We start from the raw sequence: 143,048 nt of genomic DNA on the forward strand, positions 1-143,048 counted from the left end.
GAGCAGTTCCATCAGGCCAGCATGGGCTCCAGCAAGTCTCCGGAGGGCCAGAGGCTTATTGGAGACTGGGGGCTCCCTGCGGGCCGGATTGGGAGCCCCCAAGGGCCACAAGTGGCCCCCAGGCTGGAGAGAATGGAGAGCAACCAAAATTGTGCACTTAAAAGGTGCATGTGAATTCATGGACCAAATGGATTGAAGCACATTTTAACTATAAAGTTGCATACAAGGCTAGAGTAGATGACCTTAGTAGATGACCAATTGAGCATCCCTTAAGCGTGGGGCTCAATTGACTCAAAGCTGGCCCTGGCTCGGAAACTACCCCCCCCCCCACCTGAAACCCTCCAAAGCTATGCCAGTCTGTGTAGAAACAGTGGATGGGATGATCTGACTCTGAAAAAGTCTCTGGAGTGTTTGAAACTTTCCCAATGCTGCCCCCCCCATCTCACTGATGAAAAGAGGACATGTTTGTGTCTCTCCAATTGTCTTTCCAGGCATCACTGCCTAGGCTTCCCCCCCCTCCGCCCTTTCTCTGTAGGCTGGATCTGTTTACTCTGTAATCCCCAGCCTTAAACCAGTTCAAAAACCAGGGAGGTTTCTGTTCTGTTGTCTAAAGAAAGGCTTCTCTGCATTCCACCAACTGCTGAGTTGTGCTTGGTTAGGAGTCAGGAGAGGGAGAGAGACTTTTCCAGGACCACACCCAGAGTGTGGAATGCCCAGCAAGGCTCTCATCATGCTCCATCTCTGCCCACTTTTCTATGCATCACTTAAAATCTTCCTTTCTGGGCAAGTATTTGATCTAGAGCAGTGGCGTAGCTAGAGGGGGGGCAAAGCACTACGTTTTGCAGGGAGCCTGACAGCAGCATGCAAGCGGTCCCTCCCCCTCGAAGCCATTCTGGGGAGGGGGGATGTTTTGCTCCCCCCTCCCTGGAATGGGTCCAAAAGGAAGGGGACACTTGCACGCTTCGTAAGGCTCCCTGCAAAACCTAGTGCTTTGTCCTCCCAGTTATGCCCCTGATCCAGAGATGTCATACTTTTCTATTTTCTTTTCAGTGGGGTGTTGCTATGCATTGGCTGTGGTCAATCAATGTTTGGGTTTGCTTCTATGGTATGTTGGCGTGCATTTTAAAATCACGTTTTCAATCTATTTGGCCAGCTGCAATGGGCTTTTTTTTTTTTTTTTAAAAAAGATAAAGATAAAAGGAAAGATAAGGTAAAGATATCTTTTAAAGAAAAGATAAGGTAAAATTTAATAAAGACAAATGGATGAATGATGGCCCTACAGGATGTGATCAGATTAAACCAGATCTCAGAAACTGCAGTGTGAGAAACAGTGAGACCATGTTCTGGAGTGCAGCATGCACATGCAGTCAAGACATATGGTTCCCACTCTTTCATTCTGCAATTTAATATCTGGCATCCCTGAGGAAGAAGTTGCATCCCCAAGAACAGGTCACCAAATTGTCTGCCCTGTTGAGGCAGAGAAACATTTATGTATTCTGTGGTTCTCAAACCTTTTAGCACTGGGACCCACTTTTTAGAATGAAAATCTGTTGGGACCCACCAGAAGTGATAAACATTTATGTATTCTGTGGTTCTCAAACCTTTTAGCACCGGGACCCACTTTTTAGAATGACAATCTGTTGGGACCCACCAGAAGTGATGCCATTAATCTAGAAGTGATTGGCCAGAAGTCATGGCCAGAAGTGACATCATAAGCAGGAAAATTTTTGACAATCCAAGGCTGCAATCCTATCCAGGCTTACCCATGAGTAAGCCCCGTTGACTATCATTGTTAAGAGCATATACACAGTAGTCTATTAAAAGTACAGATCTGTAATATTTCCCCCAATGCAGTCACATGCCATGGGAGCATCAAGTCTAATATATAAAAAATAAAATATTGAAACAAATGGGGACCCACCTAAAATGGCTCATGACCCACCTAGTGGGTCCTGACCCACAGTTTGAGAAATACTGATATAACTGTTTTCATGTAGAATCTACTTTGGGAACTGTTTTCTTTAGCTGGAAATATTTTTCTGTTCATAACAACTAAGGAAATGGCAACCAGGAATCCCCCAAAAGACAACCACAGGGGCAGTGGTTGGACTAGGACAGGGACCAGGAAATAGGGCCTGGCAATTAGGGACGGTTGGGGAAGCTCTGCTTATGTGTAGGTCATGCTGACTGCAGTGGTATGTCTGACTATACAGGCAAGTGGTGAAATTGCAGCAAAGCCAGGGGGGCTGTTGCTCAATAGGGGGTGGGGCTGTGTCCTGCAGAGCGCCTTGCCTTGCCTTGTCCTGTGACCAACTGAATCAGATGGTGCAAAACAGTTCACCTTTCAGAGCACATGATTTTGAGAGAGAGAGAGAGAGAGAGAGAGAGAGAGATCAGGCCCAATCCTTTGCAGAAGTGGACTCCCCTTGGCACTCTACTGGGGCATAGAAATCCACCCTTTGAGGGTGCAGAGCGCATGCACAGCTCAGACTGTGTGGGAAGAGAGTGTCTGGCAACAGTCCTTTCTCCTACAGTATGTTGTTTGGAAACAACAACAAATCCCCAAACTTTTTTTTCCCTCTCCAGCCATTTCACATCTTTATATGGGACAACTGTCACGTGCATGGAAGTGTGGAGGACTCGCATAGCATCAAAGCCGTTCCTGGTTTGGGTGGGACGGGGCTTGAAGACAGGAAATATTCACACAACATCTGAGGAATGACCTTTTTTCCTGGAAACTTAACTAGCTTTGGAATTTTTAATTAACACCCACACTTATGCTGGCTGCTGACATCAGTGGCATCAGAGGGTTCAGGGGTAGCAATTGCACTGGGCTGCAGGCTGCTTGGGGGGTAAAAGTCTGGCCACTTGCCCGTGCAGTTGAGCCTCTTACAAAAAGCGCAGGAAAAAAGGCACTCTTTGCAAGAGGGGCAGTGGGGATTATAGTCTCTGGCCACTTGCTCCCCTTACTCCAGGGGCTTGGGGGGCAATCAGGGGGCTTGGGGGGCAAGCAGGAGGGGGCTGGGGGGAGGTGGCAGAGCAAGGGGAGTGAGTGGCCAGAGACTCCAACTGCGGCTCGAGCCACTTGGGGGGCAAGCAAGAGTGGGCTGGAGGGGGGAAGAGGCAGTTTTTTTATTTTTCACCCAAGTGACGTCACTTCCAGGTGTAACATGGGGAGCATCCAGGGTGGTCAGCTGTGCCACTGGTCGGCGCCATGGTACAGTGGCGCCAAAGTGGTCGCTACTGTATCCTGTGGGCCAACAAACCAGCTGGGATAAGGGAACGTCAGTTCCCTTAGCCAGTGACGGGACCAGGCAGCCTCTATGGGGCTACTCAGATCTGCACCAGCTCACTCACCCATGAGTAGCCCATGTAGGGCTTTCAGGCTTGGGAGAGGGGATCAGATTTGGTGGCAGCTTCTTCTGCCGTACCTGCCCCCACCTGGACCTGAACCGCTCCTGGGCCACTCTCTCTTGGCCAGCTTCTCCAGCTGGCCTCTCTGCTGATGCTGTCCTTCTCTTGGCTGCCGCAATGTGCCTTATGGCACGCTTGTGATGGTCATTGCCAGGGCAGCGTGCAGGCCTCTAGCGCTGCCCTGGCATAGGATTGGGCCCTCAGCAGAACATATTAGGCAGAACACCAAACAGGTGGCAGAGACAGCTCTACCTGGTGGGTGGGTGAAGCTGCCACCTGCCATTACACACTGGCCCAGCTCTATCCCACTCTCACCCTCCCAACACAACCCCACTAGATTCGCTGCCCTATAAAATCTAGACTCTGTTTATGCCACCCATCCTCCTCCTCCCAGTATCAGAGAGAAGTTGCCAGTGGCAAGTATTTAAAACCTTGGACCCCAATGAGCAAGGAACCCAGAGGCCAAGGGGTGAGTGTGGCACAAGAGGCCAACCATGGCACTTTTAGAAAAATTCTTAGTGGGAGTCAGAAATTCTCGGCTGATGGGTTTCATAAGACCTTGAGATGAAGTTAGGGAGATTCCAATCAGAGCCCTACTTCCATTTGTGGAGGGCCCCCTCACCCCAAAGCAAGACTTTTCTATGGGGCCTGCAAGACTCTGGCTGAGGAACAGGTGAACACTACTTGTGTCCTTAAATGGGAAGCAGTCTTCTGTGGAGTCAGACCATTGGACCACCCAGCTCAACATTGCCTGTGCTGGCTATCTGGGTTTTCACGCTGTCCCAGCCTCTCTGTGGATGGCAGTGATTTGAACCTACTAAGAACGCACAGTACCCCAGCCCCTTCCCCCTTACCTTTTCAATAGATCCTGGAAGAAGCCGGAGAAGAAGCTTACATAGCACAACCCCATCTTTCAGGGATGTTTTGAGGAACTGCACAGGGTCGCCAATCATCATTTTGGGGGAGTTTAAGGCCCCCAGTGAAATGAGCCAGGTAACAATCTGCTCTTCAGGGTTCATGGCTGCAGATCTTCCTCCTTCGTTTAGATCTTATGTGCAACAGTTAAGCTGAACCCACATCCGTGACTGCATCTCTTCCGGGTTGGGGAGAGTAAGCAGAGCTAGAGGTTCCTTATGACCAGCACTCAAAAGCCACAAACTGGTTGAATTCTTTAAAAAACAACAAAAAAAACAAAACACACACACCAGAAACTAACTTTCCTCTGACTGGAGGAACGGGTTTGAGTGCATTTGCATGCAGGGTTTCTGGCCCTCTGCAGAATCAAAAAAGGGAAGGAAGGGCTTTTGGGACTGGTTGTTTTGCAGTCAAGAAAAGGAGATATCCTGTCTCTCTAGTTTTTGACACCACTACCCCCACAGTATAGCACAGAAGTCTGGCTTACATCTACAGCCGTCACCAGAACAAGGTGGTAGACACTTGAGCTGACCACAAGTAGGCTCTGACCAATTACATTTTTCTTCATATGCCCCCCCACAAAAACCACCCTACAAACACACCTCCCAATCTCTTAACAAATGAGGAAGACAAGGTTGTAGCCCAGCACATTCCTTCCGTGCTAGATTTCTGCATGCAGGGATGCATATTTTTAAAACCAAAGAAAGCATTTAAAGCTGTGATCCCTTGCCTGCCATTGACAGTAGTATACTGTCCTCAAGGGAGGACACCAGGATGCAGGTCTCTTATTATCTGGTGTGCTCCCTGGGGCATTTGGCGGGCCGCTGTGAGATACAGGAAGCTGGACTAGATGGGCCAATGGCCTGATCCACTGAGGCTGTTCTTATGCTAGTCTATGTGAGGACTCTATCACATCTTTCCTACTGACTATGTAGATCAGTCCCAAGCATTTAATGATGTGTTGAAATAAACTACCCTTTCTAAGACTTCAGCCATGACAGGCAAGAATGTGTAAACTATCTACTCACAAAGTAGCAGGTAAGTTGGATTAATCCATTTTTGCTCAGCCCACAGGCATACATATTTGGTCCCTGTTGCTGTATGCAGTGTTGGGCAGAAATGGCTTAAGGCAGTGGTTCTCACTCCTTTAGCATCAGGACCCACTTTATAGGATGAGAATCTGTCAGGACCCCCTGGAAGTGATGTCATGACCAGAAGTGACATCATCAGGCAGGAAACTTAATCCTAGGCTGCAATCCTTCAGGCACCCCTTTTTACAAGTACTGTATAAGCTTAGATGTCTTTAGTATGCACCTAACTACTGAAGGTGTGATTGCAGCTATTCTACTTGTCGGGGAGCCCTGATTGGTGTAAGCCCCTCTTGAGTGTTCACTCAGTGACAGAACCAGGCATGCCTCTGTGTTTAAAAAAATTGCCTCTTTTGTTGAGACAAAAGCAAGTCCTCCCATGGAGATGCCACCAATTCAGATGGGGATGCCACCAATTCAGATATTCCCTTTAAAAGGGGGTGAAGGGAATATGAGACTATTAACAGTCACAATGGATATAACATACAACTTGTCCAGCCTCCATGCCAGAGGACTAGAAGGTAGCCTGCTTAACACCATTGTTTAAAATGTGATCCAGAAACAAGAAAGATTTCCTGGTATTCTTTCAATCTTTCTGGGAAGAAAGACTGGAAGAATACCAGGAGTGGGTATTTGTGTGTGTGGCCCAAGATCACTATTCTGGGACTGATAATTCCTGGGAAAATAGGTGCTCCTTGATTGAGAGCATGTCCACTCCTTCTTTGCCCTAGTTGGCAGACTAGTAAAACGCAAAAGACATGTAGCTCAAGGATGGGCAGACTTCAACAAGCTTCTTCACCACTCAACCCTACAAAGTTACCATAGAAACCCACAAATTAGGTTCCACTCATGCTTTTAAAATATGGCCAATGTCTCCCCCTGCTGGTAGCAGCTACTGAATCTTACTATTGTTAATCCATAACAGTTTTTTAAAAAAATGGAAAATAGTTTTGAGCTTCTACTTGGATTAGTGTATCTGCTCTTGGGACATTCCCCCCCTAAGGCACTAGAGCCCTACTCTGTGGCAAAGCGATCGCAGGTTCCATGCAGTAAGTTTGCCAATTGTCTATAAGGGAACTGTGGGGGTGTCAGTTTCTAAGAGATTACAAATCTCATGTTGGAGTAAGGATTTCTATTTTACTCACCTTGGAATTCCTGGTTGAGCCAGACAATTCCAGAATGCACATAAAAAGCCTTCCTAGTTTTGGAAAACTCTTCCACCTGTTGACTCTGCTGGATCTTTCAGTGGCACTCAGTATCACAGACCACTGTGGCATCCTTTGGTGCTACCTGTCTGGGTCAGGGCTGAAGGGCCCTGTGTCATGGTCAATACCAGGTGGGGGTCCTAGTAGGGATTCAGACCTTTGACTTACTGTCCAGCAGCACATTATTTTGTCTCCTATGCTTTTCAACCATGAAACCACTGGGAGAAGCTATGCAGTGGTTTAATGTTGAGTTTCACCAATATATGGCTGATATCCAACTAAGTGTACATTTTCCTGCTGTCCCCAGTTAAGGATGGTCTAAGGGCAAACAACTGACATGAATCCAAGTGGTTCAGAGGTATTGTGAATTGTTGGACTGCCCTATTTTCTTTGAGGCTGCACATCCCTTGAAGGATCAGGTCTGCAACTGGGGAGTGATGCTGAAACCAGCTTTGTCTCTGGGTGACCAGGTGACTGCTGTGGCCTGCAGCATGAGTTACATATGACCTTGAGATGAAAGTCAGGGAGATTCATCCCAGCTTTGGAGCACCAGCTATGCCCAATTCTGTCTCAGACAGACCTAGATATGGTTACCCATGGTCGTTTTCTCTGGATAAGATCATCATGCCTTAGGAGGGACTGACTGTGAAGACTGAGTTTCAGCTGATACAGAACAGACAAGAGTTTCAACAGGGGCAAAGCTTTGTTTCTGCCATCCCTAGACTGCTGGATTGTTTCTGGACACAATTAGAAGTGGTGGATGGTTGCTGCCGTGCAAGCCCTAAATGACTTAGTGCCACAGCTTTGGGCCATCTTCTCCATACATCTACCAATTCAACAAGACCACTTAGGGATGCTCTCTTGTGGATTCTACCACCACCATGGGAGATTCACTGAGTGTCAAATAGCAGGATGGCTGGTCTTGCATTAGTTGAACACATAAGCAATGGTCCCAAGTAAGAGCAAATGTTTTAACCGTTCAAGATGTTGAGAGGGATCAAGATGTAGTAAGCCCAATTTTAGTAATATATGCCTTTTACTAAACATTTTCATTAACCCAAGTCCCAACTTGCGCCACACGGAGGGTCCCAGTTTCAGAACAAAGCAAAGTGACAGATGTACCATTCTGAAAGGAGGAAATGAGTTCAAGAAGAAATAAGATGGTATCTTTATTTGAACAGTTAATTGTATACAAAGAATGCTTCTCGGAAATTTAGTTACAAGCATCTGCAGCCAGTTTGGGGTTGGAAGATTTTCTGTTTTGAGACTCCTATTTCTGCTTAAGTCTACCATTTAGGATTGTTGTGGCCAATCACCTCTATTTACCAAAGACTTGATCTGGATCAAAGAGGCAGAGCGCTGGAGGTCAGGGCACATGACTGTGCTGATGTCAGTTTAAAGATCCAGCTTAAAATCTATTTTTAAAACAGCATTTTAGGACTAATTTCCATACGCAGCTGATTTTGTCCACTCTGAAGACAGATCCTGGCAGCTCAGTCATGGCACATTTTATTCAATCCAGTCTCAAGACGCTTCTCCAGATCATACAACTTGTTACCTTTTGCTCTATTTGTAAAGTGTTAGGAAGCACTTTGGAATACCCTCCACCCGTACTTGCACTTAATCCAAATGGGGTGCACTCCAAACATAAAGACTGGCTCATTTCTAAGGGGAGTGCCAGGAGAGCTCGGAGGGGAGGCTCATTTGTCCATCTTGGAAACCTTGATTTGAACTGCAACCAACTGTTTAAAATTTTCCCTCAGCTCTATGCTTTACAGCCTGGCTGTCATCTTTATGAAGGGCCCCACAGTTAAAGGGGGGGGGAGAACTGTATGGACTGCCCTGAGAGGGACTCCACACAAGTTTTTTTACTGCCCTATTGTTCATTCATTTAACACCATTAAGGTACATGGTGCTTCACAGAGTTGAAAAAGAGCATAACCTATAGCTTGTGCTACACAAATAATTTGCTCCCAACTATTCTGACATTCAGGGTCTCTTCCTCCGTTTCTTCATCCACAAACATCCAATGCTCATAAACAAGAACTGACTTTGCTTAATGCCTTCATTTGCATTGTGACCATACTTCAAACTCGCTCAGCAGCTGCATTCTCTAGAGGTGTCCAATCTTCAAACGACAACCACAGCTAACCCTGCGCCTAAATAAAGAGTAATTATTAGTACAGCATCTCAAATGGAGGCAAGCAGAAAGTTGCAACCTGCTTAAAGACATTAAATCAAAGTGGACTTGCTTTGGCATGACTACAGACTAAAAGATGCAAGGGAGTGACAACAGGCTATAGGTATCTTCTTGTTTTGTGTGCTCCTGGAGGCATCTCGTGGGCCAATGGGATACAAGAAGCTGGACTAGATGGGCCTGTGAAGTTCTTCCTATGGTAGGAGGCAAACACTTATGTACTAGAGCAGTGTTTATCAGCCTGTGGGTCATGACCGCAATGGGGTTTGAAGCCTCATTTGGAGTGTCGCAGCAGCCTTTCAAAGCTTGTGCAAGAGCAGAGTTGGATCTAATTCAAAAATGGTCCTGCCTTATAAAAACTGAATTCTTCGTGTAATCCTGCACTGCCTCTTCTTGCTGGCCTGCACCACAGCTCCTAAGGCTAGTTGTGCTCAAGCTGTTACCTCATAGGGTAGTTGTGAAGACATAAGAGAAGGGGGAAATGGGATAGTGGTGGTTGGATCTGGTCCCGGGGGGAGCAGGATCAGTGGTGGGTCCCAGTCTTTATGTTTATTAGGGTTGTGGCATGAGAAAGGTTGAAAACCAGTTCTAGAGCTCCTGTCCTGGAAAGGTTTTGGGAAAAGTGTGATTTTATTATCTAAAGTGGTCACATCATCCTTAGGATAAGAGGGACGTTACAATGCTACACCTGAAACACAGCGCTTCCTAGCACAGAGAGACCCTCATATAGGATCTGTACTTAGGCACTCCTTAGTTGCTTACAATCTTTTAACTACTGTTGCCAGAGCTCCCCATAGTGCTAAACACCATTTCTGCCACTTTGGACTTAAATGCACTGAAGCAGAGCTTCAAGTTAACAACTTCTGCTTGTCACTTTTAAAGGTATTTTAAAAAAACAAGTATCGGTACTACAAAACACACATACCCATTAGCTTATCTACGTTCATAAGCAAGATGAACCCTGAGGAATCTTGAGAACAAGTTTAACTTGAGTTCTCTATCCTTCATAGCCACAGAAATTTCAAAATCCAAGTTAATAATGTAACCTGACAGAACCAATTCAGAAACACTTAAAAGCAGCTATTTGGGAAGAGACACCCAATTTCCAAAGTGTTACATGAGCTATTAAAAAGAATTGCAATAAGTAGTTATTTCTGGTCTGCAATGCACACAGAAATTGAACTCTTACTAGTGGCTTCTGCATGCAAAAGTTCCAGTTTAGTGGAATACGTTTTACTCTTGTCTGACAAAGGCAGCACTTTTGTACCTCACCACATGCTGGCTGATAGGAGAATGCCATTTACACCCCGCGACTTATAAAAAGCCCAGTTTCTTTTCTATTTACTGTGCACACAAAAGGATGCACACTGTACAAGCTGTCAAAATGTACTATCAACTTAGCCACAATTTGCCCAACAGAATGTCAATAAGGTGTTTCACATCCAAGAGCTTGGAAGAAGCCTCAGAGAAGACACCATGCTCTGCCCTGACAACGCCTGGGTTCTTGCAGTCTCACTTCCAAGTTAAGAGACTACCACATAAACAGTGTAAGCCAAAGAATCTGTGGGGTTCTTAGTTATTTAAGCAGCAACCATTTAGCGTTACCTTTGCAATGCTATGATCAATGTTCATACTGTCCGCTAAAGTTGGATGCACGGTCTCTCAGATCACATCATTTTAAAGGCAGTGGAGTCAGCCTGCAACAATTAAAAATAAACATGAAAAAACAGAGCTAGCACATAATGCCCAAGCCCATTACCACCACCCCCCAGAGAGACACATGAATATGCCTGGGTTTGCAGATTAATTGGTTTCAAGCTCTAATGCTTTAGTTTGAGAGGTGGAAGGTTCACTGGCTTGGAATGAACTGGAATGACTTAGTGACGGGCTGCATGGCTCATGGATTCTTATTTCCTTTCCAATGGTGCTTTTCATGGTAAATCCATAACTTGACTGGCAAATATATTCTGAGGATTAGAGCAGAACTTTAGTTGGAGATCTTCAAGTCTTATTACATTTCAAGAGCATCTTTTCAACTTCCCAGCTGCACCTGGGTCATGACAACTTGCCACAGGCTCTGCCTTTGTATCAAGACTCCCCACACAAGACTACAGTACAAAGAAAAAGTAGTCAGGCGTCCAATTAAACACCAGATTTTGTAATAACGGCTTGCTTGAAATCCCCCAAGCCGATACAGATTTGGCAATTTAAGCCAGTTTCTGGTTGTGTTAGGGCATTAATCTCTTAAAATATGGTACAGGCAGTCTGGTTTTTAAAGTATCTTCATTGGAACAATGGGCAAAAAAAACCCCTCCCAACCCTTTACAAAAATGTTTTGGCTACAATGAGCTGCTTTCTTAGTCATTTTCAAAAGCTTTGTGTCATGCACACTTTCATCCAAGATAAGGTTATGTTGAATTTGGAAGGCTTCGCTTAAGGCTATCCAGCACAGTGTTTTTTTCCATTGGGTGCTGTTTTCTTTAAAATCTAGAAAGAACTTCCATTGCCATGATGTACAGCATGTCCTACTGTACTAAGAGGACGACAGTTTTGGTTTCATGTTTGACTTAGACTGAAAAACTAGTTTGCTTTGCTTACCATCTTTGCTGTTTCACAGGCATTTGATGCTTTAAATCTGTAGTGGAATGTTGAAAGTTTCACTGTTTATGTGAAGCCATAAGCCTTTCAGAGAAGTTGGAGAGAAAGACTTCTTTGCTTATCTTATTTTCTCCATTTTGCCTTTGGAGTCAAAGATGTTCCTTAAAAATGAGACACTACAGGGTTGCAAAAATTTGAAACAGTAAAATCAAGTACCGTTTTTGCAGCTTCTTTGATGGAACTGGTCAAACCTGTATTTACAGAACTCTGCAGCTTGCTTGCTACAGGCTAATATTTTATTTGGGGGGTGAGGTTCTTGCAAATGAAATACGTAGGGAGGCACAATGTACATTCACCATTATCCACTTGTTGTTTTGATTTAATGACTGAACGGTATCCTGAATTTTTTTTTTAAAATACAAGACTGAAGACATTTCTTAATTTGGAGTGTTGTGTGCATTAAGGGAAAACATTTAACATTTTTAGTTTTGCACACATTCCCACCACCCTCCAACAGTTAAATAGTTTGCCTAGAAAGAAGGCAGGCTTGCAAGTGTGGAGCGATCCAGGGCCATTTTAGATGGCTGCAGGTTGCCTGGGAAGCCTCAGGTTTGTTGGTCTCATTGATGAGGTGAGAAGGGTGGCATTTTATGGTTAATGTTTACTTCAAAAATCACAACACTAGTACACAGGCTCAAAATGTCATACATTTAACATCGGCTTTCTGAGAGAAATTAACAATTTTGAAATGAAAGTTAAACACGTTTACTTTTCCTCACAAAAAACATTTAAGTCATGGAGGGGAACTTTAACAGGCAACAATAAAAAAAGGTAAAAACAACTTTTCAGTAGTCCTCAGGGAGTGAAGGCAAAACTTCCACGTTTCGTTTGTTGGGAGGAAAAAACTGATTTGGTCCAATAGTTTAAAAGATTTTAGTATCTGCTTCGGCCTCCACCTCTATCAGAGCGGCTCCCTCCACGGCCGCCACCTCTGGGTGCTCCGCGGCTTGAACTGCTGTATGAATCACGTGGAGGAGGATAGCCCCTTTCCATGGAAGGGGGAAGACCTCTGTCTTGTCTTCCAACGCGATCACGGCCACTTGAGTAGACGTCGCTTCTGCTGCTTGAGTAACTGTCTCTGCTTCCGTACCCATCTCGAGTGCTCCCGTAATCGTCATAGCGACTGCTTCCACCATAAGATGGAGGGGGCCCTCGTGCAGGTGGAGCACTACGTGAGTTACCTGCAGGTTCAATGGTCAGGTAATAGGGCAACACTATAAATCATATCACCACAATTTTACATCTGAGTTTAAAAGAACTGAATCAAGGCTTCTGTTACTCTTTTCAGTATTAACCGAGAGGTTTTAATATAATCTCACAGGTTGGGACATTTGGCAGGGGAGTATCGGGCAGTGAACGAAACAAAAGGCTGTTTGAAGACGCTGGTTTTTTTCAAGGCAGCTCTTTTTGGGGTTATTCCAGAACTTGTTATTTTACAGAAGAAACTCAGCCATTTTTTTCCAGTGATAGACGCAATTCAGAACTGTTGAACTTTTGCTTCGTTAGGTTATGGGAACTGTAATTCAATCATTTTGTTAAATAAAATAACTGTATTTATTTTCACTGCGGTGGGCAAGCCCAGCATGCAAATTCCCCCATAAGCAGAAGCAATCTAGCCAGTCATGAATGAGGCCTCTTAAATTCCTTAAAATCCTCAAAGCAGGCACTTACCATAACTCTCATAAGAATCTCTGTAAGAGCCCCCGCTTGGGTGATCCGAGTAGTCCCGGTCGCGCCCTCCGTAGCCATCACGATCGCTATAAGAGGAATAACTGCTAAGATTTAGTACAGGCCCATCATAACGAGGGAAACATTACTATGTGTAAAAAAGAGAAGACTGAAGTTTATTATGGAGTCTGGAGTCCATTTCTAAATTTCAAAGAGACTCACTTCTTCCATAATCTGTTTGCTTAAAACTGTGTGAATATGTGTGCTAATGCTGTAAGACAATTTGTGTTTTGCTTTTTCAAGTTTTCACAGTATGGATATTTTTTAAAAATACATTTGCAATTAACAAACCTGCACTTGCATATAACTGATTTTAGAATCTACCATATAGGATTTAGGGCTGGGGTGGACGGGAAGAGATTTATGAAAGGAGTCTTTCTACATGTGAACACTGTTTTGAAGAAACGCAAAGTGAACAATCTGAATTTCAAATGTTCCTTAAGATTTATTAGGTTTTTGTTTAAACAAATTAACAAAAGTACTTGGCATCACTAGGATAAGGGGTTGCTTGAACACATGTTGTTCATACCTTGTTTCTCCTCAAATAACTTTTTATGCAATCCTCTGGTAGTTTCCCATCAAACAGGGTTTAATTCAGCCATTTGTACTATCGATTACAGTGATCGGCCTACTTAGCTTTAGCAGAATTATACCATATGCCCTGCTAACTGGGCAAGAGGCATTTTTTCAAATAGTGCTCCTTTTATACTTAGTAGGGAGAGTGTAACTATCCCTTTTCACCCAGCAGAGTGTTTTTTCTAGTAGGTGTTTGCTTGTGTTCTTCTGCATTTTTTAAAACTGTGAGCCCTTCTGGGACAGGGAGCCATTCATTTGATTTGTAAACTGCTTTGAGAACTTTTTTGGTGAAAAGCAGGATACAGATATTGTTAATAATGTGCCCCTAAAACTATTATCTGGTTGGCTTGGTGGCTAGCATGAGAACTACTTCATAAAAACTTAACCTTTTCTCATGATGGAGCACCAACAGCAATTACTCTAAATTTAGTTTCTTATAGTTGTGCTTTTATTATTTGATTGCAATTGTAATGTAACAGATGTAGAATTCTAATTCAATATTCTTAGCTAGATTTTAGAAAAGACCCATGTTAAGGTACAAAACGGAACACAAGATACCTGTAACCTCTTGACGGATACTCATCACGAGAACTGGAATGACCATAATCACGGTAGGCATAATCCCTTGGAGGTGGTGCATAATCCCTTGTGTCTCTGGAGCTTGGATAGTCTCGACTTGAGTAACTATGAGAATGAAAAAATTACTTTTGTTACCTAGAAGCAACATGGTATAAAGTTCAAAGGAGACTGACCCGCAACTGAAACTAAACAGGGTTTGGATATACCTGTCTTTAGTACTGTAGCCATCATCTCTTGGAGACAAGTAGACATCTCTTCGCGATGGCAATGGTTCTCTGCGTGGAGGTCCTCCATAACTATCTCTGCCACGTGACAGGGGTGCTTAAAAAACAAAATACAATAAGCTAAGTCAGATATTGGTAAACACATCGGGCTGCTGTCATGTTGAACCAAGAGAACACAATACAAGAGGCACTAAACCAACTCTGCCATGGTAAGAGATTACTGCAACCACTCTGACCAGATGGAGAAAGGCTATACAGTGGGCCAAGTTGGCTTCATTCCCTCAATTAGGGGCTTAAAAGTTCCCACTGCCCTGCCAAGAGGATTACAGCTAAAATGGTGCCACCAAAGAAGAAAATAGTTTTCTGGGTCTCAGACTTCAGAAGTTTAAAATGTTCAAAAAGAACCCAAGCAGAGAATATCCCAAGTATGCTTACTCCGAAGTTAAGTCCCACCAAGTCCAGTAGGCCTTATTCCAAGCAAGATGTGCTAATAGCTTGTTGTGGGACCCCTCCTGTTAGACTAATTAGCACCATATTCAAAAAGCATGATGCAGGATAATTTTCTGGGGGCAACAGGAGTGGAATGGTCTCTTAGGAGACTTTTGCTCAGAAGTATTAAGACCAGTCAAACAGTATATAAGGTTCTCAGTTATTTATCCCATGAAGGGAATGCAAGTAATTCAGTAGTGCTATGGGTTCTGGATCCAGAAATCTTTTATTCCAGCAAACACATTTTTCATGCCTGCCCTACTCCAAAGTGAGGCATTGGCAAGGACTTGTTTATGACTTCACAAGACAATTCAGAGACTCTTGTCCCCACAGCCGTGATGAGCATCAGAGACACAAGCACTGGCCCCTCTTCCAAATTAGGAGACCAATTCTGTCTAATTCGTGTCAACCAATATTTTAGCATGCTGCAGTCACCCAAAAACTAGTGAATTCTCACTATGAACAACCCTCACTGAGGGAGCTTCGTAGTTTTACTAATTAATCCAGGAATTGAAGAGGTTTTACAGCCTGTCACATTTGAACAGTTTTGCAATTGTGTTTCATAATACACCCTAGCACACTTACCTCTCCCTCCCATTCCACTGCTGCTACGAACAGGTCCTGAAGGTGCAGGTCTTTTAGGTGGTGGACCTCCACTTCGTGGAGGGGGACCTCTCTTCATTGGCAGAGGACCTCTAGAAGAACCTACCACAATGGCAACAAGCCCATCAGCTTGATGACAACCTTAAAGTTAACAGATACCTGCTCTGCTTCTATGATCCTACTGTTTAAGTTTTATATTGTTATCACCTTGGATACATCCCAAGTGGGAGGAGAAAGCATGGTGCATATATGTACAAGAGACAGATAAAACAGATTTACTGGTTCACACCATGAACTATAACACGAAGGTATAATCACAGAAATAAGTGATACTTTTCTGTTTTTAACTGTCTACAACCATAGCTAGTTAAAAACTTACAATGTCACCTACTGTTTTAAAGGAGGCAATGTTTCAGTGTGTGTGCTAACAAATATTTTTGTTGGATCAATAATCTTTCCCACATCATAGGTGGTCTACTAATACAGCAAACTTGGAAACGCAATTGAATTACACATCTTGCTCCAAAACCCAGATTTCTGCCAAGCAAAACCATAATCTACAACCTGCTCAGCAGTGGCCTTATTAACTGATCACAAGCAAAGTGCTGTTTATTAATTAAATTCAAAGTATCAAATGAACAGCAGACAATAGAGAACAGCTGAAAAGCATCTGATTGCATATGATCAGCCCTCTAATTTAGTTTGTGCGGCTTGTTTATACTTTGTAATTTTATTATTCTTTATAGTGTTATTGTATTTATCGTCATTTGTGGTTTTACATTTGTTAAGTTGCCTTAGGCGCCACACTGCGAGGGGAAAGGCAGGATAAAAGGGACGTAAAAAGCCACTACCCAGAAGCAGCCAGTGTACAGCTTCAACTTATTCCCACTTATAAGAGATCAAATAATGGATTAAATTCTGGTTAGTGATCAAGAGCTAATTGTTGATATGGATACAGCAGCTGTTTTGCTCTAAGCTCATGCCTTATAGTAAATTTTATGAACACTAAACCATTTCACAACTAGTCTATAAACACGGACTGATGAACAACATCTGTCCACAAACTTGCAGGCATTGAATAAGCCAAATCCCCAGCCTGCTTGATCAGAGAAGCCTGGCCTTACTTCCTGGGTTTATTGCCACTATGTAGTGCTTCTTTTTAAAGCAAGCCTGCAAGACTACCAACTGCATGATCTGTTACAAGGTGACAAATGAGCTCCAGAACGTCTTAAAGATTGAACAAGAACAATCTTCACTCAATAGTTCTTTTCTCTCAATCCTAAATTCACTAATTGTATCTTACTATATTTTTACTATGATTGCCTTTGTTTATAGAACAAGGCAGTTGTCTTAGGCTGCATATGCTTTTGAGCTACCATAGTGGTTCTCAAACTTTTTCAGAGACCCTAGAGGCTGCAGCCTGATTTATAAATGCCAAGGGGTGTGGCTATAATGGTGATTAGGCAGCAGGAGCAACTTGTTTAACCCTTGATGCACATAGCCTGCAGTCTCTGCACCGCCCTGTCACTGCACTGCCCTGTCAGTCTCACAAACCACCAAAATTTGGGTCATGACCCACTGATGGGTCCTGGACCCACAGTTCAAGAATCACAGAACTACCAGGTAGGTAGAAGTGAAGTCACTAGGATGCTTCTAGATGAATTCATTAACAAACTACAACAAGCACAGAATATGGTGTCTTGTTCTATCCCAGAATTAGGAGAAAGGAGCAAGACATGCAGCATGGCCATCTTGGAAGAGGGCAAATGGGCTTCAATGTGTGTACTTTAGTCAATAGTCAAATACCAAAAAAACTTGAGTAAAATTTTTCCATAAATTTAATAGATAACTGTACATATTTTACCTGCATATATTCGTCCATAACCTTCTTCGTCGCTTGTTATTTCTACTTTTCTTCCATCTGGGAGGCAAATGATCACGTTATGCACGGAGACCACCATGTTTAATAATGAGCTTGAAGGAAAGTTGCAAGCGTAGCGAGAGTGCTAGAAGCTCAGAAACACGCGCCTGTGGCATGCTGGGAGGTGATTTACATACACCTCTCTTGCACTACTGGCGCTACTAGCTGGAAAACATATGCAGCCCTAGTATGCTAGGAAATCTCTAAATGCGGGTCATGTACACAAGGGAATACCAACACATACCTAAATGACTCCCTCTTGAAGGGGGCCCCCGTGTTCCACTTCCGCCTCTTCCACCTCTAAGACCTCTTGGAGGACCTCTGCTCCTTGGAGGGGGGGGCCCACGCCTACCACCGCTTTCAAAGGATGGCTTGGTGGCTTGTTCAACTTTAATAGCTTTTCCATCTAAAGACTAAACAGATCAATCTAACTCAGTGTTCATGGCAACGGTTTGCTTTCCTAACAGATTTCCCTCAATTCCTATACTGTGATACAAGAGTGCTTCAGAGTATTCAATTATACGCTGCCAACAGCAGTTATGCCTAATACTGGGCAGGACTAAAACCTGAATGGCTTTTCTAGTACAAGTTGAAATGCCTGGGGTCTGAAATATTTTCAGAATACCAGCAGCAGCTAAACTACACAGGGAACTTCACACCTCCAAGTTATTGCTTCAGACTGGCTTGATGTGTACCACATCACCGAGTTCTACAAAATCCATGATTTTCAAAGTTCCTTTGCTAGAAACTTGGTTTTTGCCTATGTTGATACGTTTCAATGTTTTACTATCATCTTAGGGATGAAGCTTTGGAGTGACTTAATCTAGGCCAATGGGCAATCTGAGGATTGCATTTCAGATGTCCAGTCTGTGTTTTCCACAGATGTCCGATCTGTGTGGAGTTACCCTTAACTCAAAGGGTACAGAGATTTTGCATGATACTTGCCTGTAACTTATTTAAGGTTATACCATGTATTATTTATATACTGCTTTTCAACAAGTAGTAATTCACAAAGCAGTTTACACAGCAAAACAAATGAATTGTGAGCCATATGGGGATAGGGAACCAATCTAAAAAATGCTGAAAAGATACCAGGACAGCGACTGGAAAAGACACCATGCTGGGGTGAAAAGGGACAGTTGCTCTCTCTCTCTCTGCTAAATACAAGAGGAGACTACTTCAAACCACATATGTGCCAAAATGCATGCTTATTTCATTTGTCTCACTCTTTATACAGAGACTGAGTCCTAATACTAACAGACAACTGAATGTCCTAGTTTTGACTTATGAATCAATTTTACAGCAAGCAAGACTTTAATAATAATACTTAGTATTTTAAATAGTGCTTTAAAGTTAGGAAGGTTACCAATTAGCAAGTCTTATCTCTATATTGCAGATAAGGAAGACAGAAAGGCTTTCTTAAGGCTACCTATTGAGTTCCTGGCAGGGGTGAGATTCAAACTGGAGAAATCCTAATTCACAGCTTCAGTCTTTTGGCCATGGCAACACTACTGCATTTCCTAGTGAGGTCAAGAATCTTGAGAAGCACAAGCTGTGTCATATGGCATTAAATGGGACGACTCACTAGAGATATTTTCTGGGAATAACAGACCAAGCTATCTCATCAGGCACTAACCCATAAGGTCCATGCAATGCCAGCAGTTCTGGAGATATTCAGTTTTACTTCCAATTGAAGGGAATTGTTGAAGGAAAGATAGCACCAAACAAAGATGGGTGTAGTAAGTTAAGGCTGACTTCTTTCCTTCAGGTAACCCCTGGAATCTCTCATCTATCTTTCTAAGCATCCACTGCATTAATAGAATATCATCTAACTTTCCTTATTAACTTCACAGATACAGTGATGGGTTAGACACCTCACTAGTCATTCCCAGTTTGGGAGGCTGCAATAGCTGCAAGCAAATATCTTAGTTCCTACCTTGCCATTCATATCTCTGGCAGCATCTTTGGCATCTGCTGGGCTCTCAAATGTGACAAAAGCAAATCCTCTTGACTTGTTGGTCTCACGATCTTTCATGAGGAGAACTGAAGAGAGAAGAAAGTGTCATTCAAGTTGCCCATCACAGTGGACCTTCTGGCTTTTACACAAGCCTGCTCAGAACTTCTTAGAGGATATGTAAGTTTTATCACTTCGGCTGATCAAAACTGCTGCATTCATCACAGTAGGCCTTTGAGTTCAGTGTCCCTGCTTAAGATATTCAGTGCTTACCTTCCACGATGCGGCCATATTTCCCAAAGACGGATTCAAGAGCCTTTTCATTGGTCTCTGTGTTCAGTCCTCCAATGAACAGTTTCCCAGGACGATCTGCTTCAACCATTTTGACGCTGTCTGGGATCTGAAACACAACACATTCAATGTGAACTGCTGGAGAAAGCTGAAATGTTTCCCTACAATCAATATCTAACTTGGTTTTTCCTTCTGGGCTATTCTATTCAAGAGTCCCCTGCCCCATACAATGCAGAGATCTTATCTAAAATCCTGAGGTGTCAACAGCTCACCCTGTCCAAAAATTCAGAGGAAAACAAAAGTCCCTGTCAAATATTTTGTACAGGCTACAGTTCCAGAAACTTCACAACTAATGTGAACTGCTCTTTGTACAAAAAGAAAAGTCAGGCATATCCCTGAGATCTTGCTTTCCTACATTAAGGACCAAGAACTGAGTGGTCCTTGACCTTGCATTTTCATTACTATGGGCATAGGAAAGAAGAACATAAGAACATAAGAACAGCCCCACTGGATCAGGCCATAGGCCCATCTAGTCCAGCTTCCTGTATCTCACAGCGGCCCACCAAATGCCCCAGGGTAACCTCACACTGATCCTCTTTCCCAAAGTCGCATTAATTCCATCGTGGAGAAAAAAAGTATAATCTTGGAATAGGAAATACACTGAACTAGAGCTTACAGGCACATGAACAATCTTTTTATCCACAGTTCCTCAAGAACAGCAGTTGACAGAGATCAACAGTGTTGGCTAGGGACTCTTAGGATTTCCAAGTTGAACACTACTCAGTTAAGACTGTAGCATACAGAAGTGAGAAAGCAAAGCCTGCAGCCAACCAAAAGCTTAAGCACATCTTTCCCAAAACTGCTGGCAGGAGAGGGAGGAGATCGGATACTAAGATATCCTTGTGGATTCAACCTAAGGGTCTGTTCAGTCCAGCATCATGCAATCTAGTAGGCAACCAATGGAGGACAATTCCAAGAAGCTAAATCAGTGGTTCTCAACCTTTTTAGCAGTGGGACCCACTTTTTAGAATGATAATCTGTCAGGACCACCAGAAATAATGCCATTAACCTAGAAGTGATGTCACTGTTAGAAGTGACGTCATCAAGCAGCAACATTTTTAAAAACCCCAATATGACAAAATCAAATATAACCAAGTTAATCAAAATTTTACAATTATAAGTTTAAAAAAATTTATTTAAGATAAAAATAAAGGAGACCGCTCCTAACCCTCTCAAGTAGTTGCTGATCTGTTTAAAAAAAATTCCTCAAACATCTCAAAGGCTGCAAGTGTAGTTAAGACAAACAAACAAGATGAGTTGAAGGTTCTCCCAAATAAACTTTTTAGTTCAAAATGGGGACTGGCGGACAGGATGACTTGTCCTCTGAAACAGTGGTTCTCACACATTTAGCACCAGGACCCACTTTTTAGAATGAGAATCTGTCAGGATCCACTGGAAATGAAGTCATGACTAGAAATGACATCACCAACCAAGAAAAATTTTAACAATCCCTAGGCTGTAATCTTACCCTCGCTTACCCAGGATAAAGCCCCATTGATTATCATTGTTAAAAGCATATACATAGTAGCCTGTTAAAAGTACAGGTCTGTAATATTTCCCCAAATGCAGTCACTTACCATGGCAGCGTTAAGACGCATATGTTAAAAATAAAATGCAAATGGAAATGAATGGGGAACCACCTGAAATTGGCTTGTGACTTCTGCAGTTTGCAAGAATGTGTAAATATAGAAAGATAAATGTTTGAGAGTCTTTTTCTGGTTATTACAGTATAAATAAATAAATATTTCTTCCTAGATCTCCTTTTTTAAAGGCTGGTAAACCTGGGTGGGTTCTGGCAGAGTGTCATTTTAAAAAGTGGGTCCTGGTGCTTAAAAGTTTGGGAACCACTGCTCTAGGTTAGGACCCACTTTTTAAAATGACACTTCCAGAACCAACCCAGGTTTACTAGCCTTTAAAAAAGATCTAGAAAGAAATATTTATTTATTTGTACTATAAAAACCAGGAAGAGACCCTCAAACATTTATCTCCCTATGCTTACACATTCTTGCAAACTCCAGGAGCCGAGCCCTCTGCAGGGCAGCTCGCAACTAGTGGCTGATTTTTGAACAGCCTATGGCTTGAGGCAACTAGTTACCTGAATTTCCCATCACCCATTGGCGACCCACCAAAAAAACAGCTCATGACCCACCAGTGGGTCCCGATCCACAGCTTGAGAACCACCAGTCCTAGACCATTTAAAAACGTTTAATCAATGTCCATAACTACATCTTGTAACAATGAAAACCAGGAAGTTTAAATGATACGTACTCTGGTCTTTCCTGGATCTATGTTAGTCTATAAGTAACGCGGGGAGAAAGGAGGAAGGAAAGAAAAGATGAATGGCAGCATCAACCCTGCACTCAGAAGTGCTGGAAAACGTGATCAAGGAGTGCGCGTGCGCAAGTTGAAAATGAGGGGGAAGCGGGAAGCAAACGCATGCGCAAAGGGATTCGAAAGCGAGGGAGTGGCGCATGCGCAGAAGCGGCAACGGCTCGAGACGAGCGGGACGGCACCGGAGCGCGCGCGCCTTGAAGCAGTCACAAAATGGCGGTCCGAGTGACCCTCCTCCCCCCCCCGCCACTCGCTCTCTCTCTCGCTCCCCTCTCCGGCCTCCTCAAGAAGGCGGCGTCCACTGAGGAAAGGCCGCAGAGGAGCCGATCCGGCCCACCCCACAGCAGCCCTGAGGGAGGCGTGCGGGGAGGGAGGCCAAGGGGGGAAGGGACCAGGCGGGCGCTCCGGGGCTAGCAGCCCCCAGTCTCGAGGAGCGGAACGGACCGCACGCCACCGGCCCCTCGCCTGGCCCCTCACGCGGCTTACCTCAGCAGCCGCCGGCAGGACAGTAACGACGCACTGAGGGAGAACAAAGGCGCTGAGGGCCTTTATATAGCTGACGTCACCACGTCTAGACGAGGCGCGAGTGCCCGGATGGAAGGTTTGAAAAGGAGGGAGGGGCGGGAGAGGGAGCGCGCATGCGCAGGAGGAAGAGGCGCTGAATGGGTGTGGGTTTGGCCAGGAGCGGCTGGGGCTCTGAATGCATCAATGGAACGCATGTCAATGCAGTGATTGCGCATGCCCAGAATGACAATGCTAAGTCTGGACTTCAGGAGCAGCTGCCTTCTGCTTGAGGGGGGACATGATGAGACATACAAAATTATGGATAGAGAGATGCTCTTTACACTCTCACATAACATCAGAACCAAGGGACATCCACTAAAATTGAGTGTTGGGAGAGTTAGGACAGACAAAAGAAAATATTTCTTTACTCAGCATATGGTTGCTCTGTGGAACTCCTTGCCGCAGGATGTGGTGATGGCATCTGGCCTGGATGCCTTTAAAAGGGGATTGGACAAGTTTCTGGAGGAAAAATCCATTATGGGTTACAAGCCATGATGTGTATGTGCAACCTCCTGATTTTAGAAATGGGCTATGTCAGAATGTCAGATGCAAGGGAGGGCATCAGGATGCAGGTCTCTTGTTGTCTGGTGTGCTCCCTGGGGTATTTGGTGGGCCGCTGTGAGATACAGGATGCAGCACATGCCCCATTGGCACAGCAGCACTGGCACTGGAAAATTGGATAGGATTTGGCCCTTAATAAGTTAATCTTATATGTAAATTGCCCAAGTTTAAGTCCCATTGAATGCAATAGGAGTTGAGCTGCAATCCTATGTACACTTACCTGGGTGTAGGCTTCATAGAACATAGCTGCACTTCTAAGTAAATGTGCATAGCATTGTGCTGTTACTTGTGAAAGACAGGAACAGGTTTGTGCTGCAAAGGTTCCATCCTATGCATCCTCGTTGTTGGCAACTTTCAGTCTCGAAAGACTATGGTATCGTGCTCTGAAAGGTGGTTCTGGAACAGCGTCTAGTGTGGCTGAAAAGGCCAGTTCGGGAGTGACAATCCCTTCCACACTGGGAGCAAGTCCAGTCTGTCCCTGGTCTGTCTCCCTGGCTATGGGCCTTCCTTCTTTGCCTCTTTGCCTCAGACTGTTGGCCAAGTGTCTCTTCAAACTGGGAAAGGCCATGCTGCACAGCCTGCCTCCAAGCGGGCCGCTCAGAGGCCAGGGTTTCCCACTTGTTGAGGTCCACTCCTAAGGCCTTCAGATCCGTCTTGCAGATGTCCTTGTAGCGCAGCTGTGGTCTACCTGTAGGGCACTTTCCTTGCACGAGTTCTCCATAGAGGAGATCCTTTGGGATCCGGCCATCATCCATTCTCACGACATGACCGAGCCAACGCAGGCATCTCTGTTTCAGCAGTGCATACATGCTAGGGATTCCAGCACGTTCCAGGACTGTGTTGTTAGGAACTTTGTCCTGCCAGGTGATGCCGAAAATGCGTCGGAGGCAGCGCATGTGGAAAGCGTTCAGTTTCCTCTCCTGTTGTGAGCGAAGAGTCCATGTCTCGCTGCAGTACAGAAGTGTACTCAGGACGCAAGCTCTGTAGACCTGGATCTTGGTATGTTCCGTCAGCTTCTTGTTGGACCAGACTCTCTTTGTGAGTCTGGAAAACGTGGTAGCTGCTTTACCGATGCGTTTGTTTAGCTCTGTATCGAGAGAAAGAGTGTCGGAGATCGTTGAGCCAAGATACACAAAGTCATGGGCAACCTCCAGTTCATGTGCAGAGATTGTAATGCAGGGAGGTGAGTCCACATCCTGAACCATGACCTGTGTTTTCTTCAGGCTGATTGTCAGTCCAAAATCTTGGCAGGCTTTGCTAAAACAATCCATGAGCTGCTGGAGATCTTTGGCAGAGTGGGCATGCATAATTAGGAGGAAGTTCAACTGAGCATAGTGCAACTGCAAGTATGTTGTACAGTATTTGCCTTATTTCAATCAGTGAGCAGCACTTTTGCTGTCTTTCAAAATACTCTCCCCTTGCCCTAGATACTTAACATTTCTTTTATTTATATTACATTTATTTTTAAAGAAGTATTTATAATTTCCAATAGTCTTTCTCTCTTTCTCTCTATTTAATCTAAAGAATTGTGAGCCCCTTTGGGAGGACAGGGATCCATATATTAATATCTTTGACTATGTAAAGTACCTTGAGAACTAGTTTTGTTGAAAAGCAATTTTTGGATAATAAAGCAAATTTTGAGAGCAGATGAGATTTAAGGACTCAATCCTATCCAGCTTTCCAGCGCTGGGCAGTCATGGAGACTTCCTCAAGGTAAAGGAGGAAGCCTTACCACAAGGCTTCATTATGGCTGCATCAGTGCTGGAAAATTGGGTAGGACTGGAACCTAACTCTCTACTGCCCAGCCCACAGATGTACACATTTGATCCCTGTTGCATATATGCAACTTTAGGCAAAAATGGCTTAAATGCATTCTTTCAGAGTGGCCAAGTAACTGAGCTGTGAATCTGGACTTCCCTGGTTTGAACCTCACTTGTGCCAGTAATTCTGAGTAGGGGGCCCAATTCTAACCAACTTTTGAGTGCTGATGCAGCTGCAGTGCAGCCTGAAGAAAAGGGAACAAACGTTTGCCTCCCACTGCACTAGCAGGTGACCACATACACACAGTAAGTCTACAGCAGGGGTGCCCAAACCCCGGCCCTGGGGCCACTTGCGGCCCTCTAGGCCTTTCAATGCGGCCCTCAGAGAGCCCCCAGTCTCCAATGAGCTTCTGACCCTCCGGAGATTTGTTGGAACCCACACTGGCCCGACGCAACTGCTCTCAGCATGAGGGCAACTGTTTGACCTCTCACGTGAGCTGTGGGATGAGGGCTCCCTCCACTGCTTGCTGTTTCATGTCTGTGATGCAGCAGCGGCAGCAAAGGAAAGGCCAACCTTGCTTTGTACAAGGCCTTTTATAGCTATCACAAGACCTTCATTCATTCATTCAAGTTCATCTTTAATATATCCATTTATGTAAACTTATGTAAATGTATTCAAATTTTACATGTAAATTAATTCTTTTTCCCCCTGGCCCCTGACACAGTGTCAAAGAGCTGATGTGGCCCTCCTGCCAAAAACTTTGGACACCCCTGGTCTACAGGATTGTTGGAACAGTGTCAAAAGGTGATACACATTTTACTACAATTACCAAGCGCTATACAAACGTTAAGGGCTATTAATTAATTAATTATTCAATTTTTAAATTTAATTAATTAATTTCATTCAATTAATATTTAATCATTTAATTTATAAAAGTAATTAATAAATTAAAATAAACCCACGCTTTGCAGGGGATAAACCCCACTGGAAGCTCAATAGAACGCTTAGGCGCTCGCACTGTGTACAACAGCGCGTTACAAAATTTTGCAAACTATCCCCAACTTTGCCAAGCCGCTTTTCGCACATGCACAGAAAGTGAAGGGCGCCTACGGCTGCCCTCACCCAAGATGGCTTCCAGTGCCTCACACTTGGGGCAGGTCACGTGGGCGGGCGCTCGCCTACGCCTCTGCCCGGCGATGAAGTTAAAGGGAAGTGTACGCATGCGCAGGGCAGGGCTTTCCTGGTTCTGCGGATGGATGTAGGACGACCAAGGCAGTTATGGCTGGGAAGTTGCTGGGGCTGTGCCTGCTGCTGGGTGGCTCGCAGCTGCTCGGAGGCTCCTTCCTACGGCGCCTCTTGGCTCCCAACGAAGCCCCTGTCAGCTTCTGCGAGGAGGAGAGACCAGGCTGCAAGGTGGGTGCTGGGGGGAGGGGACCCCCATCGCTTCCCTCCAGAGTGGGGGTCACCTTGTGTAAACTCGCCCCTCCAAAAAAGCCCTTTAAGAGTGAGTTAGAACAGACCAAAGAAAATGCTTCTTTAATTAATCTGTGGGACTCCTTGCCACATGATGTAGTGATGGCATCTGAAGACTTAGGAGCCTTTAAAAGGGGGATTGGATGGATGTGTAAAGTCCATCACTTCCCTACAGAGTGGGGGGCACCTTGTGTAAATTCCCCCCCCCCAAAAAAAATACCTTTAAGAGTGAGTTAGATCAGACCTAAAAAAATACTTCTTTAATTAAGCTGTGGAACCCCTTGCCGCATGATGTGGTGATAGCATCTGAAGACCTAGTTGCCTTTAAAAGGGGATTGGACAGATTTCTAGAGGACAGGTCCATCACAGGTTGCAAACCATGATGGGTATGTGTAACTGCCTGGTTTTAGAAGCAGAACCTCTTGGTTTCAGAATGCCAGATGCAGGGGAGGGCACCAGGATGTCTCTTGTCTTGTTTGCCCCCCCCCCCAAGGCATCTGGTGGACCACTGTGAAATACAGCAAGCTGGACTAGATGGGCCTTTGGCCTGATCCAGTTTGACTCTTCTTACGAGTGCAAGACCCCATTTCTGAGGGCTAGAGGAGAGAGTGGGCTGCTTCCTGTAGATCTTCTAATCTCCCTAACTAAGAGCCCCATTTGCTTATCCTGAGGTTGGTAGGAGTGTTGTATCATCCCTCTCTTAAGAAAAGCATCCTTTCTGGAGTCTGAGCTCAGTCTGAGGGGGAGATGGAGGTAATTCCCTCCCACCTTAAGCAGGAAAATGGTTTCCATGCATGCTTGGTTTAAGCAGAGATTACCTCATTATCTGGCTTCCTTGGGTGGAGCCCCTCATTCCCCCCCCTCCCCCCCAACTATCTTATTTTCTCTTCCAAGGAGTTAAATGGAATGAAGGAAGAGAAGACTCTCTCTCTCTCTGTCTCTCTACAGATGCCTGGTTCCCTTCCAGGAAGCCCCATTTTTATGCCTATTTCTAGGCACCAGACTGGTTTTCTCCTATCAGAATATGAGCCCCATGCACAAATCACACACTCTACCTACTTGAGGAACCAGACTTCCTGTGTTGTGTGAGAAAGAAGAAGCTGTCCTCCACCCATTTGACCACCTCACTGTGTTCTGCAATTACTGGCAGTCGAATTGCAAATGGGTATTCCTGAGCTCTGCTTGAAGAGGCTGCCAGAAACTGAAGCTTGTGCAAGTCAATAAAATACTTTCCTGTTCAGCCACTACCCTTCTGTTTGCCCCTGGGGCTCCTATCTATCTATAACAGGAGTCTCCAGACTTTTTGGGCAGAGGACCACATCAAATATCTCGCATGGTGTTGAGGTCCGGAAAAAAAATTTAAATATAGAATTTAAATAAATAAATTAGAGATGGAACTTAGATGAGTGAATAAATCAATGAATGGGCTCATTCATTCAACTTGTCCGGCCCTAAGAACACCCTCTAGACCCAAACAGAGCACAGCTCCGGACACGTTCAGTTGAGTGTCATGTAAACGTTACTGAGCCATTGGGGAACAGTGATCATGCTGCCATCCGTTTTGACATGCACGTTGGGGGAAGAATACCAGGCAAATCTCTAACAAAAACCCTTGACGGGCAGACTTCCCCCAAATGAGGAAGCTGGTTAGAAGGAGGTTGAAAGGGAGGGTAAAAAGAGTCCAATCTCTCCAGAGTGCATGGAGGCTGCTTAAAACAACAGTAATAGAGGCCCAGCAGAGGTGTATACTGCAAAGAAAGAAGGGTTCCACTAAATCCAGGAGAGTGCCCACATGCCTAACCAGCCAAGTTAGAGAGGCTGTGAAGGGCAAGGAAGCTTCCTTCCGTAAATGGAAGTCTTGCCCTAATGAGGAGAATAAAAAGGAACATAAACTGTGGCAAAAGAAATGTAAGAAGGTGATAGGGGAGGCCAAGCGAGACTATGAGGAACGCATGGCCAGCAACATTAAGGGGAATAATAAAAGCTTCTTCAAATATGTTAGAAGCAGGAAACCCGCCAGAGAAGCGGTTGGCCCTCTGGATGGTGAGGGAGGGAAAGGGGAGATAAAAGGAGACTTAGAGATGGCAGAGAAATTAAATGAGTTCTTTGCATCTGTCTTCACGGCAGAAGACCTCGGGCAGATACCGCTGCCCGAACGGCCCCTCCTGACTGAGGAGTTAAGTCAGATAGAGGTTAAAAGAGAAGATGTTTCAGACCTCATTGATAAATTAAAGATCAATAAGTCACCGGGCCCTGATGGCATCCACCCAAGAGTTAATAAGGAATTGAAGAATGAAGTTGCAGATCTCTTGACTAAGGTATGCAACTTGTCCCTCAAAACAGCCACGGTGCCAGAAGATTGGAGGATAGTAAATGTCACGCCTATTTTTAAAAAGGGAAAAAGGGGGGACCCGGGAAACTATAGGCCGGTCAGCCTAACATCCATACCGGGTAAGATGGTGGAATGCCTCATCAAAGATAGGATCTCAAAACACATAGATGAACAGGCCTTGATGAGGGAGAGTCAGCATGGCTTCTGTAAGGGTAGGTCTTGCCTCACGAACCTTATAGAATTCTTTGAAAAGGTCAACAGGCATGTGGATTTGGGAGAACCCTTGGACATTATATATCTGGACTTTCAGAAGGCGTTTGACACAGTCCCTCACCAAAGGCTACTGAAAAAACTCCACAGTCAGGGAATTAGAGGACAGGTCCTCTCGTGGATTGAGAACTGGTTGGAGGCCAGGAAGCAGAGAGTGGGTGTCAATGGGCAATTTTCACAATGGAGAGAGGTGAAAAGCGGTGTGCCCCAAGGATCTGGCCTGGGACCGGTGCTTTTCAACCTCTTCATAAATGACCTGGAGACAGGGTTGAGCAGTGAAGTGGCTAAGTTTGCAGACGACACCAAACTTTTCCGAGGGGTGAAGACCAGAAGTGATTGTGAGGAGCTCCAGAAGGATCTCTCCAGACTGGCAGAATGGGCAGCAAAATGGCAGATGCGCTTCAATGTCAGTAAATGTAAAGTCATGCACATTGGGGCAAAAAATCAAAACTTTAGATATAGGCTGATGGGTTCTGAGCTGTCTGTGACAGATCAGGAGAGAGATCTTGGGGTGGTGGTGGACAGGTCGATGAAAGTGTCGACCCAATGTGCGGCGGCAGTGAAGAAGGCCAATTCTATGCTTGGGATCATTAGGAAGGGTATTGAGAACAAAACAGCTAGTATTATAATGCCGTTGTACAAATCTAAGGTAAGGCCACACCTGGAGTATTGTGTCCAGTTCTGGTCGCCGCATCTCAAAAAAGACATAGTGGAAATGGAAAAGGTGCAAAAGAGAGCGACTAAGATGATTACGGGGCTGGGGCACCTTCCTTATGAGGAAAGGCTACGGCGTTTGGGCCTCTTCAGCCTAGAAAAGAGACGCCTGAGGGGGGACATGATTGAGACATACAAAATTATGCAGGGGATGGACAGAGTGGATAGGGAGATGCTCTTTACACTCTCACATAATACCAGAACCAGGGAACATCCACTAAAATTGAGTGTTGGGCGGGTTAGGACAGACAAAAGAAAATATTTCTTTACTCAGCGTGTGGTCGGTCTGTGGAACTCCTTGCCACAGGATGTGGTGCTGGCGTCTAGCCTAGATGCCTTTAAAAGGGGATTGGACAAGTTTCTGGAGGAAAAATCCATTATGGGTTACAAGCCATGATGTGTATGCGCAACCTCCTGATTTTAGAAATGGGTTATGTCAGAATGCCAGATGCAAGGGAGGGCACCAGGATGAGGTCTCTTGTTATCTGATGTGCTCCCTGGGGCATTTGGTGGGCCGCCGTGAGATACAGGAAGCTGGACTAGATGGGCCTTAGGCCTGATCCAGTGCGGCTGTTCTTATGTTCCTATGTTCTTATGAGTGGTCTAGAGGCTTCAGGGGACAAAAGGCTGGCTGTGGGTGGGATAGAAGCTCATTGTGGGCCGCATCGGGCCCACGGGCCGGGGTTTGGAGACCTCTGATCTATAAGATGCAAATGCTAGTGAGTGAATTGCTTGGGAATGGTTTATGAGAATGAATAAAAGTACAGAACCCCTTTTTGCACTGTATTCTGTCTAAATTGCTTAACAGAAGTTTCCATTCTTTTAGTCGCTTATCGAGCTGTTTGTGAACAGATTGGACTCAGTTGAATCAGTTTTGCCTTATGAGTATGATGCGTGAGTATATCCCAATGCCCTTAAGCAAATGGTTACCATGCGTGTGTGTGTGTGTGTGTGTGTGTGTGTGTGTGTGTGTGTGTGTGTGTGTGTGAGTGAGTGTGTGAGAGAGAGCGAGAGCAAGCATTTATTCTTTTAACCAAAGAGACTTTCAGTTTGTGCTGCCTGAAAGCTGCTGACTGAGACATGGGACTTATGTTGTATGCATTGAAAAGACAAGGAGCAGAACTGGCTTTGGTTAACTCAAGCACAACCCTGAAACATGGTTTGCTGTGATGCTGAAGCAAACAAATGGTGGTTTGCGAGTGTTCCCCCCCAACCAGCATCTGAAACCATGGTTTGAAGGCGGCATTTTGGGGATTCTCCCGGAGGGCAGGAGAAGAGGGAAACTGCACAAATCATGGTTTCGGTTACATTTGTGCCAGCCCAGCATCAGTCACATAATTCAGCATCTGAGAATATTTAGGAGCTGACTATAAGTGACACTCTTGTTGTTAAAGCAGAGGGGAAAAAATCCAACTTATTTTGTTGCTTTGTTGATAGATTTGACTTTTGTCAAGATGCAACGGAAAAAAGACCCTCCGAAAACTTTGGGCAAGTCTTGTTTGGAGAGAGAATAGCCTCGTCGCCTTACAAGGTTACTGTCTTCTTTCAGCCCTGTTTGGGCAACTCTGGTTTTGTGTGATGAAACCTTACTAGTGGATGTGGTTAGTTACCTGCTCTGTCGCCACTCTGCAAAGCCTCTTAACAAATGTGAAATGTGCACTGGAGCTTGTTCATGTGGAGGCTAGTTCAGTGAAATCGAGCACTAAACTTTGTTTAGAGACTGTGTCCTTTTGCAAGCAGGCCTGTTGGAATGCTGGTCGGGTCCTGTGTAACTGACAGTGCAGCAGTGGTAGCCTTGCTCTGTCCAGTAAATAGCTCTGTCCTCTAAATGGTATTTAGAGATAATAGGCAGCAGTTTTGTTTTCTGTGATGGTGAAAAATACAGTTAATGTGTGGTTGGAATGAGGAATTCAGGAGAAGTGCCAGGAGCAAAGAGATCTATTATCATCATTGAAGAACTGTGAGTTTTCCAAGGGTACCTGCTTAGATGCTTGGAAACACAATACTGGGCTAGACTGTGCTGACTGCCAAGATGCTTCTTATTTTCTTATATTGGTGTAGAACAGTGAATGTGGTTCTCTGTTTACTTGTCTAAAGGCCAAATCCTATCCAATTTTCCAGCACTGATGCAGCCACAGTGCAGCCCCAAGGTAGGGTAACAAACATTCCCTTGCCTTGAGAAGGTCTTCATGAATGTTCCCCCACCACAGGCTGAAGGGCACCCCTACTTGACACAGCTGAATCAGGACAAGAAAGTGGGAAAGGATTGAGTCCTTAGTGAATTTTCATGGAACCGACAAGTTTATTAAATTCAACTGTTTAATGGCAGGTTTTAGGAACCAGCAGATTTTAGATACTGGCAGACTTTAAAGTGTAGAGGGGCATCTACAATGCTCCCAAATTGTAGAATTCCCTGCCTTACACTGGACAGATGTCTCCCTCCCTGCTAGTATTTTGCTGGTATTTGAGTCCCAGAAAGAGAGAAAGGCAGAGTAGGAATTTTTTAAATAATATGGTTTTTTAAATGGCACGTGACACAAGTATGATTTTTCTTTTAATGAATGTGAAGTCTGTGTAACAAGATGGCACATTTTTACAAGTCTGTATGTATACCAGTTTATATTTAAGAAACCAGAGATTTGCCAGCAGGCCTGTGTGAAATCTTATGACCCCAAGAAACCAGAAGACAAAACTAAGCTGGACTTCTTGAAGAAGGGAATGCAGTTGAATTATCAGCACCACTGGTGAGTGACCTGTGTTCTCTAGAATCGCGGATCTGTGGAGAGAAGCATTAACATGAACTGTGCAGCCTTATTCTAGAGGAAGGAAACAAGAAAGAAGTTGTCTCCTAATTGTCAGCTAATTAATGTGCAGTCTTCATTCACACCCTTTGAAGAATGCTTGCCAATAAGCTGAAAACTGCAGAGCCCTAGGATTATCTGTTTAAATGTCTTCTTTTACAGGATTATTGACAATATGCCGGTGACTTGGTGTTACGATACTGAAGATAACCAGAGGTACTGCAATCCAGGATTTCCCATGGGATGCTTTATTGCTTCGGATGGCCGTGTTAAGGATGCTTGTGTCATCAGTGTAAGTTGCCCATCTCTCTCCTTTTGCCAGTTAAGATTCTAGGTTCAGATCTTCGGGATCTTGAACCGTCAAGAAGATGTTTGAGATGTAATGCTAAACCGTGGTTATGTCATATTTCCACTTTGTGAGTGACTGGAAACCCTGGTTTGAAGCTAGCTTGCAGTGCACAATTTTTGCATACTATTGGTTTGGATGCCATGTCAAACCGTAATTCACAGACTGGGGTATTGCTCCGCACTCTGAGGGCACTGTCTGGGATAGCAAGCAGGGATCCTTGGATGAAGCAGAGGGGATCTGCACCAATCATGGTTTGCCTGTATATCTGGTTTGGAGTCTCAACTTTGGGCAGGAGGTCTGGTCTAGAGGGTTGAGCCTCCATCTGCCTGAAGATAACATCTGAAGGTTGCCAGTTTGAGGCTACCGGCACCATGAATGGCGAGACCTTGAAGCAGCTGACAAGCTGAGCCGAGTTATTCCACCTACTGTTTGGAAGGAGCTGCTTGTCAGCCTGTGTGGGAGGAGGCCAGAAAGTGATAACAGACCGCAAATGTTCCATCTGAAATGTTGTGTGGTTCTTGAAAGGTAGAACCTCTCTTTAATTGTAAAAATCCCTATGGGGATTTAAACAGCCTGCCTATGTAAACCGCCTTGGATTAAAGTCTGGAGAATCTGACGACCAAGAAAGGCGGTATATATATAAATCGTTTTTAAAGATCCAGAGGACTTGGCTGCAAGTTTACCAGGGCAGTTGGCTTTATTGCTGTTTTATTGCTGCTTGTCTTTGGAGCAGCTGTTTGAATTGTCGCCAGTCTGTTGGTACTGAGGAAAGGAAGTGTTTGTGTGACCCAGAGTGAGGGCTGTTTGTCATCTTGGGAGAGGCCAGATACATGGACTGTGAATAACTTGTTCTGTGGAAGATGCATTGAAGTCATGAAATGAGAAGTGCCTCCTGTTTTGTTTCCTGTCCAAGAAAAGCAGGTGTCTTTCAAGGCTGTTTTCACCCACTTTTAAGACTCCCTCAAGTGTCATATGGCATCATTGAAATAACAAGAGTTGGACGGTAGCCCCAGCCCTGTAGTCCAACTCAGTGCTCTAAATATCGAACTACCTATGCAGCAGTATAATCCTCTCTTCCCCCCACTTTCTCTACATCCCATGCATAATCTTATTTTCTGAGTTTCTAGTCTGGGACCCAAGATCTGAAGAGCTTTGGGTGAATGTTTTTGGGCAGCAGTTCACCATGCCACATGAGTGCCACTTCTGAAACAGAAGGTGTGAAATCATGGTGCACGTGAAAGAACTTGGGCAGGGGCTGCTATTCAAGAAAAGAATACATTTGAAAAGTCCCCCTGGATGCGTCCAGGCTATTGCCTGTAGCAGACACCTGTTGCAAAAAACTTTTAAGACTTTTTACTCTTAATATATTTCAGTCTGATTTCAACAAGAAAAATACTTTCTACCTCTTCAACCACGTTGACATCAAAATCTAGTTCCACAGCGGAATAGACGAGAGCTGGCCCGGAGCCCGACTGGTGTCGATGAGGTTGGAACCCAAAAGGTAATGTTGTTGCTCAACAACGAACAGAAACTGTGTTCTGCTTTAGCTCTGTTTGGTGCTCTAGAAGTTGGTAAAGAGGCAATAGATCTGACTGGCAGTGGGTCTGAGGCTCAGTCCTTGCCAGTTCTCCTGTTAAGGAGGAATCTCTGGCCGCAGTGCCAAGACTTGAGCATGTATCAGCATACCAGCAGATACAGGGAAGATTTTCTAGCCCAGTAGTTCCCAGCCTTTACGAGCCTGTGGACTGAGCCTGAGGCAAAAATTGGAATTGTCGTGGAACACATGCAACCCCTCTACCCTGCACACAAAAAATACAGTTACCTAGTTAGAGAAGGTTTATTAGAGATGTATTCAGTTTTTTGTTTATAGAGACGATTTTGTGGCCAACTGTGGGCAATCTGTTCTCCGCTCTCTCTGGTGGTCCATGGAGGAGGCCTTCCTCTGGAAATGCTGGAAGTGCCAGCTGTGGCAATGGGCATTTTCCACCCTCTGGTGGTCCTTGGGGAAGTGTCTCCTGAGTGAGCAGTCCCCCATGGACTACCAGAAAGGTAGCCTGCCCTCGGCTCGTCCGTACCAGAAAACAGACCACCCACAGCCACAGCTGACACTTCATCCCTCTTTGGTGATCTGTGGGGGAGCACTCATGTGGCAAGATGCTGGATATTTCCCTGGTCAAATACTGTGCCCACTCCTTGTGCTCTTGTGTGTTTGTGCTCACTGGCAGGATACATGTCTTTCATGTTCAGAAAAGACTGAACCACGTTATCCTCATGTTACAAAAGAGGGATGTTTGGGTTAGGACAGAGTCTGAGTGTATCGGCAGGGAATGACTTGCTGCCACCACCACTGCCACAGCAATCATTTCTCCCTCCGTTAGGTGGCCCTGAAGCACTTTGTAAGAAATACTGATTGTACTTCAGTGGCAGAGGATGCATGAAAAGGAAGACTCTTAGCCTCTCTGCCCTTTTTCTTGTAATTGAGCTTAGCCTGAACTTGGTTTATGACGGTTTCAGTGCCCTCAAGCCAGGTGGCAGCAAAACCTGACCACATGGTGGAAGGCTGTTTGCATTGGAAATCCGGTTAGAAAGCTCTCCGTGCTCTGCACCGGGCTACTGGCAGGGCTCGCAAACAATAGTTTCTTATTGTAATTGTAATAACGATAATGACAAATAGTTTGGAGAAGAGTTGAGATCAGAGTGAGCTTATGGAGCAAGGTCCTGAACAGAAGGGAAGCACTGGCAGCTCTGAAGTGTGGTTTGCTTGTTGTACGTCTGCAGGCTCAAGACCAATTTTGACAATGAAACTGTGCAATTCTTGTTTTAAAATTGAAAATGGTCTTTGCACCTTCCTCCGTATGCAATATGGGGGATGGGGAGAGGGAACCATATCTTTATCTTTATCATGTATACTACTAATAAGAGTTCTCTGTTGGAACTTGCTATATAAATATATGTAGTAATGATAGTATATGAAATCTCTGCAGTTACAAACATACAGATGCAAACAAGTTAGAATGTGCTGGTCCGCCTATGGAGATCCCTGCTGAGTTCAACAGCAAGGTGGATGTGATCTACACTTACTCTGTGCAATTTGAAGTAAGTATTAAAGAGGGGTGTATATGCGTGTGAGTTTCTTAAAATGTTCAGATGCTAGGGTTTGAGGGCTGCTGGATGTGTAGCATAGATACTTCTACCGTGTGCAGAGTGGCCTGCGTCTGAGTGAAATTCCAGTAAGCCATTCAAACCGTTCCTGCTTCCCAAAATAAACATTACGTTTTTTTTGTTTCTTAAATCTGGTTTCGGTTATGCCTTGTGTTTTGATGCAGTGTTAACCCATGACACAGGTTTGGGGTGTTTCTCCTGTGAATGGTTGCAGCCACGAACAAGTCTGCATAACTAGCAGGAATTGGTTTTTGATAGTTTCATTGTATTTCCCTTCTAGAAATAAAAAAATGGAGGTTTGTTACATCATATATAAATAGGTACCCATTTAAGAAGTGAATGACAGCAGCTTAGAAAAATAGCAGAAAATAAAACCATTTGGAGCCACATAATTTAAAAGTCTTTTGGAACAGGAAGGTCTTCACTGAAAAGTTTAAACCACAAGCTGTCATGATCATCAGAACACCGGAGAGCCTTGAGGTGTCTCTAGGGAGCAAGAAAGGCTTTTTTTTTATTACGAAGAATGAACCAACCTTTCTATGTTGGCAACTGAGCTTGCATTAAGCACATTTTATTTAGCTGCTGATCCTAGTTTGAAAAAAAAAAACTCGGCCATCTCTGAATGAGAGTTTAGTGTTGGCACTGGATGGTTGATTGACGGCCTTTGGAGATCAGTGCTGATTCAACATGACACAGCATGGGCAACTGTGGCGAATCTGGTTGCTTGCTTTCCTCCCAAATCTCAATGACTGTGTTGAGATTAGCCCCAAAGTGTGTCAATTAATGTGGGCTTTTTTTTGATGCAGGGCACCTGTTTGGAGAGGAAGCGAGCTGAGGTCATTAGGTTTTGTTGGCCTAAGTATCCAAACGGCCATTGTAGGCCAAAAACTTTCCCTTTTTCTCCAAAATTAAATTTGACTTGAACCTGTGACCTTGCAGTGCAGGCACCTGTCTCTTATTACAGTTCCCTGGAGCCATTCAGCCCTCTTAACTTGACAACACTCGAATGGACTGCCTGTCAACATTTTGGGGTGCTTAAAATCCTGGTGGAACTTCAGTGTGGGGCATTAGTGTAATTCAAAAAGCACAAGATATACTGTACCTTTGGGGAATATCTGCTATTGGAAAGAAGTACAACAGTTGCTCTGAACTAACAGCTGTGATATGCACACCACGCTTTGTGTTCAAAGGTGCTCTTACAGCCACCTATGAGCTTGGAATTTCTCTTGGTTCTCCAATATAGGAGAGAACAGGGTAACCTCTGAGTGCATGTGTGGATTGGAGCCTCACATAGCTTTTGGGTCATGAAAGATGGTTTTTGTGTACCTGATTTATACCAAACACGGTTGTGTTATCACTTGGTGACCAAAGTGATAAACAGGGTTCTCACTGAAATTGTTGGTGCTCATTCTGGCGTGTGGTGCATGTGACAAGGGAACCCTGTTTAGTCAATAAATTTATATCAACAAAAATTCTGAAAGATGATCTCCATCTTCCCTGTAAAACAGAAATAGGGTTGGGTAGTTGCCTCTCAATTGATCCACATCTTTTGGGGTTAATGAAAATGCTGGTTAAGTATTTGTCAACAGTCAGTTCTTCTTAAAGCAATAACCTTTGTAGAACAACAGAAAAGATATTTTGCTCACTAACAAGTTTGGCACTTTTTCAGATATACAAAATCAAGTTAGTAGAATTTACTTTTGAATAAGGGTAACAAATTATTAACTTCTTAACCATAAGTGTGAACAATTCATTGTTCTTCTCTTTGGCTTTTATCATGGAACACTAAAGCTTATCAGCATTGATTTGTTTCTTAATCAAATTAAAATAGATATAAATCTATAGCAGCTATTTGGAACAGCTTGAACATTTTGGTCCTTTCTCTTTCTAAAACAGAACTGAATGTAAAATTGTCTGTGTACAGTACAAACAACTCAGCTAATTGGTCAACAACATGAAATATATTGCCAGAGCTACAGAGGTGATAAGTTGGCAGTTTTTGACCAGTTGATGTAGTGGTGTGCCAATTATTGACGTATCGGAGCCTGCCGAAGTGGAATCAAGAATGGCCTTCAGAGACTGTATTACGCACGCACCTACTTAAGTAGTGTGCCAGGCACAGAAGCCTGCAGCCATGACTGACCAACATAGCTCACGAAAATCAAAAATTTTATGGGGGGAGATGAAGCATACTGATCGAGTTGCAGATTGGGTGTTCACCAGTTTCTGCATCACCTCTGCCATGATGTCACTGACTCTGGGCAAGCCACTCCCTCCTCAGCCTTCCCATCTGCAATATGGGAATAATGCCTTTACTTGCTTTAAAAGGTGGTAAGGACGATTTCAGGGCAATGCACTTGAAGCTCTTGGGAAGCACTATACAAACGACTGAAAGTTGGGGTTTCTGAGAAGTGGCATCTATGGCTCAGAGTCTCCTTTTTTCCCCATGCAGGAGGACAAGGGCACTAAGTGGGCATCAAGGTGGGACTACATCCTGGAATCCGTGCCGCACACCAGCATTCAGTGGTTCAGGTAAGAGGCCTTTGGAAAGAAAAGGTTTGCAGCAAAACTTGAATAACTTTGTCTCACTCATTGTATTTTGTATTGTGATTTTAAAAGATGACTGCTTGCGTTTGGCTGACAGAGCTCCTATGTCTTCATTTGTGGTGCAAGACTTCTCGGCACTAGGCTCTCTTGGGAGCTGCTAGGAGTATTGTATTTTGGGCAAAGAATGCCCCTTCCACTTGTGAAGTAATCTTCATATTTGATTTTCTGTTTCTATTTCAAGAAATGTGGTGCGGGGGGAGAAGGGCGCATGGCAGGTGGGTTTAGGTGCACACTGCTGCTGTGAAAAAGGCAGTGTCTGCTGCTGTGGCATTCTTGTCTTGTTTGTCTCTTTGCCCTGGCTGGAGGCACTCATGTGGGACCTGTGACTATGTTGACCCAGGTTTCCAGAGTAAATTTTTGGACTTATTCATGGGTGTATATATAATATATATCAAATTGGAAACCAGTTGCATCTTTGGAGCTCCCTGTGTGATTAATAGCTTATGAAATGGTTGATTTGGAGTGTCAGATCCTGGTTTTGCCATGATGTCTTCCACTCTACCACCATCTAAGAAGCCTCCCAATCAACATCTTGAAATTGTGGTTCAAAGCTAGCTTGCAAGCTACCATTTGCCAGCCAACTGAAAAATTGGAATTTGGAATACTGCTCTGTCCTTGGAGGCTACAGCTGGATGATCTTGGGGTAGATTGGGGAAGAGGAAGCCTCATAACCATGCAACAAAAATCATGGTTTGAAGTCTAAACTACTGTGTGAGCACACACAGCTACTGTGTGGTTTTTGGTGGTTATGTTGGATAGCACCAAGTCTTGGAGATGATGGTTTGTGTAACCTTTCCTGAAAAGCTGTACTGTATTGGGATGCTGGGATTAGAAATGGCTTGTCTTAAAATCTTCATTTCTCCTTCTCTGTAGTTTAATACTTTCACTTGCAATAGTTCTCTTCTTATCTGGCATGGTGGCCATGATCCTCTTAAGAACTCTGCATAAAGACATTACAAGATACAACCAGACTGACTCCTTGGTACGTAAGACGGTGCTCCTTTAAGGGATCAAAGCCATACAAATTCATGGGATGCTGTGAGACCTGAGAGGGAGGAATTTTGAGTAAGCCTGTGAATGCTAGACTGTAGCCACCAAAGGGCAATCTGTGTCTTTTGCAAAACTGGAGGGCAAAGATGGGAGCTTTGCTTTCCAACTTTCGTCTTCAGCATCTGCTGAGATGCTGCTGGTCTGAGAGGAAGCAGATGTGTGTGCTGCCACCTTCTGCAGCAACCACTTGTGTCTTCTTGGGAGGCCTGCCTTTTGTTTGGAGAGCCATTTACGGAAAGGACAGACAATTACTTTGTGGAAGTTCCCTTTTCTCCTTGTCTGGTTACTGCCTAGAAAACTGCAGCTGAACTCCATTTTGCAAACAGCTCCTGTGGCTGCCTTAGTGAAGAGCGTTTAGAACTTTAAACAAATAGACTATATTGACTTAACTAATGAAACAAAAGTCTGCAAAATGCAAACTTTATCAGCTGTACTCTGGAGGCTTACAAAACTCCTGCTTCCTCCTGGTGAGGAATGCCTTACTTAATATGAAACAAGTGAAGAGGTTATGTGACTTTTGATTTAATTTCTCATCCCCCCTCCCTGGCAGTAATCAAGCTTTCTAGGCAGAGATGTTGGTTGGTATGACAAGAACTTAACTGCCAAGTTCTTAAGGAAAATGATTTTGCTGCTCTAGTCCTCTTTGAGCGGGGAAATGGAATTGACTTTTCACAGAAAGAAATGTGCTGACCAATTGTGCTCTTTTATATCAGCTTATAATTGTCTGCACACTCACCTAGGATTAAGCCCCAATGAGTACAGTGGGACTTACTTCTGAGTAAACATGCATAAGACTTCACTGTATGGATTTTTGTAATCAGTGATTCTCATCTGTGAAATTGATTAACTACTGTGGCTCTAGTTTGGTGCCTTCTTTCTTTTTGCTGTACTCTGTCCTATAGGATGGAATCTGGGCCTTGGTTTGTGATATGGGATATTTTGTTTCCGCTAATGCCGCATTCGAAACTGGTTTGTATGGTACTGGGAAACAAAGGCAGATAAATATGTGTAAATTAAACACAATCTTTTGTTCATCAATTAACTTTGCAGTACTCCTATTATGTTAATGTTTGTTTCTCCTGCTCAAGATAAGCATTTCTTAATAAATCTGCATCCTCCACCCCCAACCAGCAGTCCATGAGGAAGATGTAAAGTCAATGAATAATGAACCTAATGTAATTAGTCCCCTTCAGAAACAAACACTGAAAGATAATCAGGATAGGAAAACGAATTTCACATCTGGTTTTTACTAATTCATTGTTGCATGAGGTACTGTGTCTAATATAGCTATGGTTGCAGGAGGACACGCAGAAGAAATGTGGATGGATGCTGGTCCATGGGGATGTGTTCAGGCCTCCCAAGAAGGGCATGTTGCTGTCTGTGTTTCTGGGCCAAGGGACACAGATTTTCATAATGATGTTCATTACCCTGTGTAAGTAGCACCGGTGGGACTAAAAGTGTGTGTGTTTAATGTGGTGCACACCCTATACTGAGCTGGGATGGATCCATGGGCTGACTGAGCATAAGGCAGATCCATGCATTTGCAAATGGCTGTTCTGAGGTTGTGGGAGAAAGGAACATGTGTTGGAGCTGGCATGACATCCTGTTGGTGAATGTTCTTTCTTGCAGTGTTTGCCTGCCTTGGATTCCTCTCTCCAGCCAACAGAGGGGCTTTGATGATTTGTGTGGTTGTGGTCTGGGTCCTGCTGGGGGCTCCTGCAGGCTACGTATCTGCTTGGATGTACAAGAGTAGGTATTGTACTCTTACAAATGTATTGCGCAGCATCCTTTTGGGTTACATGGAAGCTCAATTCAGACTCAATAAGCAAGGCAAATTCAGAGTGGTTCATGATGGTTCAATCATTGAAATGATCAACACTGTCTTCCATCATTATGAATAAATATGCTAGGTTTATTAAGACTTGTTTTTCCTTATTTTTCAGCATTTGGGGGTGAAAAGTGGAAGACGAATGTATTGCTGACGGCTGTGCTGTGCCCTGGGTTAGTATGTGTTTGCTCTTCACCACTGACAAAGGGCAGTATTTTTTGCTTTGTGATCTTGAAAACCAGGAAGTGTGCCATAGTTAACTGTCAGGTAACCTTGTCCAGTTGTGCACGCTCAAGTCTTGTTACTGTCTATGCACTTGCATTTGTCAGCTGGGTTGCCAAGTTGTATATAACTCCATTTACTGTTTCTCTTTCTGTTCATTTATTTTTTAAAATTAAGGAGCCTCCCCAATTCACAGTCTGGTCTTTGAGAAATCTGATTACATAGGGCACAGGAGGGTGGGTACTTAGCCTGCCTTATGCCAGGAGAAATTGGACAGGAGAGGCATAAGAACATCACCATGCTATGCTGTTTGCATGGCTGCTGTTGGTCTTGGATGACTGTGCAGGAGAACTTCCTGTTCTGTGCCTCGTATGACTTTTTCAGTTCAGCTGTGAAGGGAGCCTACTTTATTCTCCGGACAAGTTGTAGTGGAAAGGGAAATTGCTTCCATCTTTTGTACATATGATGCAGGTTGCAGGCAGGAATGTGCTTCCTCCAGAAGCTAAATATATGGCCCCAGCACCCAGGAAGTGATGTCATGTGATGTCACTTCTGGCTTCTCCCCAGAGGAGGGTGCTTGCTGCAGGGGCTTCGTGGCCATGTTCCTTCTCCTATGAAGGCTCCCCTTGGGGTGCAAAGCAGTCGGTTCCGGGTTCAGCTTGGAGGAGGGGCACTTGATGCAGCTGCTTTGTGGCCACATTCCTTCTCCTGTGGAGGGGAGGCTCCATAGGATAAGGAATGGGGGACATGAAGCCGCTGTAGCTTTTTCCGCAACTAGAGTGGAGCCTAGGGGCAGACGTGCATGCCCTCTTAGTGTAGTGCCCCTCATTCTCCACCCAAGTTGTGCCTCTGGCTTCCTCTTCCTGGTCTACATACAGCCATACCGTTGACTTCCATCATTTTGCTCTTTCAGCCATTTTTCAATTATAACCATATTTCAAATTTTGTCCACATGCTTTTCTCTTTTGTCCTATTTCATCCCATGACGTTCATCAATGTTATGTATGTTTTTTTATTTCTGTTTAGGCTTTGCACATATTCACATCTGTTGCATAGTTGCGTTTTTCACCGTCCAAAATAAATTTGCAAGCTAAATCAGGCTCCGCTATGACATTTGTCCATTTGTGACTTACAGCCATGCTCTGGTCCCTAACCAAGTGCAACGTATTGCTGTACTACCATTGTAGAAGGCTGAATGGCAAAATATCATGCTGCTAGCTTTAAATTTCATTTCATAGAAGGAGGTGATGATTGGCGGGAGTGAGGAGGGGTGGAGGGGAGAGCCCAAAATAAGAACAGATGTCTTGATTATGCTATGCTAGTTCAGCAAATTTGCATAATGCCATAAACAGCCTGAGGCAATTATGTTCTCTGGATTGATTTTGAGAATTTGTAGACAGGCAGGCTTCCCCCCCCCCAACTCTCCCCCCCCACTCCCTTTGCCAGAGCAAGAAGAGATTTGCTTTGCTGTCTGGAACAGGGCTTTAAAATGTTTCTTTCAAAATGTGCCTGTGTACATGACTATTATAAGTTTACAGGATTGTGCATGATGTTCAGTGGCATTTGTGCCTTTCCCAGTTAAGTGACATCTGAGTCGTTCTGATGTATCTGCACTGCTTTAATACTGAGGTGAAGAGGGAGAAATCCAAGGGCATATGCTGTAGAATAATCCAGCATTGAAGCCACTCTTAGAGATTCCGATAACAAGCACAACCGTTTCTGTCCTATCCTACAGCTTGTCTCATAATGTGCAAAATCCTTCATAGTTGGTTGTACATGGGCACTTAGCTGCAGTTAAACTGATCTGCGAGAGCTGTTTGTGGAGGTGAAATGCAGTCTTCATGAATCTGGGACATTGTGAACATCAAAGCAGAGTAAGATTCTTTCCTTAGAAGAATCGTAGAACTTAGCGGAACTTTTTAGGGTACCCTGTTTTGGCATGTGGATGATATTTTTGCAACAGCAGGCTGTAAATGATTTCTGTAATGAGATGCATATCCTTGCATTTGTTATAGCTATAGTTTGCTGGCAGCATGTTGATTCTTGCACGACTTCCATGCAGAAAAGAAGCATGAGCATGTTGGTTGGAACAGTTCTGTGAGCAATAGGCATGTTGGAGAAACACAGAAAGGAGAGAGAGAGAGAAGCATCTGAATGTTAACCCAGTAGAGAAGATTAATAGTGCTCTTATGTCTTAATACTTCTCCCTCTGGGTTCTGACAAAATCCCCATGCAAAAGCCAAGTGGTGACCCCATACCTGACCTGGACTATTCTTAGGGTTGTTTTCTTTTGTCCTCCCAGAATCGTCTTTGCTGACTTCCTCATTATGAACCTTATCTGGTGGATGAATGGATCATCAGCCACCATTCCCTCTGGAACGCTGGTTACCATCCTGGCCATGTGGTTTGGAATATCTGTCCCATTAACCTTCCTTGGTGCATACTTTGGATTCAAGAAGGTAAGCTAGAAATGCAGGTGCACCCTAAATTTATGGGAGGCAAGGAAGACAAGGGCATACAATAGGGCTTTTCAAACTGGGGTGTCGTGATGCCCCAGCCTGCGAGCCCTGGCCCCTGCCCCCTTAAGGGGCAGGGGCAGCCTGGAGGCAGGGAGGAGGCAGCGGCACGATCCCCAGGATTGTGCTGCTCAGGGGGGCTGCAGGGGCTTGGGTACACATACCCAAGCCCCTGCAGCCTCCCGGGGGTGCGGGGAGCCCGGCACGACCTGCAGCAGGGCTCTCCGCAGCAGTGAAAGTAGATGCGGAGCGATCGCTCAGCCCCCCTGAGTGGCGCAATCCTGGGGATCGTGCTGCTGCCTTCCCCTGCTGCCTCCCCCCTCCCGCCCACGCAAAAACTTAGTGGCTCTCAAACTTTCCCAGAGAGTTTGAGAACCACTGGCATACAGGAATCTCAAATTTGAAAGAAAAGTGCCAATCCCAGGCTTTAAAAGTATACAGAATCAGTTCTTGTTATCTGCTAGGGTTAGGTTCCTGGAAAACCTAGTCGGTACCAAATTAGCAGATACTGAATCATTGAATCTATGGGAAAAATTGGGTTAGGTTCTCAATTCACCATAAACTCTGAACTTTATGAACCTGAATCTTGACCTCTGGGGCTGGGTGGTAGTAGAAATGTTGAAAAGAATGCAGGACTCCTCCGTCTTCACCTGACTCGCAAACTGTGGCCTTGTGCCTCCGTTGCTGTTCTGGATCCCAATGTTTTGAGTTCAGGGAAACTTTAGTCCAACCTCCAAATCCAGTTGGGCTAGGGAGCTGGCAGAAGCAAAGAATGATTATAGAATGTTGTTCCTGCATTGAAATAATATACATTGAAACATTTTGCAGCTCCCTCCCCTGCCCCAGTTCTTTCCATGCTGCTTTGTTGATTGCTTTGGGTATTTCTCATCTTAATGGTGTTGCTTTCTCTTCATAGCCCATTGAGCACCCGGTGCACACAAACCAGATTTCTCATCCAATCCCTGAGCTGTCCTTCTTCAAGAGACCTCTGCTTGGTATCATATTGGGGGGCATCTTGCCCTTTGGCTGCATCTTCGTCCAGCTTTTTTTCATTCTGAACAGCATTTGGTGAGTGTTTGTGCCATTGGTGCATCTGAGGTGCTTGAGACCATCCTGTACCAACAGACTATGCATCTGTCCCCCCATGTCATGGCCAAAAGCTCTAGCAAACCACAGTGGTGTCTATCCTGCTGCAGTTCTTCACCACTGATTGTTCTGGCCATCCCTCCTTCCTGTTAGACGCTGCTGAAAATTACGGAGAGGATCAAGTTGTTTTTTTCCGACCTTTCCCTTGCCAAAGCAAATGCCCAAGGCAGCTTACAAAGCTTCATAGTAGAGTACAATTAATTTTTTGCAATAATTGTTCTACTGGGAGCTTGGAGAGCTTCAAGATGGAATCCTTTACAAAGTGGTTGTCACATCTGACATCTGGGCCTGCCTTCTGAGTATCCAGCAGGAGCAGTTTCAGGTTGGCCAAGCTATAAATAGCAACTCCTCCTGACTCTGTATCTCTCGACAACATTATCAGCTTTCAGTCTCCCATCCAAAATTCAAGCAGGACCACTCCTGCTTAGCATTCTTTGGGCAGACTTCCATTCAACCACCAGACCACACCTGCTATGTTTTTTTTTTTTTTTTGTCTTGGGAGGAAGGTGAGGGGGGAATAATGTGGGTTAAGTGTTTTATTTCCCCCATTCCAGGTCCCACCAAATATACACCATGTTTGGCTTCCTGTTCTTGACCTTCATCCTTTTCTTGATCACGTGTTCAGAAATAACAATACTGCTGTGCTATTTTCATCTGTGTGCAGAGGTAAATGGATGTTTTCCTTTCATTGTCAAGCCTGGTATGTTGATGGACGGGGTTCAGCTGCCAGCTGGTGGCTTCAGGAGGGCTGAGCCACATCTGCCACTTGCTGGTCCTCTGGTACCGAGTTGCACTGGAAGGACCTGCGATGTGGTGGCTGCCAGCTGTGCGGAAACCCATTCTGTGTACAGCAAAGCAGGCAGTGCTATGCTTGGAGGGGCAACACATTTCTTTCTGTAGCAATCAGCAGCTTGGTTATGGCCAGCTGTGTATGAGGGTGTGTGGAAAACACGTCTGTATGGTGGCAGAAGGGGGAAGAGGCAGAGGTTTTTCCACTTGCTGTTGCCAGTGTAACAGACTGGTGCAGTTTCAGCGCCAAATTGGCCTTACTTGCGGACCATTGAGATGCGACTGCATCTGGGTACCAGCTGGAATGTAGCAAAACCCATAATTGCCCCTGGTCGTGTTTGCCATCTTTCTATTTTAGCTTCCAATATGGGGCTGAATTGTGTGTGGATGTGTCTTGCAATCTAAGAGAGACTAGCAGAATAAACTGTAATATGTCAGGTTACATAATGCATAGCTTGCAGAATGTTTGGCCATTCTTCCTGTAGAATTTGAGCTTTCCCACCCATGTTGCTGCTTCTTGGTTCTGTTTCCTCTGTGGAATCCTTGGCTGGCTCCCAGCCCACTTTTCTCACATCTGTAGTAGACTGACTGGGCGTTTGTGTTCAGTGCGCACAAGGGGCTGTGTGACTTGTGAGGGATCTGTTCTATTGAAGGAAGTTTGCCTGAAACCTGCTGAAATAAGGCCCCTCCCTGCAGCAGGAAATGGTAACCTCAAACTATTTTACAACTACTAAAGAGAAGTTCAGACTACAGGTGCACAGCACTGCAGTTTAAATTAGGCCTTCAAATAAACCTGCAATGCAGTTGTTCGTAGTTAAGAAGAGGCTTGTTTGGTCTTGTTCCTTTTGTTTGTTTGAGAGGTAAAAACAGTGGTTGTTGATTTGCTTCCAGGACTATCACTGGTGGTGGAGATCGTTCTTGACCAGCAGCTTTACAGCTGTTTACTTCTTCATCTACGCAGTTCATTATTTCTTATCCAAGCTTCAGTTCACAGGAACCGCCAGCACCATTTTATATTTTGGCCACACCATAATCATGGTCTTGATTTTCTTCCTTTTCACAGGTGAGTTCAGTTCCCAGGTACTTGTCAGTTCTGAGCTAGATGAATCAATAGTTGAAGGTGGCTTCTGGTGTTGTAATATAACCCTGGGAGCAAATGCCTGTTCCCAGGCTGATTCTTTCAGTCAGGAATGTAACTTCTGCTTCACCCAAGCCTGTGCGCTTGCTCTGTTTCCTTGTCTTCTGAACTGCAATATGGGGCATCTTGGTATGTGCTCTCATAGTTCTGTGTCTGATAGGAACCTGGAGTGGCTATGGCTTACAAACCAGGGTTAAAGCAGGATGTGGGTCTGAGATTCAACCCTGGTTTCATATTCGGATTTCATTGTAATTTGTAAACTACAGTAGAGCAGCAGCCTTGTGTTCCAGTGAGCCACAGGACTGTAGTTTTGATAAATTCCCCCAGTGTAGTGTGAGCGAAGGGAGCTAAGGGGCGGAGGAAATGTGTGACCTCAAGAAGATTAAAAGCCACTTTTTCTAGTCTGACTGGCCAAGACCTCTTTTCCCCTGCTGCTTGAGATTATTTGAATTGTAAGTGTTGGGGATTGAACCTGGGCCTTGATCATTGTGCACTACTTTTCTTCTGCTGTGTCCCCAGTTACCTCTCAGCAGGGCAGAATGCAGGGTTAGAAATTATGAACCACAGAGGTCGTTAAGACACACTTTCCTTGTCCATTAATTGCAGCAGTTTTTTATTTTCCAGATCATTAAATAGAGGTTATGAGTCTTCTTTTATTGGGGATTCATTTGTTGCAGAAAATGTCAGTTCTTGAATTAACCTGCCAGGAATCAAGTGTACAGTAGCAAACTGAAGTGTAAGCCATGCCAGTGGAAAGGGCAGTGCCCTTGTACCACCTCCTCCTGTAAAGACGCCAGGTTGAAATGTATGATAGTGCCACCTTCTGAACTTCAGATGTTCTTGTTTGTTGTAGGAACCATTGGATTCTTCGCCTGTTTCTGGTTTGTCTGTAAGGTTTATAGCATCATGAAAGTGGACTCTACTCCTGTCTTGTGTCTCCCGCACTTATCTGATCCTGTGTTAACACACCAGAAGCAAGGGGCAGAAGACCTTAACACAGCTGATGTCAGCATGTCAAAACAAAACTTGGAAGTCCAGGTGGAACCCTGAAAAGAATGATAGGGCACAAGAGACAAATGAGAGAACGTGCTCATGTGGTGATGGTGGTGGGGGGGGGGGAGGAATAGCACTGCTAGCAAAAAGTATCTTGGTATATTTAATTTTTTCCTATGCTGTATATGGATAATGATTTGGAGCAGACATGCACAAAGTGATGAACTGTTATATTGGAAGCCCCACAAAGGTTTTGCTTTGATTACTCTGTTACAAGCATGATGTGTATGTGCAACCTCCTTATTTTAGAAATGGGCTATGTCAGATGCAAGGGAGGGCACCAGAATGAGGTCTCTTGTTGTCTTGTGTGCTCCCTGGGGCATTTGGTGGGCCGCTTTGAGATATAGGAAGCTGGACTAGATGGGCCTATGGCCTGATCCAGTGGGGCTGTTACATTCTTAAGCTCCTGATGATTTTGTATTGGTTGCTTTGTCAATTTCATTTTTATTTAGTGTCTTTATTTGCTCTGCAATCACATGTGCCTTGCTGTCTCCCACAAATCAATAAAGCACTTTATATATTTGTTATAATTTGTGGCCTGGTCTTCTTGTTCACTTTTACCCACTGAGGTGTGAAAAGAATCTGACTTTCAGTTGACAAGGATGTCAAAATGCTTTGACTTGTCTCGGTGCTTTCCCTATACTGCTCACTCCTGCTGTTCCAGGACCTTGATCCGTACATTTGTGATTGCAGCAAATGAGCAGATGAACTTCCATGAAAGCATCAGATGCTTCCAGTGGTGGACCTGAACAAATGCATAAAGTGGGGCGTGTGATCTTGCTTCTTATAACCTGTGAATGTCAACTAGCTTTCCCCTGTGATACTGAGTACTGGGGGGCAGACCGTCACCTGGGTTCTTCTTAGCTTAATGAACCTTCATAGCCCAATGAAGTGACTCAAAGTCTGATCCTCTGTTCTTCAGTCAGCTGGGTAACAAGGAGATGCTCAAACAATAAACAGTAAAGGAATGATGGCTACTTCATCTGGATGACTCAGCAGCCCTTTTGGGATGCTGAGGCATCATAGGATCCTCTGAAGTAATTGAAGGGTCCAAAATTAGGGGGGGGAAACAAAAATATAGGAGGGGGAAATCTGAGATTTTCAGCACAGTTTCTTATGTAAGAATGTAGACACCTTATCCCACCTTTCCTGTTAAGCCATTTCTGCCCGATGTTGCATATATGCAACAGGGACCAAATGTGTACACCTGTGGGCTGGGCAGAAATGAGCTTAATTTCTGAAGTATTATGCCGATCTTTGCTCACAGCGTTGACAATTCTTTTGACAGTTGTACTGCTGTTGTGATCCTATATACATAATTACCTATAAATATTTGGAAGTAAGTTCCCTGAATGCAGTTTTATGAAAACTATAAAAATAAAAATTATAAATATATTATAATTACTTATATATGTATTACACAATATATAAAATATATGTAATATATACATATTGTGTGTGTATATATAGAGTGTATATGTGTGTACATATTTTGTGTGTGTGTACACTATATATTGTTTGTGTGTACACTATATATTTTGTGTATATTTTTGTGTGTATACACTATATATATTTGTGTGTATACAGTGTATATTTTTGTGTATATATGTGTATACACTATATAGATTGAGTGTGTATATTTTGTGTGTGTATGTATACACTATATTTGTGTGCGTATAGTGTGTGTATATTGTGTATGTGTGTACACACCTCATATAGTGTGTGTGTGTGTGTATAGTGTATATTTTTTGTGTGTATGTGTGTGTATACACTATATTGTGTGTGTGTATATTTGTGTGTGTGTGTATACACTATATATTTGTATATTTTTGTGTATATATGTGTGTGCATACACTATGTATTGTGTGTGTGTGTGTATAGTGCGTGTATGTTTTGTGTGTGTGTGTGTGTAATAATAATGATGCCCATGAGCAGCCTGCAGGAGGGAGGAGGGGCTGGAGGGAGGGCAGCTGCCCTCACCAAGGATGGCGCCGGGGGCTTCGCGGGGGTCACGTGGGCCCGGCGATTGTGACGTCAGGCCTGGCGGAAGCTCTGCGGCTGCGCGCCGCGGGCGGAGGAGGAAGGAGGAGGAAGCGCGGCGCGATGGGGAGGCCGCGGGGGGTGCTGCTGCTGCTGCTGGTGCTGGGCGGCTCGGCGGCCCTGGCAGGCGCTTTCTACCTGCCCGGCCTGGCGCCCGTCAGCTTCTGCGAGGGGGAGAAGCCCGGATGCAAGGTGGGTGAGGGGCTGGGAGAGGGGCGCCCCCAGTGCAGGACCCCTCCTGTGGGGCGGGGACACCTCATGAACCCCCATCTCCCCTTAGGGGGGTGGGGCCCCGCTTTCTGAGGGGGTGGGGGCACCTCATGCAGCCCCCTGAATCTCCCCACAGGAGTGCATGGCCCCCTTCCTGTGGGGGAGGCAGGGAGACCCCTCATACAACCCCCATCTCCCCTAAGGGGGCTGGGACCCCTATTTCTGAGGGGGGTGGGAGCACCTCATGCAATCCCCCTAAATCTCACCCCCCCCAGACTGCAGGGCCCCCTTCCTGAGGGAAGTGGCTGGGGGCACTTTATGAAACCCCCTTAGTTGGGTAGGACTCCATTCTAAAGGGGGTGGGGAAACTTCATGCAGCCCCCCAATCTCCCTTTCAGACTGCAGGACCCACTTCTGAAGGGGTAGTGGGGCACCCCATGAAACCCCTCAAACCCCCCTTTCAGAGGATAGGACCATCCTTTCTGAGGAGGCAGGGGGCCCCTCATACAACCCCAATCTCCCCTTAAGACAGTAGGACCCCCCTTTCTGACCCCCTAAATCTCTCTTTAAGAAGGTGGGACCTCTTTTGGGGGCCCCTCTTGCAGCACCTCTAAAATCTTCTCCCTTAAGAGTTCAGGACCCCCTTTCTGAGGGGGCAGTGAGGACACCTCATACAACCCTCCAAATCTCCCCTTAGGAGCATAGGACCCCCATTTCTGAGGGGGCAGTGGGGGCACCTTATACAACCCCCCTAAATCCTCCCCCAAGAGTGCAGGACTCCTTTCTTAAGGGAGGGTGGGGACACCTCATGCAATGCCCCCCATCTCCCTTTCAGAGGGTAGGACCCCTCTTTCCAAGTGGGGACCTTATAACCATCCAAATGTCCCTTTAAGAGTGTAGAAACATCCTTTTCCAAGGAAGGAGGGACACCCCCTGCCCTTATTATCACCCCAGAGGAGGGAATGAGGGTACTCCTATACTCCCCTGAAAATCTTTCCCTTAACGCTGCAGGAACCCCCTTTTCAAGGAGGGGTGGGGGCACCTCTTGTAACCCCCAAATCTCCCCTTAAGAGCGTAGGACCCCCCTTTCCAAGGCGGGAGTGGGGGCACCTCATGCAATGCCCCAATCTTCCTTTTAGAGGTTAGGACCCCCTTTCTGAGAGGAAAGTGGGGCACCTTATGCAAATATTATTATTAATTATCATTAACAATATTTATATACCGCTTTTCAACGAAAAGTTCACAAAGCGGTTTACAGAGAAAAATCAAATAACATAATCTCCTAAATCCCCCCTTAAAAATCTAGGACCTCCCCTTTGTGAGGGGGGAGTGTGAGCACCTCATGCAATGCCCCCCAGTCTCCCTTTCAGAGGGTAGGACTCCCCTTTCCGAGCAAAGAGTGGGGGTGTCTCATGTAACATCTCCTGATCTCCCCCTTAAGAGTGCAGGACCCCCTTTTTGAGGGGGCAGTGACAACATCTCATGCAATGCCCCCTCTCCGCTTAAAACCTCCCTTCCCACATAGGAGCCCCACTTACTAATACTGAAGGAGTCTGGGGCACCTCCTGTGGTCCTCACTTTACAAAACCATCCCTTCTGGAGTGTGAACTCAGTTTAGGCAGGCTCAGGTAACTCCCCCCCCCCCTTTCAAATCTCTCTCCCAGAATTGGAATTGTGCTTCTGTGGCATGCTTGGTTTGAGCATGGGTTGCCTCCTTATATCTGGCTTTCCCCCAAACCCCCTTATGTCCCCCATCTTCCCCCCATCAATTTTATTATCTCTTCCAAGGAGATAAATGGAAAGAAGGAAGAGAGTACCTCTCTCCTTCTAGAGATGTCCCTGATCCCTTCCAGGAGTCCCTACTTTTCTGTCTACTTCCAGGCGCCAGTTTGATGCTCTTATCAGAATATGGGCTCCACTTGTAGACCCTGTTGAGGTGTGTAATAGATTTTGAAGGGAGCTGAGAGGTCATCTAGTCCAACCCACCTGCTCAGCATCCCAGAAGATGGCTCTCCAGCCTCTGCTTGAAAACCTCTAGTGAGGGAGAGCCCACAACTGTATGCGGCAGGAATGACACTTCATAGACTTCTTCATAGACAGCTGCTGTTACCAAGTCTGACTCTTGATCCATCTTTGTGTTGTCTACTCTGAATGGCAATCAGGGGTCTAGTGAGGAGTCTTTCTCAGCCCTACCTGGAGGTGCTGCCAGGACTTCTTGCATTCAGGGCATGTGCTCCAAGCCTGGGACATATAAGCCTCAGCCCCTCCCTAGTTTTATTATATTTGTGATTAGAGTTTCTGTGTATGTATAAGATCTCATTAAGTTCTATCCGTTAAACAACCACCTGTTCAGATAACTAGTTTTGCTAGTTATACTGGTGCTGTAAAAGAAAGTATTTGCACAGCCTTTTATCAAAAATTCCGGGTCACGACCTCTTTTGGGGGGGGTAGATTGTTCCTTGTTCAGTAAGTAATTATTATAAATCTTATTCATATAGGTTCATAGTCAAATGCTGTACTTTCCTTCTATGTCCAGGTGATTAAGGTTTTGGGCTAATGTGATCAGGAAATGAGGTTTCAGAATTTTCTCTCTGAAGAGGTCCCAGCTGCCTAAGGAATGACTCATGATGCCCCTCCCATTACACGGGAGCAGGTCCATCATGGGGGTGACTTGGCCTCCTGCACCAGTTGATGCAAACCTTAGTTATGCAACTGATAGGATTGCATCTCCCTGTACCCTTGGGGTGAGCCTGGGTTGAGTCCAAAGAACAGAGGAATCTATGGGTAGTTTGCAGTAGGATCCATGCGTGCTTCTGACTCACCTCTGTGATGAACAAATGTGAAATAATTGTCCGGAAAAGAGGTAGTAAAACAGGTGACTTTAGATTGTTTAGTCATTGAGAGATCTTTACCCCAACATTTCCCCTCTTAGTAGGGGAGGCACTTAAGCCAGATTACAAAAGTAAAATTGGTAAAAAAGCAAACTAAAATAAAAAGATTAGGCAAACAATCACAGGAGCAGAAGCTGTAATTAGAGTATCACCACAAAGCTAAAGCCCAGCAATAGATGAAAAAGCAGAACAAAGAAGTATTTTGTCAACGCGGGAACTGCAATAGGGATTGGGCTGCCTTGCCGCCTGGCAGGCTTTAGGTAAGATTAGTCCTGCTGTTTACAGCCCGATCCAATCATGTGCCTTTTATGCAAGGACCACTGATGTCTCTGGATATTTCTGCAAAAGAAGCCTTCTGGAAAGTCACTTGTGGATAGAGGGGTTTGTTTCTGATGTATGAGATAGGATTACAGTCCAGGTGTTACTGAAACTAATGGACTGAGTAAAATAAATAACACTGTTTTCAAACACCTCTAGTGATGGACAAACTTTGTCCACTTGGCTGAATTTGACTTAATTCTGAGTATACAGATTTAGGATTTTTACAGGGATTTTGGAATAATCCCTGTACCACTTCTGAGTCTGCAGAATGTGTTTCTGCTCTTATTTCATTGTGTTTTTTTTAAAAATTGTTCCAATATGTTGTATTCAGTGGAAATTGCCTAACCATCTTTTCCATTCTTTTAGTCGCATATCGAGCTGTTTGTGAACAGATTGGACTCAGTTGAATCAGTTTTGCCTTATGAGTATGATGCGTGAGTATATCCCAATGCCCTTAAGCAAATGGTTACCGTGCGCGCGTGCGTGCGTGTGTGCGTGTGAGAGAGAGAGCGAGAGAGAGAGAGCGAGAGCAAGCATTTATTATTTTAACCAAAGAGACTTTCAGTTTGTGCTGCCTGAAAGCTGCTGACTGAGACATGGGACTTATGTTGTATGCATTGAAAAGACAAGGAGCAGAACTGGCTTTGGTTAACTCAAGCACAACCCTGAAACATGGTTTGCTGTGATGCTGAAGCAAACAAATGGTGGATTGCGAGTGTTCAGCCCCAACCGGCATCTGAAACCATTGTTTGAAGGCGGCATTTAGGGGATTCTCCCGGAGGGCAGGAGAAGAGGGAAACTGCACAAATCATGGTTTCGGTTACATTTGTGCCAGCCCAGCATCAGTCACATAATTCAGCATCTGAGAATATTTAGGAGCTGACTATAAGTGACACTCTTGTTGTTAAAGCAGAGGGGAAAAAATCCAACTTATTTTGTTGCTTTGTCGATAGATTTGACTTTTGTCAAGATGCAACGGAAAAAAGACCCTCCGAAAACCTTGGGCAAGTCTTGTTTGGAGAGAGAATAGCGTCATCACCGTACAAGGTTACTGTCTTCTTTCAGCCCTGTTTGGGCAACTCTGGTTTTGTGTGATGAAACCTTACTAGTGGATGTGGTTAGTTACCTGCTCTGTCGCCACTCTGCAAAGCCTCTTAACAAATGTGAAATGTGCACTGGAGCTTGTTCATGTGGAGGCTAGTTCAGTGAAATCGAGCACTAAACTTTGTTTAGAGACTGTGTCCTTTATCAAGCAGGGCTGTTGGAATGCTGGTCGGGTCCTGTGTAGCTGACAGTGCAGCAGTGGTAGCCTTACTCTGTCCAATAAATAGCTCTGTCCTCTAAATGGTATTTAGAGATAATAGGCAGCAGTTTTGTTTTCTGTGATGGTGAAAAATACAGTTAATGTGTGGTTGGAATGAGGAATTCAGGAGAAGTGCCAGGAGCAAAGAGATCTATTACCATCATTGAAGAACTGTGAGTTTCCCAAGGGTACCTGCTTAGGTGCTGTTGGAAACACAATACTGGGCTAGACTGTGCTGACTGCCAAGATGCTTCTTATTTTCTTATATGGGTGTAGAACAGTGAATGTGGTTCTCTGTTTACTTGTCTAAAGGCCCAATCCTACCCAATTTTCCAGCACTGATGCAGCCACAATGCAGTCCCAAGGTAAGGGAACAAACATTCCCTTGCCTTGAGAAGGCCTTCATGAATGTTCCCCCACCACAGGCTGAAGGGCACCCCTACTTGACACAGCTGAATCAGGACAAGAAAGTGGGAAAGGATTGAGCCCTTAGTGAATTTTCATGGAACCGACAAGATTATTAAATTCAACTGTTTAGTGGCAGGTTTTAAGAACCAGCAGATTTTAGATACTGGCAGACTTTTAAGTGTAGAGGGGCATCTACAATGCCCCCAAATTGTAGAATTTCCTGCTTTGCACTGGGCAGATGTCTCCCTCCCTGCTAGTATTTTGCTGGTATTTGAGTCCCAGAAAGAGAGAAAGGCAGAGTAGGAATTTTTTAAATAATATGGTTTTTTAAATGGCACGTGACACAAATATGATTTTTCTTTTAATGAATGTGAAGTCTGTGTAACAAGATGGCACATTTTTAAACGTGTGTGTGTATACCAGTTTGTATTTAAGAAACCAGAGATATGCCAGCAGGCCTGTGTGAAATCTTATGACCCCAAGAAACCGGAAGACAAAACTAAGCTTGACTTCTTGAAGAAGGGAATGCAGTTGAATTATCAGCACCACTGGTGAGTGACCTGCGTTCTCTAGAATCGCGGATCTGTGGAGAGAAGCATTAACATGAACTGTGCAGCCATATTCTAGAGGAAGGAAACAAGAAAGAAGTTGTCTCATAATTGTCATCTAATTAATGTGCAGTCTTCATTCACACCCTTTGAAGAATGCTTGCCAATAAGCTGAAAGCTGCAGAGCCCTAGAATTATCTGTTTAAATGTCTTCTTTTACAGGATTATTGACAATATGCCGGTGACTTGGTGTTACGATATTGAAGATACCCAGAAGTACTGCAATCCAGGATTTCCCATGGGATGCTTTATTGCTTCGGATGGCCGTGTTAAGGATGCTTGTGTCATCAGTGTAAGTTGCCCATCTCTCTCCTTTTGCCAGTTAAGATTCTAGGTTCAGATCTTCGGGATCTTGAACTGTCAAGAAGATGTTTGAGATGTAATGCTAAACCGTGGTTATGCCATATTTCCACTTTGTGAGTGACTGGAAACCCTGGTTTGAAGCTAGCTTGCAGTGCACAATTTTTACATACTATTGGTTTGGATGCCATGTCAAACCATAATTCACAGACTGGGGTATTGCTCCGCACTCTGAGGGCACTGTCTGGGATAGCAAGCAGGGATCCTTGGATGAAGCAGAGGGGATCTGCACCAATCATGGTTTGCCTGTATATCTGGTTTGGAGTCTCAGCTTTGGGCAGGAGGTCTGGTCTAGAGGGTTGAGCCTCCATCTGCCTGAAGATAACATCTGAAGGTTGCCAGTTCGAGGCTACCGGCACCATGAATGGCAAGACCTTGAAGCAGCTGACAAGCTGAGCCGAGTTATTTCACCTGCTGTTTGGAAGGAGCTGCTTGTCAGCCTGTGTGGGAGGAGGCCAGAAAGTGATAACAGACCGCAAAAGTTCCATCTGAAATGTGTGGTTCTTGAAAGATAGAACCTTTCTTTAATTGTAAAAATCCCTATGGGGATTTAAACAGCCTGCCTTTGTAAACCGCCTTGAATTAAAGTCTGAGGAGAAATCTGACCACCAAGAAAGGCGGTATATAAATACCTGTATTATTATTATTATTAACAACAACAATGGGGAACACATACCGTGGTTTGGTGTTGAGTCTGAATCAGTCTTCTGTCTTGTTGATAAATCTGAAAGCATCAGCTGGAACAATTCAGGAGAGATTTGAGAGTGAGAAATACAGTTTTTCACCTCGTAGGGTGATCAGAATAAGCCTGCCTGGAAGTAAATCCCACAGAATTAAAGATCCTCACTCCCTAGCAGGTGTGCTTATTTCCACAGCCTCTGAGCTGTGTCCAAGAAAAGATGAAAGTGAGATCGGTGTCAGTAATGAGAGGGAGTGAGAAAATACTGGTGTCCCTTTTCCTTCCTCTCGAGTGTGGCCAGTGTGCCAAAGCAGTTAAAAGAAACCCAAATCTGCTTTCACCAGTGAATCGTTTTTAAAGATCCAGAGGACTTGGCTGCAGGTTTACCAGGGCAGTTGGCTTTATTGCTGTTTTATTGCTGCTTGTCTTTGGAGCAGCTGTTTGAATTGTCGCCAGTCTGTTGGTACTGAGGAAAGGAAGTGTTTGTGTGACCCAGAGTGAGGACTGTTTGTCATCTTGGGAGAGGCCAGATGCATGGACTGTGAATAACTTGTTCTGTGGAAGATGCATTGAAGTCATGAAATGAGAAGTGCCTCCCGTTTTGTTTCCTGTCCAAGAAAAGCAAGTGTCTTTCAAGGCTATTTTCACCCACTTTTAAGACTCCCTCAGGTGTCATATGGCATCATTGAAATAACAGACAGTAGCCCCAGCCCTGATAATCCAACTCAGTGCCCTAAATATCGAACTACCTATGCAGCAGTATAATCCTCTCTTCCCCCCACTTTCTCTACATCCCATGCATAATCTTATTTTCTGAGTTTCTAGTCTGGGACCCAAGATCTGAAGAGCTTTGGGTGAATGTTTTTGGGCAGCAGTTCACCATGCCACATGAGTGCCACTTCTGAAACAGAAGGTGTGAAATCATGGTGCACGTGAAAGAACTTGGGCAGGGGCTGCTATTCAAGAAAAGAATACATTTGAAAAGTCCCCCTGGATGCGTCCAGGCTATTGCCTGTAGCAGACACCTGTTGCAAAAAACTTTTAAGACTTTTTACTCTTAATATATTTCAGTCTGATTTCAACAAGAAAAATACTTTCTACCTCTTCAACCACGTTGACATCAAAATCCAGTTCCACAGCGGAAAGGACGAGAGCTGGCCCGGAGCCCGACTGGTGTCGGTGAGGTTGGAACCCAAAAGGTAATGTTGTTGCTCAACAACGAACAGAAACTGTGTTCTGCTTTAGCTCTGTTTGGTGCTCTAGAAGTTGGTAAAGAGGCAAAAGCTCTCCAAAAGCTACTATTGTGAACAATGAAAGTCAAACATTTAAAATCTGTTATTTGCTGGGTAAGGTTTCTGTGCATTTAAACAATTGACCTGACATTTTTCCTCTTTGGCTTTTCACTTGAATCACCAAGAACAGCTTGTTACTTTTCTCTGGTCAAATACTGTGCCCACTCCTTGTGCTCTTGTGTGTTTGTGCTCACTGGCAGGATACGTGTCTTTCATGTTCAGAAAAGACTGAACCACGTTATCCTCATGTTACAAAAGAGGGATGTTTGGGTTAGGACAGAGTCTGAGTGTATCGGCAGGGAATGACTTGCTGCCACCACCATTGCCACTGCAATCATTTCTCCCTCCGTTAGGTGGCCCTGAAGCACTTTGTAAGAAATACTGATTGTACTTCAGTGGCAGAGGATGCATGAAAAGGAAGACTCTTAGCCTCTCTGCCCTTTTTCCTGTAATTGAGCTTAGCCTGAACTTGGTTTATGACGGTTTCAGTGCCCGCAAGCCAGGTGGCAGCAAAACCTGACCACAGGGACATGGTGGAAGGCTGTTTGCATTGGAAATCCGGTTAGAAAGCTCTCCGTGCTCTGCACTGGGCTACTGGCAGGGCTCAAAAACAATAGTTTCTTATTGTAATTGTAATAACGATTATGACAAATAGTTTGGAGAAGAGTTGAGATCAGAGTGAGCTTATGAAGCAAGGTCCTGAACAGAAGGGAAACACTAGCAGCTCTGAATTGTGGTTTGCTTGTTGTACGTCTGCAGGCTCAAGCCCAATTTTGACACTGAAACTGTGCAATTCTTGTTTTAAAATTGAAAATGGTCTTTGCACCTTCCTCTGTATGCAATATGGGGGATGGGGAGAGGGAACCATATATTTATCATGTATACTACTAATAAATTCTCTGTTGGAACTTGCTATATAAATATATGTAGTAATGATAGTATATGAAATCTCTGCAGTTACAAACATACAGATGCAAACAAGTTAGAATGTGCTGGTCCGCCTATGGAGATCCCTGCTGAGTTCAACAGCAAGGTGGATGTGATCTACACTTACTCTGTGCAATTTGAAGTAAGTATTAAAGAGGGGTGTACGTGCGTGTGAGTTTCTTAAAATGTTCAGATGCTAGGGTTTGAGGGCCGCTGGATGTGTAGCATAGATACTTCTACCATGTGCAGAGTGGCCTTTGTCTGAGTGAAATTCCTTCAAACCGTTCCTGCTTCCCAAAATAAACATTACGTTTTTTGTTTCTTAAATCTGATTTCGGTTATGCCTTGTGTTTTGATGTAGTGTTAACCAATGACACAGGTTTGGGGTGTCTCTCCTGTGAATGGTTGCAGCCACGAACAAGTCTGCATAACTAGCAGGAATTGGTTTTTGATAGTTTCATTGTATTTCCCTTCTAGAAATAAAAAAAAAATGGAAGTTTGTTACATCATATATAAATAGGTACCCATTTAAGAAGTGAATGACAGCAGCTTAGAAAAATAGCAGAAAATAAAACCATTTGGAGCCACATAATTTAAAAGTCTTTTGGAACAGGAAGGTCTTCATTGAAAAGTTTAAACCACAAGCTGTCATGATCATCAGAACACCGGAGAGCCTTGAGGTGTCTCTTGGGAGCGAGAAAGGCTTTTTTTTTATTACGAAGAATGAACCAACCTTTCTATGTTGGCAACTGAGCTTGCATTAAGCACATTTTATTTAGCTGCTGATCCTAGTTTGAAAAAAAAAAAGACTCAGCCATCTCTGAATGAGAATTTAGTGTTGGCACTGGATGGTTGATTGACGGCCTTTGGAGATCAGTGCTGATTCAACATGACACAGCATGGGCAACTGTGGCGAATCTGGTTGCTTGCTTTCCTCCCAAATCTCAATGACTGTGTTGAGATTAGCCCCAAAGTGTGTCAATTAAGGTGGGCTTTTTTTTGATGCAGGGCACCTGTTTGGAGAGGAAGCGAGCTGAGGTCATTAGGTTTTGTTGGCCTAAGTATCCAAACGGCCATTGTAGGCCAAAAACTTTCCCTTTTTCTCCAAAATTAAATTTGACTTGGACCTGTGACCTTGCAGTGCAGGCACCTGTCTCTTATTACAGTTCCCTGGAGCCATTCAGCCCTCTTAACTTGACAACACTCGAATGTACAGTCAACATTTTGGGGTGCTTAAAATCCTGGTGGAACTTCAGTGTGGGGCATTAGTGTAATTCAAAAAGCACAAGATATACTGTACCTTTGGAACATATCTGCTATTGGAAAGAAGTACAGCAGTTGCTCTGAACTAACGGCTGCGATATGCACACCACACTTTGTGTTCAGAGGTGCTCTTACAGCCACCTGTGAACTTGGAATTTCTCTTGATTCTCCAATATAGAAGAGAACAGGGTAACCTCTGAGTGCATGTGTGGATTGGAGCCTCACGTAGCTTTCGGTTATGAAAGATGATTTTTGTGTACCTGATTTGTACCAAACACTGTTGTGTTATCACTGGGTGACCAAAGTGATAAACAGGGTTCTCACTGAAATTGTTGGTGCTCATTCTGGCGTGTGGTGCATGTGACAAGGGAACCCTGTTTAGTCAATAAATTTATATCAACAAAAATTCTGAAAGATGATCTCCATCTTCCCTGTAAACCAAACAAGATGCAAGAAGGGCGGCACACATATGACAGAAATAGGATTGGATAGTTGACCTCTCAATTGACCCACATCTTTGGGGTTAATGCAAATACTGGTTAAGTATTCGTCAACAGTCAGGTCTTAAAGCAATAACCTTCGTAGAACAACAGAAAAGATACTTTGCCCATTAACAAGTTTGACACTTTTTCAGATATACAAAATCAAATTAGTAGAATTTACTTTTGAATAAGGGTAACAAATTATTAACTTTTTAACCGTAAGTGTGAACAATTCATTGTTCTTCTCTTTGGCTTTTATCATGGAACACTAAAGTTTAAGTTATCAGCATTGATTTGCTTCTTAATCAAATTAAAATAGATATATACCTATAGCAGCTATTTGGAACAGTTTGAACATTTTGGTCCTTTCTCTTTCTAAAACAGAACTGAATGTAAAATTGTCTGTGTACAGTACAAACAGCTCAGCTAATTGGTCAACAACATGAAATATATTGCCAGAGCTAAAGAGGTGATTAGTTGGCAGTTTTTGACCAGTTGATGTAGTGGTGTGCCAATTATTGACATATCGGAGCCTGCCGAAGTGGAATCAAGAATGGCCTTCAGAGACTGTATTACGCACGCACCTACTTAAGTAGTGTGCCAGGCACAGAAGCCTGCAGCCATGACTGACCAGGATAGCTCGCGAAAATCAAAAATTTTATGGGAGGTGATGAAGCATACTGATCAAGTTGCAGATTGGGTGTTCACCAGTTTCTGCATCACCTCTGCCATGATCTCACTGACCCTGGGCAAGCTACTCCCTCCTCAGCCTTCTCATCTGCAATATGGGAATAATGCCTTTACTTGCTTTAAAAGGTGGTAAGGACGATTTCAGGGCAATGCACTTGAAGCTCTTGGGAAGCACTATACAAACGACTGAAAGTTGGGGTTTCTGAGAAGTGGCATCTATGGCTCAGAGTCTCCTTTTTCCCCATGTAGGAGAACAATGACATTAAGTGGGCATCGAGGTGGGACTACATCCTGGAATCCATGCCGCACACCAATATTCAGTGGTTCAGGTAAGAAAGAACCAACTTGAGGCAATATGTGAAGATCTTGGTTTCCCGCCATCTATTTTGGGAATTGTATCTCCTGTTGTAGTTTTAAAAAGATGATGCCTCGTGTATGTCCATGTCTTCATTTGTGGTGCAAGATTTCTCAGCACTAGGCTCTCTTGGGAACAGCTAGGAGTATTGCATTTCGAGCAAAGAATGTACCTTCTACTTGTTGATGTAAAGCAATCTTCATATTTGATTTTTTTTCACCTTATTTCAAGAAATGTTTGAGATATTGCAGTTGGTGAGCTTTTTAACAAGACTGTCATGAATTTTATCTCCAAGGCTGGGATTAAGTTAAGAAAAACACAGCAAAGGGGATGAATTGATTTAAAAAAACAACAGCTCTCTCTTTCAAAGTGGAAACCAGTTTCCTGTTTGGAGCTCTTCACATGATAAATGGTTCATGAAGTAGTTGGAGTGTCAGACCATGGTTTTGTCATGATGCCTTCCAGTCTACCAACATCCAACAAGCCATCAAACCAACATCTTGAAACTGTGATACAAAGCTAACTTGCCCAGTCAAACATAAATCAGGGTTGAAAATGCTTATTCTGTCTTTAGAGGCTGCTGTTTTGAGCAGCAGCCGGGGATCTTTGGAAGGAATAGGAAGCCACACAAACCATAGTTTGTATGTCTGGAACCCAAACCATGAATTGGGATCTGAACTGTGATGTAAGCATGCACTATGGTTATCTTGGTGTTCAGCTACCCCTATATCTGTGGAGGACTTTGAGCATTAATCATGTTTATAAATCTCATCTGAACTGGATGTGCATGGGCAGTCGTTTCATGTCTTACTCATTTGGTACATCCACTTGAAGTTCTCCAACATGAGATAAACTAGAACAGCATTTGTATCTTACCATGTGTTGGAGATGATGGTTCATGGTAAGCTGAGCTAGCATGTTGTACTGCGTGGGATACCAGAGCTTTGAAAACAGCTCATAATAAAATTTTGATTTCTCCTTCTCTGTAGTATAATGAATTCTCTTGTGATCGTTCTCTTCTTATCTGGCATGGTGGCCATGATCCTCTTAAGAACTCTACATAAGGATATTGCAAGATACAACCAAATTGACTCCTCGGTAAGTAAGACGGTGCTCCTTTAAGGGATCAAAGCCATACAAATTCATGGGATGCTGTGAGACCTGAGAGGGAGGTATCTTGAGTAAGCCTGTGAATGCTGGCGTGTAGGGTGAGGCATGCATCTGTGTCTTTTGCAAAACTAGAGGGCAAAGATGGGAGCTTTGCTTTCCAACTTTGATCTTCAGCATCTGCTGAGGTGATGCCGGTCTGAGAGGAGGCAGATGTGTGTGCTGCCACCTTCTACAGCAACCACTTGTGTCTTCTTGGGAGGCCTGCCTTGTGTTTAGAGAGCCATGTATGGAAAGGACAAACAACTACTTTGTGGAAGTTCCCTTTTCTCCTTATCTGGTTGCTCGCTAGAAAGCTACAACTGATCTCCATTTTGCAAACAGCTCCTGTGGCTGCCTTAGCAAAGAGCTTTTAAAACTTTAAGCAAATAGGCCATATTGACTTAGCTAATGAAACAAAAGTTGCAAAATACACACTTCATCGCCTCCAAAGTACGGCTGATGAATTGGCTTACAAAATCCCCACTTCCCCAGTGGTGAGGCATGCCTTGCTTCATATGAAACAAGTCAGGAGCTCAACTTTCCTGTCCAACTTTGATGATTTGATTTCTTCTCCCCTGACCAGGAGCTATCAAGTTTTCCAAGGCAGAGGTGTTGGTTGGTGGGATGAAAACATAACTGCCAGGTTTTAAGGGAAATTATTTTGCTACTCTTGTCCTCTTGCATGGGGAAATTGAATTTGGCCAGCATCCCTAGATGTGCTGCTAGGGGCATGTAGCATATTCGAGACCCCAGATTTATTGTAGAAGCTGCCCTTCAGACTTTGCAGAATTTAGATATGATGTTATGAACCAAGTCAGTGGAACAGGTATGTAATGGTGTACAATGATATAATAATAATAGTCCATTAATTGAATTAATTGAATTGAGTTAACTAATTGAAATGATGTGTGTTTATGTGCTAATAAAGCAACAGCTCTGGAGGCAAAAGGCATCTTTTCCTTATTTTGGGATGCTGTGAGCCCGTTGTGTAGGAGGCACTGTTTTAGAAGAGGCGTTTCCTCTTGTGTGAAAGGGAATGCCTCTTCTAAAATGGTGTCTGCCATCTGCAGTTTTTCTAAGCGCTTTTATTAAAATAATAAACATTTCAGACAGAGACATTTTGACCAATTGATAGATGGTGGTCTTCTTGTCGACTAAGGCTACAGACCTAGGCATGGTCACCTGGGTTTAAGCCCCACAATTCCCTGTGGGACTTACCTCTGAGCGAACATGCGTAAGATTGGCTATAAGAGCTTTTCCAAAGAATGACTCCCGTTAGCGAATCAACTGACCGCTGTGGCTGTAGTTCGGCATTGTCTTCTTTATGAAGTTCGCCTGTGTAAGTCACTCCTTTGCCTAATGTTTGGAAGGGTTTGTGCAAATGTCTCGTTGTGAGAGAGGCAGGAATGTGCTGACTTAAGGAAAGGTGTTACATTTATGCGAACATAAAATACACCCTTTTTGCTGTTCAGTGTCCCACTGTGTGGAGGGGATAAGATGACGCTTGACGGAATCTGGCTCCCAGTTTGTGATGTGTGATATTTTCGTCCCTCTAATGCAGTGTTTCCCATTCTGGGGGTTGCAACCCCCACTGGGCAGGCGTTTGCATTTCGGATGCTATCCCCTTATGAAGGGTAGTGAATGGGGACCTGTAGGTGCTGTTAGCATGGCACTTCTGGGTTCTCACTAACTCCACCAAATGCATTTACAAGCATGCCCTGCAACCCGCCACAGTTAACTGAAACCGCGGATAACAGGGAACGCTCTCTCCTCGCCTCCAGAGGGTCCTCTGAGCCCAACGGAGGCTGTGCACGTCCATCTGTGGCTTCTGCTGAGTTTTTAATGCCTTATAAGGCATTTGGTGGCCCGGGGAAGCTCTCAGTGACTTCCCCGGGCCTCCTGAAGCCTTATAATGCATTAAAATCATCACTTCCGGTTTCACTGAGAAACTGGAAGTTGCGCTTTTTTAACTGTAAGGCTCAGTCTGAGCCTGGCAAAGGTCATGGGCAGATGTGCACGGCCTCCTTTGGGTTCAGACAACCCTCCGGAGGGGGTGTGCCTGGGGGGCCCCGGAGACCAAGTCTGTGGATAAGTGAATCTGTGAATATGGTAGGCCCTTGTAAGTAAAGAAAGGTTTTTTGATTAACCTATGTTCGGCAGCGGCGAGAACCCAGAAATACTGTACTAATGGCATCTGTGGGTCCTCAGTTGGGTCGCTACCCTCCTTAAGGAGGTAGAGCCCGACTAAAGGTTGGGAACCAAATGTCACATTTGAAGCAGGCTTGTTTGGTAATAAGGAGACAAAGGCAGATAAATATGTTAAGTGCTTGCGTAAATTAAACGCAATCTTTTGTTTAATATCAATTAACGTTGCGGCGCTCTAAGTATGTTAATGTTTGTTTCTCCTGCTCAAGATAAGCGTTTCTTAATAAATCTGCATCCTCCACCCCCGACCAGCAGTCCATTAGGGAGTTGTAAAATCAGTGAGTAACGAAGCTAATGCAATTAGACCCCTTCAGAAACAAAAACTGAAAGATAATCAGGCTAGGAAAGTGAATTTCACGTCTGGCTTGTATTAATTCACTGTTGCATGATGTATGTCTAATATAGATGTTATTGCAGGAGGACGCCCAGGAGGAATTCGGGTGGAAGCTGGTCCACGGGGATGTCTTCAGGCCTCCCAGGAAGGGCATGTTGCTGTCTGTGTTTTTGGGCCAAGGGACACAGATTTTCATAATGACATTTATTACCCTGTGTAAGTAGCACCAGAGTGACTAAAAGTGCGTGTCTTTTTTTTTTTTAATGCGAGGCCCACCATGTACTGAGCTAGGATGGATGGGCTGACTGAGTATAAGGCAGATTTCATGCTTATCCAAATCTTGAAAACTTCTGATCTTAAGTTGCGAAAGAAAGGGATGCGAGGTGGAGCTGGTGTAATGATCTGTTGGTATGATCTGTTGGTCAATTTTTTTTTTTTTGCAGTCCTTGCCTGCCTTGGATTCCTCTCTCCAGCCAACAGAGGGGCCTTGATGACTTGTGCAGTTGTGCTCTGGGTCTTGTTGGGGACCCCTGCAGGCTACGTATCTGCCCGAATGTACAAGAGTAAGTGCAGGTTATGTGTCAGTTTTTAAATGCGTGTGCAAATTCTGCTATGATTTTTCCTCCAAAAAAAGGAGTTGTGGCTGCTCAAAGCATAAGGCAAATGTTAAATCTAAGGTTAAAAAGCAGGGGGGGGGGGGAAACCCAGCACTAGAAATACTGTAGTCTAGGGGCCCAATCCTATCCAACTTTCATGCACTGATGCAGTTGTGCCAGTGAGGCATGTGTGCCATTCTGCAGTGTGGGGGGCAGTCATGGAGACCTGCTCAAAGTAACGGAACATTTGTTCCCTTACCTTAGGGCTGTGTTGCAACTGCATTGGTGCTGGAAAGCTGCATCAGATTGGGCCCTAAGAAGCAGAGAGGGGGAAATGGTCTATACAGGGCTGTGTCAAAAGCTTCTCTAAACGGTCTTCAAAGGTGGTAGAAGACTGTCATGGGGGGAGTGAGATGTGTCATCTTGAGGCAGGGAGTTCCGCAGCTTGGAATCCTCTTTCCCTCCAGCTTCACTTTGGGTTGTGGTGGGGAAATGCTTGCTTGGGGTTGACACTACCACCGTGGACCCCTGGCAGCAGTGTGAGGCAGAGATTTTTCACAGCTTTGTGTTTCCGTGGAGAATGTTTTGCTTCTGAAAAGGCATTGCTTTTTCATACCATGAATTGGTGACTTAATTTGTGGATGCAATTTGGGCAGTTTTCAGAGTTGCAATTACTCCGAATAATTGTGTTTCCCTTGGGAGGATGCACGCACCTATGATAAATATACATACGTAAGCCCTGTAGGTGGGGTAGATCTACTTGTGCATGCCCTGTTGAAAGACTGGGGAGTTATCTAGAGCAGGTGCCCCCAGACACCAGTCCACGGGCCAGATCTTGCACTCTGGTTTATCCTTCTGGGCTGCGCTGTGGTGGTGGAGCCTTACCGTTCCATTCCACAGCTACCGTTTGTTGCGCCCAGTCTTCACGTAGCCTTGTGCCGGGTAGTTGCTTTTGCTGCCTGTTGGCCCAGAAGGCTCTGTGCCCTGATTTCCTGGGTGAAGTGGCTGCCCAGTGCGAGGCTGTGTGAAGACTGGCACAATGAGTAGCAGCTGCGGCATGGAGCGGTAAGGCTTTTTAACCACTGTGTCATGCCCAGAAGGATAAACTCAGCGCACAGTGGCCCATGGTTTGGAGACTGCTGATCTAGAGATATTGTACAGAAGGATCTCACCTACCCTCTTTCATTTTTTAAAAAATTCTATAGCAGATCAAAGTTCCTCCTCCCCCATGGAAGACTTTTTTTGAAACTTGGGGAGGTATTTTGGTTTTTAAAAAATGCAGAGGAATGGGGAGACGAGAGAGCGCGAGTGTCTCAAAAGCCTTTTTGGGTTGTGACCAGTTTGTGTGAACAGGGTGTCAGCCCAGTTTCAGACCTGGCAGAGTAGTGTTAGCAAGTGTGCATTTTGGGTCACGTCGAAGCTCAGTTCAGGCCCTGCAAGTAGATTCAAAATTGTCGATGACAACTGAGCTGGCATTATTATTATTCAGCCTCTGTTTAGTCTTCCGGCAGTTATAAATGTGTGAGATGTAGTAATGGTTGGTTTTTTCCCCCCTTATTTCTCAGCATTTAGAGGTGAAAAGTGGAAGACAAATGTGCTCCTGACGGCCCTGTTGTGCCCTGGGTTAGTATGTGCTTCCCCTCCTTTCCTTGTGGTGTACTTCATTTTCCACATTGTCCTTGAAACCCTTGAAATATGTCCAGAGTTGTAAGTTGCCTACCAACGGTGCAACCAGAAGTACTTTCCGGTCACATCTGGGTGGTCCGCTGAGGCCCTCCAGCCATGGGTTTGGCCACCACGGATACTGAAATCCATAGATGCTGAGCCTTCAGAGAAGGAGGACTCACTGTAGTGACTTTGCTTAAGTGTTGCAACTGAATGCCCAAACCGTGGCTAAGAATTGGCTGCAAGCCAGAATGTGGTATCATATTTTAAATTTAGTTTGAAAACTCTGGTTTTGGTGTTACAGCTGTGCTGTAACAAATTGTAACTAAGGCAATTCCCCCGCCCTTTAGTGCGCTCTGCTTGCAGAGTGACAAGCCAGGTCGTGGTGCCGACGAGCGTTTTTAGCGTTAACCATGGCCGTGATGCGACAGTGCCTTGGTTATTCAGTTTCAAGGTTTAAACACAAAAAAAAATCAGCAAATGGTGATGCAGTTGAGAGGGATTGGACCAGATAAGCGGGGGAAGGGAAATACCAGTACTTTGCTGATAGTGCGCGTTTCAACCAGGAACGTCCTCTCTTGCCTAGATAGGATTTTGTTAGAGCCCAGGACGGCAAAATAATGTGTTGCTGCTAGCCTTAAATTCCAGTGTATAAATTCTATTTCTTAGAAGGAGATGATTGCCTGGAGTGGGGAGGGGCAGAGGGGAAGAGCACAAAATAAGAACAGATGTCTTGATTACGCTGTGCTAGTTCAGCAAATTTGCATAATGCCATAAACAGCCCGAGGCAATTATGTTCTCTCTGGATTGATTTTGAGAATTTGTAGACAGGCAGGCTTCCCACCCCAACTCTCCCCCCCCTCCCGCTCCCTTTGGGAGGAGCAAGGAAAGATTTGCTCTGCTGTCTGGAGCAGAGCTTTAAAATGTTTTTATATACAGGGGCATTCTGTTTTGTAGGGTGTTAATCTTGCAGGGGTGGCATCTGTGCCCTGCCCAGCGTACTTTTTTTGGGTGAGAAAAGGCTTTCAGAAACTTGAGTGGAATTGGCAGCTTTTCCACGTTGGGACCGGGCGCGTGCCGGATGGAGTTGCTTGGGAGAGCCTTGGGAACTTGGCTCCAAGAATGCACGCGTAACGAGTCCCAGGTTGCGAAGTGTGGCACTGACCCTTCCTGAAGCCGACTTATGCGCAGCTGATGCGCCTTCTGTTCATTGGACGGCCGCACTTGCAGGTGCCAGGCAATGCTCTGCTTCAGTGAAATACTCCTCAGAGAAGTAGTGTGTGTGTGTGTGTGTGTGTGTGTGAGAGAGAGAGAGAGAGAGCGCCACTTTTGGGGGGGAATTGCACACCTCCCTGCAATTGTAGGCCTTTTATGTATACAAATTTGGAAGTAGCAAAGCTGACATTTTGGCATGCATAGGTAGTGGTTATACTTTCCCACCAGCATGGAATAAATGATATCTTATCTCTGCGAAGAGATGCATGGCCTTACATTTGTTCTTGTCATAGCTAATAGCTTATGTTTGCAGGCAGTATGTTGATTCTCATAGGACTTTCATGCAGAAAAGAAGCATGTTGGTGGGAGCAGGTCTGTGGACATACATATTGGAGAAGGAGTTTTCAGGGTGATGTTGTGCTTTGAGGCTTGTAGTCATGACTGGTCTTAGGATTGTCATCTTCTGTTCCCCCCCAGAATCGTCTTTGCTGACTTCTTCATTATGAACCTTATTCTCTGGGTGAAGGGATCGTCAGCCGCCATCCCTTTCGGCACGCTGGTTGCCATCCTAGCCATGTGGTTTGGAATATCTGTCCCACTAACCTTCATTGGGGCATACTTTGGATTCAAGGAGAAGGTAGGCATACATTTCTTAATGTCGTCTCCTGCCTCTTAGGAATACCAGGTCTGCAACCTTAGAAGATACTCTTCTAAATGCAAACCATTCATGAAGATTATATAGCAGAAGTGGCCGAACTGTGGCTCGCAAGCTACATTTGGATCTTTGACATGTAAAGTGTAGCTTTAAGAAAAACGGTTGAGTTCCTTTTTGCATCACAATTAAAGGAAAACAAGCAATTTTCAAGCTTTATAATTTAATGGGTATAAACTGAGAGTCTGCTGGATTAAAACAGAAGTCTAATGTTCATGGTGAGTAAATATATTTAAGAATTTAAATGCTTCTTAAATATTCTGGCTCACAAACACCTGAAGTTTATCATATGTGGCCTTACATTAAGAAAGTTTGCCCCCGTTATAGATCTACAGACATAATTTCAAGGAACGAGTAGATTTCTTTAGTCCTGTAATTGTTCCAAGATGCCAACATCACTTTGGATTTCTAGTTTATTTCCTGCAGGGCAATATTTAGAAGTATTGGTATGGATTTTGCAGGTGGACCCTAAATTTGTGGGAGAGAAGAAAGATGAGGGCGTACAACAGTGGTTCCCAAACTTTCGCAGCAGGACGTGCTTTGGGACCCATCTAGCTTTACGAGACTTAAAAAAAGATCATCCAGAAAGAAATCTAAAAATTTGCTTACAAGTAATATTTTATTAATTTGCAAAAACTCAATCCGTTTCTCATAACAAGGCAGCTATAATGAATAGCCTTTAAGGTTTGAGGGGCTTAGTAGTGTGATCAGCCTTCACTTGCCCTCATTACCTGTCATTGACAGACTTGGGGTGGGAGGAAACACACCAGAAAAAAGGTGCTCAAACATTTATTTACACAGGCTTGCAAACTGCAGGAGCTCTGCTGTTTGCAAGGCAGTTAGTAGCTCTCTCGCAAGCTGCAGGAGCTCAGCTCTTTGCAGGGCATTTAGCAGCTATTTAATTTTACATAATTTAAAATTTCTGGGCTTGAGGCAGTTAGTGATCTTATCTTTTCATCACCCATGTTTTCATTGCTGACTCTGTGGGACCCACCAAAAATTGGGTCCTGACCCACAGTTTGAAAAACACCGGCATACAAGAAACTAAAACTTCAAAGAAAAGCCTCAATTCCAAGTTTCCAAAGTATATAAAAACTAATTTCAATAAACAATTTCTACAAGGGTGCAAATCGAACGAAAGCAAACTGAGCTGCTTGGGGCAGGATTTTGTTTTAAACCCTTATTTTTGGTGTGAGTTACTGCAGAAATGCAGAAAAGAACTCCCATCTCACCTGACTTGCAAACTGTGTCAGTGTCACTTTATTATTGTGCTGCATGCCAACATTTTGGGTTTGGAGGAAGCTTTAGCAAAATTCAAGTCAAGATCAGGCAGGAGCAAAGTATGATTACAGAATGTTATGTCTGCATAGAAATAGTATCTTGAAACGTTAGCAGCCCTCTCTCCCCCTTCCAACTGTCCTGCTTTGTTGTTTGATTTGGGTATTTGTCATCTTAATGCTGCTTCTTTGTCTTCATAGCCCATCGAGCACCCGGTGCGCACAAACCAGATACCTCGTCAAATCCCAGAGCAGTCTTTCTTCACGAAACCTTTGCCTGGCATCATCATGGGGGGCATCTTGCCCTTTGGCTGTATCTTCATCCAGCTTTTTTTCATTCTAAACAGCATTTGGTGAGTGCTTGTGCCATCAGTCAATCTGAGGTACTGCAGGCCATTCTGTACCCCAGGCCATAACCAGAAACTCTAGCAAGCAGCAAAGGAGTCCTGTCCTGTGGCATTTCTGCACAACTGACTCTTCTGGCCTTCCTCTTTCCCGTTAGTGTCAGTTGGGGAGTAGGGAGTTAAGAACATAAGAACAGCCCCACTGGATCAGGCCATAGGCCCATCTAGTCCAGCTTCCTGTATCTCACAGCGGCCCACCAAATGCCCCAGGGAGCACACCAGATAACAAGAGACCTCATCCTGCTGCCCTCCCTTGCATCTGGCATTCTGACATAACCCATTTCTAAAATCAGGAGGTTGCGCATACACATCATGGCTTGTACCCCATAATGGATTTTTCCTCCAGAAACTTGTCCAATCCCCTTTTAAAGGCGTCTAGGCTAGACGCCAGCACCACATCCTGTGGCAAGGAGTTCCACAGACCGACCACACGGAGTTGTTTTTCCTTGTAAACCTTTCCATGCTCCTTTTGGAAAAGTGCCCGTCTTTGCATTGGTTTTAGTCTGATCCAACACGCAGTGGAATTATCCTCCCTGTGCAGAGATTACTCAGGCATCCTGGAGTCCTCTCCATTCTAGTCAGAAGATATGCCCAGATTGGTGACTCAGAGATGCGTGGGTAGTCAGTCAGTCAGTGATGTATATGACAGAAATTTGGAAACCCCTCTTCTGAAGGGACCATTCTCTACCCTTACTGTTGACAAGCAAAGGATGCAGCCTCCACTTTGGCTCTAGTTTGGAACCGGTTTGTGGTGGAGTGCTCAGTTTGCTGCTTGGCCATCCCCTCAGTGACCCAACGAGGTGGCCAGAATGATCATCCTCACTGTTACAGACACATGATGATGTTTGAGCTGAGAGATAGTCATGACTGGTGGTAGGGGGCATTCTGACTTGCAGCTCACATCCTTGATGGTACCCTAGCTTTCCAAGCAGTGGTATTGGATAACAACTGATGTTTGTTACTGGTGTGTGTGTGTGTGTGTGTGAGTGTGTGTGTAAGATTTAATCAAGTCTGTTCCATAGGTAGAGGGGAGAGTGTTAGATAGGGTATACATCTATCTCTATCACATATAATAAAAACTTACATAGGGGGTGACTGTGTAGGGGCCACAATATTGCATGAGTGTTGAAGAGACCTGGTTTCACATTCCTGCTCCACCATGGAACTCAGTTGGTGAGCTGGGGCTAGTTGCCACCTCTCAGCCTAATTTACTTCGCAGGATCAAAAACAACAAATAAAAGCAAATGACTTGAAAGAAGACAGAGGAGAAGCCAAATTTTAGTAAGGGTAAGGCTTAAAGGTTTGCAAAACATAGCCCAGAGGTTCCCAGAGTGTGTGTCGCAACACCTTAGAGCAGGAGTGTCCAAAGTTTTTGGCAGGAGGGCCACATCATCTCTCTGACACTGTGTCAGGGGCTGGGGGGAAAAGGAATTAATTTACATTTCAAATTTGAATAAATTTACATATATGAATATATTAGAGATGGAACTTATATGAATGCATGAATGTCTTGCAATAACTCAAGGCCTATAAAAGGCCTTGCACAAAGCAAGGCCAGCCTTTCCTTCTCTGCCGCTGCTGCATCACAGACGTGAAGCAACAAGCAGTGGAGGGAGCCCTAATCCCACAAATCACGTGAGAGGTCAAAAAGTCGCCCTCACTCGTCAGGCCAGTGCGGGCTCCAACAAATCTCCGGAGGGCCAGAGACTCATTGGAGACTGGGGGCTCCCTGAGGGCCGCATGGAGAGACCTCGAGGGCCACAAGTTGTCCCAGGGCCAGGGTTTGGGCACCCCCGCCTTAGAGCATCGCAGTGCACTCTCGGGTGCTGCAGGGTATCCCTGGGGGTCCTTCCACCTGCTCTCCTGGGCACTGCCATCTTGGATCTTGCAAGATTTGGTTGCCACCATCTTTGATCTTGTGAGATTTGGGCACCACCATCTTGGATCTCATGAGATTTTGCTAGCTTCAAGGTGGCAGCGCCCGGCTGAACTAGGAAGAGGAGGCTGCAGGGACATCATGGCCCCAGTAAGGGGAATCACTGCCATAGCCCAAAATAACCCAGTGGAAGCCACAGCTTTTCTTTCAGTGACTGCACCACTGGCAATCTTTCCTGCCCCTGTTATGATGACTTGGAGGGAAAAGGCTGTTGGTTCACAAAGTGTGTTCTTTCATTCCAGGTCCCACCAAATGTACTACATGTTTGGCTTCTTGTTCTTAGTCTTTATCATTCTTCTTATCACGTGTTCGGAGGCGACAGTCTTGTTGTGCTATTTTCATCTGTGTGCGGAGGTAAATGGACGTTTTCCTTTCATTGCCAAACCTGTTATGCTGCTGGATGGGATCAGCTGTTAGCTGATGGCTTCAGGAGGTCTGAGCCACATCTGCCACTTGCTGGTCCTCTGGCACCAAGTTGCACTGGAAGGATTTGTGACGTGGTGGCTGCCAGCTGTGCAGAAAACCGTTCTATGTGTAGCAAAGCAGGTGATGCTATGCTTGGAGGGGCAGCACATTTCTGTAGCAATCAGAAGCTTAGTTATGGCCAGCTGTGTATGAGGGTGTGTGGAAAACACGTCTGCATGGTGGCAGAAGGGGGAAGAGGCAGAGGTTTTTCCACTTGCTGTTGCCAGTGTAACAGACTGGTGCAGTTTCAGCACCAAATCGGCTTTACTTGCGGACCATTGAGATGCAACTGCATCTGGGTACCAGCTGGAATGTAGCAAAACCCAGAATTGCCCCTGGTTGTTTTTGCCATCTTTGTGTTTTAGCTTCCAATATGGAGCATAATTGTGTGCAAATGTGTATGTCGATACACATTTTGCAAGTGGAAAGCAATCTTAATGGGACTTAGCAAATTAAGGGAGGAGAAGAGGTCTGTCTGTGGCTTCATGATGGTGGACATATGGACCCTCCATCTTCAGGGTCAGCATGCCTCAAGAGAGGAATGCTGGAAGAGGACTGTAGCCTCGCTACCCTGCAGTCAGGCATGTGGTTCGTGGGATGCTGGACAGATGTACACTTGACTGGGTCCATTGTGTTCTCCTTGTACTACTACAGAAGTGTTGGCATACTAGAAAATTGACAATCAGTTACCCCTGCTAACTGGGTAAGAGGCACTTTTTCAAGTAGGTGCTCCTCTTTTATTTAGCAGGGGGAGAGTAGCTGGTCCTCCTCACCCCAGCAGTGACTTTTCCTAGTGGCTGTCTGCTGGTGTTTTGCATCTTTTAGATTGTGAGCCCTTTTGGGACAGGGAGCCATTTAGTTATCTGACTTTGTCTGTAAAGCGCTTTGTGAACTTTTTGTTGAAAAGCAGTATATAAATACTGTTAATAATAATAATAATAATCTGAAAAACAATTCTTAAAAGGACAAGTTCAGACTAATAATTGCAGTGCTGTGGTGAAGAATTAAAACTAGCCCTTCAAATAGACCTGCAGTGCAGCTGTTAGCTGTTAAACCAGTGGTTCCCGAACTGTGAGCCGTGGCTCCCTGGGGAGCTGCAGAAACCAGCCAGGGGAGCGTGCTGCTTATACAGTGTATAAGAGTGTAGCTCTAATGGGAAGCCACGGCCAATGGCCCAGTAGCCTCCAGTCAAAAAGTTTGGGAACTGCTGCGTTAAGCAAAAGATTGCTCAGTCTTGCTCTCTTTGTTTGTTTACTCTCAATGGTCGTTGATTTGCTTCCAGGACTATCACTGGTGGTGGAGATCATTCCTGACCAGCAGCTTCACAGCCGTTTACCTCTTCATCTACGCAGTTCATTATTTCTTCTCCAAGCTTCAGATCACAGGAACCGCCAGCACCATTTTATATTTTGGCTACACCATGATCATGGTCTTGATTTTCTTCCTTTTCACGGGTGAGTTCACTACCCCAGTATTTGACAGTTCGCAGTTCTTTAGGTGAATCAATACCTGAAAGTGGCTTCCTGTGTCGTAATATAAGAAGTCATTCTGGAAGCAAATGCCTGATTACCCAGGCTGATTCATTCAGTCGGGAATCCAACTTCAGCCCTACCTGAGCCTGTGCGCTAGCTCTGTTTCCTTGTCTTCTGAACTGCGATATGGGCATCTTGGTGTTTTATCTCATAGTTCTGTGTCTGATAGGAATCTGGAGTGACTGCTTTGCTGTGGCTTTCATACCATGGTTAAAGCAGGATGCAGATCTGAGATTCAATTCTGGTTTGATTGCAGCGTGTACATTTACCATTTGTATGGGCCTGTACCTGAGATCATTTTAAGTGTAGATGTTGGGGACTGAACCTTGGACCACCACTGAGCATTACTTTTCCTCTCAGTAGGGTGCAATGTGGGTCCTCTATGACCCACAGAGGCCATTAAGCCACACTTTCCTGGTCCATTTTATTGCAGCTGCTTTTTTATTTTTTTCAGATCATTAGAGCAGTAATTTTCAACCTTTTTCACCTCGCGGCACACTGGCAAGGCACTAAAATGGTCAAGGCACACCATCAACTTTTTGACAGTTGACTGTGCTGTCAGTGGGGGCTTACATCCCCCAGTGGTTTTATTGATAAATGACCCTCTCCCAAATTCCCGCGGCACACCTGGGGACCATTCACGGCACACAAGTGTGCCACGGCACAGTGGTTGAAAATGGCTGCATTAGAGGTTGTGTATCTTCTTGTACTAGGGGTTCATTTGCAACAGGAAATGTTGGTTCTCACATTCTCTTGCCAGAAATCCAGGTGTACGATATCCTTCACCATTATTTCTGGCTTTGGGGAAAGATTTGTCTTTTAGCTGCATTCAGACTGAAAGCAATAAGGAAGCAGGACTTAACCCTGATAATTTACATGTATTAGGAAGCAAATAAGGGAATTAGTGTCTCCAGCAAACTCCCCATTTTTAACCTCCCCGGCTCTGGAGGCGAGCTCCAGCTGTCCCCTGTAATTTACCCCCAAATAAATTGTAGCGTTAAAAAAAAAAGAATGTTTTAATTTTGAACTAAAGCAGTATGCTGATGCCTGTCTGGGTTTGAGCTTAGGTTAGCTGCCAATTTCAGTTTCACCGGCATGATGTAAATTGCTAGAATTAGAAATATCCTTTTCATATCAGAAATGATAATTGAAATTGTCACAGCAGCTGCTGAAAGGGATTAAAATCTCCAGATATGTCAGCCCAGCTCTCCTTGATATGAAGGGCAATGAGGCTAAAGCATGCCCTGGTAAGTTTTACACCTGTGTCTACAAGTCATGCTGGAGGTTCACTTCAAACGGCGCCTTATGTTTGTGGTTTGGGAATGTTTGCCTGGCCTCTTCTTCCTTGCCTGGCTTCTTTGCCATGAGGTCCAGATGGGCAAGCTTGGTTAGTACTTATCAAGCAACTTCAAACTATGGTTAGCAAACTCGTTTCAAACCATTGGCTGGATGCAATTCCTTGTAAGTGCTAACCAGTTTCCCCAATTCAGGCACTGTCAGCAAACTCTGGTTAGAACACCTCTCTCCCATTGAAGCTAATCCATGTGTGTGAGGAGAGTTGGGAGAGCTTGAGTCCATAAACAGTGCTTATGAGTTGGTGAGTTTCTTTGCCTGATTGCCAGTTCGTAACTCCAAATTTGCAATTTCCTGGTCCAGACAATAGGAGGCAAACAGTGGAAATAAAGCTTGACTTGAGTGTGACTAGGATGTACCTCTCTCTCTCTCTCTCTCTCTCTCTCTCTCTCTCTGCAAATGTAGTTAGCTTCTTTCCTGGCTGAGAATCTTCGCACAGGATATTTCCTGTGTCTATGCACGTGTGTATCTCTCTCTCTCCCCCACTTTCCCCATGGACTTTGGGTAGTGGTTCACAAACTTCGCAGTATCAGAATGCCTCCACAGTCTCTTCTTCCTGGCTTAGCTGGGCACCACCATGTTGGATCTCATGAAAGCTGACAAGTTCCAACATGGTGGCACTCAAATCTCGTGAGATTTCATGAGATCCGATATTGTAGCATCCAAATCTTGTGAGATTTGGATGCTGCCTTCTTGGATCTTGTAAGATTTCATGAGATTTGACAGGACAGTGCTTGGGCGTAAAGGAGGTGCCACTTGAGACACCGCGTGGCACCCCTGTAAGTGTGCTGCAGCCCTACAGCCCTGGTTCTCAAACTCTCTGGTGGAGAACCAGGGTAAGTCTTTCCAGGGTCAGGCTGGAAAGCTGCGACACGATCTCCATGATTGTGCCACTGTGCTGTAAGGGGGGCTGTTATTAGCTTACCAGCTTACCTTTGCAGGGCTCCCTGTGGCTTGCAGACAGTAAATAAAAGATCATGATCCACTTCTGATTTTGTGATTGCAACCCAGAAGTGGGTTGCAAACACCTTCTGTGTTCTACAAGCCGCAGGGCTCCCTGCCCCCTCCAGACCCTGGAAGCAGGTAAGTTAAAAACAGCCTCCCTTCCCCTGTAGCGGCACAATCCTGGGGATCAAGTTGGTGCTTTCCCTTACCCCTGGCCCTTAAAGGGAAAGGGGCAGTAGTTCTCAGGCAGGTGGGTCTAGACCCACCAGTTTGAGAACCACTGTCCTTTGGTATCATGATGCACAGTTTGGGAACCACTGGCTTTGGGCATTTCCCAATACATGACTCATAATTAACTTAAGATGTTCATGGAATCTTCTTTATTTGGGGATTAGACACATTCATGGAGGAGGTCTGCCATTTTTAGTCATGCAGGCCATCTGAACAATGGGGGTGGATGTTGCCTTCATGTCCTGCTTGTGGGCTTCCCAGAGCCTTCTGGTTGGCCACCACAAGAAGGAGAAGGCTGGGCTAGGTGGCCATTTGGTCTGGTGCGGCAGGGCTACTCTTAGCTGTTATATAGCTCATGGTGGTGATGCAGGGAATTGTCCCGCTGTGTCTTGCAATCATTACCGCCTCCTCATTGTATGTTTTTATTTAAACCTGGGCCTTAGACATTTGCAGTGTGATTTTCAGAGTAATAATATGGTAAGCGAATGAGTAGGTTTGGGGAAGGATAGCTTTATGATTACCGTTCTCGCGACTTGTGGGCACAGGAGAAAACACAGCATTTAGCCCAGGCGTGCGGCTGTCCTGCGCGCCCTCATTTTGCGATCATCATTTTCACTTGGGAGTTAAAGCCACTTTTGAAATTGAGTTTTGATCTTCTAGGTAAATTGTGTTTAGAATTCCGGATTCTGAAAGCAGCTGCCACTGTGTGGTGATTGAAAAGCAGTATGATAGGGAAGGTTCTTGGTACAATATAGATACATACAGTCTATTGCCAGAGTGTGGAATGCTTTTCTGTTTTGCTTTCTTGTGCCCAGCCCGTGCCTTGAATTCTTCTTTCTCTATTAACTGATCGTGTGCGAGACCAGGTGGAATGTGTGCAGTTGTTTTTCAAGTACTTTGGCCTTATTTGCGGTGGTGAACAGAGTTGGTTTATTAAAAAAAAGAAAAGAAAAAAAGAAGCCACCGCATATTAAAATTCAGGTGGTTAAACTTCAGCATTTTCCAGGTTCACATAGAAGACTTCCCAGGCCCCAAACAGTTGCTGATCCTGGGTGTTGCTGACCATAAAATATGGAGAGGTGGTGGAGACCGAAAGATCAAAGAGGAGGCAATGTGTGAAGCATTAGTCCAAGCATCATAAAATGAGCCTTCTGCTGTACTGGCCAAGTTGTGGCTCTTGAAAAATGATACAAGTTCAAGGCTCCATGACTGCTTGTTTTTCGTGGCCAGGTAGACCAGATAAAGAAGAGGACACAGTGCGTATACCTTTAGCCAATGTATAGAGGGGGGAATTTTGGCAGGTGCAGCTTTTTAAAACCCCCCCCCCCCATGTTGAGCTGCACCTGCCAAAATTCCCTCTTCTACACAGTGGTTAAAGATACAGGCAATCTGTCCTCCGTTGTATCTGGTCACCCTGTTCACTGCAGACCATGTGATCCATAGAGCTGTCAGAAGGCAAAAAGAACCCCAACAAGACCATACCTAGACCTACAGATGGTATTTGGGTGGGGCTTATGTCCCTTGCAGCACTTCCAGTTGGATATGGGAAGGACCCCCCTCCCGGTTGTAGCCTTTGCAGGTTTCATTCATGTTCTTGAGGCTCCCATCTAGAACAAGGGACTACAGCTGTGTATCACCTTGAGTTTGAGATGCACTGAAGACACATCCTTTCCATGGGAGAGGGCAGACTGGATAGCGGTTTGTTTCAGGCATTTGCTGGAGTGATGTCCATAATGCAGTAAAGGACAGGGGGAGGGGAGTAATCCAGACAAGATTATCGGGAAGAGAATCTGTGACCAGATGTTTGGTTGTCTTTTAAGGCTGACTTTAATTAGAGACTTGGACCCTGTAAATACAAATAGTTTGGAAATGGCCAAGTCTGCCTGTTAAGACAGGTTTGTAGAAGACATTTCTGTTTCCATCATTGGAGTATCCTAGGAACTCTTGTTAGATGCACAGGGGCAGATTCATCCCCCCAGTTTAGGTACTGCTCCATTGCAGAACGGACTTCCACAGAGGGGGTTTGTTTTGGTTTTCTGCTCCTTTTCTACCAAATCAAAAGCATAGCATTTCTCTTAAGAACATAAGAGCCCCGCTGGATCAGGCCATAGGCCCATCTAGTACAACTTCCTATATCTCACAGTGGCCCACCAAATGCCTCAGGGAGCACATAAGACAAAAAGAGACCTGCATCCAGGTGCCCTCTCTTGCATCTTATTGGTCAAACTTATTGTCCATCCACTCCATTAGAGTATCTTTTCTCTAATAAAATTCCATTGTCCAAGACATGGCAGAAAGTCGCATCACGGTTGCAACAGCATTCGGAGATCCTCCACATTGTGTTCTCCCACTCCCCCTATTGTCTTCTACATTAAAATTATTATTATTTTTTTTTTTTTTGGTAAAGGGGGTCTTATCAGACTTGGGGAAGCAGGGACATTTGCCTGGTAATGTGTGGAGTAGTGTGTTACTATAAAATCTCTCATTTTTATGATTGGAACCCTGTGATGACAGTTTCTTGGGGAATGTGGTTGGATTGGTTAGAATGCTTTTTTCTGTTTCACTGGATAATTGTTTATAAGGTTTATAAACCACTTTTCCGAAGCTCAGTGTACAGTTAATTTAACAACTGTATTTATAATATGGACTGTTATAAAACATAACATAGCAATGATAAAATAAAAATTGTATGCCTGCAATTGGAATGCTTTCTTCAGGAAACGTTTTGTTTGGGAGCTGGTTGGAACTGCCAGCAAACACAGAACATTATCTCAGCCCCAGGGCTCTCTTTAAATTTGAAATAATGTAGAGGTTAGGGATAAGTGATAGATTGATGGCAGCCTGCATGTGTTTGCGCGTAGGACCACATCCTACATCCACAGTGCATCAAATGAACTTGGAAGCATGGGAATAGCGGTCGGTTCTCTTCTGATGTTTTCAATTACAACTTCGCTCTCGCTAACGGATCACAGATTTGGTGTCAGAAAGGAGTGCAGAGCTCATCGTTCAACAGCCTTTTGAATTTCTTCTTACTTCTGCATTGCTCAGTCACTGGTTTGTGGCTTGGATGAAGAAGGTCTTCGGTTTGTTACTCTGCAGCAATGAAATTCTGACCTTACGCTCAGCCGTGTTAGACCACTTTTGAATCCCACTGGTTTTGAGACTGTAGCGTACGTCAGGGGTGCCCAAACCCCAGCCCTGGGGCCACTTGTGGCCCTTGAGGACTCCTAATCCGGCCCCCCCATCTCCAATGAGCCTCTGGCCCTCCAGAGACTTGCTGGAGCCTGCGCTGGCCTAATGCAACTGCCCTCAGCGTGACGGCCAACAGTTTGACCTCTCACATGAGCTGTGGGACGAGGGCTCCCTCCACTGCTTGCTGTTTCACGTCTGTGATGCAGCAGCGGCTGCAAAGGAAAGGCTGGCCTTGCTTTCTGCAAGGCCTTTTATAGGCCTTGAGTTATTGCAAGACCTTCATTCATTCATATAAGTTCCATCTCTAACATATTCATTTATGTAAATTTATTCAAATTTTAAATGTAAATTCTTTTCTTCCTGGCACAATGTCAGAGAGATGATGTGGCCCTCCTGCCAAAAAGTTTGGGCATCCCTGGCGTACATGAGAAGCTCCCCTGTTGCGGTAGGATCCCTACTTGGGTCCATAATTTATTTCTATTACGTAAACCGCTTTGTGAACTGCCTGCTCTGGTTGAAAAGCGATAAGTATTCTAAATAATATTAACAGGTGGAAAAGTCACCTTGTTGCTTGAGCACTGAGACATCTGATGACAGTGAGACAGCCTATTTATTTATTTGCTTCATTTGTAACCCGCCTTTCTCCCTGAGGGACCCAAGGCGGCTTACAATAATCTAGGAATAAGGAATATTGGTTCAGCTCTGTGAAGGACTCCTCAGAAACATGCCGTGGTAGCATCTGGCTACGCATTGGAAATCCTTTCTGGACGTTACAAACAAAAATAGCAAGAAAATGAGAAATGGGGATTCCATTCGCAAGGCTCGAGGGGTCCGCGGAGGTCATCCCGGTGCGAGATAGAGGAGCGCTGCACACAGTAGGGAGGAGCGCGAATTGACTGTAAACTGGAAAGACTCTGAGATGTCAAGCCCATAAAGGAATTACGTTCCTTTTGTGGCTGGCGTATGATCTCCTATCAAGCGCGGTAAATCTGCCGTCCCCCCACTGTTTGAGAGGATGATAGCTGCAAACCCAGCGGAAGAGGGTAATCTGTAGGACATAATAGCAGGCTTGGGGGAGGAGGGAGGAGTGGTTTCCTTAACTAGAAAGAGAGAAGTGGCGATATGAAGGATTAGAAAGATGAGCCAGGTGTACTTTGGGGGAGGACAAGGGGGGGCCCTCATTTATTTTCCTCTGTGAGGATGTCTTTTGTCAGTCGCGGCCGTTAATCAGTAGACTATCTGGGGTGCATATGGAAGTAATATGGTTCTGATGCAATTCCATCGTTGCTTGCAGAGGGTACGGAAAAGCAGGGAGAGGATTAAAAGCACAGCCTTCATAGGGTGACATGCACAACTGGCAGAAGGACGAATGTCGTTGAAGTGGTTGTTAGCAGGGTTAGTGGTTGTTAGCAGGGATCATTAAACAGAGCTTCCGTGCTCAGTGGCAGTACACCTCTGAAGACCAGTGGCTGCCGGTGGAGAGGAAGGGCCAAGGCCTTTGCAACCTACTTGTTGGCTCCTTGTCTCCAGGCACCTGGTTGGCTATTTCAGGAAACCAGAGATGAGATGAGATGAACGTTTGGTCTGCTGCAGAGAGACTCTGCATGTGGGTGAACGAGGGGCATTACTGTACAGTGGGCCCTTGGTATTTGTGGGGGGTCTGTTTCATGACCCCCCGGACACTGAATACCGTAGGGGGTCAGGGTCGCGGTGCCACAGTAATTCACCTGGAGGCTATGCTAGGCCCTCCAGAGGTTGCACCCAGCCCTCCAACCTCCTCAGAAGGCCTCTCAGATGCGAACAGAAGCTGCTGTGTCGGGGGGGGGGGGTTGGTTGGTTCTGAAGCGTGGGAAGGCCAATGCTAGATGCAACTGGAAGTGGTTTCCCATCACATCTGGGAAGCCTTCTGAGACATGGGCTCAGTATCCGGGGATGCCAAGTCTGGGGCTGAGGACGGGCCACTGTAGTAGCCAAATTCCAGGCGCTCCTGACCTGAGATGTTGGCAGAGTTCTCTCCTTACACCTAACTGCAGAAGATCCATGCGTCTTCTTGCTTTGTAGGAATTCTAGCCTTGTACTCAACGGTGCTGGGCATTTTTCGGCTTGGTTTTGAGTGCAAAGCGTGCGGGAAAGAGGATCTTGCTCACTGCATGCACAAAAAGGTCTGCGCTTGTCTCCCAGCTCTGAGCAATCTTATTCCCAAATGTTCAGGGAGTCTGCAGTGACTAAGCAGAGGCTTCAGCCTTGAACTCCCCAAAGCAGCACACCCTTCGCTTTCTGGAAGTGACTCTGGGGCGTGAATTTGGAGGGCCAGGATGGTGCTTTCACCACTGAGCAAGTCGGAGGCACATTTCCTGTGTGAACTTGACAGTGACTATTCAACCTGGATTTGTAAGGTTTAAGCGCCTTCTAATCTGTACAGATGGCTGCAAGATTAACAGCTTGGATTCTTAAAGAATAGGGGTGGGTGTACCTCAGCCTTGTGGGGCTATAAACACCATGATTCAGCCGTGTATGTTAAATTTATGAAGTCCATGATCAGGGTCTCTTAACGGTTATAAAACAACTGATCTGTGCTGAGTAGTCCTGAGTGTGGTGGCTTTCTCTAAGGATCCCCTAGCCCAGCAAAATGTTTTTAAATCCCATCACTCGTGCTCTGTCTCTCTGCCGTTGGTCCACCAGAGACTAACTCAGGAGTTCCCCAAACTGTATGTTGTGATGTCCTGGGTTGTTGCAGGTCACTCCCTGGGGTGTCATGGGCTGCTGGTTGACTGAGACCACGTAGGACCCTACAGATGGTGGTAGGAGGCTCAGCTGATCTCCTGCACATGGTTTTCAAGCTCTGGGAAAGACCTTCCTGTCTGCCTTGAGTCTTCAAGCTCTAATTGGTGATGATGTCATCGCCTGTCACTTTTGGGAGCCGTGCACTGCTTTATGGCGTGTGAGGACGTTGCAAAGATTGGGCAGCACTGGACTAACTGGTGGTCTGCAAAGATGGACCGCTGTTTTCTGCCTTTTTTTTTGTCCTAGAAAGTGTCTCTGGCCCCCTGGACACTGCTGGGTGACGTTTATATGTGTCCTTTTTGCTGGGGCATGTGAGGTGGTGCAGAGTGTGAAAGAATAGTTTGTGAGCAGAGGGACAAAAGGGGTGGTGTGAAAAGAGGGAAATGAGCCGGCCCAAGGGTTTGTTCTTGCACAGATGTTATGCGACTGTCATGATAACCAGATTGGGGAGGAGGGGGAAGATACCAGAGAAGCAGATGGGGCGGCTCCTGCCGAAGATAGCTCTGGGAGGGAGAAACCAGGCAGCACTTGGGAGCTGGGGTAGTGTTGTGGCCAAGAAATGGAGCTGCGAAATGGGATTTGAAGCTCCTCTGCTGTGCACTTGCTTGGTGGCCTTAGGTAAACCTTTCCCTCTCAGCCTTGGGCTCCCCTTTCTGCGGTATGGGGGTAATAATACAGGTGGGCCCTTTGTATCCACTCGTTCCAAACCCATGGTGGAGGGCCCCACCTGACCACCTAGACATGACCAGAAGGTGTTTCCAGTTGCGTCCAGAGGTCAGATGAGTGCCCAGATCAGCAGATTTGCTTCTCCGCAAATTTTGGCATCCGTGGGGAATGTTGGTGTCCGAGGAAAGGAACCCCCGTGGATGGATGTGCTTCCTGCCTCCCAAATTGGTGGTCATCAGGGCTTCAGCAAGATCCTGTATGTGCAGCACTTTGCACTCTCAGTACTACACAAAGGTTTAGTATTATTGTGCTTAGTGGGTCACAGCTATGCCAGTAGAAGGAGTGTTGTCATCGTACCTCCCTCTCCAAAGACGGGAAGATGGACTTAGCTCAAATGTTGGAACAGTTCACCTTATTCTGGATTTCTCTTGTGCCTTTTCAGGAACCATCGGCTTCTTTGCCTGCTTCTGGTTTGTCAGCAAGATTTACAGCGTTGTGAAGGTGGACTGAAGCGTCTCCATGGTTTGCTCTCGAACATATCCCTTGAGCTGCTGGATATTATTTTTTTTGCCAACCATGTATCAAGGATCTACATTGCATCTTAAAATAGTTAAGACACACACAGTTGCAGTCTTGGCATCCAAAGGCAGGCGCTTTAAACGGAAACAGGACCTGGAAAAAGACTATGGTGGACGATTGTGGAGAACTCGACTTGAATGGCTTTTTATAAATACCGCATCCAAAGTTTTGTGTGGGTTTTTTTTAGAAATTGAATCTGAAAGAGCGATAATTTAACAGCAGCAGCAACCACAAAAAATGTGCATGATACCTTCCCCCCCCCCAGCTGAGGTTTCTTGTGATTTTGTTACTTCTCTTTTTACACAGTTGACTTGATTACTCTGTCACAATAGAGGACCGTCCTATAAAATCTTACGTAAAAAAAAAAGATGACTTTTTTAATTTAAAAAAAAAAAAAGAGTACGACTGTATATAACAATGTTCTGCATCTCCTCTGCAGGTAGTTTTGTCCACTTATAAAATGCACCAAGCGTTTAATGTCCTGTGCGGATTTCAGTAAAACAATACCAACTTCATTATCTTAAATAAAACTGCACAGCTCTAGTAGGTTGGTGTAAGGCTGTTTTGTCAGCTCTCTAGTAGGTACCAGACTTTTCCTAGAGTAGTTAGAAGTATTTATTTATTTTTAATTTGTATTTACTGGATTTTAATCCTGCTTTCTCCCCATTAGGCTGCAGTTCCCGAACTTACTGGCATCACGGATTCCTTCTTCCTTGGCATCTTCTTTCTGGGTGCCGCCATTTTGGATCGTGTGAAATCCTGCACTATTATTGAAGATCCAAGATGGCAGTGCTGGGAAGAGGATGCCAAGGGCATGCCAAGACATCCCTGTGAGTAACCTATGGCTCCTGATTGGAGCCACACCTCTCAGTCTGGGAACCACTACCATAAGGGGAGATTTATGAAGATTAAAGTGTTTGATATACCGCTTTTCAACAACAAAAAAGGTTTACATGGCGGTTAACATAGCAAAAAAGAAAGAAAATGACTTCCTATCCTGCAAGGACTCACTATCTTAAAAAGACACGAGAGATTCCATGGAACAGTAGCTGTGACGGATGCAGTTCTGGTGGGGTATAGGGGTAGTGGTTCCCTCCGCTCCTCCCTGTTCATTGTACAAGTACCATTTAAAAAGGTGCCTCTTCACCCAGTTGTTAATGCCATCTACGTGCATTGTGTTTTGCAAAGAGTGCGGAGGCAGGTCCCTGCCCCAAAGGGCTTACAAACCAGGAAATGACATGGAGGAGACTGGGGTAATCAGGGAACAACACACTTACAGCACAATCCTATCTTGCACTGGAACAGGCAAGCCAGGAGACTTGCTCTGTATCCAGCACAAGACAGGGCTGCAAAGTGGCTCAGCCGAAGGTAAGGGGAAACCTATGGAACTCCTCAGACTTGCACCACCACCTGAGATACCTCCTGAGGTGGCACAAGTTCGAAGAGAGCGGATGTGACTTACGAGGTTTGTGAACCTCTTGGGCTCGCACAAGGGACTTGCGCTGGCCCAAGGGCAACCTAGGATCGCACCCTTAGTATTTTTTCAAATAGCCTACTTTAGGCTTGGTTACTGAAGGACATTGATACTAAGGGCTTGTGTAAGGGTCTTATCACCTGAAGGCGTTGATACCAAGGGGTTGCCTTTGGAGAGAAAGTACAAGAGGTGGTGTTATGCGGGTGCTCTAAGCCATAGCTTCAGGTTTCCAGGAGAAAGGGTAGAATCATTTGAGGGAGCTGGAGACCTTCTTATGTTCTTATGTTCTTTGGGTGACTCAGGGCAGTGGAGCTGGGTAGACAAAGATCAGGGCAGGGCAGGAGAGTTCAAGCATGCATGGTTGGACGGCTCTTCCTTGATCCTCCTGTTCGTTTTGCTGTGGTCCAGGGCTGGCCCAAGACCTCCCTGTACCCAATGTGGTGGTCCAAGTGCTGCTCTGCCTTCTCTGGAGATGTGTCAGCCTCTGTTCCTCCCAGTCCCTAGATCAGAAAATAAAGAAGGGGATGGAGCAGAAGTGTGGTGGTGAGGGGAGTGCTGGACTAGTGTGCCTTCCTCTTCCGGAAAAGTCTTTGTCTTTTACAGTTCAGGAGCAGTGAAAGCAGTGAATGGATGGAGGGGGCCCCACCCCTTGTTTTGCTGCCTGAGGCATCTGCCTTAATCAGCCTCATGGATGGGCTCGGCCCTTTTGTTGTCTGTAGCTGATCAAATGCTCCAATGTAGTGCCGGCTCCCCTGGCAGATTCGGGTATCTGTGGTTCCCTGCACCCCTCCTGTGCCCATTATGTTTTTTATAATCATGCAAAGGAATTGTGTACTTGCTTTAACCAGACGTTATAAGCAGAAAGCTTATAGCAAGACCAGCAGGCAGCCTAGAGGAGACGACTCAGCGAAAGTCAGCAGGAATCACATTTGCTGAGTTGTCCCCTGTAGCCGCAGGCTGCCTGCCTGCTCGTCTTGCTATAAGGCTTATAGTCTTAGTAGTCTATAGACTACTAGAGTCTAGACTAGACTAAGGGCTCCGCGATTGACTCATTTTGCCTCGCGATCGACCGGTCGATCGCAATCGACGTGTTGAGCACCCCTGCTATAAGCTTTTAGCTTTACAATGTCTGGTTAAAGCAAGTATACAATTCCTTCACACGACTATAAATGCCATAAACTAAGGTAATGGGCGTGGGGTAGGCGTAGGGGGCTGTGGAGATAGGGTCCCCTGTATCCGTAGTTTCCTGTATCCATGGGAACATGGATACGGGGGAACACCTGTATTCTTTTTTCCCCGGGTTGCTAACCTGTATTAAAAGTGTGCTGAGCTGCCAAGGTTTATGTTTCAGAAAGCTGGAATTTTAAAAGATAGTAGAAGAATCGTTGTTTAGTGTCATACAACAGAGCAACAGAGGGTGGGCTGCCACAAGCATCTGTAGTCATAGGCAACATAATTTATCATCTGTTTGTAACTGGAGGAAAAACATTTAGGCGTCTGACTGGGAACATTGAAAGCGAAGAGATTTATGGTGTCATGGAGGGGCCCCTGGGTTCTCCTCATTTGCCATAAAAACTCAGATTAATCAGTTGTGCATGTTGGCCATATTTTTTTTGCTTGGTCTTGTTTTACTTCCCCCTTCTGTGTTGTTTGTCGACAGACATCATTATGGATTCAAGAGCCATACAGCCTTTGCCAAAAAATGCCTTAGACTCTGTGTCCTGGAGGTTTTATTTATTTTTATATACTTTTACATCTAGAAAAATGCTACCTTCTCTTGGGACTCCAAAGTAACGGAAAAATAAATGCAGAGACTCGACACATCCATTGAATGTGTAACTTCTTCCAGGAAGGAAAAACCCTTACAACCAAATTGTAGGAAATGACAGTAATGGACCCAAACTGTTAGTTACTGGTAATGTTGTTTTTCAGGAATTGTAGTGTCGCTATCACCCAAGGGCACCCTTGCAAATGGATAAACACATGAGCACTTTGACTTCACAATTGTGAAGGGAAAAATAGAGAAAATTTACCTTTTGAGAGAGAGGAGGGGAAAAAAAAAAATAAAATCTGAAGGTTGAACTGCAGAGCAATTTGTTCATGGAAGATTGAGGAGAGTTTTTTTTTTTCTTCAGATGTGAAATAACCCTGACTTTTGCCCTATTGCTTTTTAAAATGCTGAGCACCAAAATCAAAAGATGTTGTGTCTTTCTCGAGTCTTGCAGACCATAAGGACAAAATCCTTGGGGCGGTACGTATTTCAAAACGTCAGTCTGTCTGAGACTGGGATGCACGTCTTTTTCTTATTTCAACATCAGCTGTAACACAGAAAGATACTAAAATCCATAGGTGATTGTGTTGGGGAAAAAAACTGGATAGCCAGGGGATACCTTTTATTAAGGCCAATAACTCAACTTGCCCCTGAGTACTAGCTGGCAGGGATAAACGGCAGGAGAGGAAAGTTACTGTTATCACCTTCTTAGATTGTGTCCATTTATAAAGGTGGCATTGCTGTTAACACGGGTTCCCTGCTGTAGCGCCATGACCCACTGTGTCCTCTGCGGCGGGTTGCAGTGCTGCTGGTGATTGTGACCCACAGTTTGGGAAATCCTGCATTAGCGCATTCATTTCCAGTACACCACATCGTTCCAAACAACTTCGTTCCATTTTGTAGATTTTTTTTAGAAGTGCAAACTCAAAGCGGGAACCAAGTTGGTTCTTACCCAATTTGTACAGGAGCGCCCTTATGATCTGCGAGTTCAGAAGCCATGGATTTGGCTTGGTGCAGGTTCCGAATCTGCACTGGAGATGGACCTTTGGGTGCATTTAGAAGACTTTCTGAGACTTGAGGAGGCCGTGCACAGCCTCTCTGGGCCTCAGAACACCCCTGGACATACCAGAAGGTGCTTCCAGCCATGTCCAGAGTTCAGGTGAGGGCCGCAAGCTGCGGCTTCGGTTATCCATGGGTTTCAGCATCCATTCCTGGAACCCCTGCAGATGCCAAGGGCTTCCTGTACCCATTTCTGACTCTTGCTTCTGTCACTCTGCAGCACTGGCTGTTTATAATCTCTGCCCCTCTTCTCCCCCCTCCCCATTTCCCTGCGCTTTTCTCTTTGTTAAGGAGTAACCCCATGGCCTTGGGTTACATGAGAAGTTGGTGTGGGCAGTTTGCAGCTGGTACATATCCAAGCAATGCAAAAATTGGATCAAAGGATCTTTAGAATATGAGAGTCCTGAACGTCTTTGAAGTGTATGTGTCATTTGTAGTTACGTCACTTGTGCAACTTATTCACAAGTTGACTTAACAGCCACTTATTTCCACTTCTGAAATTAGACTTGGATTTGACTTTCTTGAAAGGCTATTTCATCAACTACAGCCTCTTGAGGACTATAAAGCAGGATATAAGTTTTTTTTTTAAATTAGATAACATTTGGAAGCATACTCCTGTCAAAGCCAGGGCTGACCCAAAACTTACTGCAAATCAAATGCTGTCCCTCCTACCTGGTAGTACGTCAGCGGCTTCTTCCATTGTTCTCTCCTCCTTGCGCTCCCTGAATTAGAAAACAATGTGGGGAATGGAGCAGAAGAGGATGTGTGGAGGAGAAGAGAATGGTAGGCTAGAGTGTCTTCTGGAAAACACTCTACCCACTTCCCTTCTTCTCCATTCCACTCTTCCTTTCCTAATCGAGGAGGCAAAAGGAGAAAGGGTCAGGGGTGCCCTGCTCAGAGAGCATCATAGATGGGCTTATCCTAATCAGAGTACTGGAAGATCCCTGAAACCAGTCTAGAGGTACATTCAGTTCTCGTTATCCACCAGGGTCAGGTTCCTAGAAAACCTACTTGGTGCTGAATTAGTGGATAATGAATCATTGAGCCTATGGGGAAAATGGAGTTGGTGCCAGGGGACCCTCTTCATCATACACTCTATGAACTTTATGAAACTGAATCTTAACTTGAAGTCTATGGGACTGGGTGATAACGTGGGCTTATCAACACCTCTAGCATTCATGCTTCCTCCTCCATGCTGGATATCCCTCAAATGTGTTGAAGGTTGTGGTGTTGGCAATTTGTCTGCGCTGGCTACCCCTCGACTTGCTGAAGGTTGCTGGCCCAACAACAGAGCCATCACTAAGGTTTGCATCACCCTGTGAGAGTCCTCGTGATGTACCCCCTATGATGGGTCTCCTCCCTTACCAGACCATACAGAATAAATTACAATAGCATAATAATAATAATAACTCGGTATTTATATACTGCCTTTTGGTCATCAGATTACTCCTGACTTTATTCAAGGCAGTTTACATAGGCAGGTGTTTCTAAATCCCTCAAGGGGATTTTTACAATCATAGAGGTTCTCTCTTTCAAGAACCAACAACATTTCAGATGGATCTTCCTGGTTTGGTCTCACTTCTGGCTTCCAGTTCTCCCAGGCAGGCTGACAAGCAGCTCCATCTCTCCCATGGAGGGCAGCCAAGACGCTTCTTGCTCACACCCAGAGCAGGTGGAATCACTCAGCTGGGCTTGTCAGCTGCTTCAAGATCTCGCCATTCTCAGCTGTTCAGGGAGCTGCTGGTGTCCTCAAACTGGCGACCTTCTGATGTTGTCTTCGGGCTAACAGAGGCTCTACCCTCTAGACCAGACCTCCTGCCCACACAAAACATAAATGCAGTGGCATCACTAGAGCTGGCATAACCCCCATTAACTTTTATTTAAATATACTAACAGTAGAGGTCACACAACCAATCAGTAACTACCAAAAAAAACCAGAGACCAACTTGATGACACAAAACTGAGTCAGAGTCCTAGTATGCACTCTGATATACGGCAGTCGGAGCTGACACTTATTGGCTCCCTGCTCTGTCATAACCTTATTGGCTCTCAAAACAGTCAGTCTTACTGATCAGTTTTGAGTTAAGGAAATCCAGTTTTTGTTTCATAAGGCAGTTGTGTTTTTCTTTTCTGGCTATTTGGCCATAACGTTTGATAGAATACAGATATTTCAGTGTGGTTTGTTTAATTGCACTCTGCATTAAATTACACATCAAATGATATAGAACATGATGGTATTATTCAAAAATGCCAAGATTTTCACAATTCTGGCCAGTTGTGGTGTCACCCCCCCCCCCCCGAATGTGTCATCTGGTGCGGTCCACACTCCACGTACCCATCCCCCCTTGTGATGCCACTGCTGGGTAAACTTCTAGCCAAATCCAGCAAGACTCATATTTCCTTTTAAATTTCTATCCCACCCTCTAAGGCAGCGGTTAGAGGTTAAACTCTTGGAGAATTTGAGCCGCTCTAAGTTCTTGCAGGCGCAGGGGGGGGGAAGGCAACAGCACGACCCCCAGGATCACACCACTCAGGGGGGTTGCAGGGGCTTGGCTGCAAGTACCTGAGCCTCCTGGGGGTGCAGGGAGCCCTGCGTGACCTTCTGCAGGGCTCCCCACAGCTTCAGAAGTGAAAGTGGTACGATCGTGCTCCACTTCTGCTTCAGCAGAGTCGGGTGCGATCGCTCCACTTTCGCTTTCATAGCTGCGGAGAGTCCTGCAGAAGGTCGCGCAGGGCTCCCTGCAACCCTGGGAGGCTGCAGGAGGCTCGGGTAAGTGTACCCAAGGCCCTGCAGCCCCCCTGAGTGGTGTGATCCTGGGGATGGTGCAGCTGCCTCCTCCCTGCCTTCAGGCTGCCCCCGCCTCTTAAGGTGAAAGCAGCCAGGGCCCACAGGCTGGGGTGTTGCGACGCCCCAGTTTGAAAAGCCCTTCTCTAAGGCCATGGACATGAACGTCCTCTTCCTAATTTCGGCCTATAGCCAAGCTAGACTGAGCAGGATTGACCCGGCTCTTGGTCACCCGTTGAGCTGCACAGCTGAATACCTGGCACAGTGCCGTCAATGTTTAGCATTCTGTAACTACTACACTAGATTGTCAATCTCGCCATTATTTCATCTCTCTTTGATGTGCAAGTCTTTCCCATCCTGGCTAATGCAGCCATCTGTGTTTTGGAAAATGCGAGGATGTTGAGTAAATTGGTCTTCAAAAATCACCCCAACAAAGGCAACCGTGGCTGCAATCCTATGCACACTTACGTGGGAGTAAGCCCCGTTGACGATAATGGAACTTACTTCTGAGTGGACATGTATAGCAATGGGCTCCATACATCTTTTTCTTTTTCTCAAATGGAGCACATTCAGCTATTACCGACGAGCTTATTGTATAGCTAAGTTTATTTCTCCAATCCTATTTCAGAGGTTTCAAGGCCCTGTTTTATGGAAATGCGTATCATTTCGATATTTAGGACGTACAATAAAACCCTTGGGGTGGAAGATGATCTCCATTCTTACAATCCTTTACAAAGTAACTGAAAATATCTTTTTATACCAGAGCTTGTTAAAAATGGTTAATTCTCCTAGAGACCCCCCTCCCCACGCACACAACTTAGCTTCCTGTTTCTCCTGCAGCAAGAAGCCGTAGAACTGAACGTGTGACATAATTTCTGCGACGGCCTGCTGTGATTTCATAAACGCAGGAGGGCGATTATAGCGCACGATCAAGGTGAAACTGGATTGCGGAGGAAAAAGAGCTTCAATTCAAATGCAAATGTTCTGGTAATAGCAAAGAGGGACATCACAAATTACTGGCAATTTCTTTTATTTGTGAATAAGCATCCCATTCAGGGTATTTTTTTCCCCCTCCAGTGTAAGCGCTTAAAAAAAAAAGAAAGGAAAAAACCTAATGTAGGAAGCAGAATAAGTGGCAGAAATGAAGCTTAAAAAAATTAATTCCAGGGAATAAAATTAATTTGCAGAGCAGCAGTAAAAATAACTGATTGCTATTGCTAACGTAGTCTAATTCGGTGCCTCCTTCCCTAATGTTAATGCACTTGGCAGATTTTCGAATGAGGTGGCATCCCCCCCTTTTAACATCCCCACCTTCTTTAAGCATATTGCTAGAAGCATGGAAACAAAGCATCAAGGGTCAAAGGTCAGGCCGTGTGGAAGTGTCAAGGTTGGGGTGAGATCAGCTTACAAATATATTTCACCTATAAGCTGTTTTATCTTCCTTTTATCCACATTATATTTACTGAAGGTATTAAAGGAAAAAAAAATAATAACAGAGGAAAAGGTGAGAGAATCTTGAAAGCCCCCACCCTCTTACTCCCCCCAAGTTAGTTGAATCCTGGCCCCTCCCCCTCCCACTCCGTAACCCTGTTACAACATTTTCTTCAGGATCAGGTCCCCTCTGCCACCCTGTAACCCAAGCGATGGTCTCCGAATCCACAACATTTCTCTTTTAGAATGTAGAATATCCCAAATTTTATTAGCTCAGTTTCTCTGAGTGGGTGAAATTGGGTTCTTTCATAAGCTTGTCCATATCACTTTGGCAGCCTGAAATAAATCTTGCAAAGCAAGCCCCGCAGGAGTAAGATGGGCTAGCTCTCGTTCCCAAATTTGCAGAAGAACCAGCTTTGGATCCTTGGGTAGTCCAAAAATCTTGTGTCCATGGGCATTCCTACTATACTTGATAATGTGAATCCATTTGCCCTGAATTCTTTCCAGCATCAGGACAGTATTGTACAGTGAGTCTGTTTTCTTGCCAGAGTAATATTATGTTTTACATTTTCAGTTGTGTGCCATTATTTTGTGACTCCTGGTTTTTCCCCCTCTGTGTTTAGAGGGGGTAGCTGGTTTTTGAGTAGCTGGTTGAATAAGACTGACAAGCGAGTGGATCTAGGGAGCCACAAGGAAAACAGGAATATAATATTATTTTATTTTATTTTTTATTTTATTAATTTATACCCCACCTTTTTGCCCAACGGGCACACAAGGCGGCTTACAAACACCTTAAAAATACAACATTAAGAAACAATTTACAATAATTAAAAAATCTAAAAACAAACAAACCCCGTGGATTTTCATATAAAAAGCAAGAACGCCAGCCAGCCTGTCAACAATTAAAAGTTTTTTGAAATAAAAAGGTCTTCAGTCCACGCCGAAACGTTAGCAACGAGGGAGCAGTTCTAAGGGGAGGGTATTCCACAGTTCGGGGGCCACCACCAAGAAGGCCCTCTTCCTGGCCGCCGCCCCTCTCGCATCTCTTAGTGGTGGCACAGTCAATATTAAAATGTATGGTACACAATTGTGGGGGAGGGGGACACAAGATGACTTTGGGGGATTGTTCAGGGATATTCCAGGCCCCACCCTGAATGTTTGCTTCCATTAAGAGAGAGCCTCAGGCGCAGCTGTCCATGTTCTGGCAGCCTGAGGCTTGGACTACTGCAATGTGTTACATGTGGGGCCTGCCTTTGAAGACTGTTTCGAACTGAACCTGTACCTGTGTTCTCACAAGGACTGTACTCAAGGGGAAGCTGAGCTCTGGGACTTCTGCAACAGTAATAGTAATACCATCACCAAGGTGTGCTCAGGTGCTGCCCTTGAAACTGTTTGAAAGGACCTGAGCCAAGAAAACGCATTTGACCCAGCAGGATGCAAACTGAGAAATTTGCCTAAGGAAATTATGTTAGTTCCTAGAGTAAACCATTCCCAAAGGCTACTGAGAGGCAGTTTGTAGCTCATGCCACATTACAGCTGCTGTCCTATGCAGATTCACCTGGGATGAAGTCCAAGTGAAGAATAGCACTGGGGGTGTGGATATGGAGGTGGGAGTTGTCACAATGAGCTCCTGTGCTGTAGATGTATCACTACATCTACCATCCCCCCATTGATTTCCCACTCCATCATAGCAATATTTTCCAGTTCCAGGCCTGCGTAGTACCTGCTAAGGAAACCGTTGGCAGGAATTTAGAAAATCTGCAAGGAAGGAGCAACTCTGTGTGTTTGTGACTGCGCTCGAGAGTAGTGTATGCTTGTCTGCGAGCAGCTTTATTTATTTATTTGTGCCAAATAGCCTGGAATTTAAAACAGTTTAATTCAGGATTAAACTAATTGCTTCTGGGGGGGGGGGGACCACCATTCCCATACCATCTCGCCTACATCTGTTAACCTGGGAGGGGAGGGGAGGAGAGGGGAAGGGAAGGGAAGGGAAGAGGGGGCTGTAGGGATCAGTGTGATTCAGCAGGCAGATGGTCTCTTGGATTTGAGTGGCTGACTGCCAAGCTGGTGCCATTTGGCCGCTGGCAGAGATGGAGCAAAGTCGTCACGCGAGGAGGAGAGAGAGAGAGAATTCCCTTGTCCGGCCGCTTGGCATTTTCCCTTCAATGGATGATGGGGTTGAACGTGGCAGATGTTTGCCCATTCCGGGATAGGCCGAAGCTGGAAATCATATGGGTGAACTGGGTATATATGCATTTTGAATTTGATATCCCCTTTTAATGGATGGTTTTGCAGAGCCGGGAACACCACTTTTATGCTGCAGTGAACATGTTCTATAAGAGTGCAGGATGGACACACGGTCAAAAATTAATCCCTACAGAAAATGGACAATGGCCAAACTGTTCTGGAATGATAAGTTAAAGAAAGGTGTTAGGCAAAAGTAGTGATTTCCAGTGTTTTTCTCCTCTGGGCACATTGACCTCTATAGTCTTCGACTCTTGTGATGTCACGTTCAGCTTCCAAGAGACTCTTCTGGGTTCTGTGGCTCTGTTTCAAGGGCAACAGTCTGGAGTAACAAATTACTCTGTCGGTGGAGAAAGGAGGACAGACATTCCTACAGACAGTTGCCCTAGAAACAGAGCTGCAGAACCCGGGAGAGCTTTTCAGCAATTTTCAATTGCTGTGCTCCTAACTCCCATGACACACCTGCACACCTTTCATGGCACACCACTGGGCTACAGCATACTGGTTGAAGACTGCAGGTCTAGAGGCACGCTTCTCCTGGATTTGATGTGAACAAGCCTGGCTTTAGTTTTCAGGGGGGTCAAATTGCCCACCCATGCCCCTCTTAAAATATGTAGGGATCAGTGCTGGTTCCAGGGACCTCCATGTTGCCCCTTAAGAGTGCTCTGACCACCACTGCAACTGAGGGTTCAGGAGTTGGTTCAACCAAGTGGACTTTCTCAAGGACACTGCCCTTGCCAATGTCTGATCTGGGCTGGCCAGCCCTGATTCCTTCTCTGATATTGCCATTTACCCACTTGCACATGAAGAAGCATGAGAACTGCTATAGAAGGTGCTGATTCTATCTCTGCATGTGCAGCAGTGGCTATTTTCCTTCCATGATTCTTGGGCCCCAGTCTATTGTCTTCTATGAGACATCCCTGATCTTGTCTGATCTTGGAAGCTGAGCAGGGTCAGGCCTGGTTAGTACTTGGATGGGAGACCGCCTGGGAATACCGGGTGCTGTAGGCTTATACCATTATCTGGGAAGCTAAGCAGGGTCAGGCCTGGTTAGTACTTGGATGGGAGACCGCCTGGGAATACCGGGTGCTGTAGGCTTATACCATGATCTTGGAAGCTAAGCAGGGTCAGGCCTGGTTAGTACTTGGATGGGAGACCGCCTGGGAATACCGGGTGCTGTAGGCTTATACCATAGTCTTTCGAGACTGAAGGTTGCCAACCATTTTAAATGCAGTTAAAAAAATAAGGCATTTGAATGTTGAGTAAATGGAGAGGGAAGCCAAAAACCCTGCCCACCTGGAGCATTTTTTGGTCTCAGGCCAGCCCTGGTTTGAGGGCCATTGAAAAGGCAGCCAGGGATTCCCATCTTCTCATAGGAAAGAGTCTTTGCATCTCAGCCAAACCAGGGTCGCAGCAGAAGAGGATCCAACCCAAAGCGATACAAGCAACCTATTACAAAGGTGCCCATATGGAAGAAAGATGCTTTCTGGATATTAGCACTTGCAAATCCAGGCAAGCTTGGTGGGGTGGGGTGTCCTGTAAGCAGATTACCAGAATCGCCACCTAATCGCAGTGATCCCAAGCTCTTGGCGAGCTGACCTTCAGCGCGGTTCCTGAAACAAAAGCTTGCCTGAGTGCATGCCTGTTTAAGTGGCATTAGGGGTGCAGAAGGACCAATGGCTGCCTGGTTTGCAGGGGCCTCCATTTGCAAAGAACGGGGTTGGATGCACAAAGGATTGACTGGGTTTGTTTTCAGGTTGACTTTGACATTTCCAGGCAGTGAAATTTGAAGCATAAGAGCATGGATCAGGCCAAAGGCCCATCTAGTCCAGCTTCCTGTATCTCACAGAGGTCCACCAGATGCCTCAGGGAGCACAAAAGACAACAAGACACATGTATCCTGGTGCCACTCTCTTGCACCTCGCACGTGTCAGAGGCAGCCCACTTCTAAAACCAGGAGGTTGCACGTACCCATCATGGCTTGTAACCTGTGACGAACTTTTCCACCATAAAATTGTCCAATCCCCTTTTCAAGGCATCTAGGCCAGATGCCATCGCCACATCCTGTGGCAAGGAGTTCCAAAAACTAATCACACACTGGGTAAAGAAATATTGTTTCCGCACTGTCCAATGAACACTCGAGACAACAGATATGGGAGAAAGGGCAACTTTATTTCATGTTACCAAGAGAAGCAGAGGCTGAGACCTGCAGCATCCGAGGCAGCAAAAGCCCCTGTGGTGCGGGGAGGGACCTCTGGGCAGTACCAGAAACCTCTGCCCCCAGGCGGGCATGCACCCGACTCCAAGTCGCGCCCCGCTGCTGGGACAGCGCGTCTCATCCATGTCTATCCCTTAAGGGGAAGGCAGCCGGACTGCAGACTGCACCACCTCGAGCCGCTGAGCCTCTGAGGTGTGCCCCGCGGTCCCGGCAAGGGCCCTGTCTACGTCCTCGTGCCGCCAAGCCCCTGAGGACTGAAATAGGGTTCTGCCCTGCCTATGCCGACTGAAGGTGCATGCCAAAGTCCCATTCACGCCTCCTAACCCGCACCACCTGCCCTCTTAAAGTGACCAATGGCAGCTTGCAAACAGGGAGGGATGTAACCCCCAGGCCCATAACAATCTGGGGTAGGCGAAAAAACTGCCTGCCCTCGGCCAATCTTGGCAGGCAGCAAAAAATTCCTACCCGGCCCCAAACGGCGACCAATTAAACTCAGACTGCCTCTAGGGCGGGCGGGCGGGTATTCCCATGGTGCCCACGTGCACAAGGAGGAAGAGGGCTGGGTCTCGTCCCCTTTTACAAGGTCCGCCGTGGCTGCCAGACCCTGCCCCCTTCACCTCCCCCTTGGGGAGGGGCTGGACTCTCGTGTCCTGGCCAGGCCAAACAAACTCCGACCACCTCTTTAATTGGGTGATCGGGATTCTCTTTTGTTTGTTTTATCTTGCCCGTCACTCGATTTTAGGGGATGCCCCCTGGTTCAGGTGTTGTGTGGGAGAGAAAAGAACATCCCTGTGTCCAACCCATGCAAATAATCCCATGTGAAAATTCTGAGAATGTTCCAAGCAAGCCCAGCCAAGTTTCTGTGAGACAAGTGGCAAGACAAGAGTGGATAGGGAGACGCTCTTTACATTCTCACATAACACCAGAACCAGGGGACATCCACTAAAATTGAATGTTGGAAGAGTTAGAACAGACAAGAGAAAATATTTCTTTACTCAGCGTGTGGTTGGTCTGTGGAACTCCTTGCCACAGGATGTGGTGATGGCGACTGGCCTGGATGCCTTTAAAAGGGGATTGGACAAGTTTCTGGAGGAAAAATCCATTACGGGGTACAAGCCATGATGTGTATGCGCAACCTCCTGATTTTAGAAATGGGCTATGTCAGAAAGCCAGATGCAAGGGAGGGCACCAGGATGCAGGTCTCTCGTTCTCTTGTGCGCTACCTGGTGCATTTGGTGGGCCGCTGTGAGATACAGGAAGCTGGACTAGATGGGCCTATGGCCTGATCCAGTGGGGCTGTTCTTATGTTCTTATTTCTCAGGGAGATTCATGTAGGTTCATCGAGCACATGTGTAGCTCATCTTTTCCGTCATGAAACTCAAGTCTGCTTAGATGGGGTTCTCCAGCGGTCTCCCATTCAAGCCTTGACCTGTTTGGCTGCAATAAGGCACTCCTTGGGCCACACCCAAGGGGGCTGGGGGCTGGGGGATAAGAATAGGCCCTCAGTTTGGCTGTACTTGTCGTAAGAGGCGACTAAACAGCCACCGGGTAGATGGGACTTGTTAGCCTGGGAAGGCAGCTCATCTGAGAGAAGGAAAACGCTGATCCCAAACCTCCACTGTCTTGTGGCGACATCCAGTTATGGAAAAGGCTTCAGGAGTCAACCTTGAGGCAAAATTCCGAGCCGGAGTCCCTGAGGCAGTTCATGGCTGAACACAGTCACGTTCTGGCAACTCCTGCGACGCCGCTGGAACCAACCGTATTGGCCTCTGCCTTTCCGTTGGACCATTTCAGCGACGTGGAGAGGGGGGATTTGCTGCATGGGTAACAGCCTATCCTCCATACCTACTTAACCCAGGCTTCGCGCACTGGAGAGGACACTCTGTTCCGGAACCACCATTCAGAGCACGATACCATAGTCTTCCAAGACTGAAGGATGCCAACAAGGGCCACACCCTGGTCTGTAACTAGCAAACGGTGTTCCACAATGACCAGTTCAGGTCCTGAAATGTAGCACAAAACTTCATCTTCCTGAAAGCGTTATTACCCGTGGAGGGCAAAAACGTACAGGAACAAAATTATGTTTTCTGCTATATGGCTAATTGCAGATTGGGATGGGGTGAACACCTTCTATTCAGGAAAGGGTACAGGGGAAAAGAGCTAGACCCCCATCCCCTTCTTGCTGTGCCATAGCCCTGATCTCTGCAGGGAAAACAGTTAGCCCCCTTTCTTCCTGTGACGCCACCCCCCCATCCAAACCAGGTGTCCCGTGCATGCTTTTCTAAGAAAGAAAATTACAAGAGGAATTTAATTCATGGAGCTCCACTGTAGTTTGACCCAACACGTTTGTGCCAAAGGCACATCTTTTCAAATAAGAACCTGCCACAACAGCTTCACACCTACTGTCATGTACAAAGTGTTCTGTTTCTCAAACTGCAAAATGAATGATGTTTTCTGAGGCCCCTCTGCGGTGCAGACCTGCTTTGCGGATTACACGTTCGTTAAACGTACAGGACATATGCTCAAGTGTTTGCCTCAACAGACTCTTAATCTAATTACATATGAAATATATATGATGAGTGCCATTAACTGCTTTTGAAAAAAAAAAAAAAGCCTGGTTTCCTTGAGAGATACTCAGGATGCAAGAGTGCTTGGAGAATTGGTGTTTCCCCCAGCAGAGGGTGCTCTCCTGTTTTTTAACAGTAAACCTGCCATGCCTTTGGGTGAAACCTCTGCCATCTGCTGAAATGCACCCTTATCTAGATGCAAACCTCCCTCGCATTCTTGCTAGCACAGACAGAACAGAATGTCAAAATAGAAGGTATTTGGGAGCTAAATTGTGCAAAGCATTTGCATTGGAAATCAAAGTCGTCTCTTATCTTCCAAGACTTGTCTCCATAGAGTAAGGAAGGTCCTTCTTAAATAAGAGTGACCCCCTTATAAAATGAATGAGAGGGGACTGCAAAGCCTATTTCATGTGTACATCAAGGGCTATGTATGGTCTAATTTATGTACAACCGTTCAATGCCACTCTTGCAATTCAGTATCCTCGAGGTGCCAAAGAGTGGACAAAATTCATCTCTAAAACTCACCACTATGTTGTTTTCCCCTAGAAGCACAACACAAAAATGTCACATCACACGGGCAGGGTTATCTGGAAAAATGCAGCTGTCTGGCGAGGGGGCATCATTTTGTCAACCCGAAGCCTCCATTGAGCTATTGCAACATTCTGGGACCATCTGTAGGAACAAGTGTTGAGGAATGCCCTTGAAAGGGGAGGGCCACCACAAATATTTGCTCCTCCCCCTACAAAAGAATCACGACTCATTTTTCCATAAGAACATAAGAACAGCCCCACTGGATCAGGCCATAGGCCCACCTAGTCCAGCTTCCTGTATCTCACAGCGGCCCACCAAATGCCCCAGGGAGCACACCAGATAACAAGAGACCTCATCCTGGTGCCCTCCCTTGCATCTGGCCTTCTGACTTAGCCCATTTCTAAAATCAGGAGGTTGCGCATACACATCATGGCTTGTACCCCGTAATGGATTTGCATTATGTGGTTTGCAGCCTGTGGTTAAGACTGTAGGGTTTTATAGGGAGTGTGTGTGTTGAAATTTCAGTTCAGCATTGCTTTTCGTCCATTTTGTATAGTTTTATTTTTGTATTAGATTTTCTCTTCTCAACTTGGAAGTTGTCATCATCATTAATGAAGAAGATTTATGTACTGCTTTTCAACTGACTTTATATCAGCTTATCTTAGTGGTCTTCAACCTATGTGCCATGACCCCTCCACATAAATAAAAAAAAATGTAACTGGGGTCTCAGCACTGATCCTGCCCCCTTCTCAGGCCCAATCCCCCACCTCACTTTCCCATTTCCTTTTGTGTCTTCACAACAACCCTCTGAGGTAGTGGGGCCTGAGCAGAGCTGGCCTTGGGAGTTACTGGGTGAGAAGAGGCTATGTGGATTATATCAAGAGCTTGGTTTTGATCAGGCAGTAGTACCATTATTGGATCCCTCTCTTGCACAGGACCTTTGAAAGGCCACAGCACACACCCCCCACCCACCCCCTGCAATGGACACTGGTCTATGCACTTAAATAATTGTGTCAATGTGTCACTGTAGATGAAGTGTCAGGACATATCCCCACAAATGCTTTCCTAGCAGAATTAGTTGTGAGTAGAACATAATCAAGTGATGGGTTTGTATGTGTGAACCAACACTGTCTGATACTCTTAGATGCTTCTTATTCTTGGCTTTTAGCATCTCCACATTTGGGATGTCTTAAAATTCCACGCCTCTGATGGAAGGACCTTGTGACAACAGAATCAGATTCTGATCAGATTTATTCCATCACTTTGCCTTTAAGAAGTTTCGTTGTTGTCAAGCTGTCAGCGGAAAGGTGCTGCACCAACGGCCATAGAGATGACTATAGGTGCACTTTTGCACCCGGACAATAGCCTGGATTGTATAACAAAATATTTCAGGCTCAAAATGATGTGATAATGGGTTGGTATCAATGTGATAATTAGATAAAAAGAGCATTTGGAGCTGGGCTTGAAGACTCTAATTAAATTCACATTGACAAGTCAACGTATTGGTATCATATGGATTAAAGCCCCCCCTCCCCCTTTAAAGAAAAGGTGCTTATTTTGTTTAGATAACATTAATTAAATTCACACATTTTGCCAATCTGTAGTGGTTACATTTTTAAGTCCCAAGGCAAAAGTTGACACTTTTAACTTGCCTTCAACACGAGACCCTAACTTGGAAAATTTCACAATTTTTTTTTTGTTTTTCAAAAGGGTCCTTTCTTTTTTCTCTCTTTCAAAAGATCAAAATAAGAGATAATTGCACAGTCTGTTTGGATATCTGAAGACGAATCACACACAAATTTGGTTCTTGTGCAGTGAAAACTTGGCAGGGTGAGCCATGATAAAAGTGGCATTCCTCACCATGACTTTAAATTATGCTCAATAGTATAGAGGTAGTAAAAATGTTTCAACAGATACGTCTCCAAGGAGAACTTGGTAGGAAAACGCATACAACACACACACTCCTTTTCAGTAGCTGGTAGGTCTGGGTCACTGATGAAAGATGGGAGGTCACACATCAAGAGAATTATGACCTGCTGCTGGTCATATTTTCTGGGCCCAAACTCCATAAATTTGTCACGTAACCTGAGCGAAGCTGTGCAGGAATTGCAAACAAATGCAGCAAGAGGTTCTGTTGTCCTTGTTCACACTATAAAACCGTTTGGGCACTCGAAAGGAAGGGTGAGCAAGAAGGGTTTGTATCTTGTTTCTCCACCGGGAAAAATTTGGCTGGTTTCAGTGGCTGTTTCTTGCGGCCAACGTTTGATTCATGACAAATGAAGGTGGTTTTCATGTTGCCCCTTCACATTTGGAAGATAAACTTACATGGCAGCACACTAAAAGGGGGATCTTTACTTTTTCTTCCAACCATTTAAAATGGAATAAGAGCAAATTCTCAAAAAACAAATGGTGTGACTTGACAATTTTAGCACCTTGTCAGTGTGCCATGAGATGAAAAAGGTTGAAAATCAGAGGAAGTTAGGAGGAGAAGAGAGAATAAGGTTAGAGCTCCAGAGATTCTTTTTTGACACTCTAGCCCACTACTACTCTTCTCTTCTGCATTCTTCTTCTTCTGCCCCACACCCCTCATTTTTTGGAATCCTCATTTTCTGGATTTGCACTGGGTCTGCAACTTGAGGAGAAGGTGGAGACCCTCTCTTCCACACCACGCTCAGCCCGTTCCCATAGCTGTTAGATGGAATGTCTGGTGCAAATTGCTTCTAAGTGTGATGGTTCCTTCTGGCCTGCTACCTTTGGAAGACAAGTTGGATTCTCAGATGGCAGCCCATGAGCAGCAGATCATGCGCTGAGCTGGCTATCCACAGCTATAGCTCTCATTAGAAGGGTGAAACTTTGAAAGCAGCCCTTCCCTTTGTAGCCTGTGTAAAACAAGCGCCAGACAACATCACCCAATCACCCCTGTAGTCATTAGCAAATATTCTATTTTCCATCAATAAACGGAATTTAAGCACTTGGTAGCTAAGCTTCTTAAAATTCATAGCTGATGAGGGAGCAATTAGGACAGGATTTTAATGAATACCCATAAATGGCAGCTTCTGCCGGGAAGAAAAGCTTCGGCTCTTGGCTTGCTTAGCTGATTTTCTTTCTTTTTTGGGGGTATTTTAATTTGGAATATTGTTCAGACAGATAAGCAGCAATGAAACACTATTAAAGAGAAAACCCTTATCTTTGTGGCTAATTATGTCAATCTTCCACCCATTATCTCGCTGTATCAGCCGCAGAGAAAACAGAGCTTGCGTTTCAGACTCTGAAAGCTGTCTGGTGGTGGAAGCGAGTTTCAGGCTTGGATGGGGAAGTCTTGGGTTCAAATTCCTGCTCACTCATGGAACTCATTGGGTGACCTTGGGCTGGGTCTCCCTCACCCTCAGCTCCTTGAGGAAAGGGCACCATAGGGAAAGAACTGGCATAGAAGGGTCAAAGCACATGTGATGCTCAGAGTCTCAGAGCTTCCACTGAAGATTCTGGCACATAACCCCAGAGGTACAGGTTGGGAACCACTGCTCTATGAGATAAACTCATAGGATCTTCCATTTTCCCAGGTATTTCCTTTCATGGTGCTGTCTGTCATCCTGGTTGCACAGCTCTTGCACTGTGAAACATGCCTCGGGCCGGTTCATAGGATGTTTATCCATTTCCTTCCAGTCCACATTCCTTCATCTCTAGCCAGCGGCTTCCAATCCCCCATCCAAGGTGAAACCCAAGCTGATCCTGCTTAGCTTTTTCAGGCAAGGCAACTGCTCAACCTCCAGACCGATGATTTTCAACATTTTTTTGTCTCATGGCACACTGACAAGGGACTAAAATTGTCAAGACACACCATCAGTTTTTAGACAATTGACAAGGCACACCTTGTTGTTGTTGGGGGGGCTCATCCCCAATGATCCTATTAATAAATGACCCTCCACCAAACTCTCGCGACACACCTGGGAACCATTCGCGACACACCTGTGTGCCAGGGCACAGTGGTTGAAAATGGCTGCTCCAGACCACACCCTTCTGTATGTGTATGTCTGATTTTTAGCAGGACTGTGGAGCAAAGGAAAAGGTTTAATTCCCTCCAAGTGTGTCATGGGATCGATCCTGAGCAACGCTGCTATGTTAATATTTAAAAAAGACGTTCTCATGACTCTTCTAGTGCCACATGTGATTTGATTCTAAATAATACCCTGCACATGCCTGATCTTGTCTGATCTCAGAAGAAGCTAAGCAGGGTCAGGCCTGGTTAGTACTTGGATGGGAGACCGCCTGGGAATACCGGGTGCTATAGGCTTATACCATATTCTTTCGAGACTGAAGGTGGCCAACCAATACCTAATTTGAATCACTGGCAGTGCCCACACTAGGTTGCTGGTGCAATTCAGCCCAGCAAAGCTCTGCACTGGTATGTGCCTCCACTCCTGCTTTTCTGTCCACCCAGTGATGACATATTGCAGGGGTGGTCAAACTGCAGCTTGCCACTTGCCGCTCTATGACGTGGGGTGTGCAGCTCTTGGTAATATGTTGGTTGAGCTCCTTTTTGCCCCACAATTAATGTAGAAGGTGAATAAGAAATTTTCAAGCTTTATATTCTAATGATTTACCAGGTATAAGCAGAGAGTCCACCAGATTAGTACATACATTTAATGGTCATGGTGAGTAAATGTATTTGAGAATTTAAATGCTTCTTAAATATTGCAGCTCTCAAATATCTAAGTTTATCATACATAAGTGGCTGTCATGTTAAGGACGTTTGTCCACTCCTGACATGCTGGATGCTACAACTGCCACCCACACTGAGGGTTAGAGGCTGGCTAGCCGGGGTGGGCATTAATGGGCATGCACCATTAGTCAGTGTCCAACCTGACCAACTTGGTGTCCAGATTCCTGCCCAGATTTGGAGCCTAAGGTGTAACAGGACCCAGACCTAGCCACTAGACTGCAAGTGGAGCCTATCAGCCAGGAGTCTCAGAAACAAGAGCTCCCAGGATCTGCTCCCCTCTCAATTCAACTTTCTTGAAGAACCAGCTTCATTCATACCTAGGACCTTTGCACTCCCCTGGACCTGCTCACCAGCACTGATAACGAGCCCGAGGGAGGTTCTGGAGAAGAGCAGGTGAAGCATTGCTCCTTGAACATGCCTCCTTCTGCGGACAACAGGGGCAAAGCCTGGAAGGGGGGAAGTGACTCAGGAGGCTTAAGGTATCAGTTGAACAGGGTGGAGCTCTCCGTGGTCCTGTGCTGGGCCCTACCTGGCTCAAAGGCAGGACTGGATCGGACAGCTCTGAGGCTTTCACTGACCACTGGTGCTTAGCCCTGGAATCATTTTGATTGACAGGGAAGTTATCTTTGAAAGACATCACATAAGAACAAAGCATGTTACCAAAAAGGGCTGTTTTGTTTAGGGGAATTAGTATATTACCCTTTTGGAAACTTCAGGATCGCAGGCTGGATAACAAAACAGCGTAATGCAGAGAAAATCCCTTGTTTAGCTTAAAGAGGAGACTGGGAGAAAGATAACTTTCAATCAAAGATTATATTTTTATTACAAAAACACAGGTATACATAATGCACATGGAAAATGGTAAGTATATGTTTCTTGGTTCCTAGTACTTGGATCCTGTGTACCTAGCTTTATGGTGGTTGAATGTGCCGTGTATTTGGTGCATCCGAGAAGGAATCAGAAAAGGATAGGTTGTAGGGAAGGATTTTAGGGGTCCCTGGTCTGCATAACCCAGTTGCTAACTAAGATGGGGAGAGAATGGGAGAAATAGGTGGGGGAGAAGGGAAAAGATTCCAGACACAAGATATAGTTACCTGTCCTGGGAAGCAGTTGGGGGTGTGTGTGGAAGAGTCCTATGGAGAACCTGTGCCTTGGAGGGCAGCCAGAGAGAGAGCCATGTGCTCGGAGTTTTCTCTTAAAGGGTTGTGGCTGACCTAGAATGACCTGGATGCGTCCTAGTGCTGATCTAGATGCGCATGCTCGGTATACACAGTGGGACACGTGGAGTATGTAAAACAGTGGAAGGGTCCAGAAATCAGCTATCAGCAAAGGCTGACCCTGGGGGAGGGGGGTAGCTTGCTTCCTGTTGCTACTGGACTTTGGAGTCAGGATTTAGCTTAATGGCTGTGATTTAGTTAACAATAGGAGATACTTAAGCAACGATTTAGGTGGAGACTTTGCTGCTAAAGTCTTCCCCCCTTACGGTGTTTGCATATGCAGTGATTGGATCAGGAGGCACAGTGATTAGGTTAAAACAATACACATTTTTAGGGAACATTTAGGAGAATAGGAGACATTTGCTTGTCCCTATAGAACTAGGTGTTCTGTAGCCATGTGCTTGTGACTTGACTTGGCTGTGGCCTGTATGTTGAGTTCTTGCCTACATAATATTTTAGTCCAAAATACATAACCAGATATAAAAATTACGAAAGGAAGAAGGAAAAAGGGGATTTTCACGTAACAAGCAGGCTTCCGAACAGGTGCCGAATGTCTTCACTCACCACTGAGTAATCATTGCCAGCCTTTTCCACTTCTCTTGCCACCCTTCTTGGGTTATGCTACGTGGCTTTGATGTTCTCTGAGCCATCAACAGGCCACTCCTGTATGTACTTTTTAAAAAGCCATCTAAGCCATCAGAACACAACCAACACGTACAGAATCAAATTGGGGCTCATATGGTACTGTGATTGCTGTCTTCTTGCCCACGCGACTACCTTGGGCAAAGTTCTGCTGGCATGCATGACTTTTCAGCGACCTTGTCTCACCAGGCAGGCCCTCCCTTGCAAGGGCTGTTTGTGCGCAGAACAGAATACACCGGTCTGTGCCTTTGGCTAGAACGTTGCACCACCTGAATCCTCACCACACCCGTGCAGCTTTGCCACGGCCTCTGGTTCGTTCTCTGATACGGTGCGCCTCTCCCAATGTCATGTGGCTGTTTCCTTCCCCCACCGTTGCGCAAAGGCAAATTTGGACATCCGTGAGACTCCGTTTCAGAGCACTCCCAACTCCCCAAGACCTCTGCATGCCGCACTGTAAATTCAGGTGGGGATTTGATTCAAATGGACAATTGACTTTTTGCTTTGTGCCCGATTTCAAAGCACTGAAGCAGAGAGGCAAGCGCTGGTCCGGGCAGAAGCCATCTGGGGCATTGGCTGACCTTTCTCTAGCCTTGATTTGTAATCAACAATTTTGTGAATTTCAAATCACATCAGAATCACAGTGTGTAAAAAACTGTCAGTTTACCAACCATTAAACATGCAGTAAACTGCCCTCCGGGGGTCCGGGATACAATGATACTCCCCCCTCCAGACTATGTTTTCCATGTGCACTAATGCCAGAAACCTTGAGAGAGGTTCAGAAATGTTCAGCTGGATCAATTATTGCTCCAGAGATGTTTTTTCAAGTGACACAGGAGAGACTAAGGGATGTGTGTGCGTACACTTTTATATTTTCCAAAAAACTAAAAAAATAAAAATAAAATAGCATCAGAAGCAATCATGTCAGATGTTTCTAACTTGCACTTTTACAGTGGTGATTGAATACCTGTATCCCTGATTTAACAGTTACTTATTTACAATTAAAAAACATACACCTGGGGTGTGCATTCATTTTGCAATGAGTTTCGGTTTCAGTTGCGACAACCTATGGTTTTAAGCAAATAAATTGAAACTGAAACTGATATCTGCAATGAGTTAAAAAATGATGGTGATGAATTGGGCCCATGTGTTTCAATTTTTTTTTTTTTAAAGAAATGCATCTGAAATGGATACTGGCAGTAACAAATTAAGGTCCTGAATGGCACATTCCATTTATTTCGTTTGGATAATTGGTTAGTCATCATTAAAGGAAGGGCCTTACATTGTAGTATAGCTCCAATGTGTACAATGGGGGCTGGAAAACAGTTGATTGTGATCTACTGGTCAATCTCTGCTGATCTACTATAACTCGATCAGAGATTGACTATAACAAGTCTACACCAGTTTATGTTCTACTCAGTCCCATTGCATGTTTCTGATTCCTGATCGTTTGACAATATCTAGGAAAGGTGCAAGTGATAGAAATGTTGACTTTGTCCAATTCTGTTGGCTAATAGTAATTTTAGAGTTGGGTGTTAGTATTACTGCCTTCTAATAACTTAGATGTAGATTTGTACCTGTCCACACAGGTCACAGTGGTGTCACTAGGGGTGGGGTGTGGGGTGTGTGGGGTGTAAACTGACCGGATGATGCATTTGGGGGGTTGTGGTGACACCACTACTAACCAAAATTGTGAAATCTTTGTGTTTTTGAAAAATACAATATATCATTTGATGAGTACTTTAATACAGAATGCAATAAAACAAACCACATTGAAATATCTATATTCTATCACATGATCCAATACCCAGAAAAGGAAAACACAACTTCCTTATGTAACAAAAAGTGGATTTCTTTAACTCAAAACTGACCAATGAGACTGACTGTTCTGAAGCCAATGAGGTGTTATTATGACACAGCAGGGAATCAATGCAGTGTTAATACGAGTCAGCTCTCATTTCCATGAAGCAGAGCTGAATATTAAAATATTCAGTTGTGTGAGTGTCATCAAGTTGGCCACTGGGTTTTTGTTGTGCGTTTATTCTCAGCAACTGTTACCCTGCACATCCCTGATCTTGTCTGATCTTGGAAGCTAAGCAGGGTCAGGCCTGGTTAGTACTTGGATGGGAGACCGCCTGGGAATACCGGGTGCTATAGGCCTATACCATAGTCTTTCAAGACTGAAGGTTGCCAACCAACCATGAGGTAGATTCTGGAACTACACTTTACGAACCGCTGCCTTATGGGATGCAGTAGGCAATTGGCTCTGCCCTTTTTGCAACTATCTTGCACTATGTTGTGGGTTCATTCTCCCTTCCACTATTTTGCACCTGGCTCTGGTCAGTGAACTTTGAGGTTCAACTAGAAAACACCTAGTAGATCCCAGAAGCCTGAAATCTGCTCCATCTACCTGAAACAATATAAGGACAGTAACTGTAGCACAGATCTTTGCATTTGATGGTCTTTGGGACTGTTCAAAGTGTGTGAGTGTGTGTTTTCTATACATGTATGTGAGTATTTGCAAACTTGGAGCTAACGCTTCGTGCCTTGGACAAAGTAGATTTTTTTTTTTTTTAGTTTCTGAAATCTGATGCTGCAATAAACCTGATTGAGTTTCAGGTTCACAGGCCTCTTTTTATTGTTTTTGTCAGAGACTGCTGTTGGGAATTCAGCTGGGCAGACCCCAAGGCTTTCCCGATTAAAATGGGCGAAGAAGATGCTTTCCTTGCCGCACAATTTCCCCTGGAAAGGAAAATCAATGTGCTTACTCTTGGCCAGGTCTCTCTGGACTTGAGTGATCTCCCAAAGCTGCTGCAATATTGACTTCCTGGTTGCCGATCCGTTATGAGATTCTGGTGGATTTTTAGCTGCTGTGGGAAGGCTGGGTGGGTTGGGGGGGGGGGAATGTCAGGGCCAGGGCTGGTTTGCTCCTTTGTTCCCCTTGCAGGTTTCTTGGGTGTGGAAGTGCAGGAGAAGGTTGAACGAACGAAGCGCATGTATCTGTTGAAGCGTCTGTAGCTCAGTGGTGGAGCTCTTGCTTTGCGGGTTGAAGATTCCAAAGATCCCCACCAGACACCCATTTCCAGTCAGTGTAGACAAGCCTCAGCTATTTGAACTAATGGTTTGACTCATGACAAGATATCTTCAGAGAAAGGGTATTTCGGTACTCAAACAAATACACCTGCAATGGGAAGCCTTGCAAGTGCATGGGCCAGTCAGAATCAGCAGCCAATGCACTTTATGTATCTCAGGGATGTCTTCTTCCTGAGTGCTAGAAGCTGGGTTTGTGCTTTGTGTCTGTCTAGACCAGCAATTTTCAACCACTAAGCTGCCCCAACTGTTACCCTGCACATGCCTGATCTTGTCTGATCTGGAAAGCTAAGCAGGGTCAGGCCTGGTTAGTACTTGGATGGGAGACCGCTTGGGAATACCAGGTGCTGCAGGCTTATACCATAGTCTTTTGAGACTGAAGGTTGCCAACCATGGGTGTGGCACAAATGGTCTGCAGGTGTGTTGCTGTGGGGGAGGATCATTTATTAGTTGGGTCATGGGTGTGTGTGTGTGTGTGTGAGCCCCCCACCACCACCAGCAGAATGCTGTGCCTTGTCAATGGTCCAAAAATGATGGTGTGCCTTGCGCGCTGTAGCCCCTTGTCGATGTGCCAGAAGGTGAAAAAGGTTGAACATTCCTGGTCTAGGCTTTGACCCACTGACCAAATTGGGCGATGGTCCAAATGACTTGTGAGGACAGAGGGACTTGTGTGCACAGCCCATCGCGGTAACAGTTTGTTGGGGTGGATGAGTGAAGCGCAAGATGATGATACTGTGTTAGCTTATCGACCCTGTGGAGCTGGCACCAGGCTTGTTGAGTGCCTCTATGCCAGGCGAGGGCCCAGTGCCAACCCCTTGGCACTTCACAGCCCTGCTGCTCCACTTGCTGGCTGGTCTTTTCTGCTCACCCGTCCTGCCTGCACATATTTGCTGCGGTAAGAGCAAGGAGAAGGCCTAGCTTTCCTTGCCCTCTCCTGGGCACTGGTAGTGGGTCGGCCCGGGAGAGGGGTGGGGGGGAAGAACCTTGCACCGACAGTGGCAATGTGGACCCACTTGATGACCAGAGGCTGTGAGGACCCCCCCAAAACCACAGCTCCTTCTGTGGCGCACAGTGATGATGTCACATGTAACCGTTCAGTTACTCATTTCTGGGGAAACGTGGGGACAGATGTGTCGGCTCTCCAAAAACAACAATAAAGCAAAATCTCCCTGCAGTTTGCAGTTTGGATTTAAGACCAGCCAGCTAAAAGGGAGGTGAAACCCATTACTTCTATTTGTTAATCTTCCTACGTTGCCCCCCTCTTCCTCATTATTATTTCTAATAATAATCTGCAAGCTTTTTCCTTTCTTTCTCCCCCCTTTTTTTCCTCCGCAGAAAGCAAAGAAGGAAAAGGGGGGGGACAAGACAAAAAAGAGAGAGAGAGAAAAAAAAAGTTTTGTCAGCACTCCTATGTCTTTTGTTGTCTCCTTTTTTCTCAGAAGTCTTTTCTGCTTTTATCCTAATCCCAGCCATGCATGAGGGAGCAGTAGCGCCCCTGTTGTTTGTCTGTTCTGCTGGTTTTGAATCGGCAGGGCTCCGGCTTTGTTCTCTTTATTTTCGGAACACAGAAAAGGTAAAAGAGTAGGAGCGGCGACTGCAACTCTTAAGAAGAGTAACCTTCGATCATTATTTAGATGGCATTCGTTTTTTTGCCGTGTTGGTAATTATGAACGGGCCATGGCAATTATCAAAAGAGAGGGAGAGCAAGATGCGTCAACTTAAAAAAAACACACACACACATGCACAGGCACAAAACTTTATAGCCCATGGAAAAAAGTGTGTGCAGTTTTGCAAAATAAACACATGCGTTGGCCGGTTTCTGGGGGGGAACGACGCAATATCTGCCAGGATTTTGGTGTGGCTTTGAGACACTGCTTGGTTGTTGTACCCACTGAGAAACTGCACCGGGCATTGTCTCGAAGCCGGAATCCTTCTGCCCTTTGCGGCTTCTGAGCCGTCGTGGGTTGGGACAACTTTATAACCTGGAGGCCAGTTTGGGCCGTGCATCTTTCGAGGGGCATCTCTGGGTTGCTTTGGCATGACCCCCTGACCCTGAGGCCTGTGAACCGTTTTGCACACCCCTTGCCACCTCATCGGCTTCTCTCCTCTCCGCAAAAACAAACCTTTTTGAATTTTGGGTATTTTTTGGCCCCCCCTCCACCACCAACCCGGCCACCCCGCCATGCGCTTGTTCCCGGGTTGCCATGGAGATGGTGTGGGCTCACATTTTTCACAGGCCCTTAATGATGAAGTTTTTTTTTTTGGGGGGGGGGTTTAAAAAAAAGGAAGAAGACGCAGTTTTGATTAATTTTTGCCCCTCCGCTTCAACTTCTCTGCCCCTCGCTTAAACCGTTTCCACCATTGTGGCCCTCTTGATTTATAGCGGGTTGCTGTCGCTTCAATAGATGTGTGCTTGGAAATTCTTCCTTTTCTGCCCCAAATGCAAAGGACAAGGGGGGAACCCCAGAGAAGGAGGAGAAGGAGGGGAAAGAAAGAGCTGTTCTGAGCCATGCAAGTCAAGCTCAAAGGCTTGGTTATTGTCTCTGGCCGCATTTCGACTCTCTGTGGTTGTCGGGGCTAATTCAAAGTAATTCAGGATACCCAGTGGGGGCAGAGCCTATCGCCACAGGAAATTATGATAGCAAAAGTCTTCCTGTAGCGGTTCTGGGCCTGGTACTACAAAGTGCCTAAGGCTGCACTTACCTGAATGGGGTTGAATTAGACCAGACAACCGCATCATCCCGCTTCTTAATCTATTAGAGCGATATACAAGTGGCAATTGTTGATTGCAAAAGTGGGATTAAGGAGCTCTTCAAGTGAATTGATTTTCTTGTGAGAACAAAAAGAAGGGCTGGAATGGGGGGGCAGAGAAAGAAAAGAGAAGCTGCGTTTGAATCGCACAGCCAGGGAAGTTTGGTGAATGAATTCCATTCTAAATGTTAGCACTAAAGGCAATCAGAGATCTTTTTTCCCCTTCTCTCTCCTCCGTGGGGCGCGCAGGTGAGAGCAAGCCAGAGAGGAAGAGGCGGCTGGAACAAACTTTGAAATGTAGGGGAAACTTGTTAAAAAGAAAAGTATGTGGCATTTTTGGGGCCATGATGGGTGACAAGGACTCTTGGATTCCTGTCCCTCCCTTGTAGAGGGATCCGTACTTCTGTTTGCCTTAGACCAACAATTTCCAAACTTTTTAGCATCGCGACCCACTTTTCAAAATGACACTCTATCAGGACCCACCTTTGTTTATGAGGGCACAAGCCTAACCAGGTCTACTCAGAAGTAAGTCCTGTTTTGTTCAATAGGGCTCACTCTCAGGAAAGTGTGGTTAGGATTGCCGCCTAAAACTTTTTTTAAAAAAGGAGATCTACTGTAGAAATAAATAATATTTTTATTTATTTATTTACAAGTAATAATAACCAGGAAAAAAGATGCTCAAAGATGCTTGCCTGTTAGGCAGGCAAAGGACATAAAAACATTCCAGTGGGGCTCTTCTTATGTTCTTATGCCCTGGCCTGCCTTACACCAGCCAAAGCCTTCTGTGGGTGTCGTAAGAAAGCAAAAGGGGGTCTATTTCGGCCTTCTGCTAGCTGCTCTCCTTGAAATTGGCTTTATTTGATACGTGAAGGAAGAGAAAGAGCTCTGGGGGAAATCTCTGGTTTTGCAGTTGAACAACCTAAGTTTAAATTCCACTTTAAACCAAAACTTTGCTTTTCTTTAAAAAAAAAAAAAACCCACCAAAAAACCCCCCCCCCCCCCCTCAAAATCCCTGTTTGAACTTTCAGAAGAACTTCTAAAGGGTTTTAGTGTTGGGTGATTTGCAGACAACTCTTGGGAGTTGAGAAAATCAGGAGTATGAAATATGGGGACACTGGTCAGCGTGGAAACTTTGGTGGACCAACATTCCTGCCTGAAATGTTTGTGAAATGGTCAGATTAAAGCAGGAGAGAAGATCCACCAAGGGTCAACTATGTGGGCTGTTGTATCCCCGTTCCTGACCCCTGGAATAATTGTACTCCACCCCTAACTCACTCATCGTACCCACCTTAGTCTTTCAGTGGTAGCTTGTGACTGCCCTAAAGCCATCTCCAGGATGGGGCCGCCACTGCCTGGCCTGGAGTGAGTCATTGGTAGCCACTATGGCAGTCTAGAGGCCAGGTAAGATGAGGACCAGGAGCCTGAGGGGATAAGCCTGATGTCAGCAAGGCCTTTGTATTGTTCTCACCCAGTGGCATAGCTAGAGGGGGTGCAACGCACTAATTTTTGCAGCCTCACTGCAGTGTGCAAGAAGCCCCTGCCTCTCCCTTCCGGGCATATGCCTCTGTTTTGCCCCCATCGCCTGGAATGGCTCCAATGAAGAGAGGGAAGTTCCCCTTGCACGCTGCGGTGAGGCTCCCTGCAAAACTCAGTGCTTTAAACCCCCTCTAGCTGGCACAAGTTCAAACAGCCCATGTCGGGAAATCAGCCCCTGGAAGAGGGATAGGATATGACGGTAGCCACTGCTGCCATTCCTGGCCCCTCCCAGACCCAGTCAGTCCCGCCCCATCCTCCCCCTGCCCTGTTACATCATCTCTCCAGTTCCACCTCTCCTGCCACCCAGCAGGATGTTACCTGCTCCATTGGGCACTACATTTGGATCTTGTGCCAGCACGGTGGCGTGGACCTTAGCGCTGGCGCCAAAAAGGCCAACACTGTTGCAACGTGCTCTCTGGCACTTTTGCGACTTCATGCGCACTCATTCTGCCTGTGCTAGGCTAGTTAGGATTGCGCTGTTAGTCATATAAGTGGGAAAAAACCGCAAGGTATGAATTGGCCCCCTAAGACTACAATCTTATACACACGTACTTGGAGTACCTGTCCTTTAACTCATTGGGGACTTCCTGAGTAAACATGCATAGAATCAGGTATGCCCCACTGAAAGCAATGGAAGCAGAGTCCCTGCTGACTTCAGTGGGCTTTCGATAGACTATGTTCCCTTCTCCCTTGTAGAGGGATCCGTACTTCTGTTTGCCTTAGTCCAATGATTTCCAAATTGTGACCCACTTTTTAAAATGATGCTCTATCAAGACCCACCTGATAGACTTACAAGACTTACAAGTGTTTACAAGACTTAAAAAAAAATCTACTATAGAAGTATTTATTTATTTACAAGTAATGATAACCAGGAAAAAAGATGCTCAAACATTTATTTCCCTGTATTGCTTGCAAACTGCAGGAGCTGAGCACTTTGCAGGGCAATTAACATCTAGCAGATTTTTGCATAGCCTCAGGGCTTGAGGCAATTAGTTATCTGATCTTTTCACTGGAGGCTGTCCTTGGCCACTACAGGGCCCTCCAAAAATCAGGCCGCAACCAACCAGTGGGTCCCAACACACTGTTTGGGAACTACTGCCTTAGTTTGTGTGGTTTCTATACCCAGTATTCCATATCAAAATGTCCAACCTTTGTAATGGTGATATTTTTTTTTTTTGGGGGGGGGGGGGGGAGAATATTTTTATTTTAAGGCTGAAGACAGACAATATGGACTAAAGTGTGTGTGTGTGTGTGTGTGTGTGTGTGTGTGAGAGAGAGAGAGAGATATTCAACGATAGTGTAGTGTAGTGTAGTGTAGACATTCAACAACAGTCAATGCACTGCCATGTTTTTAACCCCGTCATTCCTGGGCGATGCTAATGCATGGTAGGCACTGGTGCAAGGGCATACTGAAGGGCACAAAGAGGGTGAAGAACCCTCCCACCTGCTGACAAGCAACCCACATTATTACATTCACATTATCTCGGCAGGTGTGAGTTTGTGAACTGCTGTCATTAAGAGTCTTTGTCAGATCTTCACGTCGATGTACTCCGTTTTCATGATCACACATTCAATTGCACATGTATTGACATAATCTATAAGTGCACAGTGACACAGCATCCTTTTAGTCCAGCATCCTCTTTCCAACCAGACTGTTCCAGGTATGTATGTTCTTTTAGCATCCAGGCTAGACTACTCCACTGTGTTATACATGGTACCACCCTTGGAGTTTTTTTGAACTTTCATAATATGGCAGCTAGTGTGGGAACTGGAATGTGTCAGTCGTTCCTGTGTTAGAAAGTCATTGAGGCTTCCAGCAGGTTTCTGGAATCAATTCAGGGAACTGTTTTTGATCCTTAAAGCCCAAAGTGATGGGAATCTGAAGTTACTGCCTTCTCCCGTATGAATCTACCTAATCAAAGCCCTGACTGGAGCCACCTGGTTCAGCATCCTATCTCCTACAGTAGCCAATCAGGTGCTTCTGGGAAGTTCATAAAGATTCAGGCAGCAGACTTTTTCTTGCTGTTTATCTCCAGTAACTGATATTTAGGGCAGTATTTACCAATCTTCTTTTGGGATGCTACCCCCTTAGCGACCCAACTGGGGACCCATCGTGTCATTTAGAACAGCACTTCCAGGTTTCACTGCCCCCTCTTTTACTTACCTCCTCTTTTACTTACTTACTAAAGCTCTCTTTTACTTACTTTCGTTCAGTAGTGGTAGGGGCAAAAGCAGCAAAAACCGGAAGTGCAGTTCTTAATGGCACTATGGATCCCTGATGGGGTTGCCACTCTCCTTAAGTGTCCCAAAAGAAGGTCGGGAATGTCTGCCCTGGGGGTCATGACCCCCAGGTTGGGAAACACTTATTTCGGGGTATTGTGTTGCTGAACCTGGAAGTTCCACCTAGTTGTCATTATCAGTAGCCATTGATGAAAGTATCATCCACCAATTCATCTATTGGCCTTTCAAAGCCATCAAAGTCTGTGGCCATCATCAAAGTTCAGAACTGAATAATGAGTTGCGTAAAGAAGGAGTATCTTTTGTGTGGCCTTGATGCTTAAATTCCTGTTTATCTATTAAGAGCAACAAGGCTCAAGGAAAGCAACTAGGAACAAACTTGCTCTAGGCCTCATCCCTGCAACAGTGGCCCCTTGTCTATATTTTAATTTCCTGCGATGGCATGAGGCTCTGATAGGGGCTTTTGTACCGGGCACCATCAATTATGTCCCAGGACATTAATTTACTTTTCAGGAATTGGCCCTCCCCTCCGCCGGCCGCAACTCTCTTTCCCCTCCTTGACTGTTCTGACTTTGAGCAGGTTTAATTCAGCTGCTGTCTACTAAGCCCTGCAGAAAAGAACAATGCATTCTGATCTGCCTTTTATGGTTTATTAGGAACTGGTGGTCCGGACTGCAGCTTTGGCCGGTGATTAACCAGAGTGAAAACAAACTACACAAGGGGAAGTGGATGTTGGAGAAGGACTGAGGCCACTTCATTAAGGTCTTAAGAGGGAACCTTTTCTTCTCCGGCGCTTGTTCAAAACTTTTCAGGTCTCTATTTAATCACGTAATTCTCTCTTGAGTAGCAAGAGAACCTTGCTGCACAGCGAGGGGTCTTTTGCCAAGCGACAACTAAGAAAGATAAATTATATATAAATATCTTTATGGGTTCGGCTGGAGGAAACTGTTGTGAGTTTGTCGAGCATTCAGACAAACAAGATCATTTCTTTTAAGGGGTCCTTCGAGCTGCCTGTGGTTGGCTTTTTTTCTTTCTTTTTTTTAAAGGGGAGGAAGTCGCTTTTGAGGCAGATGCAAAGCGATTGAGTTTGTCTCTTTTCTTTGCCTTGTTTTCAATCAACTCTTGAGTCGGGGAAGTCAAAAGAAAAGGACCTTAAAAAAAACAACCATGATGAAGGACAAATAAACAAACCCTGATTTGATGAACTGGAAGAGTGATTCCATTATACAGTGATTCCGCTGTGTTATTTCACTATATTTCACTTTATTATTCCACTATAGTGATTTCACTGAATTATATAACAATTCCATTATATCTGCATGTTTTTGCGTATCAGCCCAAATAATATTCCTGCTGCAAAAGAGAAAAAAAATAACCCCCATTTTTTTATGTGAGTTTCAGTGATGCATCCAGTGTCACCTTTAAAAAGGCATACTCTTCTGCATGGAAGAGAAGAGGCAGGTAAGAATGTCTCTCCCAATTGAAGATGACCACTCATGGGTTTTGTGAATCGCTCGTATTCAACACAAGGTCCTTGGTGTCTCCTACCAGTTGGCTGCCAATGAACTAATGGTCTAATGTACAACTAGGGCTGTCGCATCCATGAGGCCAACTGAAGCCTTCAGCTCAAGTGGCAGATTGGTTAGGGGTGCACAGCCCTACCTGCCTAGATGCCTCCATTGCTCACCCTTTTCCTTCCACTCCCTGGATTGGAAAAGTAAGGTGGGGGGAGAGGAAGGGGATGTGTGGAGGGGAGGGGAGGGGAGGGGAGGGGAGTGCTGAGTTGGAACACTGGGAGGAACTGAGGCTGGACCATCATCAGGTAAAGGGGAGAGTGTTTGGCATGTGGACTCAGGAGTCAGGAGGTCTTGGGCTGTGTACAACTGAGCTATGGATCCAGCTGACAGACCAGAAAGGTTGCTGGTGTGACTGCTGGGACCTCCTGAGTTGGGATGGTATAATAATTTGTTCCTTTCCAGTTTTTTTGGGTGCTTCACTTGAGCCCTGGAGTTTTCGGCTCCTGTGTGCCACGTGGGTCACGTGGCCATATAAAGTGCAGCAACCATGTAGATACCCCCAGGGGAGTTCAGGGGCCACCAGGTTGTCTAAGGAGGGAGTGAACCAGTGCAGACCAGTAACAGAGCAGGCCAAAGCTTCCAGGCTGAGCAGATTTGTTGATATAATTCACCTGCTCAAGGGGAGAGGGCTGGACCTCAGTGGGGTTGCATAAGCTTTGCATGGACAGGATCCCACTTACAATTCCTGGCACGCCCAGGTAAGCAGGGATGGACCAGTCATGAGGCCTAAGGCCTTGCCTTAGGCAGTGGTCAGGGGGAGGCAGCAAGCTGGTAGGGGAAGACCCACACCTGCTTGCGGCCTTACTTGGCTTCCCAACCCTCTTCTCATGTGCCTGCCATCCCATGGCACATTCCTGCCCTCCATTTAAAATAAAGAAGAGCCTAAGTCTGGAACTGACTGTATCAACCTGTTGCTTGCTTGTCTTGAGATATGGTTTTAAAATGGAAACGGATATCGTTACAGATTTCAGGTTCTTTGTGAGTGGCCACATTCGTGGTGGAATCTCTGCAAATGGACGGATTACCCGGAAAAGGTCAGCCTTGGATGGACACCCCAGTCCCAATCCTTGGACAAACGCCGCAATCTAAAGTGGTGTGAGGTGCTGGATCTTACAGAGCTGTAACGGACTGCCCCTGCGCTCTGGACAGTGCAACGGCCTAATGTCATTTCTGGGTTTTCCCCAGAAGAGGAGGGCATTTGTTGGATGGTTGGTTGGCAACCTTCAGTCTCGAAAGACTATGGTATAAGCCTACAGCACCCGGTATTCCCAGGCAGTCTCCCATCCAAGTACTAACCAGGCCTGACCCTGCTTAGCTTCCGAGATCATGGTATAAGCCTACAGCACCCAGTATTCCCAGGCGGTCTCCCATCCAAGTACTAACCAGGCCTGACCCTGCTTAGCTTCCGAGATCATGGTATAAGCCCACAGCACCGGGTATTCCCAGGCGGTCTCCCATCCAAGTACTAACCAGGCCTGACTCTGCTTAGCTTCCGAGATCATGGTATAAGCCTACAGCACCTGGTATTCCCAGGCGGTCTCCCATCCAAGTACTAACCAGGCCTGACCCTGCTTAGCTTCCGAGATCAGACGAGATCGGGAGATAGTGTTCAGTATAGGGAGATGGTTAGCAACCTTCAGTCTCGAAAGACTATGGTATAAGCCTACAGCACCAGGTTTTCCCAGGTGGTCTCCCATCCAAGTACTAACCAGGCCTGACCCTGCTTAGCTTCCGAGATCAGACGAGATCGGGCATGTGCAGGGTAATAGTTGCTGTCATGTGCCCTCCTCTGGAGGTTCGCAGCCTCCACAGTGAAGGAATGGGGCACACAAAATGGCCAAAGAGCGCACCTCCTGCTCTGGAGAGAACCTGGAAGTGGCTGCCTTGTCCTGTTTGTAGTGTGAGGCCACTTCTGTATTCTCACTGGAGGAGAAGGTTCTCTCTGCTTAGCACGCCCCACTCCTTCTCCTCTGGAGGCTCCAAACCTCCAGAAGAGAAGGAGTGGGATGCACAAATAGGCCGCAGTGTCACTGTGAGCATCCCGTCCTCTGGGGGGAACCCGGAAGTGACATCGAGTGCCATCACTGTCCTTGTACACAGGGTGGTGGAATTGTGAAGGTACAGAGGAGAAGGAATGGGGTGTGCAAAGCCATCAGTGCCTCCTCTGCTTCTAGGGTGGAACCTGGGGCAGTCATGTGCCCCCTCTTGGCAGAGAGCCCAGGGAAGATGCCCCATAGGCTCTGCCCACGTTACAGCTCTGGGCTCTCACATCATTCCATGAATATCTGGCTGATCAAGACCTGATATTAGGGGAAAGGTGGGATATAGGACTCCCTTCCCTTACTGTTGTCAGGAAGAAGATGTATCTTGGTGCCTTAAGGATGGAAACACTCCTCTTTTTGTCATGCATGGTCTCTGATAGCAGAAGAAATCTGTCACCCCACGACTCCTGGGAAGAGAACAAAAGAGAACTCCGGGGACTTTTCCATTATCCACCTGTGTTTTGTATTTTAGAGCCTGATGCCACCGTGGCGTGCTGGGCCTCGGATCGATGGAGGTGGGAGAAAAGCAGGTGGCATCAAGTCCGTAAAAGGCTTTTGCTGGCATTGCACGTGATCGTCCCCGGCCTTGCATTTCGGCCCATGCTGTGCCCAAAGGAGAGTGAGCTCAGGGTTCCCAGAAACCCCATAGCCGCGGCAGAGGGAAAGTTCGACCAGAAAGTAGCACTGATGCGGTTCATGGTGAGAACGAATTATGGGATTGCGTGTGTGATGAGGCGCCTAATAGTGGCGGTACCTGCCCTACTAGCTCTGTGTGAGACGAAGGCCTCCGTGAAACTAATTTCAAGCTCTGTCGCCAACAGGGAGTTGGGCAGCTCAGAAACAATCTCTGTATCTCAGAACAGCGTTGTGGGTTTCCCCCCAAACCCAATGGGAAGTCTTCCCTGTCCTCCCCCATGAGTCACGAAGCGCATCTAGTATTTCTGTCCTTCCTTAGAGCAAGGCAAGGCAAATCCAACCTGGTGAGATTGAAAATGAAACAAAGCAACTCTTCTGGTCTCTGAATTCCAAAAAAAAAAAAAAAAAGATAAATGGAACCGTTAAACAGAAATTAGATGATTAAGGGCGCAATCCTAACCTTGTGTTAGGCCGGCACAAGAGGACTATCAAATGTTGGAAGCTGGACCATCAAATCAACCAACCGTTATATGGAGCTGAACCAATTGTGTGTCATGCAGACAATTCCCTACTCCGAGTACCCCTTTGTGCAGATTTATTTATTTATTTATTTATTTTTCACATATTTATAGCAACTTTCCTCCAAGGAGCTCAGGGTGGTGTACATCGTTCCTCCCCTCCTTTTGCCTACACAACAACCCTGTGAGGTAAGTGAGGCTGAGTGACTGGCCCAAGGTCACCCAGGAAGCTTCATGGCTGAGTGGGGATTTGAACCTGGATCTTCCAGGTCTAAGTCTACACCATCCTGCAAGGGTGTACCCAGTTCCTTATGCTCCAGCTACTGGGCATTTGGTCTGAACCAAAGTCTTTGTGGGTGATTTTGCCATTGTCCAACCCGTCTATCTCAGCGAGGGTCACAGCTAAAGAGTATATGGCATCGTTTTCTGCTCATTTATTTTGGATGTCATTTTTTTTTTCTTTGGCTTCTCTATCCATGTGTGGAGAATTTTGGCCAACTCTGGATTAGTGCTCTACAAAGGCAGGAGGAGGGCACTGTAGTGCAGTCTAGACCCTGGGCTCCCAGCTGGGACAGGTCTCAGCTGATGGAGAAGAAAATTGTCTCTGGGTCCAGGACAAGATTCCCAAGGTTGCAGTGAAAACCCTCGTAACAGTGATTCTACAAGAAGGTGCCTTGTGGCTGAATAGTGCCCAATAGTGGGCAGGAGGTCTGGTCTAGAGGGTAGAGCCTCCATTTGCCTGAAGATAACATCCACAAGGTCGCCGGTTCGAGGCCACCGGCACCGTGCGACCTTGAAGCAGCTGGCAAGCTGAAGCCGAGCTATTCCATCTGCTCTGAGCGTGGGAGGATGGAGGCCAGGATGGAGGCCAGATCAGAACGAAACATCTGAATTGTTGTGGCTCTTGAAAGATACAGCCTTCTTTCAATTGTAAAAATCCCCAGGATTTAAATAGCCTGCCTATGTAAACCGCCTTGAATAAAGTCTTGAATAAAGACCAAGAAAGGTGGTATATAAATACCTGTATTATTATTATTATTATTATTATTATTATTATTATTATTAATAGTGATTTCATGGGAATGAACAGACTTCATTTTGCTGGGTTCACCAGATTTGCAGACATGTACGGAGGGTTGCTTGATCTCAGTCCTATTGGGTTGGGTGTAGGAATGCAACACAGGAATGGCAACAGAAGAGCAATGGCCAATCCAACTGACGTTTGTGACAGTCTTTGGAGACATTTTTTTTTAATACTGAGCACTGCCAACATTATTTTTTTTTAAAAAGGAATACTTGCATTTTAAAAAAATATCCTGCCTTCCAACAATTTATGGGTTAAAAGAGGGGCAAGCTTGCAACGGTCTATTTGCGGCCAACACCAGTTTTGAGGATTCTTTGGAGGCTCTTTCCTACGTGGTGGAGACCCCTCACCCCACAGTGGTAGCAGGTGCAAATTTCCTTCGTTCTCAGTGGGTCAGCAGTATCAAGCATGCTCCAGGTGGCAGCTTCCACTTCCACGTTTTTCTCCTGCACTCAGTGCCGCTGAAGCATCACAGCACTGCGTGGAGAATCATGGGAGGAAAAAAAACATGGCGTGCAGCAGCAGCAGGTGTTAGACAGAAAGCTGTAATTGCTGTTGCTGGCTGACCGACAATGAAAGTTGCACCTGCTGCTGTAGTAAGGGGGGGGGGGACAGTCAGCCACTGGCTGCTGGTTGCTGACTAGACCCAACTCTCCCCAGGCAGTCAGGGCTGGCCTCAGCAGTGGACTGCTGGAGTCATGGCTCCTTTATAGCTTCCTGGGGTGTCCTGGGCTGCTGCTGGTCCTGCCCTCATCCCCGTTGCAAAGGGGATCCCTTCCTCTTCCCTTCCTACGCATCTTGAGAAAGATTCTACTTCCTGTGCATTTGCTCTGTAATAGTACATTAGAAGCACTGAAGAAATAACTGAACTGAGCTACCTGTTTGTCCTCCATTACATAAGAACAGCCCCACTGGATCAGGCCATAGGCCCATCTCGTCCAGCTTCCTGTATCTCACAGCGGCCCACCAAATGCCCCAGGGAGCACACCAGATAACAAGAGACCTGCAAGGCCTCCTGGGAATTGTAGTTAAGAACATAAGAACAGCCCCACTGGATCAGGCCATAGGCCCATCTCGTCCAGCTTCCTGTATCTCACAGCGGCCCACCAAATGCCCCAGGGAGCACACCAGATCACAAGAGACCTCATCCTGGTGCCCTCCCTTGTATCTGGCAAGGCAGATGAGCCCCAGACTCCATTAAACTCCATTAAGAGTTTACCTGGGGCTGGGGGGGGGACGACACCTGTAAAGGATGACCCCAGAGGAAGTCAAAGAGCTTGAAGGTTTAATCCTACCTATGCTCCATGTGTCTTAAATGCTTCACTGCCAAACCAAGGAGGATTTATGAATCCAAAATTATGTCCAAAGATCCCCTTTAGGCCACAATCCTATACACACTTTCTGGGAGTAGGTTCCATTCTATTCAATGTCTCACTTCTGTGAGCCACGTCTGGGATTGGGCTGTCGGTGTAACGTCTGGGGGTGCAAATTTTCTTGATAAATTGCTTCCTCTCACATGCTCAGAGGGAGACAGCAATCATGCCAAAAATGTAATTTTATTCTGTATTTACATTTTGGTGGAAGAAGCTTTGGAAAGGCTCTTGGTGAGATGGAAAGGTTCTGTTGGTCAGCCGATCCTTTGCAACAGGTCTTTCAGAATGGCTTACAGCCCAATCCTATGCATGTCTACTCAGAAGTAAATCCAATTATAGTCATTGGGGCTTACTCCTAGGAAAGTGTGGATAGGATTGGGCCGGTAGTTCTCTGTGGCTCGCTTTTGAGGCCGATTTCAAAAGAAAACGATAATATCCGGAAAACCTCTTTCTTTCGTTTGTTCGTTCAATTGTGCATCCGTCCATTCGTTCATTCATTCTTTCATGCATTTGTTCACGAGATTAGTCCTTCCCTCATTCCTTCTCCACCTTCTTCCCAATTTATTGTGGTCTGTACGCACTTTTTCAGTGTCCCTTTGCTAGGATGTTGGGTGAAAAAGTCAACCGGCATGTTTTTGGTCATGAAATGTGCTTCGGCTGTTGGCCGTGAAAAAGTGAAAATGAAATGTGGATTTCGGTGCCCTCCTTGTTCCTCTTCCCCCCACCTAAAAACAAAACCAAACAAAATCCAGGATGGAATCTCTTTGTGAATGGAGGCTAAATACAGCACCAAAGCTCAGGCATCTTCACTTTGCCTCAAATTTTGGCTTGGCTGTTTCTATAGAGACCAAAAGGAAGCTTTCGGCCAGGCACTCCGCTATTAAAGTGTAGTGTATTGAGAACTTTCTTCATGCTGAGATAGCTTTTCAAGGAGCAGAATAGGGTCTGAACTAATCCATGAAAGTTGTCATGCTCTGAGCTAGTAGCCAGCCCTCTTCCTTTCAATCGGCCCTAAAACTATACTGTACTTCACACTTGATTGGCCCTTCAGATAGTAGGACTCAATATCCCGGCAGGAAATAAGTCTGTCTTTCCCTGCACAGTCGGGCTGAACGTGGAAAGACCTTGTTACTCGGACATAATTACTAGCTCTTAAGAAATGAGCTTTGAGTTTCTGGGGAGATTTGGGTTTTTTTTCCCCCTCCCTCTCCTGTTTTGCGTAACTTTCTCAACTTGACTTTAAAAATTAGTAGTTTATGGCTCACTTGACAAAGTTTCAGTGTTCACTGGAACCTCAGGATCTCACCACTAGGGAATGCCTACCACCTTTATGAATCTTTGTCCAGAGTTACATATAAAAGTAGAACCCAAGGAATCAGAGTTGCCCTATTGAATGCACTGTAGCCAAGGTAAAGACTGGTGATTTTGTTTTCTTTATGTACTTTGCCATAGTAAAGAAACTTTGCTAGATGTAGGATGTTCTCGGTTTTTTTTTTCCCTTCCAGGCAAAGAAGGCAAAATTTCATTTGACCTTGAGATAGAGAGCTTCGTTTTAATGTGTGTTCAATCAGTCAGTTCTAATAGTGGTTGAGAACAATGGGACAGACAGGTCAATCGCTGCCTAAATGAAGACTTCACAAGTTAAACACTACTGTACGTTATTAATTTTTAATAGAAAATGCCTTGAACTGCATAGGCCAAAAGGGGGCACCAAGGCATTAAACAACAACAAAAACAAAAAGATGCCTTGGGCCAGGAAGGTGAATGAAAGTTTCATTTTAGACTGGACTTTGTGCTTTCTCTAGCTGTTGTTAGAAATGTGAAAAAAAAAGTTAAGGCAAGTCTCTAAAGTTGTGTGTGTGCGTGTTGGGGAGAAACATTGATTTGATTCAAAGCAGCTGTGTGATTAAGGGTTTTTATTAAGTTGTTACAAGTTTGTAAAAAGCAATTCCTGAACTTGATTTCACTTGGGGGGAAAAAGGAAGCAACAACATGAATATAGAACCATGTTTCAAATACATTTCTTTGGAAAAAGTTACTCTAACTGTTGTGTTCAAGCTTGCGTCTCTCTCTCTCTCTCTCTCTCCCCCATCCATGTATTTTCTTTAACATTTTTTGTTACATTAACTACTTCTTAAATGTAATGGCAGACATAGTGATTTGCATGGTGTTTCTAAGGGAATGGTTCAGAATGGGCATTTCCTGTGCTGCTCTATTCAGAAAGGCAATCTTATTGACTAAAGAGGAAGATCTGTGTGTCTGTGTGTTTTTTAAACGGTGCTGGCCCCACTTTGGTTGTGACAATCCAAAGCCGAACATGTTTACTGCTAGTAAACAATAAGGCAATCTAGCAACCGCTTTGTGACTTCCATTTGAAGTAGCCACACTTATGGATTTTGGTTATTACCCAGGCTTTGTGTGAATTAATGGGAAATCTATGAAAGAAAGGGGCATTTTGGTTGCTGCTGGGGTTTGGTTTCCTGAATGGATGTCAGATTTTGTTCTGGTTTGTTGTGTGTAGAGAACTATGAGCCAATTTGGTTAAACAGAAGTTCCGCTCTTGAAGATTAATAAAGTAATTTTTGTTTTCAAATCTGCATTTTTGCAACGTCAGCTCAACTCAAAATGGGAACAATTTCATTGCCTTCTATAAGCATATTAAAGACATGATTCCTATACTAAAATTTTGAAAGTTGTTTGATTATGCAAACATTGTAAATCCATGCTCCTTTGGCTCAATTTTATCTAATTATATCTTGTATCCTAAACCAAGCTTTAGTTCTCAATTTTTTTCCCCATTAAATTCTTATTTATTATAATATGTGAAGGTAGGGCTGACAGTTATCAATTAGGAGATAAGATTAACATAATTAATTTGTTTGTTTAAACAGGAGAAATTGATTTCTGAAATCTAAAAACTCTGATGATTCCAAATATATATAGCAGTGCCCAGTTTAACGTGTTGTATAATGGTGATTATACAGCATTAAAAAAAATAAAACATTCAGTAATTTATCAGTTTAATTATTTTTGTTTAATAATACAGGTCCCCTTATAACACTGGGAAGAGTATCGAACAACATCGTAACCTCACTGAGACACAATGACGTTGAGTTTGTGAAATATATATATAGCCCACGGTGTTGACTACTGAAATAATTCTTGATATCTTGTAGATGTTGATGTAGCTGGTATACAAAAGCAGATTATCCTGCATTCCTTCTTTGGAAACAGATTTTCTGTGTTGTTTCCATGCTTCTAAGCTATATTCTTACTGACTTCTGATCAACGGAAATATATGTTATACAATGACGATTCCCCTTGAAAAAACAAATCTCCTTATCATTCTTAATATCCACTGAAATATCTAGTTGCTACCAGTTTTAGAAAAATATGACACACGCTTTCATGTTAAGTACTTCCGGGTTCAAACCTTTGTGTATGGGATTGACAACACAAGCCACAGAAACCGATTGCTGGAAAATTCAAAATAAGGCTTATGTCGGAAGACCCTCAAATGTTTTGTGCTCTAACATAAAACTCATCAGTCATAGAATAACACAAAGCCATTTCATTACAATAAACTCTTGGGGGGGGGGGGGTTGGAATTTTGGCCTGAGGGGGAAAAAAATCTGCCTTTAAGAAGTGTGAAATATTTTTCTAGTGTGTGCAAGGGGGAGAATATGCAGTCATTTCTATTTGTTAAAAGAAAAACAAAAGGATTTGTGAAAAAAAGCCCTTGCTTTTGGACATAGTGGTGTGTTTTCAAAATAAAACATGCAGGAATTTTTCTGTTTCATTGTTTTCTTTAAAAACACAGTTCCCCCTGCAACACTTGCTTTTAAAGTTGCACAACTTCAAATACCTACTTTTTATCTCTCCTTATTCACAATTTGGAATCAGTAGAGGGTACATTAGGGTGCCTTAAATTCAGCCTTGTGTGTCGGAACCACAGAAGCGTCGTTCTGGACATCAATTAATATATCTAGATCACTTTATTGGTAGAAAATTCACACAAATTTTATATTTTTGGGTGAGTGTGCAGTCACACTAGATTTGCTTGTTCTCCACCCTACCTGTCTTTCACGCTAGTTAAAGACATGGGTGTTTCAGAAGATGAACCATTATGATTTTATCTTCCTTTTTGACTCTGCCTTGCTTAAGATCTGTTACAATTTTGTTATCGTTCATTTGATTTATTATTTTGTATGGCTTTTTTTTTTAAATGTACGTTCACAGTGGACACAGTGGTCATTAAATGAAATCACTGTTCCGTGCTGTTATCACCCTGAATAACAGTTCTCATCATGGACACGATCCACCAGTGGTTGTCCAACGCAACGAGAGCTGCGCAAGATCATAGCAAGCATTTGTGCGCTGCTTCCTTCCACTTTAATGAGGCTTGTGCAAGAGAGCCATTGGTGAATTGTGCTCTTACAATTATTACAGCTGCCATTGCACCAAATTCTGAGGGCAGATAGCAGAGTGATGTTGTTGTCGTCGTTTATTCAAAAAGCACAGCAAAAATGAACAAAACAAGAACATCATCTCCAGTTTCTGCTGTGTAAGACCTTGGCTGTGTGAATGCTCCTTCAAGTGGACTTTGGTTTGCCGTTGGACCCCAGTGGCAATAAGATAGGTACAGCTCGGTTGATCTTCAGGAGAACTGGCTTTTTGCAGAACTTGTCCAGGTGTGGCAAGCTTAGTTGAGAGGTAGTCTGTATGACCTCTTGCAAAATTAAAGGACCACTGTTTACCTGCTTGTAACTATGGCAACATTTTATTCATAGCTAGTACTTTTTCTTTTCATTAAAAAAAAAATTCTTAAATGACTCTGGGCGCTATCCAGCTGGAAATTTTTCTGTAAAAGCCCTACTGAAATGAGCAGAAGGGATGCAAGAAGACGGCCTTTCATTTAATACGGAATTTTCTCACTGGATGGTCTGATCCTGGTTGGATGCTTGCTGGACCTGATCCAGCAGGTGCATCATATGTCCTTATGGTTTGAGGTTTTAATTCTGTCATCACAGAGCACAAAGTCCCACTGGCACCCTATAGATTCTTCTCAGAAGTAAGGTTTGATTGTTTCAATGAAACAGACTTCCAGGTCCTGAGTAGAAACCATGGGGAAATGATTTTCTGACAAGTGTGTTTATGATCAAGGTTTAAAGAAAAATAACTTCTTTTTTTTTGCTTTTAAAAGAACAGTTCTGGCTGTGAATATATCTGGTTACACATGGTATCTTTCTTTTATGCAAGTGTAGACAGTGAGAAGAGGAACTTGGAAGTGATCCCACTGTGGTGTCTGAAATGCAATATGGTTCTGAATTGTAAATGCAGAAATTTGGAGTGGGCTGTTCTGTTTGCAGAATCTACTTTGCCCAAATAAAAAGCACTGCATTGGTCCCAACCCTGGAGACCTTACTATCCAAAGGACCAATCAGATGCATGATTGCATGTAAACATGCCTTTTTTATTACACTGAATAATCATAATTGAGTATTTAACAAGAGAATACTCAGAAAATCCAGATATTTGTAAGAATAACTTGAATACCTCTAAATGCATATATGTCATCTAATTGCAACTGTTCAAAGGGAAAATCTTCATTTGGGAAGAGGGGGAAAAAACAGCTATTGGGGAGGAAAATAGATATAAACTACTTTGGAAGAAAAGGTTTAAGGCTTTGTGACATAAAGTGTCACAAATGTGTCAAATGCTTCCTGCATTTTTTTTTTTTTTTTACAATGAGTGATGTATATGAATTCATATGGTTGTTAAAAGCACAAGCAAAACCTTGCAACTGATTGCTAAAATGTTTAGGGCCTGTGATGAAAGAATTTGGTGGTTTTTTTGAATGATGGTTGCAGGTTTTTTTTTGTAAATATCAATACTAATAATTATAACAAATAGAAAGTCATTTATTCTCTTGAGGTGGGAACAATGTAAAGGAGATGGAAACATTTTGCTTAACGGTTTTATGGCTGTTTTGTACCTGTGTGTGTGTGTTGGGGGGGGGGAGCTCACACTCAGATTGAGACAGGCCTCTGTTTCCATCACATACTCTTAAGCCATTTTGAGATGAGTCAGGAAACAAACAATCCATCATGCTCAGCTTGTGTGATGTGCAATAAAACCTTATTTGACTCCAAATTAATTAAACTGGCTTAAATGTGGAAGCAGTTTAGAGAAGGATCAGACTGGCCAGGCACAAAAACCTGAGATTCAGAACAAACATCAGTATTCTGCGTAAAAATTTGTTGCAGAGGAAAAATGATGTAAATGAACACCAATGTGTTTATTCTTTAACACAAGAAATTACAGGGCATTTGGCAAATACATTGTGATTCTATTTTGGAAGGTTTTTGTTGTTGTTTTTTTTTACAAGGGTTTTTAGTTGCAAACTATAATTAAATCCAGGGAGAAGTCTTTCCTGAACTACGCAGATTTTTCTCACCACTTAATTCTTTACAGGTGATTTTGGAGCAGCAAGTCATAGCAAAAAGTGTTTATCTTTTACTCCACTCATCTTTATCAGGCAGAAAACAGAGGAGTGAAAAGGAATTGGGGTGTGTGTGTGTGTGTGTGTGTGTGTGTGTGTGTGTGTGTGAATCAGCACCTGGGAATATAGAATAGAAAAATATTATCTGGTTTTCTACATAGCTGAAACAGATCTTTATATTATCAGGGGGAATAAGGACTTCAAGTTTCAGCAAAGGTTATTTTTCCTTTCGCAAACATTTTGATGCTGGTTCAGTCAACCACACTCAATAGTTCTTTCTTTTGTTCATGTAACTTATCCATGGCTTTTCCAATCCTATCCCCCAAAGCGGCTTACACAATCTGAAAACGTAAATAAAAATTGCTCCAAGTCATACAACCTTGAAGCTTAAAGCCTTAAGTCATACCATAAAACTTGACACTATTTCCACAACTAGCTCTTCCCATCCTCAGTTTAAAGCAATGGCACTGGAGAATTATTCTCTTGCTTGGGCAAAAGAGAACCTTAAGAAGGAGAGTTTATGAAGGAAGCAAATTGATATTCTACCCCCCCTAATGGACAGGAAGGGTGGACTGTAGCCTTGTGTCCATTCACATCCAAGCAACATGGAGTTTCCCTGCAATCTTTTTATTTAAAGAAATCAGAATCAGGGCGTTCTCAGAGAGAAGGGCAGCAAATCCTGTGAGCAAAACCTTGTTTTATTATTTCAAAAATGTCTATCCCACTTTATCTCATGGAGAAAAAAAACATAAAGCAGATAACCAGAAGATCCTTAAATGCAATAAATCAAACTACAATAAACCAAAGGACATAGGCAGCAAAACAGAAATAATCCAAGGACATGCAGAACCCGGCAAGAACAAAAAGCCTCTGTGATCAATAAAAAAATAATCCCAATGTGGCTACAGCAGGATGGAATCATTGTGGCAAAGGGCCAAGTCTGCTTTCCAAAAGAAGAACTGGACTCCGTGTTCCAAAATATTCGTGTGTCAAGCTCTTTTCCCTTCCCAGGTAAAACAACACTTACGCAGAAAGAATCCATGTATGGGGTGGATTTTTTTTGGGGGGGGGAAGGGATCAAACATGGCCCCTCACTCCCCTCCTAAGAATAAACAGCTCCGAGAAATATACTGTCTGTCCGCTGTGATTTCTGCACTCTCCCAAACCAATAGCCCTTCCTTTTCAACATGAAGATTTGTTTTGATACATGAGCTCTGTGTATCTCCCTGCTGCGATCTCCAATTTAAATCAGATTCCATTCCCCCCCCCTTCAAAGCTCAATACGATGAAATACTTTCCTTACGTTTAATAATGGCCCTCTTAAAAAGGTAGCACCTCAGTCAACAAATTAGAACCATATTTCCTCCCCCCCCCAATGCATATTTGAAAAAAGGACAGAGAAATGTCTGCCAGAGGAACCCAAACAGAAAAGCACATTCATTTCTTAGACTGACAGCTGGCATGGATCTGGCGTAATAGACACAATAACAGACTTATTTCCAAAATAGGGGCAAGAGATTTTGATACAATACACATTCAATCCAGTACAGTGGACCCACTATCTGCAGATTCGGAGCCTGCAGATTTGACCCATTGTGGGTTCTGAACCTGCGTCTGGAGGACCTGCAGAGGGCCTCCAGGACATGACTGGAAGCCCCTTCTGGTTGCATCTGAGAGGCTTTTGAGGCCCGGAGAGGCCGTGTGCAGCCATTTTTGGGGCTCAGAACACCTCCAGACACAACAGGAAGGTGGTTTTGTTATGTCTGGGAGGTCCTCTGTGGGTCCTCCAACCACAGGTTCAGAACCCGCAGTGGGTCAAATCAGGACACTTCCAGACACATTCGGCGGCCCTATTGGAACCCACCTACGGATTCCATTATCTGTGGGTTTTGGTATCTGTGTGTGGTGGGGTTGGGGTTGGGAACAGATCCCCTGGGGATACCAAGGTCCAACCTGTACTTTTTATTGCAAATTGAATCCAAAGTTGCCTTTCCATCTGTAGAAGAACCTGGTCCACTTATGGAATGGGGCATGATGGATGGCAACAGCCCTCCACTGCTGTTTGGCCCCCTGGAGCCTGATATTGCGAGGTAGACTGCCTCTGAACATGGGCATCCTGTTGAGTGAACCACTGGTAGAAATATCCTCTGCTATGGATTTCACTGAATAGCCATCACCCATCTTGAGGCAGTGGACCACTGGCATAGCTAGGTCATTTGACACTTGACGCTTGAGGCCCATACATTTTTGACACCCCCCCTATACAACAATATTATTTAATTTACATACTTCACGTTTTTTATCCCATTCTTCCTTTAAGGAGCTCAGGGTGGTGTGGTTGGTTGCTCCCCTTCTTTGGTCCCCAGCACAACCCAGAGGTCGGTGAGGTTGAGAGAAAGTAATAGGTTTGTTGGCAACCTTCAGCCTCGAAAGACTATGGTATTGCGCTCTGAATGGTGGTTCTGGAACAGCGTCTAGTGTGGCTGAAAAGGCCGATTCGAGAGTGACAATCCCTTCCACACCGGGAGCAAGTGCAGTCTGTCCCTGGTCTGTCTCCCTGGCTATGGGCCTTCCTTCTTTGCCTCTTTGCCTCAGACTGTTGGTCAAGTGTCTCTTCAAACTGGGAAAGGCCATGCTGCACAGCCTGCCTCCAAGCGGGCCGCTCAGAGGCCAGGGTTTCCTGAAGAAAACACAGGTCATGGTTCAGGATGTGGACTCACCTCCCTGCATTACAATCTCTGCGCATGAACTGGAGGTTGTCCATGACTTTGTGTACCTTGGCTCAACGATCTCCGACACTCTTTCTCTCGATACCGAGCTAAACACGCGCATTGGTAAAGCAGCTACCACGTTTTCCAGACTCACAAAGAGAGTCTGGTCCAACAAGAAGCTGACGGAACATACCAAGATCCAGGTCTACAGAGCTTGCATCCTGAGTACACTTCTGTACTGCAGCGAGTCATGGACTCTTTGCTCACAACAGGAGAGGAAACTGAACGCTTTCCACATGCGCTGCCTCCGACGCATCCTCGGCATCACCTGGCAGGACAGAGTTCCAAACAACACAGTCCTGGAACAAGCTGGAATCCCTAGCATGTATGCACTGCTGAAACAGAGAAAGTAATAGTCATGACATGAAATGAATAATAATGGCCAGAAAATAAATGCAGAGAATATTTCCCAGCAAGCAATGGATGAACGTTAGTGCCCTCCCTGCAATTGCTGCCCTGCTCATAGTATCCAGTGACATGACGTACTGCTCCTGGAGATTCAATGGTTAATAACTGCTGATAGACTACAGTCTGCCATGAATGTTTAGATTCCACTTTCAAAGTCACCTAAGCCAGTGACCAAGCCAGGTTGGATGTTGATCCAACCTTCCCACCAGTGGTATCGCTAGGGTTGGTGTCACCAGGTCTGGTAATTCATGGTGTCATGCCCATTAACTTTGTTTGTTTGTTTGTTTTACTATAGAACAGTACAGGTCGACCAACCAATTAGTAACCAAAAAAAAAACAAAACACAGTGGCCAACTTGATGACACTCACACAACTGAATAGGAGTTGAGTATTAGCTCCGATTCATGGAAAAAGGAGCTGACTCAGACTAACATCTTATTGGTTCCCTGCTGTGTCATCATAACACCTCGTTAGCTCTCAGAGCACTCAGACTCTTTGGTCAGTTTTGAGTTAAGGGAATCCACTTCGTTACATAAGTCAGTTGTGTTTTCTTTTTCTGGTTATTTAGCTATAACGTTTGATAGGACACAGATATTTCAATGCTGTTTGCTCCATTGCATTCTGCTGTAAATTGCACATCAAATGATATATAACATGATAGTATTATTCTTAACAACTGCAGTTTTCACAGTTTTGGTCACTAGTGGTTTCACTCCCCGGTGGGTAGCTGTCATTAGGACTACTTGCTCATTGTCCTCTTGTCATAGGGCCTCTTGTCATTAGGACCTCATTAGCTGTCATTAGTGACCGCTTAGGATCCTGTCCCCACTTCCCTAGATATCCAAAACCATGTTCAGAAGTTGTGCCCCATGCATTCCTGCACGTGTGAGGACTACTGGGTAGTGTGCCTGGCTTAGCCCTGCCTGTGCTATTTATTTTGTGTAACACAGTATTTATATCGTCTTTATAAAGTAGTTATCAAGTCTTTGAGTTCTTAGCTCAAAGAGGCGGCTTACAATTTCAAACTTTAAACAAAAACAAATAAAAACACCACAATATATACAACAATAAAACAATAATTTTTTTTTTTTAAAGGGCATTCTTAGCTCTTAGCTTAGAATTCCATAGCTGTGGTGCCACGACAGAGAATTAAAAGGGGATTGGACAACTTTTGGAAAGAAAAGTCCATTACAATCCATTACAATCCATGGTCCATTATAATCCATGATGGGTATATGCAACTTCGCCTGGTTCTAGAAGTAGGTTAACTCTGAATATCAGATGCAAGGGATGCAAGGCAACAGGATGCAGGTCTCTTGCTCTCTTGTATGCTCCCTGAGACATTTGGTGGGCACCGGGGAGGGCGATGGGACACAGATTGTGTCTGTTGTCTTGTGTGCTCCCTGGGGTATTTGGTGGGACACTGTGAGATACAGAAAGCTGGACCAGATGGGCCTTTGGCCTGATCCAGCAGGGCTCTTCTTATGTTCTTAGGTGGGCTTCTATGAGATCCAGGAACCTGGACTAGATGGGCCTTTGGCCTGATCCAGCCTGGCTCTTCTTATGTTCTGACCTGGGCAGTTTCAACATGTGTGCATAAGCACATCCCTGGGGCTGACACAGCACTTTTTGGCCTCCATGATAGCTATGTGTCTACTCCAAATAATGCATGACCCCAGTGATATTTCTGCTTGAGAGGCGAAAAGTCCCGTTAGGTGTATCGAACTAATGGCCTGGTTCTTTGGTAGCTTGCTTTGGAAAAACATTTTTGGAAGCTTGAAATAATGTCTAGGGACCAGACTCAGGAACAATCTGGGTTTTTTTTTAAACAGTCTTACATTTTTATGTAGCAACTCTTACCCTGTACATGCCTGATCTCGTCTGATCTCGGAAGCTAAGCAGGGTCAGGCCTGGTTAGTACTTGGATGGGAGACTGCCTGGGAATACCGGGTGCTGTAGGCTTATACCATGATCTCGGAAGCTAAGCAGGGTCAGGCCTGGTTAGTACTTGGATGGGAGACTGCCTGGGAATACCGGGTGCTGTAGGCTTATACCATGATCTCGGAAGCTAAGCAGGGTCAGGCCTGGTTAGTACTTGGATGGGAGACCGATTGGGAATACTGGGTGCTGTAGGCTTATACCATAGTCTTTCGAGACTGAAGGTTGCCAACCAACCAACCAACCAACAAGTGCCCTCCTCTTCTGGGGAGAACCCAGAAATGACATTAGGCTCTTGCACTGCCCTGAGTGCAGGGGCAGTCCATTACAGCTCTGTAAGATCCAGCACCTCACACCACTTTAGATTGCGGCGTTTGTCCAAGGATTGGGACTGGGGTGTCCATCCAAGGCTGACCTTTTCAGGGTAATCCGTCCATTTGCAGAGATTCCACCACGAATGTGGCCACTCACAAAGAACCTGAAATCTGTAACGATATCCGTTTCCATTTTAAAACCATATCTCAAGACAAGCAAGCAACAGGTTGATACAGTCGGTTCCAGACTTAGGCTCTTCTTTATTTTAAATGGAGGGCAGGAATGTGTCATGGGATGGCAGGCACATGAGAAGAGGGTTGGGAAGCCAAGTAAGGCCGCAAGCAGGTGTGGGTCTTCCCCTACCAGCTTGCTGCCTCCCCCTGACCACTGCCTAAGGGATGACTAGTCCATCCCTGCTAACCTGGGCATGCCAGGAATTGTATGTAGCAACTCTTACCCTGTACATGCCTGATCTCGTCTAATCTTGGAAGCTAAGCAGGGTCAGGCCTGGTTAGTACTTGGATGGGAGACTGCCTGGGAATACCGGGTGCTGTAGGCTTATACCATGATCTTGGAAGCTAAGCAGGGTCAGGCCTGGTTAGTACTTGGATGGGAGACTGCCTGGGAATACCGGGTGCTGTAGGCTTATACCATAGTCTTTCGAGACTGAAGGTTGCCAACCATAGCATATATTTGTGCATGAATTGCTAAATAACTCCCCCACCCTATCCTATATGAGATACCATTCTGCACCCATTGATGTGGGAGCTTCTAGCAGTGAACATGAACTTGTTTACAACATAAAAGATGCGCTGCTTGTAGGCAAGAGTTACAAAATGACTGCTTTGTGGCAGCTATTTTGTAATAACATGGCAACTCATGCTTTGTGCACTGTTATGGACTCTCACGGATGCATTGCTACGCTCTAGTTAAAAGCAGGATGCTTAGTAAATAAATGTGTACAGTACTTGTGGTCTAAATGGCCAGGGTATAGTGTTTATGGCTGTCAGCATGGACAAAATGGGTGGAAGTGAATGCCTGCCCTACAAGGATATGGGTAAAAACAGGCTACGTGCCTGTTTTGTGGTGATATTTACAATCCTGGTTTGCTTTCATTGTAAAAGGGATACACAATGGAAATGACCTAGAGATAAAGCATGTGTGGTCTTGTAAATGGGGGGGGGGATGCAATTAAAACTGCAGCCCTACCCACTCTTACGTGGAGTAAATCCCATTGAGCATAGTGGGACTTCTTCACAAATATGCCTAGGCTTGTGCTTTAACAAATGGTGCATCTGTTGGGGCACCCAGAATTTGGACACGTTCCCCAGAGAGATCTGCTGGGACCCATTTGCCCTTCTCCATTCTGTATCAATTGGCTTTTCACATTATTGGGCTCTGCATGTCTTTCAAAATTTCGTTCCATTTTGAGCAGCTGTGTAGGGCCATGATCCAGACTGGGACCATGGGGAAGAGAGAGGCTTTAGCCCTTTATCCCCAAACATGGTCTCAGACTGAATCTCACCCAGGGCTGCTGTTTGGGCAAAGTCAGAAGCTCCCATGGCATCAACGTGATCTATCCTATAGGGGTCAAATAGCTGCAATCTAGATTAGGTCTATGCTGACGGCAAAGGGTTAAGCCTTCCTCCCATCTTGAACATTTAATGGATTGCACCTTGCATAGGTTAGCTAGACTGGGACAGTGGTTTTTGGGGATTCCAGCTTCCCAACACTTTTGACCCGGCTCTGCTGGGCAGCCGGTTTCAGCTCTGTGCCTAAACTGGCCAACGCGCGATCCTGAAAAATCACCACCCAATTTTGTGCGCAGCTCTGTGGAAGTGCAAGCTTGCCTATTTGTGTCTCTCTCTTCCGACCCAATAAGGTAGCCTGGCTCCCGGCTTCCAAATTAAACACTCAGATTGGACAGCCCGCCTTTGTGTGCCAGACCCCCTGGGGAGCAAGCACTCTGCTTGGAGATGTCAGAGTACTTTTCTCTTTGTTGGAGTTCAAAGAAACTTGCAGTTGTTTTTGGGGGGGAGGGGATTTGAAAGAGAAATAATCAAAGGAGGACTGCAAATATTGCCACTGAATTCTCTCCCTTTCTCCCTCTCCCCTCCCACATTCCTCATCTACGTGGCTGCCTTCATGTACAATTCATGAACAAATGAAACATACAACAAAAACCACCTTTTCCCTCACTCCCGTGGTTTGCAACTCCACTGGCTTGGTCTGTGATTTTGACCGGCTGATTGCTGGCACTGTTCCTTGATGTCGTATCAACCTGTGCATTTCTCAAATGTTAGATTCCCAGGGCACGTTATTTTCCTTTTGTTCCTGGACCGGAGGAAAAATTTTATGTTCAGAAAGATGCATGTCAGGGATGGGCGCTCAACTCAGGTTGATTCGACTCAAGTTTGTGCTAAGCAGTTGTTTTTGATGACTCAAGTTGTGGGTAGTGACTCAGGGCCAGTGACTCAAAAAAATAGTTGGGAGTCAAAATGACTTGAGTCCTTATCTCTTTAGCATGTGTGTGTTCTTGCTTACTTACACAACCCACTGCCACTTTCCTTTTTTCTGTGCATTTCTGCTCCAGGACTGACAACTTGTGACTCTAAATGACTCAAGGCCACAATCCCAACCAACTTTCCAGTTTGGACATAAGGGTAATGCAACTCCGAGGTAAGGGAACAAACATTGCCTTACCTTAAGGAAGCCTCCATGACTGCCCCCCAACTGCAGGATGCAGCACATGACCCACTGGCACAGTTATGCCAGTGCTGGAAAGCTGGTTAGGATTGCATCCTTAGACTTGCAACTTGAAGGACTTGAAATTTTTTCAAGACAAGTCATGATGGGGGCGCACTATGACCTGTGAGTCAAGATGAGTCACAGGGTCGAAGACTCGCAACTTGACTATGGGTCGACACAGGGTCGATGACTCGCAAGTCACTCAAGCTTAGTGACTTGGGCACATCCCTGATGCATGTATGTTTTCTCAGTTCCTAGATCATGGATAGCCATGGACAGCCATCCTTACTACCATGGCAGGATAGCTCAGGTCATGCTTTTCTCCAACACCCCACCCTTTTGTTTTCTTTGTCGTTTAGGGTTCAACCTGTCAGCTGTAACCTGGGCCTGCATTCAGGGAAATCCGGGTGGATTCAGGGAATCATGATGACTAGGTCAAAAGCTCTCCAAAGAAAACAAAGTTAGTTTATAATTAAATTAATCAACAATAAAGTCATTATCTGTTTTGCAAACAGAATTATTGGCCAGGTTTGGGAAGATATTTTGGGAGGCTGAAACTGGCCTTGCTATTTAGTCACTGCTTTTTTTGGGGGGGGGGGGTATTCTCAAGAGTGGTCATATAGACATTATGGTCTCATCAATAGGGCATGAAAGTCATAGCCTTTCCATTCCTCTTGGCAACAGGTATTCAGGTAGATTCTCTCTCAAGATGCTGACTGTACCTCTCACAGTGAATAGCCATTGATAGATCTTTATAAATGATAGCCCTCAATTCCATTTTAAAGGCATCTTGAATCGTGGCTGTGACCACCTTTTTATGTATTTATTTAGCTCTGCCAACCACATTGCCAACTACTTTTGTTGAAAAGCGGCGCATAAATATTCCTAGGAATAATAATGATTTCTGTGCAGCTGCATGAAGGACTTGAGACTTCCTTGGTGCACACCGAAGTCATTCTCAGCCCTTCTCAGCTTTCTTGCAAAACAGGAGAAGAAAATTGGGGGAAATTGGGAGGAATTCAAGTTGCCAAGAGTCCCAGGAGGTGGGGGGGACATAGATGGGGGAGGGAGCTCTTGAACTGTTGGAGTTCCACCAGACATGTCTGGCAAGCTGCACTTGTCTGGGAGGGTCTCCGCTTGTGCCAATATGTTGCCATGCCTGATCCTAAGTGTGAATTCTTTGCAATAATTCCCATAAGTGCAATGGGACTTACACCCAGGTCGGCATGCATTGGATTGCAGCTTTAGAACAAGCGTTGTACATCTTATGGAATGAATGAAAGGATGGAATGAGATAGCCTGGGATGGCACAGATATTTCCGATACCCTTTAAGGCAGCCTTAGACTTCCTCCTTTTCCTCTTATGTTACTCTAGAAGAGAGTCTTCGAGAGCCCCACCTGCCCTTGTGGAGGAAACTCCGCTTCCACCCCTGATCCACCCCCTCCACAGACAAGAGGGCAAAGGAACTTCAGAATAACTTCCAAGGTCCTGACGGCTCTTCTGTCAAGTTCTTTTTCTTTTGGAATCAAAAGACTCTGGAGCAACGAAGAGCAAGCAGTAAAATGTTTTAACAATGAGAGAGAGAGAGAGAGAGAGAGAGAGAGAGGCATGTAGGAACTAAGCGGCTAAGCCCTATAGGCTTTTCCTTTCCCTGGACTGAAATGGACCAGATTCATTTTTTTTGCTGAGAGATAATTACAAGGCTGGCCCAATCATGAGGTTGATTGCCCATCTTGCCCAGGTGGCCTTGGGAACTGAAAGTAACAACTTTTGGACAAATGTTGTCTGCAGTATGTTGCCGCTAAGCTCTTGACCTCATTGGCCTTACCCTATTATGGAGCTTGTGGTGGCTGGGAGCTGTCCCCCAAGACGGCACTGGACCTGCACATCATTCAGGGACTTTCTAAAGGGGCTCTTGGACCTGCCCAGGTGGTCCTCTTGCTGCTATTGCATTAAGAAAAGGCTGAAGTAACACACTGCCTGAGCTTCCAGTGTTTCATTGAACGCTTATCCGCCATGGTTTTCTGTGGATAGCTAGAAGGCATCTCTCTAGCCCTGCACCCTCTTTGTTGGAAGTTACTATATAATGCCACCAAACTGGGACTTGATGTGCAAAGGAAGGGACCTCAAAGGTCATCTAGTCCAACCTCAGCAAAGGCAATTCTAGCATCCCTGACAGATCCAACCTCTTCTTGAAAACCTCCACTGAGGGAGAGTCCACAGCGGTGTAAGGCAGACTGCTCCAATCAGGGCTGGCCTTAGGCACTAAGGGGCCCAACTGGAAACATTTTTTGCAGGGCCCCAGGTTCACAGCCAAGGTCTTATAGACTTTATAATAGCATGGAAAGCAATCCACATGTGTGATTAAAAAGTGCACGTGACCAAATGGATCTAAGCACATTTTGATATTAAATTGCATATGGGCAACCCTTGCTAATTGGGTAAGAGGCACTTTTTCAAGTGGGTGCTCCTCTTTTTTAGCAGGGGGAGAGTAACTGGCCCACCTCACCCCAGCACTGTCTGTTCTAGTGGCTGTCTGCTGGTATTCATTTGCATCTTTTTAGATTGTGAGCCCTTTTGGGACAGGAAGCGATTTAGTTATGTGATTTTTCTCTGTAAACCGCTTTGTGAACTTTTAGTTGAAAAGCGGTATATAAATACTGTTGGTTGATTGGTTGTTGGTTGGTTGGAGCTGAAGGAATGAAGAAAACGGATATGGAGCCTGAGGCAGTGAGTTCCGCACAGCAAGGATGCAAATTCGTTCTGTTCATCTATCATGGATTTCCCATCAAGGCATTCCATAGAGTGACCCTGAATTCTAGTGGTCTGAAAGGTCAAGGAAAGCTCTCTCTTGAACCTCTCTTGTGTTCCCCTCTTCTTGGTCATCTTTTCCTAAACTTAAAAATCCCCCAAGCTTCAGCCTTTTCAGGTCTCCTGGGCTGCCAATGTCAACCAATATTTAAAAATAAAGCTTTATTTTTCTTTCAGGTAACTACAAAGCAGGGAGCTCTCCTTGAAATTTGGTTTAAAAAAATTTCCTGATAGGTCTGTTTGAGCTTTGCCAGGCTCTCTCATGAAGGAGTACCAAAAATTAGCTCCACCCCTCTCACCTCAGCCAGCCAAAGGTCTCTTGCTCCTAGTGGCATCATTAGAAGGTGTGAGGGGTGGTGACGGTGGTGGTGACACCATTACCGTCCAAAATTGTGAAAATCTTGGCATTTTTGAA

The 143,048-nt window shown here is 45.1% G+C and overlaps 2 protein-coding genes, 1 non-coding gene and 5 pseudogenes across 7 annotated transcripts; 4 read left to right on the plus strand and 4 right to left on the minus strand.

Moving 5' to 3' along the window:
* Positions 1 to 11,775: 11,775 nt before the first annotated feature.
* RBMX (RNA binding motif protein X-linked) lies at positions 11,776 to 22,797 on the minus strand. 5 transcript variants are annotated; one of them, XM_066639984.1, is made up of 10 exons: positions 22,720 to 22,797; positions 19,825 to 19,951; positions 19,534 to 19,640; positions 17,842 to 18,010; positions 17,541 to 17,597; positions 15,659 to 15,778; positions 14,567 to 14,681; positions 14,340 to 14,465; positions 13,149 to 13,234; positions 11,776 to 12,658 (listed from the first exon to the last, which is right to left on the minus strand). In XM_066639984.1, the coding sequence occupies exons 2-10, from the start codon at positions 19,931 to 19,933 to the stop codon at positions 12,351 to 12,353; spliced, it is 1,197 nt and encodes a 398-aa protein (XP_066496081.1). In that variant the 5' UTR covers positions 19,934 to 19,951; positions 22,720 to 22,797; the 3' UTR covers positions 11,776 to 12,350. The 5 variants fall into 5 exon arrangements, with proteins under 5 accessions (XP_066496081.1, XP_066496079.1, XP_066496080.1 ...); XM_066639982.1 differs by having other exon boundaries at positions 13,149 to 13,249; XM_066639983.1 differs by lacking the exon at positions 22,720 to 22,797 and adding an exon at positions 22,171 to 22,189 and having other exon boundaries at positions 13,149 to 13,249.
* Positions 19,707 to 19,779, minus strand: LOC136663383 (small nucleolar RNA SNORD61). The gene has a single exon (XR_010795026.1). It is a non-coding gene; the product is annotated as a small nucleolar RNA SNORD61 (small nucleolar RNA).
* A 3,577-nt stretch (positions 22,798 to 26,374) lies between the features above and the next one.
* On the plus strand, positions 26,375 to 49,099 carry LOC136663056 (transmembrane 9 superfamily member 2-like; annotated as a pseudogene).
* A 1,537-nt stretch (positions 49,100 to 50,636) lies between these two features.
* On the plus strand, positions 50,637 to 86,181 carry LOC136663055 (transmembrane 9 superfamily member 2-like). The gene is made up of 17 exons (XM_066639969.1): positions 50,637 to 50,801; positions 54,398 to 54,465; positions 54,985 to 55,078; positions 56,166 to 56,293; positions 56,513 to 56,642; positions 58,461 to 58,588; positions 59,639 to 59,750; positions 62,293 to 62,372; positions 63,388 to 63,496; positions 66,170 to 66,302; positions 66,530 to 66,649; positions 68,248 to 68,305; positions 70,040 to 70,199; positions 71,753 to 71,904; positions 74,134 to 74,245; positions 75,639 to 75,810; positions 85,502 to 86,181. The coding sequence occupies exons 1-17, from the start codon at positions 50,673 to 50,675 to the stop codon at positions 85,567 to 85,569; spliced, it is 1,953 nt and encodes a 650-aa protein (XP_066496066.1). The 5' UTR covers positions 50,637 to 50,672; the 3' UTR covers positions 85,570 to 86,181.
* Positions 86,182 to 120,994: 34,813 nt separating this feature from the next.
* On the minus strand, positions 120,995 to 121,117 carry LOC136663312 (5S ribosomal RNA; annotated as a pseudogene).
* Positions 121,118 to 121,146: 29 nt separating this feature from the next.
* On the minus strand, positions 121,147 to 121,263 carry LOC136663545 (5S ribosomal RNA; annotated as a pseudogene).
* A 15,399-nt stretch (positions 121,264 to 136,662) lies between these two features.
* On the plus strand, positions 136,663 to 136,782 carry LOC136663542 (5S ribosomal RNA; annotated as a pseudogene).
* Positions 136,783 to 137,512: 730 nt separating this feature from the next.
* On the plus strand, positions 137,513 to 137,632 carry LOC136663446 (5S ribosomal RNA; annotated as a pseudogene).
* The last annotated feature ends 5,416 nt before the right edge of the window (positions 137,633 to 143,048 follow it).

Source organism: Tiliqua scincoides, chromosome 12 (assembly GCF_035046505.1).
Source record: "Tiliqua scincoides isolate rTilSci1 chromosome 12, rTilSci1.hap2, whole genome shotgun sequence".
In the NCBI taxonomy this organism is placed as follows: domain Eukaryota; kingdom Metazoa; phylum Chordata; class Lepidosauria; order Squamata; family Scincidae; genus Tiliqua; species Tiliqua scincoides.

Bases quoted from the DNA above. Each gene is read 5' to 3' on its own strand.
- LOC136663055 (XM_066639969.1), top strand. From the start codon at position 50,673: ATGGGGAGGCCGCGGGGGGTGCTGCTGCTGCTGCTGGTGCTGGGCGGC. The intron at 54,466-54,984 runs GTGAGTATATCC...CTTTGTCGATAG, and splicing joins TTGCCTTATGAGTATGATGC to ATTTGACTTTTGTCAAGATG. The intron at 62,373-63,387 runs GTAAGAAAGAAC...CCTTCTCTGTAG, and splicing joins ACCAATATTCAGTGGTTCAG to TATAATGAATTCTCTTGTGA.
- RBMX (XM_066639982.1), bottom strand. From the start codon at position 19,933: ATGGTTGAAGCAGATCGTCCTGGGAAACTGTTCATTGGAGGACTGAAC. The intron at 18,011-19,533 runs GTAGGAACTAAG...TGATCTGTTTAG, and splicing joins CCAGAGATATGAATGGCAAG to TCTTTAGATGGAAAAGCTAT. The intron at 17,598-17,841 runs GTATGTGTTGGT...TTTGCCTCCCAG, and splicing joins TTCAAGAGGGAGTCATTTAG to ATGGAAGAAAAGTAGAAATA.